The 122,303-nt window shown below is 33.1% G+C and overlaps 11 protein-coding genes across 28 annotated transcripts; 1 reads left to right on the plus strand and 10 right to left on the minus strand.

Moving 5' to 3' along the window:
* Positions 1 to 5,312: 5,312 nt before the first annotated feature.
* Positions 5,313 to 8,465, minus strand: LOC101258646 (S-adenosyl-L-methionine:benzoic acid/salicylic acid carboxyl methyltransferase 2-like). Of its 2 annotated transcripts, XM_026030752.2 has the most exons (5): positions 8,219 to 8,465; positions 7,941 to 8,040; positions 7,612 to 7,700; positions 6,977 to 7,231; positions 5,313 to 5,790 (listed from the first exon to the last, which is right to left on the minus strand). In XM_026030752.2, exons 1-5 carry the CDS (start codon positions 8,291 to 8,293, stop codon positions 5,452 to 5,454), a joined length of 858 nt encoding a protein of 285 aa, XP_025886537.1. In that variant the 5' UTR covers positions 8,294 to 8,465; the 3' UTR covers positions 5,313 to 5,451. The 2 variants fall into 2 exon arrangements, with proteins under 2 accessions (XP_025886537.1, XP_004237389.1); XM_004237341.5 differs by having other exon boundaries at positions 7,612 to 8,040; positions 8,219 to 8,456.
* A 3,726-nt stretch (positions 8,466 to 12,191) lies between these two features.
* On the minus strand, positions 12,192 to 20,656 carry LOC138348307 (uncharacterized). Of its 4 annotated transcripts, none has more exons than XM_069297204.1 (3): positions 19,366 to 20,656; positions 13,387 to 13,462; positions 12,192 to 12,475 (listed from the first exon to the last, which is right to left on the minus strand). In XM_069297204.1, exons 1-2 carry the CDS (start codon positions 20,654 to 20,656, stop codon positions 13,416 to 13,418), a joined length of 1,338 nt encoding a protein of 445 aa, XP_069153305.1. In that variant the 3' UTR covers positions 12,192 to 12,475; positions 13,387 to 13,415. The 4 variants fall into 4 exon arrangements, with proteins under 4 accessions (XP_069153305.1, XP_069153304.1, XP_069153308.1 ...); XM_069297203.1 differs by having other exon boundaries at positions 16,044 to 20,656; XM_069297207.1 differs by lacking the exon at positions 13,387 to 13,462 and having other exon boundaries at positions 19,405 to 20,656.
* A 153-nt stretch (positions 20,657 to 20,809) lies between these two features.
* LOC138348309 (S-adenosyl-L-methionine:benzoic acid/salicylic acid carboxyl methyltransferase 3-like) lies at positions 20,810 to 26,539 on the minus strand. Of its 2 annotated transcripts, XM_069297210.1 has the most exons (5): positions 22,668 to 26,539; positions 22,389 to 22,488; positions 22,060 to 22,148; positions 21,491 to 21,550; positions 20,810 to 20,949 (listed from the first exon to the last, which is right to left on the minus strand). In XM_069297210.1, the coding sequence occupies exons 1-5, from the start codon at positions 22,740 to 22,742 to the stop codon at positions 20,857 to 20,859; spliced, it is 417 nt and encodes a 138-aa protein (XP_069153311.1). In that variant the 5' UTR covers positions 22,743 to 26,539; the 3' UTR covers positions 20,810 to 20,856. The 2 variants fall into 2 exon arrangements, with proteins under 2 accessions (XP_069153311.1, XP_069153310.1); XM_069297209.1 differs by having other exon boundaries at positions 22,060 to 22,488; positions 22,668 to 26,392.
* A 258-nt stretch (positions 26,540 to 26,797) lies between these two features.
* Positions 26,798 to 29,809, minus strand: LOC138348308 (S-adenosyl-L-methionine:benzoic acid/salicylic acid carboxyl methyltransferase 2-like). The gene is made up of 4 exons (XM_069297208.1): positions 29,651 to 29,809; positions 28,963 to 29,391; positions 28,328 to 28,582; positions 26,798 to 27,326 (listed from the first exon to the last, which is right to left on the minus strand). The coding sequence occupies exons 1-4, from the start codon at positions 29,723 to 29,725 to the stop codon at positions 26,988 to 26,990; spliced, it is 1,098 nt and encodes a 365-aa protein (XP_069153309.1). The 5' UTR covers positions 29,726 to 29,809; the 3' UTR covers positions 26,798 to 26,987.
* A 3,814-nt stretch (positions 29,810 to 33,623) lies between these two features.
* Positions 33,624 to 42,107, minus strand: LOC138348310 (uncharacterized). 5 transcript variants are annotated; one of them, XM_069297213.1, is made up of 3 exons: positions 40,817 to 42,107; positions 34,819 to 34,895; positions 33,624 to 33,907 (listed from the first exon to the last, which is right to left on the minus strand). In XM_069297213.1, exons 1-2 carry the CDS (start codon positions 42,105 to 42,107, stop codon positions 34,849 to 34,851), a joined length of 1,338 nt encoding a protein of 445 aa, XP_069153314.1. In that variant the 3' UTR covers positions 33,624 to 33,907; positions 34,819 to 34,848. The 5 variants fall into 5 exon arrangements, with proteins under 5 accessions (XP_069153314.1, XP_069153313.1, XP_069153312.1 ...); XM_069297212.1 differs by having other exon boundaries at positions 37,495 to 42,107; XM_069297211.1 differs by having other exon boundaries at positions 35,703 to 42,107.
* A 153-nt stretch (positions 42,108 to 42,260) lies between these two features.
* LOC138348311 (S-adenosyl-L-methionine:benzoic acid/salicylic acid carboxyl methyltransferase 3-like) lies at positions 42,261 to 47,985 on the minus strand. Of its 2 annotated transcripts, XM_069297219.1 has the most exons (5): positions 44,115 to 47,985; positions 43,836 to 43,935; positions 43,507 to 43,595; positions 42,942 to 43,001; positions 42,261 to 42,400 (listed from the first exon to the last, which is right to left on the minus strand). In XM_069297219.1, exons 1-5 carry the CDS (start codon positions 44,187 to 44,189, stop codon positions 42,308 to 42,310), a joined length of 417 nt encoding a protein of 138 aa, XP_069153320.1. In that variant the 5' UTR covers positions 44,190 to 47,985; the 3' UTR covers positions 42,261 to 42,307. The 2 variants fall into 2 exon arrangements, with proteins under 2 accessions (XP_069153320.1, XP_069153319.1); XM_069297218.1 differs by having other exon boundaries at positions 43,507 to 43,935; positions 44,115 to 47,839.
* Positions 47,986 to 48,244: 259 nt separating this feature from the next.
* LOC101251669 (S-adenosyl-L-methionine:benzoic acid/salicylic acid carboxyl methyltransferase 2-like) lies at positions 48,245 to 51,254 on the minus strand. Its single transcript, XM_069297217.1, has 4 exons — positions 51,098 to 51,254; positions 50,410 to 50,838; positions 49,775 to 50,029; positions 48,245 to 48,773 (listed from the first exon to the last, which is right to left on the minus strand). Exons 1-4 carry the CDS (start codon positions 51,170 to 51,172, stop codon positions 48,435 to 48,437), a joined length of 1,098 nt encoding a protein of 365 aa, XP_069153318.1. The 5' UTR covers positions 51,173 to 51,254; the 3' UTR covers positions 48,245 to 48,434.
* Positions 51,255 to 55,068: 3,814 nt separating this feature from the next.
* LOC138348312 (uncharacterized) lies at positions 55,069 to 65,571 on the minus strand. Of its 6 annotated transcripts, none has more exons than XR_011220762.1 (6): positions 65,531 to 65,571; positions 65,252 to 65,351; positions 64,362 to 64,421; positions 58,916 to 63,820; positions 56,264 to 56,340; positions 55,069 to 55,352 (listed from the first exon to the last, which is right to left on the minus strand). XR_011220762.1 is itself a non-coding variant. In XM_069297220.1 (6 exons), the coding sequence occupies exons 4-5, from the start codon at positions 63,525 to 63,527 to the stop codon at positions 56,294 to 56,296; spliced, it is 1,338 nt and encodes a 445-aa protein (XP_069153321.1). In that variant the 5' UTR covers positions 63,528 to 63,820; positions 64,362 to 64,421; positions 65,252 to 65,351; positions 65,531 to 65,571; the 3' UTR covers positions 55,069 to 55,352; positions 56,264 to 56,293. The 6 variants fall into 6 exon arrangements, 3 of the variants coding, with proteins under 3 accessions (XP_069153321.1, XP_069153323.1, XP_069153322.1); XR_011220761.1 differs by having other exon boundaries at positions 57,124 to 63,820; XM_069297220.1 differs by having other exon boundaries at positions 62,237 to 63,820.
* Positions 65,572 to 69,660: 4,089 nt separating this feature from the next.
* Positions 69,661 to 72,670, minus strand: LOC138348313 (S-adenosyl-L-methionine:benzoic acid/salicylic acid carboxyl methyltransferase 2-like). Its single transcript, XM_069297223.1, has 4 exons — positions 72,515 to 72,670; positions 71,827 to 72,255; positions 71,192 to 71,446; positions 69,661 to 70,189 (listed from the first exon to the last, which is right to left on the minus strand). Exons 1-4 carry the CDS (start codon positions 72,587 to 72,589, stop codon positions 69,851 to 69,853), a joined length of 1,098 nt encoding a protein of 365 aa, XP_069153324.1. The 5' UTR covers positions 72,590 to 72,670; the 3' UTR covers positions 69,661 to 69,850.
* Positions 72,671 to 77,704: 5,034 nt separating this feature from the next.
* Positions 77,705 to 84,324, plus strand: LOC101258360 (probable mitochondrial adenine nucleotide transporter BTL3). 2 transcript variants are annotated; one of them, XM_004237340.5, is made up of 4 exons: positions 77,705 to 78,287; positions 80,215 to 80,518; positions 82,089 to 82,553; positions 83,518 to 84,324. In XM_004237340.5, exons 1-4 carry the CDS (start codon positions 77,845 to 77,847, stop codon positions 83,584 to 83,586), a joined length of 1,281 nt encoding a protein of 426 aa, XP_004237388.1. In that variant the 5' UTR covers positions 77,705 to 77,844; the 3' UTR covers positions 83,587 to 84,324. The 2 variants fall into 2 exon arrangements, with proteins under 2 accessions (XP_004237388.1, XP_069153325.1); XM_069297224.1 differs by lacking the exon at positions 83,518 to 84,324 and adding an exon at positions 82,586 to 82,785 and having other exon boundaries at positions 82,089 to 82,506.
* A 680-nt stretch (positions 84,325 to 85,004) lies between these two features.
* On the minus strand, positions 85,005 to 95,455 carry ER66 (protein). 2 transcript variants are annotated; one of them, XM_010321382.4, is made up of 13 exons: positions 95,073 to 95,455; positions 94,649 to 94,768; positions 93,514 to 93,629; positions 92,955 to 93,043; positions 91,784 to 91,826; positions 90,821 to 91,028; positions 90,562 to 90,663; positions 90,124 to 90,404; positions 88,261 to 88,827; positions 87,396 to 88,093; positions 86,517 to 87,093; positions 86,023 to 86,346; positions 85,005 to 85,277 (listed from the first exon to the last, which is right to left on the minus strand). In XM_010321382.4, exons 1-13 carry the CDS (start codon positions 95,110 to 95,112, stop codon positions 85,170 to 85,172), a joined length of 3,273 nt encoding a protein of 1,090 aa, XP_010319684.1. In that variant the 5' UTR covers positions 95,113 to 95,455; the 3' UTR covers positions 85,005 to 85,169. The 2 variants fall into 2 exon arrangements, with proteins under 2 accessions (XP_010319684.1, NP_001266168.2); NM_001279239.2 differs by having other exon boundaries at positions 85,006 to 85,277; positions 90,124 to 90,425; positions 95,073 to 95,378.
* Positions 95,456 to 122,303: the final 26,848 nt, after the last annotated feature.

Genomic DNA, 122,303 nt, shown 5'->3' on the forward strand with positions numbered 1-122,303 from the left:
ATCTCTCCTAGTATATCAACATATCTATCTCTGCATCCTCATTTCTATAACATGCATCATTCACAAGAAAATTCTTGACTTATGAGCACTCTGCTCCATACAATAACGTCGATCCAACTACCATTTCATAGAACCTACCATAAGTTTTTGTTGTACCTTTTTTTTTTATCACAGAAGACATTAAAGAGAAAACTCTACTTCATTTTCGCTCACACCAATACGATGTATGATATTACAGTTAATGTTCCTACTTTCCTAAATTACATATCCTCGATACTTGAAATTATCTTTTCTTGGGGATAGATCGCATGTCAAGTCTCACTTTCATGTATGTTTTATGAATTGTAACAGTGAATTCGCATTTTAGATACTCTATTTAGGTTATGCTCAACCTAAATCCTTAGGCTCTAGAGCTTGTCTCCCCCACCTCCAACCAAGTATTAATTTTGTTACATGTCTTATCAGTTAACACTATATAATTTGCAAATAATATACACCATGACAAGAATGGGCTAAGAGATAATCCTTGTAACCCTATCTTAGTTGGGAAGTGCTCTGAGTCTCCTTGCATTATTTTAACCCAAATTTTGATTCCATCTTATATGACATTTATCGCTCTTATGTAAGCTGACACACCACTAGCCTCCAGGCATCTCTAGAGGACTTTCCTCAAGACTTTGTCGTGAGTACTCTTTTAAGGTCAATGGCACCATGCATAAGTCAATTTTCATTTTTTTGATAGTCTCCTCACAAGATGCTTGATTTCTATAGTGGATTGTACTAGTATGGATCTAAATTAATTGTCGAAAATGAACACACTCTCCCTCACCTCATCTTCACCACTCTCTCCTAATTTTTTGTAGTGTGCCTTAGCAACCGATTCCCCTATAATTGTAATAATTTTAAATGGATGACTTTGTGCAACAAAATTATTGTACTTCACCTTCATTCTTTGAGCATGTCTATCAAAATGATACTAAGCAAATAAGTTAATTACCACTTCATACTTAGACTTATTTTTGCCAAAAACTCCACAGAGATTTCGAAGCCTAAAGGGTATAAAATATTAATACAAATTTTAAAACAGTATCTAAAATTTTATATTAACTAAAACCGCAAAATCGCTGAAACAACAGCGATTTCCTCCGCCGGAAAAAACAAAATCGCTGCTACAACGGCGATCAGCGATTTTGTTAAATGTGATTTTTTTAAAAAAAATATATATTTTTCATTTAAAAAAAATAATTAAAAAAAATCGCTGCCTAGACAGAATTATCTCACATAATACTTATTTTTCCCAAAAAACTCCACAGAGATTTCATTTGATCCTATCGTTCTTCCTCTGCTCTTATCTCACAGAATACTTCAAATGGTCCACATGGTCTCTCTTGATTTCCTCCCAACTGGTCCTTGTAGTACTACTACCTCCATTTCATATTATAAGTCGTATTTTATGTTTTGAGAGTCAAACAATTTAAATTTGATCGGAGATTTACATATGGAATTTTCAATTTTTTTGGAATGAAATTTATATATTTGTAAACTATGTAAAAAGTACTATGTGTCACAATAATTGATAATTCAAAATATTTAAAAGATCTATAAAAAATTTATGGTCAAAGATAGACTTGTTTGACTCTTAAAATTCAAAAGGTGACATATAAAATAAGACGGAGAGAATACTTAAGTATATTGAGTGACTTTTTTTATATCATAACATATATTTAGTAATTCAATAATGCAGTAAAATGGAAGTTGAGTGACATCAAATTAACCCCATTGATGTTAATGGTGAAGTGGTTGAAGAGGGTTTTTTTTTTCCTTTTTAACGTACTTTTAAATTCATTGTTAGCAAGATATTTTTAGATCAAAAAAATTTGCGTGACAAGTAATCACGATACACACTTAAATTATTATTTCTAACGCAAGAATTACTAAACTTTGAGTATACTAATGTGAAAATCATACAATTCGAATGTATAACTTATTTTTACTCTTTTTTACAAAAGTTCAATAAACAAAACATTAATTTAAAAACTTCGATCACACTTAAAATACGATAAAGGTAGATAGATAATTTTGTGGTCATATTTTTTTCTTTTCACTACTATTTATCATGTTTGGTTTAAAGCAATGCTAGATAATTCTTCTAGATAACCACGTAAACAAAAAGATCCATTGAGTCCGTCAATTTTTAATAAGTTGCAACTTCAAATCGAAGTTAGATATTTATTATGATAATAGACAATAAACTATTCTTTCACTAGATTACACATGGTTTTTGATGAACTAAAATTATTTTTATTTTGTATTCCTCAACTGTAATTTTACATTTTAAAAAGTAACAGTGTTCATTGTTTTCATAAGATTAAAAAAATAAGAAATGACTATCGTTTTTCTATCATTTTTATATACTTTTGCTTAAGAATAACCATATATAGCCACAATATTATTTGGAAAGATAATAAAAAAAAATACAGACACGAGTTACACAAACGAGTTGAACAAGCAAGCCAGTACGATCAAATTTCTCTTTTGTCGCTTTTAGTCATTCTTTAATGTCGATAATAATTTTTATTGGTATTATTTTTTGATATATTTGGCGATTTATTTAGGGCAAATTATGTGAAGTGATCATTCGTCCATTTGACTTTACCAAATAATAATTGGTTCGATTTTCAAAATATTAAAATTGGCCTAATACTCTTCTTTTCGATTTTGCCATTATTCGCTTCTTTTCCTTCTTCTTATTCATTTTCTTTATCCTTTTCTTCTACTTCGTTTGCTTCCTCTCTTTTTTTTTTTTTTTAAAAATAAATAAATTAACATATCAAATATGTGAATCGTTTCAAGTGGATTATATATCAAAAGATTTGAAATACTGAGAAGATTTTATAACTAAAATGTTGGGACTTTTTAGAGGTAATTTTGAGTTGATCAAGATTCAATAATCAATGTATAATTAGGCTATATTAGTTTTTTGATTATGTCGTAATGTATTGTCATCGTATAACTCATGTATAAGTAAGCTATATTTATATATGCAGTGTATATCTTCTATGACTTTTGACAAGCTATATTGAATTTATACTTCCTAAGATTTTTTACTACTTTTTATGGTTAATAAAACATGACTTTATCTATTGTAAACCAATTACTTTATTGTATGTATTTAAAAGTAACACAATTTTTTATAGGCAACTTTCACATATAGCAAGATAAAATTCATATTTGTATGCTATAGCAAAGTTTGCATAATTGCACTTCATAGCAAACAAATAAATGTATAATTCGCTATACATATACAGTTGAAGCGAATTTTATAAAACAAAGTGTATAAAACGAGAAAGAGAAAGAGATTTGGGCAGAGAATTGTAAAAAACGAATTGTATAATTATAAGTGTATAGAACGCTTATATACAATTTAAATTTGTATAAAATGAGAAAGAGGAATATACAATTGAATCGAATTGTATAAAATGAGAAAAAGAGAAATTATATACAATTTGAATTTATATAAAACGAGATAGAGAGAAAGGCAAATGAAACTAGGCAATGGAGTATTTTTATTGTATAATTATAAGTGTTTAGGACAAAAATATATGTATTTGCATGTGTATATATAATTTTCTCTCGCTTTATACAAACAGATTCGCAATTTATACATTTCATTTCTGTTTGTATAAGCGAGAGAGGCGAGGATAGCGAGCGAAATCTGGGAGAGGGGAGAGAGGGGAACAAAAATCTATATATTTATACAATTCTCGTTTTATACAAATAGAAACAGATTTTATACACTTTGTTTGTATGAAAGAGAGAGGAAGCGAGCGAGAAATGGAGCGAGAGAGGAGAGTGGCGAGCGAGAGTTTGAGGGAGAGAGGTGACTGACAAACAGTTTGCTACGGGACACAATTAAATCAAAAGGTGATTATAGCAATTAATTTAATTTATTAGTTTGCCATTATATATAATTTTCTCATTTTTTATTAGCCTTTTGGTCCTTGGGGTTGTGGATTTTGGGTCGGGTCAAAGCTTTTAAATTGATATTTTATAGATTAAATTTTTGATCAAGAGGAAACAAAGAGTTACACCAAATTTAGATTTTTTTAAAAAATTAGAAATGATATAATCAAATGATTTTCTCTATATATATCCTATTGACAATCAGTGTTGGTGCTTGTATTAGTGCAAAAAGTAAGTCTAAATCTTAGGGCGCAAAGACTCATTTAGAATAATGATATATACTTCGATTAAATTTTCTTTATATTTAAGACTCAACTTTAATTTTTCAATTAATGATAAAATAATTTTAAAACTGCACCACACTATATGTTGGTAATTTACTCCCAACAATTTGATATTGTTATTTATTTAACTCTATGGTGACACCAACAGATCAAACCCACAAAATTACACCACCTTTTGTACGTGTGATTTTCAATCCACCTGAAGAATACAGCTGCAACAGTGTGGGGTACAAACTACAAACCAAAATGTGCCCTAAAGGACAAACACACACACCTAATAGGACCAACATCTTGTCACCTCAACCAGTCAAGTGATCACATTCATTTTATTTTTTTCCTTTTTCTCTTCTTGGATTTGCCACTTGATAGTTGGGATTTGGTATCATTTTGTGTCCTACTAAATTCAGGTTTGCACGATTTCGTAAATGAAATTATATTCAATTTGGGCACGTGATACAAAATTATGATTTGAAATCACACTAATATGAGATTAAATTTTATTTAGATATGTAAAAATGAAACCAAAATTGATAATTCGAATGGATAAAAAGTTATGGTTCATCGTAGTAGGTTATTGGCTTAATTAACAGTTTTAATTTTATTTATTATTGAGTTATCGATTTTTAACGGTTTAAAGTTTCTATTAATAAGTTAACTAATAGCCCGATACTAAATTAATTAATTATATTTGTATCATTCGATATATAAAATTCTTGACTTAGGATTTAGTTTCATATTTTTTGTTTCTGGCAGTTTCAAGCTTTTAGTTATTTTACAAGGTGTTAGTGTTATTTTTTTTAATCAAGATACAATCTATCAACTCATGTTTATGGTTTATCTGATTCGTCACTATGTTTCTAATTGATTTTCAATCATTTATTTTTTTGTGTCAAATCTTAACCGAATCAATAAGTCAATATCTTAATGGTTCTTAACGATTTAGCATGTCTACAGACGAATAACTGATAAATCAAACCAATAAATTTCAAAATCGAATCAAACCGAACGGACCGATATACAACCCTACAATCTCCTTTCTTTGAAGATATATAGAAACTCTACCCGTTGAAAATAATTACTTTTAAGGAATAGAAATATTACATTATCATAATATCTCTATGAGATATAAGATTATTATTACAATATCACAAGGGTCGGGATATAGGGCCAGGGTTCGTGACGATGCACGAATTGCATGCCCTAGCTAATTTATTTTGGTCAACGAAATAGTGACATTTACGAACATAATTTTTTCCATCGCCTTGCGATCGTTGGCAATTACTTGGTTATACTTATGGAAAACTTGATCCATATTCAATTCATCATGACCAAAATGGCTAACAAGTAAAGGTTCAGCCACAGATCTAAAGCTTTTTGCCATATCGTATTTCTCATCATCACAAGAATTCCTTTGAATTTCTGAAGTTTTCAAGATATCAATGGTGAAAGATCTCTCCTTTTCAACAATATGCATCACTTCTGATGGAGATGGATTGTATGCAGGAACATTGAATGAATCCACTTTTTCTGCATCTATTGATTCCTGTATATATTAATTATGTTATTTATGAACATTAACTTATATGTGTACTATAGTGTAAAATAACTTTATACTATTAGTTCAGAAAGAATTTATATTATCAAATCACCTAATAAAGAAAATCACCTAATAAAGAAATTTGTTATTGACAAGCTATTATACTAGGACAAAAAATATCTTAACTCATAAAAAAGGATTTTAAAAATTGGAAGTTATTAGTGCTTAGAGATAATATAATTTTAATGATAATTTATTTTTTATGACTATGATGTCTAGGTTAACTTTTATGCACTTCGACTAATTCTATAAAATACATATACCACCTCTCATAAATACCAAATAATTTGGTCCACCAAGATAATTGTGGTGTTCAAGTTAAATTTCGCGCACCTTAAGTAATTTAATGGGATACAATCACCCCCTACCTGTGCACCTCGACACTCTAAGGGATACCTACCACCTCTCACCAACAACAAATACTCCATCCGTCCACTATTTTTTGTCATAATTTTTATTTTTAGAGTCAAACTATAAGAACTTTGACTAACATTTTAAGATATTTTTTTTCATCATATTGATATGCAAAAAATTATAATTTATAGTTTTTGAATATCTAAATCTTTTGTCTAAAATCTCGAATTAGCTTAATCTAATTTAACATTGAAAATTAGTCAAACTGACTTTCAAAAAACGCTACATGACAAATAAAAGTGAACAAAGAGAGTATCAAGTAACTTGGTCAACCAAGATAACTATGGTGTTCGAACCAAACTTCAATCAATTTCAGGGGATAAATGTCACCTACTACTCGTGCACCTCTATTAACTCTATGGGATGCTTGCCAAACATATACCAAGTAACTAGCTTCATAAAGATGATTGTGGTGTCCGGACTAATTTCATTGATCTCGATTAATTTTATGAAATACATGTCACCTCCTACTCGTGCACCTCGATTAACTATATGTGATACCTGTCAACTCCTACCATCAACAAATATGATATAACCCCGTCCACCAAAGTTAGAACAAATAGAAAGAATCACCCAATATTTTTTTTTATTACTATTAAATTTTAAACCTGAAATCTCAAAATTCTCAACCACTTACCCTGGATCAATGGTGCCCATTAATATTATTAAAGTATCTTTTTTCTTAATTTTTTTTTAATAAAAAAAGACACACACTTACTTGTGCAATCAGAAGCTTGAGCGTCGTAGCCAAAAGTTCCCACTCATAGGAACACCCTTGGCTGAAGCGATCTTCATTTTTTCTACCCAACATGGTCAATACCATACGCCCATTTTTCATCAATTCTTCTGAGCGATACTTTAAAAATGTTACAAAATCTCTCTCAAATTGCTCATAATATGCTTTATGAACACTTGCTGGGCTTGTACTTGTTAGATAGATATTTCCCTTATTATTCTTTATTCCATCGGGAACCTATACAATTAATAACTGATATTTAAAAGATCGAAACATATGTATCATTTAAATCAATAAATAATGACTTATTTATGGTATTTCAGTTAAAAGTTATAAGTTTGGCTCATCTAAGTCATTTTCATTTGAAAAAAAATTCATATTATATGTGTCATTATTTGTTAACGGAAAACTATTCTGATTTTGCAAACTCAATTTCATTAGTGGCCAATAGCACGTAATTATTTTTTTTAATAAGTAAAAAAAACTCAATTAAATAATGACATAAATGAATATTTTTTTCAAATGAAAATGACTTAAGTGAGATTAATTTTTAACAAATAACACATATTTAAGACTTTCTTCCTATTATTATATTAGCATTAGAGATTGATACATACTTGAGAAAGCCAATGAAGACTATAAGAGGAGTGGACAAAGTGTAGGCTATTGGAAGGAAAAAGTCTAGTATAAAATGAACCAGCAACTCCTGTCACAAAGCAATTTGAAGGATCAAATAATGATCCATCTTCTCCCATATTTTGCTTCCTCAAACTTTGATGGAATGTTGGTAGCAATCGAAAAATGGTATTGAAATCATTGCTAGGAAGATCATTCAAGAAAACATGAAATTCCGGCGCCTTATGACGTCCCTTCTTTTTTCTTTCTTTATCAATAGTTTGAATGAATTGAGAGACTGACAAAAAAGTGTTTGGTCCAGAAGAACAACCTAAATCCGCAATGCATATCGTTTCTCTTGAGGAAAGGTTGTTGTAGAGAGAAGATATGGCTTCATCTGTTATTGATTTCGTCATGAGGATCACCTTTTGCTGTAGCAATTCAAAAAAAGGACATTGTTATTTACGTAACTCATTGGAGTTCATAACAATTGTGGTAGGTCAAAATCTTAACTAAAACTGTCACTACTATAAGAACATTGTCGCCGAAAATTAGTATGAAAATTTGCTGAAAAATAAGTTTTCTTGTGGCGTGTGTGATATATAGTACCTGAAGCAGAGAATTTTTGGCATAGCTAGCATCTCCCATTCCTCCATTCATGTGAAGAACTTTAGTGACCTCCATCTTTTATTTTATGTGTGTGTATCCACTTTTGGCTTAATATATTTTCAATTAGATTGTTTGGTGGGGGGCTATTAAATATGTTTGGTACCACACTTTAACTTTATGTAATATCTATCACATTTATCTATCATGTTACTATATCTAGCTAGATACTACTCATTTTAATATCTAACCAATATTGATGACGTGAAAGACTTCTTCACCTATAAATAGTGGTGCACGTTCCTTTGTGTTTAATAGGAGATGATAAAAAATGTTAATTGAGATTAATAAAATATTTTAAGTCTTCAAATATATTTTATTATTTAAAAGAAAATATTTATATATTAGAATGAATTAATGTGTTCTTAATTAAATCTGAATTGGTTGAGTTGTACATATTTGGATATCAGGAAGGAGAGGACATTCTAATTTTGGAACCTAAACGGCGTGCGGAATTGGTGCAACCTCACGTTTATGGGTTGTTGTATATATTTTGAAGGAGATAAGTCAAGAGATATACTACTGGATTGGTGTAGATTATGTCACCGCATAGACTTGAATCTCTGTTAGAGAAGTGATATATATGCCTTAGCCTAAATATTTCTTATTCGCTTTTGTTATTTTATTTTCGACCAAAGGCTGTTGGCTATTACATTATTTTTCTTATGATGGATTCTGTAATACCAATGAGCTTGCTAATTTTATTTTCTTTCTTTTTCTTCAATTGAGGCATTGTAAACATGCATATATAGTAGACGTGCTAGATATTGGTCCACTTTGTAGAGCTAATATTTTGATTTAAGTGAAACAAAGTTTTGATTCATAGGATATGATTTAAGCATTTCTTTCTTAAGCCAATTTTTGACAAAATATTTGTTTACCCTAACCTTTATGTTTACATCAATTATATATGTAGCTTTCCATTTTCAACTTTTCTCTTAAGCTCCCCCTTATATCTCCCCCTTTTATTTAAGGAATATGTATTGATTAAACATAAAACGAAAACTTTTTAGAAAAATGTCCAGCAGTGTAATTCATGCGCATTTTTTTAATCACAAATAAAATTAGGATACGTAGCACATGGACCTAGTTTACCAATAAAATTTAACTTCTCTATTTTTTAAAAAATGAAAAATATCTTCAAACCTTTATTTAATAATCACAAAAAGATTAAAAAAGAAAATTTCTCTCACCCCACCTAACCACCCTTTGATTTAAAGATTTTTTTTTTTCAAATGTCAATATTTTAATATTTAAAAAGGGTAATTAGCAACACTTTCAATATTTAGTAAAAATGCCAAAATTTTAATTTGTTATATATCTTATTTATGTTTTTATAATTTATTTTTATTTAAAGAATAAAATTATATAATAACAAAAGGGAGAAAATCAATGGAGAGAATTTTTCAAAAAAAGGTAAAGATCACTTAATTTTCGCATCAGTTACATTATAAAACTCAAAATTTGTTTTTTTTCCTCCATAATCTTTATCTTTTTTTTTTATTAGTTTGTGTTCATTCCAATAGGTATGCCAAATGAATATATAGTTATTTAAGAAACACATTTGTATTCATATATTTTTTTCATGTGTATTTATTTGTTTCTTCAAAAAATTTATATTTCGTATTCATTTCAATATGTATTTTATTCGTATTTCTATTTATTCTAGTTTTTATTTAGAATATTGTATAATAATATATAAAATACAAAAAAGTAGTATGATGAAAAAGTGAGATATTAGTTTTTAGAGAAGGAATATATCACTTAAAATTAGCATAATTAACAACTGGTTCGATTTTTAAAATATTAAAATTGGCCTTATACTCTTCTTTTCGATTTTGCCATTATTCGCTTCTTTTCCTTCTTCTTATTCATTTTCTTCATCCTTTTCTTCTACTTCGTTTGCTTCCTCTCTGTTTTTTTTAAAAATAAATAAATAAATAAATTAACATATCAAATATGAGAATCGTTTCAAGTGAATTATATATCAAAAAAGATTTGAAACATTGAGAAGATTTTATATTTAAAATGTTGGGACTTTTTAGAGGTAATTTTAAGTTGATCAAGATTTAATAATCAATGTATAATTAGGCTATATTAGTTTTTTGATTGTATCGTAATGTATTGTCATCACATAACTCATGTATAAGTAAGCTATATTTATATATGCAGTGTATACCTTTTATGACTTTTGGCAAGCTATATTGAATTTATACTTCCTAAGATTTTTTACTACTTTTTATGTTTAATAAAACATGACTCTATTAATTGTAAACCAATTACTTTATAGTCAATATGTAAAAGTAGCACAATTTTTTATGGGCAACTTTCACATATAGCAAGATAAAATTTATATTTGTATGCTATAATAAAGTTTACATAATTGCACTCCATAGCAAACATATAAATGTATAACTCGCTATACATATACAATTGAAGCGAATTGTATAAAACGAGAAAAAGAAAGAGATTTGGGTAGAGAATTGTAAAAAATGAATTGTATAATTATAAGTGTATAGAACGATTATATATAATTTAAATTTGTATAAAATGAGAAAGATGAATATACAATTGAATCGAATTGTAAAAACGAGAAAAAGAGAAATTATATACAATTTGTATAAACGAGATAGAGAGAAAGGCTAAAGAAACTGGGCAAGGGAGTATTTTTATTGTATAATTATAAATGTATAGGACAAAAATATATGTATTTGCATGTGTATATATAATTTTCTCTCGCTTTATACAATCAGATTCACAATTTATACATTTCGTTTCGGTTTATATAAGCGAGAGAGGCGAGGGTGGCAAGCGAGATCTGGGAGAGGGGAACAAAAATATATGTATTTATACAATTTCCTCTCGCTTTATACAAATAGAAATCGATTTTATACACTTGTGATTTATAAAAGTGAGAGGAAGCGAGCGAGAGAGGAGAGTGGCGAGCGAGAGTTTGAGGGAGAGAAGTGACTGACAAACAGTTTGCTACGAGACAAAATTAAATCAAAGGATGGTTGTAGAAATTAATTTGATTTATTAATTTTTCATTATATACAATTTTCTCATTTTTTATTAGCCTTTTGGTCGTTGGGGTTGTAGATTTTGGGTCGGGTCAAAGCTTTTATATTGATATTTTATAGATTAAATTTTTGTAGAAGAGTAACAAAGAGTACACCAAATTTAGATTTTTAAAAAAAATTAGAAATGATATAATCAAATGATTTTTTCTCTATATATATCCTATTGACAATCAGTGTTCTTGCATTAGTGCAAAAAGTAAATCTAAATCTTAGGGCGCAACACTCATTTAGAATGGTATATACTCCAATCAAATTTTCTTCATATTTAAGATTCAAAGTTTAAATTTTTAATTAATGATAAAGTAGCTTCAAAACTGCACCACAATATATATCGATAATTTACCCCCAACTAATTGATATTGTTATTTATTAAATTTTACGGTGACACACAACAATTCAAACCCAAAAAACGTACGCCACCTTCTGTACGTGTGATTTTCAATCCACTTGAAGAATACAGCTGCAACAGTGTGGGGGTACAAACTACAAACCAAAATGTGCCCTAAAGGACAAACACACACACCAAATAGGATCAACATCTTGTCACCTCAACCAATCAAGTGATCACATTCATTTTATTTTTTTCCTTTTTCTCTTCTTGGATTTGCCACTTGATAGTTGAGATTTGGTAATCATTTTGTGTCCTACTAAATTCATGTTTGCACAATTTTGTAAATGAAATTATATTCATTTTATGTCTCATCTCGTTTGGAAACGTGATTGTCACGACCCAAATTTTGCAAGTCGTGATAGCACCTATGTTCCCAACCAATAGGTAAGCCAACCCAACATATTAACCCAACTAAACCAATAAATGAGTAAAAAAAGACTAACACTTAGCAAGAATCTCCAACATTGAGTTCCTTATAAGTACGAAATGCGGAAGATAAAATATATCACCCCAAGAATTGGTGTCTTAAATACAAGAGCTTCTAAAATTCGATGCAAGTCTGAAACTAAATGACAAATCTAATATAAGGGATATCCTGTTTTAATACTAATAACAGAATAAATAAAAGATAGAGGGAGATGTGGGCCATGAAACAGCCAAGCAGCTCACCACAACTCCAAGCTCGGACTCAAATTGCTCCACGAGATGTGCTTCTACTCGAAATCAAATCTGCACCACAAAGAGTGCAACAAGCGTAGTATGAGTACGAAACCACGTGTACCCAGTATGTCTCATTGACCGACAACGAAGAAGTAGTGACGGGAGTTATATAAGAAAATAAATTCTTAGATTGTACAAGTATATATATATATATATTACACTTACTATTTAAGTTTCATCAATAAAGGAAATCAACATTTAATATTTTCCAAACACCAAAAGAAACATATAGTCATCAAGAATGAATGATGGGATGAAATGCAATGCAATATGATGCCATGTAATGATATGTCTCAGAATACCCAGTACACATTCAACTGTATATACATGATACTCCTCGGAAATACATCGAGAGTTCATGACCCACGGGACTCGTGAGGTCCATATACCGACACGGACGATCTCCACGTGTTTGTGCGGACGATCTCAACGCACTATCATAATATCAAACAATTTGCGCACGACGGTCTCCACGTGCCTAAATTACAATCTTAACATCTCACCATCCCCAGCACGGACGATCTCCACGTGCCCAACTTATACTCAGTCTCATCTCTATGCATGTGCACAATATTGTTTCAATAGAGGGGATGATGATGCATCTCAATCAATCAATATGAATATAATACATAACCACCTCAATTATCTCAACTATACGGGTGAAGTAAATAAAACACAATCACACAAGGAATTCAAGTCAATAATATATCAGCTAATGCCCATATGCTTTGGCATTCTCAAATTTCAATCCACATTCTATAATAGAAATTTTCCGTTTTATAACACCGGTACTCGTACCAATGCCCGTTACACCATTGATACGAGACCACCATATTTTCCCCTTACCCCTTTGTCTATTTTTATTTTTAATCTTTAATTAGGAAAACGTCCTTCAACAAGTCTAACAAGTCTTAACATACCTTAGTACCGAGCTTGTGCCACGAATCTTTTAAGATTTTTCCTTTCCTTTTCGCACGGTTTCGGAACGTTCCCAATCTACCAATTTTGCAATATTCGTAAGTAAGCAATTTTTTGTAGACATTCAATTTATTATATGTCTATCATAGACGCTAACATTCACTCATTTTTTTTCAACAAACTCCAAATCTTGATATATATTGGCATGCCAAATTTTTCATACTTGCTAAATTTCAAGCCAAGAAATAACTCTAACCTCTTCAAATGGACTAAAATTCAATGTTAGATCATATAAAATAACACCTAATAATTAATTATCAATCCCAATATATATTAAAAACTAGCATTTTAATATACGAATAAAACACGAACCAACTTCCCACCCATTGGCAGAAGTGGAACGCCCCTCCCCCCCTTTTCACGTTTTTTTTTTGCAGAAACTCATTTGTAAACAAGTGCCAATTTTCTAGAATATTTATCAAATTCCAATCATTGGCAATCATTGACAATGATTGGCTCAATCTTATTCCTACCATTCTGAAACTAACAATATATATAATAAATTCTTTTGATAAAATCACAGAAAACATTAACCTGCATCCATTCAACTATTCGACTTCGATCGATTTATATATATATATATATATATATATATATATATATATATATATATATATATATATATATATATTTGAATACTAACCCAATTGCTAACAATGTAATATAATTTAGTAATCATCACCAACTTACCCATTATTTCTTATCACCCATTATCAATATAGCATAAAATAATAACATAATGCCAACCACTCCGACAATATATTACTATATATAGAATTGAAAAGAACGAATATCTCATATCTTTACCTGAACAATGGCTATGATTTTTCTCCCTCTCGCTGGTCGCCTGTGGTAAGGTTTCGCCTCCCCACTTTTCGTTTTCCTTTTCTTCTAAATAAGAAATTATTAACCGTGAAACTCCACTAACCTATTATCTAATTATTTATTTAATAAAAGTTTCATCAATTGGGTACTCATAGTTATCTAATAGTTAAAAAATACCCCTTTAAATTTTCAAAAGGAGTCAAACTAGTCCTAGTTCTCAAAACGACCTAGCGGGTCGTTACAGTGATACAAAATTATGATTTGAAATCACACTAATATGAAATTAAAATTTTATTTAGATATGTATAAATCACACCAAAATTGATAATTTGAATGGATAAAAAGTTATGGTTCATCGGTCGTAGGTTATTGGCTTAATTAACAGTTTTAATTTTTTTTATTATCGAGTTATCGATTTTTAACGATATAAAGTTTTTATTAATAGGTTAACCAATAGCCCGATACTAAATTAATAAATTTTATTTATATCATTCGGTATATAAAGTTCTTGACTTAGGATTTAGTTTCATATTTTTTATTTCTGGCAGTTTCAAGCTTTTAGTTATTTTACAAGGTGTTAGTGTTATTTTTTTTAATCAAGATACAATCTATCAACTCATGTTTATGGTTTATCTGGTTTGTCACTATGTTTCTAATTGATTTTCAATCATTTATTTTTTTGTGTCAAATCTTAACCAAATCAATAAGTCAATATGTTAATGGTTCTTAACGATTTAGCATGTCTACAGACTGATAACTGATAAGTCAAACCAATAAATTTCAAAATCGAACCGAACCGACCGATATGCAACCCTACAATCTCCTTTTTATATATAGAAATTCTACTCGTTGAAAATAATTACTTCTAAGGAATATAAAATAAATATTACATTATTATAATTCTCTATGAGATATAAGATTATTATTACAATATCACAAGGGTCGGGATATATATTACTAGGGCCAGGGTTCGTGACGATGCACGAATTGCATGCCCTAGCTAATTTATTTTGGTCAACGAAACAATGACATTTACGAACATAATTTTTTCTATCGCCTTGCGATCATTGGCAATTACTTGGTTATACTTGTGGAAAATTTGATCCATATTCAATTTATCATGACCAAAAATGGCTAACAAGTAAAGGTTCAGCCACAGATCTAAAGCTTTTTGCCATATCGTATTTCTCGTTATCACAAGAATTCCTTTGAATTTCTAAAGTTTTCAAGATATCAATAGTGAAAGATCTCTCCTTTTCAACTATATACATCACTTCTGATGGAGATGGATTGTATAAAGGAATATTGAATGAATCCACTTTTTCTTCATCTATTGATTCCTGTATATATTAATTATTTTATTTATGAACATTAACTTATATGTATACTATAGTGTAAAATAATATTATACTATTAGTTCACAAGCAATTTATATTATCAAATCACCTAATAAAGAAGTGAACAATGACTATGATTTTTCTCCCTCTCGCTGGTCGCCTGTGGTAAGGTTTCGCCTCCCCACTTTTCGTTTTCCTTTTCTTCTAAATAAGAAATTATTAACCGTGAAACTCCACTAACCTATTATCTAATTATTTATTTAATAAAAGTTTCATCAATTGGGTACTCATAGTTATCTAATAGTTTAAGAATACCCCCTTTAAATTTTCAAAAGGAGTCAAACTAGTCCTAGTTCTCAAAACGACCTAGCGGGTCGTTACATCACCTGCCACTTAAACAAATGTTCGTCCTCGAACGGAAAAAGAAAAGAGCTAACCTGGACGCTAAAAAAGATGAGGATATTTACTCCTCATGTCTGCCTCTGTCTCCCATGTAGCCTCCTCCACTGGACGATGCTTCCACTAAACCTTTACTGAAGCAATCTCTTTGGACCTTAGCTTCCGAATTTGCCTATCCATAATGGTGATTGGCTCTTCCTCAAAAGTCAAATTCTGATCAAGTAACACTGAATCCCATTGAATCACGTGATCACCACCCTGGTGATACTTCTTAAGCATTGAAATATGAAATACAGGATGGACATCTGACAACCCAGGTGGCAAAGCCAACTGATATGCCACCTCACCAATACGCTCCACAACCTCGAAAGGACCAATGTACCTTGGACTCAACTTGCCCTTCTTTCCAAATCTCATCACACCCTTCATGGGTGAAACCTTAAGTAGAACCCTCTCTCCAACCATAAACTCCAAATCACGAACCTTCCTATCTGCGTAACTCTTTTGCCTGCTCTGAGCCATGAGAAGTCTATCTTGGATCAACTTGACCTTGTCCAAGAACCATACAGAGCCTCAAATGGTGTCATCCCAATGCTCGAGTGATAACTATTATTGTAAGCAAACTCCGCTAGAGGCAAGAACTGGTCCCACTGACCACCAAAGTCAATCAGACATGCCCGCAACATATCCTCGAGAACCTGAATAGTCCGCTCAGATTGACCATCAGTCTGAAGGTGAAAGGCTGTACTAAGATCCACCCGAGTGCCCAACTCCTTCTGCATAGACCGCCAGAAATGAGATGTAAATTGAGTGCCACAATCTGAAATAATAAAAATAGGAACCCCATGCAAACGAACTATCTCTCGAATATAGATTTTGGCTAACTTCTCTGAATTATAGGTTGTCTGAACTGGTACAAAGTGTGCAGACTTAGTCAGTTGATCCACAATGACCCATATAGCATCAAACTTACACAAAGTACACGGCAATCCTACCACAAAGTCCATAGCAATACGCTCCCACTTCTACTCATGTATAGGCATCCTCTGTGTCACACCTCCAGGCTTTTGGTGTTCATACTTCACTTGCTGACAATTCAGATACTGGGATACAAAATCTACTATGTCCCTCTTCATACGACACCACCAATAGTGTTGCTTCAAGTCACGATACATCTTAGTAGCCCCCGAATGAATAGAGTACCTCGAATTATGAGCCTCCTCCATGATCAATCTGGTCAAATCACCTGTACGAGGAACACATATACGACCTTTAATCCTCAAAACTCCCTCACTATCAAGAATTGCAGCCCTGGCTTCTCCTTTTAAAACTTTGTCCCTAATCTTACATAAATCACCATCATCAAACTGTTGAGCTCGAATTCGCTCCAACAAGGATGACCTAGCCTCCATATAAGCCAACACCTTACCAGATTCTGAAATATCAAGTCTCACAAAGCTATTGGCCAGGGATTGGACATCCCTAGCTAGGGGACGCTCGCCAACCGGTAACATGTCTAGGCTACCCATACTTACCGCCTTCCGACTCAAGGCATCTACTACAACATTTGCTTTGCCTGGGTGATAAAGAATAGTCATATCATAGTCTTTGAGCAACTCCAACCATCTCCTCTGCCTCAAATTTAGATCCATTTGATTGAATATATACTGGAGACTACGATGATCCGTGAACACCTCACAATGCACACCATAAAGATAATGCCTCCAAATCTTTAATGCAAACACCACAGCCGCCAATTCTAAATCATGAATAGGGTAGTTCTTCTCATGAACCTTTAACTGCCTCGAAGCATAAGCTATCACCCTTCCCTTCTGCATCAACACACAACCAAGACCAACCCGAGAAGCATCACAATATACGACAAAACCCTCTCCCTCCACGGGTAGGGTCAAAATCGGAGCAGTAGTCAATAAAGTCTTGAGCTTTTGGAAACTAACCTCACATTCGTCAGACCACTGAAAAGTCACCTCCTTCTGTGTCAATCTAGTTAATGGAGATGCAATGGATGAGAAACCCTCAACAAACCGTCGATAATAACCTGCAAGGCCCAAGAAACTCCGAATCTCAGTAACTGAAGTAGGTCTGACCCAATCTCTAACCGCCTCAATCTTCTTAGGATCCACCATGATACCCTCCTTGGACACTACATGTCCCAAGAGTTCTACCGAACTAAGCCAAACTCACACTTTGAAAACTTTGCATAAAGCTTCTTCTCCTTTAGAATCCCAAGAACAATCCTCAAATGATGCTCATGCTTCTCCTTAGTGCGTGAGTATATCAATATATCATCTATGAAGACAATAACAAAGGAATCTAAATACGGTCTGAACACTCCATTCATTAAGTCCATAAAAGCGGCTGGGGCATTAGTCAGTCCGAAAGACATCACCAAAAATTCGTAATGACCATAACGTGTTCGAAAAACCGTCTTAGGGATATCCTCCGCCCTAAACTTCAGCTGATGATAGCCAGATCTCAAGTCAATTTTGGAGAAAACTGAAGCACCCTGCAACTGATCAAATAAATCATCAATACGAGGTATCGGATACTTATTTCTGATGGTTACCTTATTCAACTGCCGATAGTCAATACACATACGCATAGATCCATCCTTCTTCTTCACAAATAACACTGGAGCACCCCAAGGAGATACACTTGGTCTAATAAAACCTTTGCTCAACAAATCCTGCAGCTACTCCTTCAACTCTTTCAATTCAACTGGTGTCATAAGATAAGGAGGAATGGAAATAGGCCGAGTGCCTGGCTCCACATCAATACAAAAATCAATATCTCGATCTGGTGGAAGACCTGGCAAATCGGTCGGAAATACTTCTGAAAATTCACTCACTACTGGAATAGACTCAAGCATAAGAGTCTCAATACTAGTATCTCGAATGTGGGCCAAGTACGCCAAATATCCTCTCTGTACCAACTGACGAGCCTTAAGGAATGATATCACACCCTTAGAAGGATGACTAAGAGTACCTCTCCATTCTACTATAGGAATTCCAGGCATAGCTAAAGTGATGGTCTTGGCATGACAATTTAAAATTGCGTGGTAAGAAGATAACCAATCCATACCAAGAATCACATCAAAATCTATCATATCTAAGACCTTTAAATCTGCATGAGTGTCATACCCCATCAAAGTAACAGTACATAAACGATACACTTGATCTACAACTACAGAATCCCCGACAAGAGTAGAAACACGTATCGGCAAATCAAGAGACTCACACAATATATCCAGACTAGGAGCAAAATATGTAGACACATAAGAATAAGTAGAGCCTGGATCAAATAATACAGTAGCTGGTCGATGACAAACCGGGATAATACCTGTGATAACTGCATCTGAGGCTTCAGCCTCTGGCCTACCTGGAAAAGCATAACAGTGAGAACGACCTCCATCAGATTGTGAACCTCCACGACCACCACCTCGGCCAGAAGGAGAACCACCTCTACCTAAATGAGAACCGCCTCTACCATTCTGTGCACCACCCCTAGCTGGAGGTTGTGCAGCCCTGGAAGTCGAAACCTGAGAACCCTGATGTAAGCCACCACGTCTGGTCCTAGGGCAGTCTCTCACAAAGTGTCCCATATCACCACACTCAAAGCAACCCCTACGATACGCCGGCTGGTGAGAGGAACCGGAATGACCAGAATGCCCTCCACGAACTACAGGTCTAGAAGATGAACCCTGTGAAGTATGTATCGAGCTCGAAGAGTTATGCCCAGCGTAACCAGCCTCAGACGCTGGTATAGCAGCATGAATGGGTCTGCTGGACTGAGGGTGATAACCTCTGCCCAAGTAACCCCGACTCCTAGGCGGAGCACCACCATAATCACCTGAATAACGAGTCCTCTTTCCTTCTAGCTGCTCAAATCCCTCACGTCGAATCATCTCCAACTCCTTAGCAGCATCTACCACTTTCTGGAATGGAACACCAGAAATAGCAACCTGAGAAACTCCTAGACGGATCGGAATGATCAACCCCTTAACAAACCTCCTCACTCTCTCAGCCTCTGTGGGAAGTATCATCGAAGCATGCCTAGCCAAGGCATGAAATTTACCCTCATACTCTGCAACTGACATACCATTTTGCTGCAAACCCCTCTTGCGCTCCCTCTCACTGCGTGGAACAAATTTGGATAGAAATACCTGAGTAAACTCAGTCCAGGATAGTGGATGGGATCCAGCTGGCCTACTACTAATATAATCCCTCCACCACTGCTTAGCAGAGCCAGTCATCTGAAACACTGTGTAGTCAACTCCATGAGACTCGACTAATCCAAGATTATGCAACCTCTCATGACAACTAACTATGAATTCATATGCATCCTCAGCTAAGTCACCAGTATAAGTAGGAGGATTCATTAGTCTGAACCTCCCAAACATCTTTTGCTCATCAATAGTCATAGAAGGCCTGTTCACCAAATGTGATGTCATATCTGGAAACTCTATACTATCCAAACGAGGAGCTACAACGGCAGCTGGCTGAGTCCTGGGAGTCTGAGAATCTGGAGCAACTATCGGATCTGAAGTTTGACCTCCAACACGGGTCTGTGAGCCATCAGAAGTGACAGGCAAAGCTCCTACCTGGGCCATCCCCTCTAGGATTCCTGACATACGAGCCAAGGTATCTTGAAGCACTGGGGGACAATAGTACTGGTTGGAGCCTGAGCTGGCTCATCCCCCTCGACACGATCTTGCACATCCCCATGAATAACCTCTGCATCAGGAGGTACGACCCTATCACGACCCTGGGTAGCTACTGGTACTTGAACATCCACAGGTGCTGCAACACGGCCCCTACCCCAACCTCAAGCTCATCTCCTACCTCTACTTCGGACAGTGTTCCCAGAAGCAGGCGCAGGAATAGGATCCTGACCACCACTTGCCGATGTACGATTCCTCGCCATCTGAGAGAGAATGAAATATCAAGATTAGAATTTCTACAAGGTCAAGTGTGCACGATAATGAATAAAAGAACAGATTATTTCCTAAATGTCCTATAGCCTCTCGAAGATAGGTATGGACGTCTTCATACCGATCCGCAAGACTCTACTAGACATTGCTCTTGTACTCTTGAGACCGATGAACCTAGGGCTCTGATACCAAATTTTTCACGACCCAAATTTTGCGAGTCGTGATGGCACCTATGTTCCCAACCAATAGGTAAGCCAACCCAACATATTAACCCAACTAAACCAACAAATGAGTAAAAAAAGACCAACGCTTAGCAAGAATCTCCAACATTGAGTTCCTTATAAGTACGAAATGCGGAAGATAAAATATATCACCCCAAGAATTGGTGTCTTAAGTACAAGAGCTTCTAAAATTCGGTGCAAGTCTGAAACTAAATGACAAATCTAACATAAGGAATATCCTGTTTGAATACTAATAACAGAATAAATAAAAGATAGAGGGAGATGTGGTCCACGGAACAGCCAAGCAGCTCACCACAACTCCAAGCTCGGACTCAAATTGCTCCACGAGATGTGCTTCTACTCGGAATCGAATCTGCACCACAAAGAGTGCAACAAGCGTAGTATGAGTACGAAACCACGTGCACCCAGTATGTCTCATTGACCGACAACGAAGAAGTAGTGACGAGAGTTATATAAGAAAATAAATTCTTAGATTGTACAAGTATATATATATATATATATATATATATATATATATATATATATATATATATATATACACACTTACTATTTAAGTTTCATCAATAAAGGAAATCAACATTTATTGTGTCATCTAAGTCATTTTCATTTGAAAAAAATTCATATTATATGTGTCATTATTTGTTAACGGAAAACTATTCTGATTTTGCAAAATCAATTTCATTAGTGGCCAATAGCACGTAATTATTTTTTTAATAAGTAAAAAAAACTCAATTAAATAATGACATAAATGAATATTTTTTTTCAAACGAAAATGACTTAAGTGAGATAAATTTTTAACAAATAACACATATTTAAGACTTTCTTCCTATTATTATATTAGCATTAGAGATTGATACATACTTGAGAAAGCCAATGAAGACTATAAGAGGAGTGGACAAAGTGTAGGCTATTGGAAGGAAAAAGTCTAGTATAAAATGAACCAGCAACTCCTGTCACAAAGCAATTTGAAGGATCAAATAATGATCCATCTTCTCCCATATTTTGCTTCTTCAAACTTTGATGGAATGTTGGTAGCAATCGAAAAATGGTATTGAAATCATTGCTAGGAAGATCATTCAAGAAAACATGAAATTCCGGCGACTTATGACGTCCCTTCTTTTTTCTTTCTTTATCAATAGTTTGAATGAATTGAGAGACTGACAAAAAAGTGTTTGGTCCAGAAGAACAACCTAAATCCGCAATGCATATCGTTTCTCTTGAGGAAAGGTTGTTGTAGAGAGAAGATATGGCTTCATCTGTTATTGATTTCGTCATGAGGATCACCTTTTGCTGTAGCAATTCAAAAAAAAGGATATTGTTATTTACATAACTCAATGGAGTTCATAACAATTGTGGTAGGTCAAAATCTTAACTAAAATTGTTACTACTATAAGAATATTGTTGCTGAAAATTAGTATGAAAATTTGCTGGAAAATAAGTTTTCTTATAGCGTGTGTGACATATAGTACCTGAAGCAGAGAATTTTTGGCATAGCTAGCATCTCCCATTCCTCCATTCATGAGAAGAACTTTAGTGACCTCCATCTTTTATTTTATGTGTGTGTATCCACTTTTGGCTTAATATATTTTCAATTAGATTGTTTGGTGGGGGGCTATTAAATATTTTGGTACCACACTTTAACTTTATGTAATATCTATCACATTTATTTATCATGTTACTATAGCTAGCTAGCTACTACTCATTCTTATATCTAACCAATATTGATGACGTGAAAGACTTCTTCACTTATAAATAATGGTGCACGTTCCTTTGTGTTGGGTAGAAGATAATGAAAAATGTTAATTGAGATTAATAAAATATTTTAAGTCTTCAAATATATTTTATTATTTAAAAGAAAATATTTATATGTTAGAATGAATTAAGGTGTTCTTAATTAAATCTGAATTGGTTGAGTTGTACATATTTGGATATCAGGTAGGAGAGGACGTTCTAATTTTGGAACCTAAACGGCATGCGGAATTGGTGCAACCTCACGTTTATGGGTTGTTATATATATCTTGAAGGAGATAAGTTAAGAGATATACTACTGGATCGGTGTAGGTTATGTCACCGCATAGAGTTGAATCTCTGTTAGAGAAGTGATATAAGCACGCCTTAGCCTAAATATTTCTTATTCATTTTTGTCATTTTATTTCCAACCAAAAGGTCGTTGTCTATTACTTTATCTTCTTATGATGGATTGCGTGATACGAATGAGCTTGCTAATTTTATCTTCTTTCTTTTTCTTTAATTGAGGCATTTTAAACATGCATATATAGTAGACGTGCTAGATATTGGTCCACTTTGTAGAGCTTGTCTAGTGTGTATAGAATTAAGTGAAATAAAGTTTTGATTCATAAGATATGATTTAAGCATTTCTTTCTTAAGCCAATTTTTGACAAAATATTTGTTTTACCCTAACCTTTATCCTTATAAGTTAGCTGCCTTTTGAGCCTTTTAGCCTATTTCAATATTAGTCGCTTAAGTTATTTTTATATATATATGTTTGTTGATTAACTTTGCATTAATTTGATCTCGATATTCCTAATGCATAATTTTAAAGTTGAAAACTTGGAAGTAAAGGGAATAAGGAAGTGGAAACAATTGGAATTGGGATGACTAAGGGGTAAATCACATAAATATGCTATATTATTGAAATATTTATCATTTATAATAAAATAATTTTTTTAACTAAATATAACATTTTTTAATTAAGAAAATTATATAATATCTGCTTCTTTCGCAACCTTTTGCTTTTTCTTCTTTTAATTCTTCTACTTCTTCGACTTTGTCTTTCTTTCTTTTTACTCTTCTGCACCTTCATCTATTTTTGTTTTTTTTACTCTTCTATTTGTTTCTCTTATCTGATATCTTCATCTTGTTTGTTTTTTTAATTCTTGTTCTTCTTCTTTGAACTTTTCATCTAAATAACTATATTCTTTCAATCAGTTTTTGTCCATGTCACTATTTTTATCCAAAGACAAGATGAAAAGAGAAAAAAATATCAAAATTTTATTTAAATTCACGTTTTTATGCAGAAATTTCAAATTTTTTAAATTACAGAAGCAGAGTTCACCATTGATGATCGTTATAAAGCTTCAAATTTTGAATTTATTATTTGAATTTTACGAATTTGTGATAAGTTTGAATAGGTAGTTTCTACAAATAATTGAAAATGTCGGTTGGAGTTTATATATCAATTTTAAAAGAGTTCAATTAAGTTTATAATTGATTTTAGGTGAAATATTAGATTGAAATAAATTAAATATAGTATTAAAATTGTACTAAAGTTGAATTAGATAATACAATATTAATGCAAATTTAATTCATTTTAAAGTTTTTAATTTATTTGCTACTATTGGATACTTAGCTTGTTTAATTCATCATTGATATAACTTATCAATTTATAGATCATTGTCATGTCTTTTGTTAGTTACATTTTCCATTAATTCTTAATTCTCTCTTCTAATTCAACTTTCATACCATGTAATACAATTTTAATGCAAATTTAATTCATTTCATAGTTTTTTGATTTATTTGTTACTATTGGATACTTGTTTAATTCATTATTTCTATAAGTTTAATTCACTTTAAAGATCACTGTCTTGTCAGTCTTTAGTTGTGTTTTCATTCATTCTTAATTCTCTCTTCTTATTCAAATTTAATACAATGTAATATAATTCTAATGCAAATTTAATTCATTTTGCAGTTTTTATTTATTTATTGTTATTATTGGATATTTCTTTAATTTATTATTGATATAAGTTTAATTCACATAAATCATGATATTTCATTTGTTACATTTTTTTTATTTATGTTTAATTTTCTCTTTTGTCTCAACTTTAATATTTGTGTAATACATTTTTAAATACAAATTTATTTCATTTTGCAACTAAGTGATTGATTTGTTACTATTGGGTTACTTGTTTAATTCATTATTGATACAAGTTTTATTCAGTTTACATGCAATCAAAGAATGCTCTTTTGTTTTCTACATTCTTCATTCATATTTAATTATCTTTTAATAATTCAGTTTTAACATGTTTGTAATACATTTTTAATGAAGTTTAATTCATGTCTCTTCATTTGTTACGACTATATTACTTCTCTTCTAATAATTCAACTTTAATATATTTGTAATACATTTTTAATTAAAATTTAATTCATTTTGTAACTTTTTATGCCTCTTCATTTGTTACGATTATATTATTTGTCTAATTAACTATTGATATAAGTTTTATACAATATAAATCATTGACTATACTCGAAAACAAAGGGAAACAGAGCAATAGAAAAAAAGCAACAAAAAAGAAAGCAAGAAAAATAGGACAACAGAAAGAAAGGAAAAAGGTTTAAAAAATAGAGAAAGATAGAAAGAGACGGAGAAAAAGAGAAAGAATGAAAGAAAGGAGAAAATAAATTTAAAAAGCTATTATAAATGGTAATAATTAAAGAGTATATTTAAAAAATGATTATTTTTTAAAAGAATTACACTCATGTAATTAATAAACAAAGTCAATTGGTGCCCATGATTAGAAATTAAATTTGTTTTTTTTAGTTGATTCTATTGTTTTTGTCGTTTGATAGAGTGTATTAATTGGTGTATTTTTTTTATGCTTTGTGTAACTAATACTTGTTTTAATTATATACTCTATTATGTGTTAAGGAGTGCATTACTAATACCATGGATTTTTATGTATTAGTAATGCAAGGAGCTTTAATGCATGCATTAGCATAGTTAAAGACCTTATTGCCCTTCAAATTTTATTTTATTTTTTTTTATATTTTTTCACCAAAATTGTAAAGAATATCTTTGTGAATAAATATTTTTTATGTAATACATGTTATTTTTAATATATCAAATCAAACAATGCATAAGAAATAATCTACATATATTTAATGAAATATTAATACATGCATTTTTAATGTTAATATTACTGATATACTCTAATTAACGTTATTCTTATATATTCTATAAAAAGACGTTATTTTTAAAGTGTTTTGATGATCTAAATAGGAGTAATTCTATTTTATTTGTGTATTTAAGTGGGTGATATGTTTTCAGTGTCTAGTTAGTTGTTTGATGACAACAAAGGTTAATTAAGTAGGCATCTGGCCATGCGATATTATATCACGACATGGTATTGTGAGATGGATTAGCGTTTGGACATGTGATTTCACATTGATTCCATCTCATGAGATGTGATTCCATATTCTCCAAAAAGCATGATATGAAATTACATGATGATTCCATATCATGATTTGAGATATTTTAATACAAAAATTGATCCACAAGTTTAATTTTGTTAAAACAATTCCACATTTATATCTACTAACCATTTATTTCATATCTAAATAAAATTTATAATCACATTATTATTTTTTAAAATTTATTATTTTCACTAACATAAAATTTATTATTCTCACCAACATATAATCACTTTAACTCATACCAATATCTTAATGGTGCTTATCGATTTAGCATGTCTATAATTTGATAGCAAGTAAGTCTAATCGATAAATTTCAAAATGGGACTGAATCGACCAATACGACGCCCTATATTCTCCTTTCTTGGAAGATATATAGAAACTCTACTGGTTGAAAATAATTGTTTTTAAGGAATAGAAAATAAATATTACATTATCATAAATCTCTGTGAGACATAAGATTATTATTATAATATCGCAAGCGATTAAAATTTAATAATTGTAAAATAACAAATTAAAGGGGTCGGGATATATACAACTAGGGTCAGAGTTTGTGATGATGCATGAATTGCATGCCCTAGCTAGTTTATTTTGGTCAACGAAACAGTGACATTTACGAACATAATTTTTTCCATCGCCTTGCGATCGTTGGCAATTACTTGGTTATACTTGTGGAAAACTTGATCCATATTCAATTCATCATGACCAAAATAGCTAACAAGTAAAGGTTCAGCCACAGATCTAAAGCTTTTTGCCATATTGTATTTCTCGTCATCACAAGAATTCCTTTGAATTTCTGAAGTTTTCAAGATATCAATGGTGAAAGATCTCTCCTTTTCAACTATATACATCACTTCTGATGGAGATGGATTGTATAAAGGAATATTGAATGAATCCACTTTTTCTTCATCTATTGATTCCTGTATATATTAATTATTTTATTTATGAACATTAACTTATATGTATACTACAGTGTAAAATAATATTATACTATTAGTTCACAAGCAATTTATATTATCAAATCACCTAATAAAGAAGTGTGTTTTTTACAAGCTATTATACTAGGACAAAAAACATCTTAACTGATAAAAAATGATTTTAAAAATTGGAAGTTATTAATAATTAGAGATAATATAATTTCAATGATAATTCTTTTTTTTTATGACTGTGGTATCTAGGTTAACTTTTGTGCACTTCAACCAATTCTATAAAATACTTATACCACCTCTCATAAATACCAAATAATTTGGTCCACCAAGATAATTGTGGTTTCCAAGTCAAATTTCGTGCACCTTGATTAATTTAATGAGATACATGTCACCTCCTATCTGTGCACCTTGATTAACTCAAAGGGATGCCAACCACCTCTCACCAACAACAAATACTCCCTCCGTTCACTATTGTTTGTCATAGTTTCTATTTTTAGAGTTAAACTATAAGAACTTTGACTAACATTTTACCAAGTAACTTGGTCAACCAAGATAACTATGGTGTTCGAACCAAACTTCAATCAATTTCAGGGAATAAAAGTCACCTACTAATCGTGCACCTCTATTAACTCTATGGGATGCTTGCCAAACATATACCAAGTAACTAGCTTCATAAAGATGATTGTGGTGTCCGGACTAATTTTATTGATCTCGATTAATTTTATGAAATACATGTCACCTTCTACTCGTGCACCTCGATTAACTATATGTGATATCTGTCAACTCCTACCATCAACAAATATGATATAACCCCGTCCACCAAAGTTAGAACAAATAGAAAGAATCACCCAATATTTTTTTTATTACTATTAAATTTTAAATCTGAAATCTCAAAATTCTCAACCACTTACCCTGGATCAATGGTGCCCATTAATATTATTAAAGTATCTTTTTTCTTAATTTTTGTTTAATAAAAAAAAACACACACTTACCTGTGCAATCAGAAGCTTGAGCGTCGTAGCCAAAAGTTCCCACTCATAGGAACACCCTTGGCTGAAGCGATCTTCATTTTTTCTGCCCAACATGGTCAATACCATACGCCCATTTTCCATCAATTCTTCTGAGCGATACTTTAAAAATGTTACAAAATCTCTCTCAAATTGCTCATAATATGCTTTATGAACACTTGCTGGGCTTGTACTTGTTAGATAGATATTTCCCTTATTATTCTTTATTCCATCGGGAACCTATACAATTAATAACTGATATTTAAAAGATCGAAACATATGTATCATTTAAATCAATAAATAATGACTTATTTATGGTATTTCAGTTAAAAGTTATAAGTTTGGCTCATCTAAGTCATTTTCATTTGAAAAAAAATTCATATTATATGTGTCATTATTTGTTAACGGAAAACTATTCTGATTTTGCAAACTCAATTTCATTAGTGGCCAATAGCACGTAATTATTTTTTTTAATAAGTAAAAAAAACTCAATTAAATAATGACATAAATGAATATTTTTTTCAAATGAAAATGACTTAAGTGAGATTAATTTTTAACAAATAACACATATTTAAGACTTTCTTCCTATTATTATATTAGCATTAGAGATTGATACATACTTGAGAAAGCCAATGAAGACTATAAGAGGAGTGGACAAAGTGTAGGCTATTGGAAGGAAAAAGTCTAGTATAAAATGAACCAGCAACTCCTGTCACAAAGCAATTTGAAGGATCAAATAATGATCCATCTTCTCCCATATTTTGCTTCCTCAAACTTTGATGGAATGTTGGTAGCAATCGAAAAATGGTATTGAAATCATTGCTAGGAAGATCATTCAAGAAAACATGAAATTCCGGCGCCTTATGACGTCCCTTCTTTTTTCTTTCTTTATCAATAGTTTGAATGAATTGAGAGACTGACAAAAAAGTGTTTGGTCCAGAAGAACAACCTAAATCCGCAATGCATATTGTTTCTCTTGAGGAAAGGTTGTTGTAGAGAGAAGATATGGCTTCATCTGTTATTGATTTCGTCATGAGGATCACCTTTTGCTGTAGCAATTCAAAAAAAAGGACATTGTTATTTATGTAACTCACTGGAGTTCATAACAATTGTGGTAGGCCAAAATCTTAACTAAAACTGTTACTACTATAAGAATATTGTCGCTGAAAATTAGTATGAAAATTTGCTGGAAAATAAGTTTTCTTATAGCGTGTGTGACATATAGTACCTGAAAATATTGTCGCTGAAAATTAGTATGAAAATTTGCTGGAAAATAAGTTTTCTTATAGTGTGTGTGACATATAGTACCTGAAGCAGAGAATTTTTGGCATAGCTAGCATCTCCCATTCCTCCATTCATGTGAAGAACTCTAGTGACCTCCATCTTTTATTTTATGTGTGTGTATCCACTTTTGACTTAATATATTTTCAATTAGATTGTTTGGTGGGGGGCTATTAAATATGTTTGGTACCACACTTTAACTTTATGTAATATCTATCACATTTATCTATCATGTTACTATATCTAGCTAGATACTACTCATTTTAATATCTAACCAATATTGATGACGTGAAAGACTTCTTCACCTATAAATAGTGGTGCACGTTCCTTTGTGTTTAATAGGAGATGATAAAAAATGTTAATTGAGATTAATAAAATATTTTAAGTCTTCAAATATATTTTATTATTTAAAAGAAAATATTTATATATTAGAATGAATTAATGTGTTCTTAATTAAATCTGAATTGGTTGAGTTGTACATATTTGGATATCAGGAAGGAGAGGACATTCTAATTTTGGAACCTAAACGGCGTGCGGAATTGGTGCAACCTCACGTTTATGGGTTGTTGTATATATTTTGAAGGAGATAAGTCAAGAGATATACTACTGGATTGGTGTAGATTATGTCACCGCATAGACTTGAATCTCTGTTAGAGAAGTGATATATATGCCTTAGCCTAAATATTTCTTATTCGCTTTTGTTATTTTATTTTCGACCAAAGGCTGTTGGCTATTACATTATTTTTCTTATGATGGATTCTGTAATACCAATGAGCTTGCTAATTTTATTTTCTTTCTTTTTCTTCAATTGAGGCATTGTAAACATGCATATATAGTAGACGTGCTAGATATTGGTCCACTTTGTAGAGCTAATATTTTGATTTAAGTGAAACAAAGTTTTGATTCATAGGATATGATTTAAGCATTTCTTTCTTAAGCCAATTTTTGACAAAATATTTGTTTACCCTAACCTTTATGTTTACATCAATTATATATGTAGCTTTCCATTTTCAACTTTTCTCTTAAGCTCCCCCTTATATCTCCCCCTTTTATTTAAGGAATATGTATTGATTAAACATAAAACGAAAACTTTTTAGAAAAATGTCCAGCAGTGTAATTCATGCGCATTTTTTTAATCACAAATAAAATTAGGATACGTAGCACATGGACCTAGTTTACCAATAAAATTTAACTTCTCTATTTTTTAAAAAATGAAAAATATCTTCAAACCTTTATTTAATAATCACAAAAAGATTAAAAAAGAAAATTTCTCTCACCCCACCTAACCACCCTTTGATTTAAAGATTTTTTTTTTCAAATGTCAATATTTTAATATTTAAAAAGGGTAATTAGCAACACTTTCAATATTTAGTAAAAATGCCAAAATTTTAATTTGTTATATATCTTATTTATGTTTTTATAATTTATTTTTATTTAAAGAATAAAATTATATAATAACAAAAGGGAGAAAATCAATGGAGAGAATTTTTCAAAAAAAGGTAAAGATCACTTAATTTTCGCATCAGTTACATTATAAAACTCAAAATTTGTTTTTTTTCCTCCATAATCTTTATCTTTTTTTTTTATTAGTTTGTGTTCATTCCAATAGGTATGCCAAATGAATATATAGTTATTTAAGAAACACATTTGTATTCATATATTTTTTTCATGTGTATTTATTTGTTTCTTCAAAAAATTTATATTTCGTATTCATTTCAATATGTATTTTATTCGTATTTCTATTTATTCTAGTTTTTATTTAGAATATTGTATAATAATATATAAAATACAAAAAAGTAGTATGATGAAAAAGTGAGATATTAGTTTTTAGAGAAGGAATATATCACTTAAAATTAGCATAATTAACAACTGGTTCGATTTTTAAAATATTAAAATTGGCCTTATACTCTTCTTTTCGATTTTGCCATCATTCGCTTCTTTTCCTTCTTCTTATTCATTTTCTTCATCCTTTTCTTCTACTTCGTTTGCTTCCTCTCTGTTTTTTTTTAAAAATAAATAAATAAATAAATTAACATATCAAATATGAGAATCGTTTCAAGTGAATTATATATCAAAAAAGATTTGAAACATTGAGAAGATTTTATATTTAAAATGTTGGGACTTTTTAGAGGTAATTTTAAGTTGATCAAGATTTAATAATCAATGTATAATTAGGCTATATTAGTTTTTTGATTGTATCGTAATGTATTGTCATCACATAACTCATGTATAAGTAAGCTATATTTATATATGCAGTGTATACCTTTTATGACTTTTGGCAAGCTATATTGAATTTATACTTCCTAAGATTTTTTACTACTTTTTATGTTTAATAAAACATGACTCTATTAATTGTAAACCAATTACTTTATAGTCAATATGTAAAAGTAGCACAATTTTTTATGGGCAACTTTCACATATAGCAAGATAAAATTTATATTTGTATGCTATAATAAAGTTTACATAATTGCACTCCATAGCAAACATATAAATGTATAACTCGCTATACATATACAATTGAAGCGAATTGTATAAAACGAGAAAAAGAAAGAGATTTGGGTAGAGAATTGTAAAAAATGAATTGTATAATTATAAGTGTATAGAACGATTATATATAATTTAAATTTGTATAAAATGAGAAAGATGAATATACAATTGAATCGAATTGTAAAAACGAGAAAAAGAGAAATTATATACAATTTGTATAAACGAGATAGAGAGAAAGGCTAAAGAAACTGGGCAAGGGAGTATTTTTATTGTATAATTATAAATGTATAGGACAAAAATATATGTATTTGCATGTGTATATATAATTTTCTCTCGCTTTATACAATCAGATTCACAATTTATACATTTCGTTTCGGTTTATATAAGCGAGAGAGGCGAGGGTGGCAAGCGAGATCTGGGAGAGGGGAACAAAAATATATGTATTTATACAATTTCCTCTCGCTTTATACAAATAGAAATCGATTTTATACACTTGTGATTTATAAAAGTGAGAGGAAGCGAGCGAGAGAGGAGAGTGGCGAGCGAGAGTTTGAGGGAGAGAAGTGACTGACAAACAGTTTGCTACGAGACAAAATTAAATCAAAGGATGGTTGTAGAAATTAATTTGATTTATTAATTTTTCATTATATACAATTTTCTCATTTTTTATTAGCCTTTTGGTCGTTGGGGTTGTAGATTTTGGGTCGGGTCAAAGCTTTTATATTGATATTTTATAGATTAAATTTTTGTAGAAGAGTAACAAAGAGTACACCAAATTTAGATTTTTAAAAAAAATTAGAAATGATATAATCAAATGATTTTTTCTCTATATATATCCTATTGACAATCAGTGTTCTTGCATTAGTGCAAAAAGTAAATCTAAATCTTAGGGCGCAACACTCATTTAGAATGGTATATACTCCAATCAAATTTTCTTCATATTTAAGATTCAAAGTTTAAATTTTTAATTAATGATAAAGTAGCTTCAAAACTGCACCACAATATATATCGATAATTTACCCCCAACTAATTGATATTGTTATTTATTAAATTTTACGGTGACACACAACAATTCAAACCCAAAAAACGTACGCCACCTTCTGTACGTGTGATTTTCAATCCACTTGAAGAATACAGCTGCAACAGTGTGGGGGTACAAACTACAAACCAAAATGTGCCCTAAAGGACAAACACACACACCAAATAGGATCAACATCTTGTCACCTCAACCAATCAAGTGATCACATTCATTTTATTTTTTTCCTTTTTCTCTTCTTGGATTTGCCACTTGATAGTTGAGATTTGGTAATCATTTTGTGTCCTACTAAATTCATGTTTGCACAATTTTGTAAATGAAATTATATTCATTTTATGTCTCATCTCGTTTGGAAACGTGATTGTCACGACCCAAATTTTGCAAGTCGTGATAGCACCTATGTTCCCAACCAATAGGTAAGCCAACCCAACATATTAACCCAACTAAACCAATAAATGAGTAAAAAAAGACTAACACTTAGCAAGAATCTCCAACATTGAGTTCCTTATAAGTACGAAATGCGGAAGATAAAATATATCACCCCAAGAATTGGTGTCTTAAATACAAGAGCTTCTAAAATTCGATGCAAGTCTGAAACTAAATGACAAATCTAATATAAGGGATATCCTGTTTTAATACTAATAACAGAATAAATAAAAGATAGAGGGAGATGTGGGCCATGAAACAGCCAAGCAGCTCACCACAACTCCAAGCTCGGACTCAAATTGCTCCACGAGATGTGCTTCTACTCGAAATCAAATCTGCACCACAAAGAGTGCAACAAGCGTAGTATGAGTACGAAACCACGTGTACCCAGTATGTCTCATTGACCGACAACGAAGAAGTAGTGACGGGAGTTATATAAGAAAATAAATTCTTAGATTGTACAAGTATATATATATATATATTACACTTACTATTTAAGTTTCATCAATAAAGGAAATCAACATTTAATATTTTCCAAACACCAAAAGAAACATATAGTCATCAAGAATGAATGATGGGATGAAATGCAATGCAATATGATGCCATGTAATGATATGTCTCAGAATACCCAGTACACATTCAACTGTATATACATGATACTCCTCGGAAATACATCGAGAGTTCATGACCCACGAGACTCGTGAGGTCCATATACCGACACGGACGATCTCCACGTGTTTGTGCGGACGATCTCAACGCACTATCATAATATCAAACAATTTGCGCACGACGGTCTCCACGTGCCTAAATTACAATCTTAACATCTCACCATCCCCAGCACGGACGATCTCCACGTGCCCAACTTATACTCAGTCTCATCTCTATGCATGTGCACAATATTGTTTCAATAGAGGGGATGATGATGCATCTCAATCAATCAATATGAATATAATACATAACCACCTCAATTATCTCAACTATACGGGTGAAGTAAATAAAACACAATCACACAAGGAATTCAAGTCAATAATATATCAGCTAATGCCCATATGCTTTGGCATTCTCAAATTTCAATCCACATTCTATAATAGAAATTTTCCGTTTTATAACACCGGTACTCGTACCAATGCCCGTTACACCATTGATACGAGACCACCATATTTTCCCCTTACCCCTTTGTCTATTTTTATTTTTAATCTTTAATTAGGAAAACGTCCTTCAACAAGTCTAACAAGTCTTAACATACCTTAGATGCCGAGCTTGTGCCACGAATCTTTTAAGATTTTTCCTTTCCTTTTCGCACGGTTTCGGAACGTTCCCAATCTACCAATTTTGCAATATTCGTAAGTAAGCAATTTTTTGTAGACATTCAATTTATTATATGTCTATCATAGACGCTAACATTCACTCATTTTTTTTCAACAAACTCCAAATCTTGATATATATTGGCATGCCAAATTTTTCATACTTGCTAAATTTCAAGCCAAGAAATAACTCTAACCTCTTCAAATGGACTAAAATTCAATGTTAGATCATATAAAATAACACCTAATAATTAATTATCAATCCCAATATATATTAAAAACTAGCATTTTAATATACGAATAAAACACGAACCAACTTCCCACCCATTGGCAGAAGTGGAACGCCCCTCCCCCCCTTTTCACGTTTTTTTTTTGCAGAAACTCATTTGTAAACAAGTGCCAATTTTCTAGAATATTTATCAAATTCCAATCATTGGCAATCATTGACAATGATTGGCTCAATCTTATTCCTACCATTCTGAAACTAACAATATATATAATAAATTCTTTTGATAAAATCACAGAAAACATTAACCTGCATCCATTCAACTATTCGACTTCGATCGATTTATATATATATATATATATATATATATATATATATATATATATATATATATATATATATATATATATATATATATATATATTTGAATACTAACCCAATTGCTAACAATGTAATATAATTTAGTAATCATCACCAACTTACCCATTATTTCTTATCACCCATTATCAATATAGCATAAAATAATAACATAATGCCAACCACTCCGACAATATATTACTATATATAGAATTGAAAAGAACGAATATCTCATATCTTTACCTGAACAATGGCTATGATTTTTCTCCCTCTCGCTGGTCGCCTGTGGTAAGGTTTCGCCTCCCCACTTTTCGTTTTCCTTTTCTTCTAAATAAGAAATTATTAACCGTGAAACTCCACTAACCTATTATCTAATTATTTATTTAATAAAAGTTTCATCAATTGGGTACTCATAGTTATCTAATAGTTAAAAAATACCCCTTTAAATTTTCAAAAGGAGTCAAACTAGTCCTAGTTCTCAAAACGACCTAGCGGGTCGTTACAGTGATACAAAATTATGATTTGAAATCACACTAATATGAAATTAAAATTTTATTTAGATATGTATAAATCACACCAAAATTGATAATTTGAATGGATAAAAAGTTATGGTTCATCGGTCGTAGGTTATTGGCTTAATTAACAGTTTTAATTTTTTTTATTATCGAGTTATCGATTTTTAACGATATAAAGTTTTTATTAATAGGTTAACCAATAGCCCGATACTAAATTAATAAATTTTATTTATATCATTCGGTATATAAAGTTCTTGACTTAGGATTTAGTTTCATATTTTTTATTTCTGGCAGTTTCAAGCTTTTAGTTATTTTACAAGGTGTTAGTGTTATTTTTTTTAATCAAGATACAATCTATCAACTCATGTTTATGGTTTATCTGGTTTGTCACTATGTTTCTAATTGATTTTCAATCATTTATTTTTTTGTGTCAAATCTTAACCAAATCAATAAGTCAATATGTTAATGGTTCTTAACGATTTAGCATGTCTACAGACTGATAACTGATAAGTCAAACCAATAAATTTCAAAATCGAACCGAACCGACCGATATGCAACCCTACAATCTCCTTTTTATATATAGAAATTCTACTCGTTGAAAATAATTACTTCTAAGGAATATAAAATAAATATTACATTATTATAATTCTCTATGAGATATAAGATTATTATTACAATATCACAAGGGTCGGGATATATATTACTAGGGCCAGGGTTCGTGACGATGCACGAATTGCATGCCCTAGCTAATTTATTTTGGTCAACGAAACAATGACATTTACGAACATAATTTTTTCTATCGCCTTGCGATCATTGGCAATTACTTGGTTATACTTGTGGAAAATTTGATCCATATTCAATTTATCATGACCAAAAATGGCTAACAAGTAAAGGTTCAGCCACAGATCTAAAGCTTTTTGCCATATCGTATTTCTCGTTATCACAAGAATTCCTTTGAATTTCTAAAGTTTTCAAGATATCAATAGTGAAAGATCTCTCCTTTTCAACTATATACATCACTTCTGATGGAGATGGATTGTATAAAGGAATATTGAATGAATCCACTTTTTCTTCATCTATTGATTCCTGTATATATTAATTATTTTATTTATGAACATTAACTTATATGTATACTATAGTGTAAAATAATATTATACTATTAGTTCACAAGCAATTTATATTATCAAATCACCTAATAAAGAAGTGAACAATGACTATGATTTTTCTCCCTCTCGCTGGTCGCCTGTGGTAAGGTTTCGCCTCCCCACTTTTCGTTTTCCTTTTCTTCTAAATAAGAAATTATTAACCGTGAAACTCCACTAACCTATTATCTAATTATTTATTTAATAAAAGTTTCATCAATTGGGTACTCATAGTTATCTAATAGTTTAAGAATACCCCCTTTAAATTTTCAAAAGGAGTCAAACTAGTCCTAGTTCTCAAAACGACCTAGCGGGTCGTTACATCACCTGCCACTTAAACAAATGTTCGTCCTCGAACGGAAAAAGAAAAGAGCTAACCTGGACGCTAAAAAAGATGAGGATATTTACTCCTCATGTCTGCCTCTGTCTCCCATGTAGCCTCCTCCACTGGACGATGCTTCCACTAAACCTTTACTGAAGCAATCTCTTTGGACCTTAGCTTCCGAATTTGCCTATCCATAATGGTGATTGGCTCTTCCTCAAAAGTCAAATTCTGATCAAGTAACACTGAATCCCATTGAATCACGTGATCACCACCCTGGTGATACTTCTTAAGCATTGAAATATGAAATACAGGATGGACATCTGACAACCCAGGTGGCAAAGCCAACTGATATGCCACCTCACCAATACGCTCCACAACCTCGAAAGGACCAATGTACCTTGGACTCAACTTGCCCTTCTTTCCAAATCTCATCACACCCTTCATGGGTGAAACCTTAAGTAGAACCCTCTCTCCAACCATAAACTCCAAATCACGAACCTTCCTATCTGCGTAACTCTTTTGCCTGCTCTGAGCCATGAGAAGTCTATCTTGGATCAACTTGACCTTGTCCAAGAACCATACAGAGCCTCAAATGGTGTCATCCCAATGCTCGAGTGATAACTATTATTGTAAGCAAACTCCGCTAGAGGCAAGAACTGGTCCCACTGACCACCAAAGTCAATCAGACATGCCCGCAACATATCCTCGAGAACCTGAATAGTCCGCTCAGATTGACCATCAGTCTGAAGGTGAAAGGCTGTACTAAGATCCACCCGAGTGCCCAACTCCTTCTGCATAGACCGCCAGAAATGAGATGTAAATTGAGTGCCACAATCTGAAATAATAAAAATAGGAACCCCATGCAAACGAACTATCTCTCGAATATAGATTTTGGCTAACTTCTCTGAATTATAGGTTGTCTGAACTGGTACAAAGTGTGCAGACTTAGTCAGTTGATCCACAATGACCCATATAGCATCAAACTTACACAAAGTACACGGCAATCCTACCACAAAGTCCATAGCAATACGCTCCCACTTCTACTCATGTATAGGCATCCTCTGTGTCACACCTCCAGGCTTTTGGTGTTCATACTTCACTTGCTGACAATTCAGATACTGGGATACAAAATCTACTATGTCCCTCTTCATACGACACCACCAATAGTGTTGCTTCAAGTCACGATACATCTTAGTAGCCCCCGAATGAATAGAGTACCTCGAATTATGAGCCTCCTCCATGATCAATCTGGTCAAATCACCTGTACGAGGAACACATATACGACCTTTAATCCTCAAAACTCCCTCACTATCAAGAATTGCAGCCCTGGCTTCTCCTTTTAAAACTTTGTCCCTAATCTTACATAAATCACCATCATCAAACTGTTGAGCTCGAATTCGCTCCAACAAGGATGACCTAGCCTCCATATAAGCCAACACCTTACCAGATTCTGAAATATCAAGTCTCACAAAGCTATTGGCCAGGGATTGGACATCCCTAGCTAGGGGACGCTCGCCAACCGGTAACATGTCTAGGCTACCCATACTTACCGCCTTCCGACTCAAGGCATCTACTACAACATTTGCTTTGCCTGGGTGATAAAGAATAGTCATATCATAGTCTTTGAGCAACTCCAACCATCTCCTCTGCCTCAAATTTAGATCCATTTGATTGAATATATACTGGAGACTACGATGATCCGTGAACACCTCACAATGCACACCATAAAGATAATGCCTCCAAATCTTTAATGCAAACACCACAGCCGCCAATTCTAAATCATGAATAGGGTAGTTCTTCTCATGAACCTTTAACTGCCTCGAAGCATAAGCTATCACCCTTCCCTTCTGCATCAACACACAACCAAGACCAACCCGAGAAGCATCACAATATACGACAAAACCCTCTCCCTCCACGGGTAGGGTCAAAATCGGAGCAGTAGTCAATAAAGTCTTGAGCTTTTGGAAACTAACCTCACATTCGTCAGACCACTGAAAAGTCACCTCCTTCTGTGTCAATCTAGTTAATGGAGATGCAATGGATGAGAAACCCTCAACAAACCGTCGATAATAACCTGCAAGGCCCAAGAAACTCCGAATCTCAGTAACTGAAGTAGGTCTGACCCAATCTCTAACCGCCTCAATCTTCTTAGGATCCACCATGATACCCTCCTTGGACACTACATGTCCCAAGAGTTCTACCGAACTAAGCCAAACTCACACTTTGAAAACTTTGCATAAAGCTTCTTCTCCTTTAGAATCCCAAGAACAATCCTCAAATGATGCTCATGCTTCTCCTTAGTGCGTGAGTATATCAATATATCATCTATGAAGACAATAACAAAGGAATCTAAATACGGTCTGAACACTCCATTCATTAAGTCCATAAAAGCGGCTGGGGCATTAGTCAGTCCGAAAGACATCACCAAAAATTCGTAATGACCATAACGTGTTCGAAAAACCGTCTTAGGGATATCCTCCGCCCTAAACTTCAGCTGATGATAGCCAGATCTCAAGTCAATTTTGGAGAAAACTGAAGCACCCTGCAACTGATCAAATAAATCATCAATACGAGGTATCGGATACTTATTTCTGATGGTTACCTTATTCAACTGCCGATAGTCAATACACATACGCATAGATCCATCCTTCTTCTTCACAAATAACACTGGAGCACCCCAAGGAGATACACTTGGTCTAATAAAACCTTTGCTCAACAAATCCTGCAGCTACTCCTTCAACTCTTTCAATTCAACTGGTGTCATAAGATAAGGAGGAATGGAAATAGGCCGAGTGCCTGGCTCCACATCAATACAAAAATCAATATCTCGATCTGGTGGAAGACCTGGCAAATCGGTCGGAAATACTTCTGAAAATTCACTCACTACTGGAATAGACTCAAGCATAAGAGTCTCAATACTAGTATCTCGAATGTGGGCCAAGTACGCCAAATATCCTCTCTGTACCAACTGACGAGCCTTAAGGAATGATATCACACCCTTAGAAGGATGACTAAGAGTACCTCTCCATTCTACTATAGGAATTCCAGGCATAGCTAAAGTGATGGTCTTGGCATGACAATTTAAAATTGCGTGGTAAGAAGATAACCAATCCATACCAAGAATCACATCAAAATCTATCATATCTAAGACCTTTAAATCTGCATGAGTGTCATACCCCATCAAAGTAACAGTACATAAACGATACACTTGATCTACAACTACAGAATCCCCGACAAGAGTAGAAACACGTATCGGCAAATCAAGAGACTCACACAATATATCCAGACTAGGAGCAAAATATGTAGACACATAAGAATAAGTAGAGCCTGGATCAAATAATACAGTAGCTGGTCGATGACAAACCGGGATAATACCTGTGATAACTGCATCTGAGGCTTCAGCCTCTGGCCTACCTGGAAAAGCATAACAGTGAGAACGACCTCCATCAGATTGTGAACCTCCACGACCACCACCTCGGCCAGAAGGAGAACCACCTCTACCTAAATGAGAACCGCCTCTACCATTCTGTGCACCACCCCTAGCTGGAGGTTGTGCAGCCCTGGAAGTCGAAACCTGAGAACCCTGATGTAAGCCACCACGTCTGGTCCTAGGGCAGTCTCTCACAAAGTGTCCCATATCACCACACTCAAAGCAACCCCTACGATACGCCGGCTGGTGAGAGGAACCGGAATGACCAGAATGCCCTCCACGAACTACAGGTCTAGAAGATGAACCCTGTGAAGTATGTATCGAGCTCGAAGAGTTATGCCCAGCGTAACCAGCCTCAGACGCTGGTATAGCAGCATGAATGGGTCTGCTGGACTGAGGGTGATAACCTCTGCCCAAGTAACCCCGACTCCTAGGCGGAGCACCACCATAATCACCTGAATAACGAGTCCTCTTTCCTTCTAGCTGCTCAAATCCCTCACGTCGAATCATCTCCAACTCCTTAGCAGCATCTACCACTTTCTGGAATGGAACACCAGAAATAGCAACCTGAGAAACTCCTAGACGGATCGGAATGATCAACCCCTTAACAAACCTCCTCACTCTCTCAGCCTCTGTGGGAAGTATCATCGAAGCATGCCTAGCCAAGGCATGAAATTTACCCTCATACTCTGCAACTGACATACCATTTTGCTGCAAACCCCTCTTGCGCTCCCTCTCACTGCGTGGAACAAATTTGGATAGAAATACCTGAGTAAACTCAGTCCAGGATAGTGGATGGGATCCAGCTGGCCTACTACTAATATAATCCCTCCACCACTGCTTAGCAGAGCCAGTCATCTGAAACACTGTGTAGTCAACTCCATGAGACTCGACTAATCCAAGATTATGCAACCTCTCATGACAACTAACTATGAATTCATATGCATCCTCAGCTAAGTCACCAGTATAAGTAGGAGGATTCATTAGTCTGAACCTCCCAAACATCTTTTGCTCATCAATAGTCATAGAAGGCCTGTTCACCAAATGTGATGTCATATCTGGAAACTCTATACTATCCAAACGAGGAGCTACAACGGCAGCTGGCTGAGTCCTGGGAGTCTGAGAATCTGGAGCAACTATCGGATCTGAAGTTTGACCTCCAACACGGGTCTGTGAGCCATCAGAAGTGACAGGCAAAGCTCCTACCTGGGCCATCCCCTCTAGGATTCCTGACATACGAGCCAAGGTATCTTGAAGCACTGGGGGACAATAGTACTGGTTGGAGCCTGAGCTGGCTCATCCCCCTCGACACGATCTTGCACATCCCCATGAATAACCTCTGCATCAGGAGGTACGACCCTATCACGACCCTGGGTAGCTACTGGTACTTGAACATCCACAGGTGCTGCAACACGGCCCCTACCCCAACCTCAAGCTCATCTCCTACCTCTACTTCGGACAGTGTTCCCAGAAGCAGGCGCAGGAATAGGATCCTGACCACCACTTGCCGATGTACGATTCCTCGCCATCTGAGAGAGAATGAAATATCAAGATTAGAATTTCTACAAGGTCAAGTGTGCACGATAATGAATAAAAGAACAGATTATTTCCTAAATGTCCTATAGCCTCTCGAAGATAGGTATGGACGTCTTCATACCGATCCGCAAGACTCTACTAGACATTGCTCTTGTACTCTTGAGACCGATGAACCTAGGGCTCTGATACCAAATTTGTCACGACCCAAATTTTGCGAGTCGTGATGGCACCTATGTTCCCAACCAATAGGTAAGCCAACCCAACATATTAACCCAACTAAACCAACAAATGAGTAAAAAAAGACCAACGCTTAGCAAGAATCTCCAACATTGAGTTCCTTATAAGTACGAAATGCGGAAGATAAAATATATCACCCCAAGAATTGGTGTCTTAAGTACAAGAGCTTCTAAAATTCGGTGCAAGTCTGAAACTAAATGACAAATCTAACATAAGGAATATCCTGTTTGAATACTAATAACAGAATAAATAAAAGATAGAGGGAGATGTGGTCCACGGAACAGCCAAGCAGCTCACCACAACTCCAAGCTCGGACTCAAATTGCTCCACGAGATGTGCTTCTACTCGGAATCGAATCTGCACCACAAAGAGTGCAACAAGCGTAGTATGAGTACGAAACCACGTGCACCCAGTATGTCTCATTGACCGACAACGAAGAAGTAGTGACGAGAGTTATATAAGAAAATAAATTCTTAGATTGTACAAGTATATATATATATATATATATATATATATATATATATATATATATATATATACACACTTACTATTTAAGTTTCATCAATAAAGGAAATCAACATTTATTGTGTCATCTAAGTCATTTTCATTTGAAAAAAATTCATATTATATGTGTCATTATTTGTTAACGGAAAACTATTCTGATTTTGCAAAATCAATTTCATTAGTGGCCAATAGCACGTAATTATTTTTTTAATAAGTAAAAAAAACTCAATTAAATAATGACATAAATGAATATTTTTTTTCAAACGAAAATGACTTAAGTGAGATAAATTTTTAACAAATAACACATATTTAAGACTTTCTTCCTATTATTATATTAGCATTAGAGATTGATACATACTTGAGAAAGCCAATGAAGACTATAAGAGGAGTGGACAAAGTGTAGGCTATTGGAAGGAAAAAGTCTAGTATAAAATGAACCAGCAACTCCTGTCACAAAGCAATTTGAAGGATCAAATAATGATCCATCTTCTCCCATATTTTGCTTCTTCAAACTTTGATGGAATGTTGGTAGCAATCGAAAAATGGTATTGAAATCATTGCTAGGAAGATCATTCAAGAAAACATGAAATTCCGGCGACTTATGACGTCCCTTCTTTTTTCTTTCTTTATCAATAGTTTGAATGAATTGAGAGACTGACAAAAAAGTGTTTGGTCCAGAAGAACAACCTAAATCCGCAATGCATATCGTTTCTCTTGAGGAAAGGTTGTTGTAGAGAGAAGATATGGCTTCATCTGTTATTGATTTCGTCATGAGGATCACCTTTTGCTGTAGCAATTCAAAAAAAAGGATATTGTTATTTACATAACTCAATGGAGTTCATAACAATTGTGGTAGGTCAAAATCTTAACTAAAATTGTTACTACTATAAGAATATTGTTGCTGAAAATTAGTATGAAAATTTGCTGGAAAATAAGTTTTCTTATAGCGTGTGTGACATATAGTACCTGAAGCAGAGAATTTTTGGCATAGCTAGCATCTCCCATTCCTCCATTCATGAGAAGAACTTTAGTGACCTCCATCTTTTATTTTATGTGTGTGTATCCACTTTTGGCTTAATATATTTTCAATTAGATTGTTTGGTGGGGGGCTATTAAATATTTTGGTACCACACTTTAACTTTATGTAATATCTATCACATTTATTTATCATGTTACTATAGCTAGCTAGCTACTACTCATTCTTATATCTAACCAATATTGATGACGTGAAAGACTTCTTCACTTATAAATAATGGTGCACGTTCCTTTGTGTTGGGTAGAAGATAATGAAAAATGTTAATTGAGATTAATAAAATATTTTAAGTCTTCAAATATATTTTATTATTTAAAAGAAAATATTTATATGTTAGAATGAATTAAGGTGTTCTTAATTAAATCTGAATTGGTTGAGTTGTACATATTTGGATATCAGGTAGGAGAGGACGTTCTAATTTTGGAACCTAAACGGCATGCGGAATTGGTGCAACCTCACGTTTATGGGTTGTTATATATATCTTGAAGGAGATAAGTTAAGAGATATACTACTGGATCGGTGTAGGTTATGTCACCGCATAGAGTTGAATCTCTGTTAGAGAAGTGATATAAGCACGCCTTAGCCTAAATATTTCTTATTCATTTTTGTCATTTTATTTCCAACCAAAAGGTCGTTGTCTATTACTTTATCTTCTTATGATGGATTGCGTGATACGAATGAGCTTGCTAATTTTATCTTCTTTCTTTTTCTTTAATTGAGGCATTTTAAACATGCATATATAGTAGACGTGCTAGATATTGGTCCACTTTGTAGAGCTTGTCTAGTGTGTATAGAATTAAGTGAAATAAAGTTTTGATTCATAAGATATGATTTAAGCATTTCTTTCTTAAGCCAATTTTTGACAAAATATTTGTTTTACCCTAACCTTTATCCTTATAAGTTAGCTGCCTTTTGAGCCTTTTAGCCTATTTCAATATTAGTCGCTTAAGTTATTTTTATATATATATGTTTGTTGATTAACTTTGCATTAATTTGATCTCGATATTCCTAATGCATAATTTTAAAGTTGAAAACTTGGAAGTAAAGGGAATAAGGAAGTGGAAACAATTGGAATTGGGATGACTAAGGGGTAAATCACATAAATATGCTATATTATTGAAATATTTATCATTTATAATAAAATAATTTTTTTAACTAAATATAACATTTTTTAATTAAGAAAATTATATAATATCTGCTTCTTTCGCAACCTTTTGCTTTTTCTTCTTTTAATTCTTCTACTTCTTCGACTTTGTCTTTCTTTCTTTTTACTCTTCTGCACCTTCATCTATTTTTGTTTTTTTTACTCTTCTATTTGTTTCTCTTATCTGATATCTTCATCTTGTTTGTTTTTTTAATTCTTGTTCTTCTTCTTTGAACTTTTCATCTAAATAACTATATTCTTTCAATCAGTTTTTGTCCATGTCACTATTTTTATCCAAAGACAAGATGAAAAGAGAAAAAAATATCAAAATTTTATTTAAATTCACGTTTTTATGCAGAAATTTCAAATTTTTTAAATTACAGAAGCAGAGTTCACCATTGATGATCGTTATAAAGCTTCAAATTTTGAATTTATTATTTGAATTTTACGAATTTGTGATAAGTTTGAATAGGTAGTTTCTACAAATAATTGAAAATGTCGGTTGGAGTTTATATATCAATTTTAAAAGAGTTCAATTAAGTTTATAATTGATTTTAGGTGAAATATTAGATTGAAATAAATTAAATATAGTATTAAAATTGTACTAAAGTTGAATTAGATAATACAATATTAATGCAAATTTAATTCATTTTAAAGTTTTTAATTTATTTGCTACTATTGGATACTTAGCTTGTTTAATTCATCATTGATATAACTTATCAATTTATAGATCATTGTCATGTCTTTTGTTAGTTACATTTTCCATTAATTCTTAATTCTCTCTTCTAATTCAACTTTCATACCATGTAATACAATTTTAATGCAAATTTAATTCATTTCATAGTTTTTTGATTTATTTGTTACTATTGGATACTTGTTTAATTCATTATTTCTATAAGTTTAATTCACTTTAAAGATCACTGTCTTGTCAGTCTTTAGTTGTGTTTTCATTCATTCTTAATTCTCTCTTCTTATTCAAATTTAATACAATGTAATATAATTCTAATGCAAATTTAATTCATTTTGCAGTTTTTATTTATTTATTGTTATTATTGGATATTTCTTTAATTTATTATTGATATAAGTTTAATTCACATAAATCATGATATTTCATTTGTTACATTTTTTTTATTTATGTTTAATTTTCTCTTTTGTCTCAACTTTAATATTTGTGTAATACATTTTTAAATACAAATTTATTTCATTTTGCAACTAAGTGATTGATTTGTTACTATTGGGTTACTTGTTTAATTCATTATTGATACAAGTTTTATTCAGTTTACATGCAATCAAAGAATGCTCTTTTGTTTTCTACATTCTTCATTCATATTTAATTATCTTTTAATAATTCAGTTTTAACATGTTTGTAATACATTTTTAATGAAGTTTAATTCATGTCTCTTCATTTGTTACGACTATATTACTTCTCTTCTAATAATTCAACTTTAATATATTTGTAATACATTTTTAATTAAAATTTAATTCATTTTGTAACTTTTTATGCCTCTTCATTTGTTACGATTATATTATTTGTCTAATTAACTATTGATATAAGTTTTATACAATATAAATCATTGACTATACTCGAAAACAAAGGGAAACAGAGCAATAGAAAAAAAGCAACAAAAAAGAAAGCAAGAAAAATAGGACAACAGAAAGAAAGGAAAAAGGTTTAAAAAATAGAGAAAGATAGAAAGAGACGGAGAAAAAGAGAAAGAATGAAAGAAAGGAGAAAATAAATTTAAAAAGCTATTATAAATGGTAATAATTAAAGAGTATATTTAAAAAATGATTATTTTTTAAAAGAATTACACTCATGTAATTAATAAACAAAGTCAATTGGTGCCCATGATTAGAAATTAAATTTGTTTTTTTTAGTTGATTCTATTGTTTTTGTCGTTTGATAGAGTGTATTAATTGGTGTATTTTTTTTATGCTTTGTGTAACTAATACTTGTTTTAATTATATACTCTATTATGTGTTAAGGAGTGCATTACTAATACCATGGATTTTTATGTATTAGTAATGCAAGGAGCTTTAATGCATGCATTAGCATAGTTAAAGACCTTATTGCCCTTCAAATTTTATTTTATTTTTTTTTATATTTTTTCACCAAAATTGTAAAGAATATCTTTGTGAATAAATATTTTTTATGTAATACATGTTATTTTTAATATATCAAATCAAACAATGCATAAGAAATAATCTACATATATTTAATGAAATATTAATACATGCATTTTTAATGTTAATATTACTGATATACTCTAATTAACGTTATTCTTATATATTCTATAAAAAGACGTTATTTTTAAAGTGTTTTGATGATCTAAATAGGAGTAATTCTATTTTATTTGTGTATTTAAGTGGGTGATATGTTTTCAGTGTCTAGTTAGTTGTTTGATGACAACAAAGGTTAATTAAGTAGGCATCTGGCCATGCGATATTATATCACGACATGGTATTGTGAGATGGATTAGCGTTTGGACATGTGATTTCACATTGATTCCATCTCATGAGATGTGATTCCATATTCTCCAAAAAGCATGATATGAAATTACATGATGATTCCATATCATGATTTGAGATATTTTAATACAAAAATTGATCCACAAGTTTAATTTTGTTAAAACAATTCCACATTTATATCTACTAACCATTTATTTCATATCTAAATAAAATTTATAATCACATTATTATTTTTTAAAATTTATTATTTTCACTAACATAAAATTTATTATTCTCACCAACATATAATCACTTTAACTCATACCAATATCTTAATGGTGCTTATCGATTTAGCATGTCTATAATTTGATAGCAAGTAAGTCTAATCGATAAATTTCAAAATGGGACTGAATCGACCAATACGACGCCCTATATTCTCCTTTCTTGGAAGATATATAGAAACTCTACTGGTTGAAAATAATTGTTTTTAAGGAATAGAAAATAAATATTACATTATCATAAATCTCTGTGAGACATAAGATTATTATTATAATATCGCAAGCGATTAAAATTTAATAATTGTAAAATAACAAATTAAAGGGGTCGGGATATATACAACTAGGGTCAGAGTTTGTGATGATGCATGAATTGCATGCCCTAGCTAGTTTATTTTGGTCAACGAAACAGTGACATTTACGAACATAATTTTTTCCATCGCCTTGCGATCGTTGGCAATTACTTGGTTATACTTGTGGAAAACTTGATCCATATTCAATTCATCATGACCAAAATAGCTAACAAGTAAAGGTTCAGCCACAGATCTAAAGCTTTTTGCCATATTGTATTTCTCGTCATCACAAGAATTCCTTTGAATTTCTGAAGTTTTCAAGATATCAATGGTGAAAGATCTCTCCTTTTCAACTATATACATCACTTCTGATGGAGATGGATTGTATAAAGGAATATTGAATGAATCCACTTTTTCTTCATCTATTGATTCCTGTATATATTAATTATTTTATTTATGAACATTAACTTATATGTATACTACAGTGTAAAATAATATTATACTATTAGTTCACAAGCAATTTATATTATCAAATCACCTAATAAAGAAGTGTGTTTTTTACAAGCTATTATACTAGGACAAAAAATATCTTAACTGATAAAAAATGATTTTAAAAATTGGAAGTTATTAATAATTAGAGATAATATAATTTCAATGATAATTCTTTTTTTTTATGACTGTGGTATCTAGGTTAACTTTTGTGCACTTCAACCAATTCTATAAAATACTTATACCACCTCTCATAAATACCAAATAATTTGGTCCACCAAGATAATTGTGGTTTCCAAGTCAAATTTCGTGCACCTTGATTAATTTAATGAGATACATGTCACCTCCTATCTGTGCACCTTGATTAACTCAAAGGGATGCCAACCACCTCTCACCAACAACAAATACTCCCTCCGTTCACTATTGTTTGTCATAGTTTCTATTTTTAGAGTTAAACTATAAGAACTTTGACTAACATTTTACCAAGTAACTTGGTCAACCAAGATAACTATGGTGTTCGAACCAAACTTCAATCAATTTCAGGGAATAAAAGTCACCTACTAATCGTGCACCTCTATTAACTCTATGGGATGCTTGCCAAACATATACCAAGTAACTAGCTTCATAAAGATGATTGTGGTGTCCGGACTAATTTTATTGATCTCGATTAATTTTATGAAATACATGTCACCTTCTACTCGTGCACCTCGATTAACTATATGTGATATCTGTCAACTCCTACCATCAACAAATATGATATAACCCCGTCCACCAAAGTTAGAACAAATAGAAAGAATCACCCAATATTTTTTTTATTACTATTAAATTTTAAATCTGAAATCTCAAAATTCTCAACCACTTACCCTGGATCAATGGTGCCCATTAATATTATTAAAGTATCTTTTTTCTTAATTTTTGTTTAATAAAAAAAAACACACACTTACCTGTGCAATCAGAAGCTTGAGCGTCGTAGCCAAAAGTTCCCACTCATAGGAACACCCTTGGCTGAAGCGATCTTCATTTTTTCTGCCCAACATGGTCAATACCATACGCCCATTTTCCATCAATTCTTCTGAGCGATACTTTAAAAATGTTACAAAATCTCTCTCAAATTGCTCATAATATGCTTTATGAACACTTGCTGGGCTTGTACTTGTTAGATAGATATTTCCCTTATTATTCTTTATTCCATCGGGAACCTATACAATTAATAACTGATATTTAAAAGATCGAAACATATGTATCATTTAAATCAATAAATAATGACTTATTTATGGTATTTCAGTTAAAAGTTATAAGTTTGGCTCATCTAAGTCATTTTCATTTGAAAAAAAATTCATATTATATGTGTCATTATTTGTTAACGGAAAACTATTCTGATTTTGCAAACTCAATTTCATTAGTGGCCAATAGCACGTAATTATTTTTTTTAATAAGTAAAAAAAACTCAATTAAATAATGACATAAATGAATATTTTTTTCAAATGAAAATGACTTAAGTGAGATTAATTTTTAACAAATAACACATATTTAAGACTTTCTTCCTATTATTATATTAGCATTAGAGATTGATACATACTTGAGAAAGCCAATGAAGACTATAAGAGGAGTGGACAAAGTGTAGGCTATTGGAAGGAAAAAGTCTAGTATAAAATGAACCAGCAACTCCTGTCACAAAGCAATTTGAAGGATCAAATAATGATCCATCTTCTCCCATATTTTGCTTCCTCAAACTTTGATGGAATGTTGGTAGCAATCGAAAAATGGTATTGAAATCATTGCTAGGAAGATCATTCAAGAAAACATGAAATTCCGGCGCCTTATGACGTCCCTTCTTTTTTCTTTCTTTATCAATAGTTTGAATGAATTGAGAGACTGACAAAAAAGTGTTTGGTCCAGAAGAACAACCTAAATCCGCAATGCATATTGTTTCTCTTGAGGAAAGGTTGTTGTAGAGAGAAGATATGGCTTCATCTGTTATTGATTTCGTCATGAGGATCACCTTTTGCTGTAGCAATTCAAAAAAAAGGACATTGTTATTTATGTAACTCACTGGAGTTCATAACAATTGTGGTAGGCCAAAATCTTAACTAAAACTGTTACTACTATAAGAATATTGTCGCTGAAAATTAGTATGAAAATTTGCTGGAAAATAAGTTTTCTTATAGCGTGTGTGACATATAGTACCTGAAAATATTGTCGCTGAAAATTAGTATGAAAATTTGCTGGAAAATAAGTTTTCTTATAGTGTGTGTGACATATAGTACCTGAAGCAGAGAATTTTTGGCATAGCTAGCATCTCCCATTCCTCCATTCATGTGAAGAACTCTAGTGACCTCCATCTTTTATTTTATGTGTGTGTATCCACTTTTGACTTAATATATTTTCAATTAGATTGTTTGGTGGGGGGCTATTAAATATGTTTGGTACCACACTTTAACTTTATGTAATATCTATCACATTTATCTATCATGTTACTATATCTAGCTAGATACTACTCATTTTAATATCTAACCAATATTGATGACGTGAAAGACTTCTTCACCTATAAATAGTGGTGCACGTTCCTTTGTGTTTAATAGGAGATGATAAAAAATGTTAATTGAGATTAATAAAATATTTTAAGTCTTCAAATATATTTTATTATTTAAAAGAAAATATTTATATATTAGAATGAATTAATGTGTTCTTAATTAAATCTGAATTGGTTGAGTTGTACATATTTGGATATCAGGAAGGAGAGGACATTCTAATTTTGGAACCTAAACGGCGTGCGGAATTGGTGCAACCTCACGTTTATGGGTTGTTGTATATATTTTGAAGGAGATAAGTCAAGAGATATACTACTGGATTGGTGTAGATTATGTCACCGCATAGACTTGAATCTCTGTTAGAGAAGTGATATATATGCCTTAGCCTAAATATTTCTTATTCGCTTTTGTTATTTTATTTTCGACCAAAGGCTGTTGGCTATTACATTATTTTTCTTATGATGGATTCTGTAATACCAATGAGCTTGCTAATTTTATTTTCTTTCTTTTTCTTCAATTGAGGCATTGTAAACATGCATATATAGTAGACGTGCTAGATATTGGTCCACTTTGTAGAGCTAATATTTTGATTTAAGTGAAACAAAGTTTTGATTCATAGGATATGATTTAAGCATTTCTTTCTTAAGCCAATTTTTGACAAAATATTTGTTTACCCTAACCTTTATGTTTACATCAATTATATATGTAGCTTTCCATTTTCAACTTTTCTCTTAAGCTCCCCCTTATATCTCCCCCTTTTATTTAAGGAATATGTATTGATTAAACATAAAACGAAAACTTTTTAGAAAAATGTCCAGCAGTGTAATTCATGCGCATTTTTTTAATCACAAATAAAATTAGGATACGTAGCACATGGACCTAGTTTACCAATAAAATTTAACTTCTCTATTTTTTAAAAAATGAAAAATATCTTCAAACCTTTATTTAATAATCACAAAAAGATTAAAAAAGAAAATTTCTCTCACCCCACCTAACCACCCTTTGATTTAAAGATTTTTTTTTTCAAATGTCAATATTTTAATATTTAAAAAGGGTAATTAGCAACACTTTCAATATTTAGTAAAAATGCCAAAATTTTAATTTGTTATATATCTTATTTATGTTTTTATAATTTATTTTTATTTAAAGAATAAAATTATATAATAACAAAAGGGAGAAAATCAATGGAGAGAATTTTTCAAAAAAAGGTAAAGATCACTTAATTTTCGCATCAGTTACATTATAAAACTCAAAATTTGTTTTTTTTCCTCCATAATCTTTATCTTTTTTTTTTATTAGTTTGTGTTCATTCCAATAGGTATGCCAAATGAATATATAGTTATTTAAGAAACACATTTGTATTCATATATTTTTTTCATGTGTATTTATTTGTTTCTTCAAAAAATTTATATTTCGTATTCATTTCAATATGTATTTTATTCGTATTTCTATTTATTCTAGTTTTTATTTAGAATATTGTATAATAATATATAAAATACAAAAAAGTAGTATGATGAAAAAGTGAGATATTAGTTTTTAGAGAAGGAATATATCACTTAAAATTAGCATAATTAACAACTGGTTCGATTTTTAAAATATTAAAATTGGCCTTATACTCTTCTTTTCGATTTTGCCATCATTCGCTTCTTTTCCTTCTTCTTATTCATTTTCTTCATCCTTTTCTTCTACTTCGTTTGCTTCCTCTCTGTTTTTTTAAAAATAAATAAATAAATAAATTAACATATCAAATATGAGAATCGTTTCAAGTGAATTATATATCAAAAAAGATTTGAAACATTGAGAAGATTTTATATTTAAAATGTTGGGACTTTTTAGAGGTAATTTTAAGTTGATCAAGATTTAATAATCAATGTATAATTAGGCTATATTAGTTTTTTGATTGTATCGTAATGTATTGTCATCACATAACTCATGTATAAGTAAGCTATATTTATATATGCAGTGTATACCTTTTATGACTTTTGGCAAGCTATATTGAATTTATACTTCCTAAGATTTTTTACTACTTTTTATGTTTAATAAAACATGACTCTATTAATTGTAAACCAATTACTTTATAGTCAATATGTAAAAGTAGCACAATTTTTTATGGGCAACTTTCACATATAGCAAGATAAAATTTATATTTGTATGCTATAATAAAGTTTACATAATTGCACTCCATAGCAAACATATAAATGTATAACTCGCTATACATATACAATTGAAGCGAATTGTATAAAACGAGAAAAAGAAAGAGATTTGGGTAGAGAATTGTAAAAAATGAATTGTATAATTATAAGTGTATAGAACGATTATATATAATTTAAATTTGTATAAAATGAGAAAGATGAATATACAATTGAATCGAATTGTAAAAACGAGAAAAAGAGAAATTATATACAATTTGTATAAACGAGATAGAGAGAAAGGCTAAAGAAACTGGGCAAGGGAGTATTTTTATTGTATAATTATAAATGTATAGGACAAAAATATATGTATTTGCATGTGTATATATAATTTTCTCTCGCTTTATACAATCAGATTCACAATTTATACATTTCGTTTCGGTTTATATAAGCGAGAGAGGCGAGGGTGGCAAGCGAGATCTGGGAGAGGGGAACAAAAATATATGTATTTATACAATTTCCTCTCGCTTTATACAAATAGAAATCGATTTTATACACTTGTGATTTATAAAAGTGAGAGGAAGCGAGCGAGAGAGGAGAGTGGCGAGCGAGAGTTTGAGGGAGAGAAGTGACTGACAAACAGTTTGCTACGAGACAAAATTAAATCAAAGGATGGTTGTAGAAATTAATTTGATTTATTAATTTTTCATTATATACAATTTTCTCATTTTTTATTAGCCTTTTGGTCGTTGGGGTTGTAGATTTTGGGTCGGGTCAAAGCTTTTATATTGATATTTTATAGATTAAATTTTTGTAGAAGAGTAACAAAGAGTACACCAAATTTAGATTTTTAAAAAAAATTAGAAATGATATAATCAAATGATTTTTTCTCTATATATATCCTATTGACAATCAGTGTTCTTGCATTAGTGCAAAAAGTAAATCTAAATCTTAGGGCGCAACACTCATTTAGAATGGTATATACTCCAATCAAATTTTCTTCATATTTAAGATTCAAAGTTTAAATTTTTAATTAATGATAAAGTAGCTTCAAAACTGCACCACAATATATATCGATAATTTACCCCCAACTAATTGATATTGTTATTTATTAAATTTTACGGTGACACACAACAATTCAAACCCAAAAAACGTACGCCACCTTCTGTACGTGTGATTTTCAATCCACTTGAAGAATACAGCTGCAACAGTGTGGGGGTACAAACTACAAACCAAAATGTGCCCTAAAGGACAAACACACACACCAAATAGGATCAACATCTTGTCACCTCAACCAATCAAGTGATCACATTCATTTTATTTTTTTCCTTTTTCTCTTCTTGGATTTGCCACTTGATAGTTGAGATTTGGTAATCATTTTGTGTCCTACTAAATTCATGTTTGCACAATTTTGTAAATGAAATTATATTCATTTTATGTCTCATCTCGTTTGGAAACGTGATTGTCACGACCCAAATTTTGCAAGTCGTGATAGCACCTATGTTCCCAACCAATAGGTAAGCCAACCCAACATATTAACCCAACTAAACCAATAAATGAGTAAAAAAAGACTAACACTTAGCAAGAATCTCCAACATTGAGTTCCTTATAAGTACGAAATGCGGAAGATAAAATATATCACCCCAAGAATTGGTGTCTTAAATACAAGAGCTTCTAAAATTCGATGCAAGTCTGAAACTAAATGACAAATCTAATATAAGGGATATCCTGTTTTAATACTAATAACAGAATAAATAAAAGATAGAGGGAGATGTGGGCCATGAAACAGCCAAGCAGCTCACCACAACTCCAAGCTCGGACTCAAATTGCTCCACGAGATGTGCTTCTACTCGAAATCAAATCTGCACCACAAAGAGTGCAACAAGCGTAGTATGAGTACGAAACCACGTGTACCCAGTATGTCTCATTGACCGACAACGAAGAAGTAGTGACGGGAGTTATATAAGAAAATAAATTCTTAGATTGTACAAGTATATATATATATATATTACACTTACTATTTAAGTTTCATCAATAAAGGAAATCAACATTTAATATTTTCCAAACACCAAAAGAAACATATAGTCATCAAGAATGAATGATGGGATGAAATGCAATGCAATATGATGCCATGTAATGATATGTCTCAGAATACCCAGTACACATTCAACTGTATATACATGATACTCCTCGGAAATACATCGAGAGTTCATGACCCACGGGACTCGTGAGGTCCATATACCGACACGGACGATCTCCACGTGTTTGTGCGGACGATCTCAACGCACTATCATAATATCAAACAATTTGCGCACGACGGTCTCCACGTGCCTAAATTACAATCTTAACATCTCACCATCCCCAGCACGGACGATCTCCACGTGCCCAACTTATACTCAGTCTCATCTCTATGCATGTGCACAATATTGTTTCAATAGAGGGGATGATGATGCATCTCAATCAATCAATATGAATATAATACATAACCACCTCAATTATCTCAACTATACGGGTGAAGTAAATAAAACACAATCACACAAGGAATTCAAGTCAATAATATATCAGCTAATGCCCATATGCTTTGGCATTCTCAAATTTCAATCCACATTCTATAATAGAAATTTTCCGTTTTATAACACCGGTACTCGTACCAATGCCCGTTACACCATTGATACGAGACCACCATATTTTCCCCTTACCCCTTTGTCTATTTTTATTTTTAATCTTTAATTAGGAAAACGTCCTTCAACAAGTCTAACAAGTCTTAACATACCTTAGATGCCGAGCTTGTGCCACGAATCTTTTAAGATTTTTCCTTTCCTTTTCGCACGGTTTCGGAACGTTCCCAATCTACCAATTTTGCAATATTCGTAAGTAAGCAATTTTTTGTAGACATTCAATTTATTATATGTCTATCATAGACGCTAACATTCACTCATTTTTTTTCAACAAACTCCAAATCTTGATATATATTGGCATGCCAAATTTTTCATACTTGCTAAATTTCAAGCCAAGAAATAACTCTAACCTCTTCAAATGGACTAAAATTCAATGTTAGATCATATAAAATAACACCTAATAATTAATTATCAATCCCAATATATATTAAAAACTAGCATTTTAATATACGAATAAAACACGAACCAACTTCCCACCCATTGGCAGAAGTGGAACGCCCCTCCCCCCCTTTTCACGTTTTTTTTTTGCAGAAACTCATTTGTAAACAAGTGCCAATTTTCTAGAATATTTATCAAATTCCAATCATTGGCAATCATTGACAATGATTGGCTCAATCTTATTCCTACCATTCTGAAACTAACAATATATATAATAAATTCTTTTGATAAAATCACAGAAAACATTAACCTGCATCCATTCAACTATTCGACTTCGATCGATTTATATATATATATATATATATATATATATATATATATATATATATATATATATATATTTGAATACTAACCCAATTGCTAACAATGTAATATAATTTAGTAATCATCACCAACTTACCCATTATTTCTTATCACCCATTATCAATATAGCATAAAATAATAACATAATGCCAACCACTCCGACAATATATTACTATATATAGAATTGAAAAGAACGAATATCTCATATCTTTACCTGAACAATGGCTATGATTTTTCTCCCTCTCGCTGGTCGCCTGTGGTAAGGTTTCGCCTCCCCACTTTTCGTTTTCCTTTTCTTCTAAATAAGAAATTATTAACCGTGAAACTCCACTAACCTATTATCTAATTATTTATTTAATAAAAGTTTCATCAATTGGGTACTCATAGTTATCTAATAGTTAAAAAATACCCCTTTAAATTTTCAAAAGGAGTCAAACTAGTCCTAGTTCTCAAAACGACCTAGCGGGTCGTTACAGTGATACAAAATTATGATTTGAAATCACACTAATATGAAATTAAAATTTTATTTAGATATGTATAAATCACACCAAAATTGATAATTTGAATGGATAAAAAGTTATGGTTCATCGGTCGTAGGTTATTGGCTTAATTAACAGTTTTAATTTTTTTTATTATCGAGTTATCGATTTTTAACGATATAAAGTTTTTATTAATAGGTTAACCAATAGCCCGATACTAAATTAATAAATTTTATTTATATCATTCGGTATATAAAGTTCTTGACTTAGGATTTAGTTTCATATTTTTTATTTCTGGCAGTTTCAAGCTTTTAGTTATTTTACAAGGTGTTAGTGTTATTTTTTTTAATCAAGATACAATCTATCAACTCATGTTTATGGTTTATCTGGTTTGTCACTATGTTTCTAATTGATTTTCAATCATTTATTTTTTTGTGTCAAATCTTAACCAAATCAATAAGTCAATATGTTAATGGTTCTTAACGATTTAGCATGTCTACAGACTGATAACTGATAAGTCAAACCAATAAATTTCAAAATCGAACCGAACCGACCGATATGCAACCCTACAATCTCCTTTTTATATATAGAAATTCTACTCGTTGAAAATAATTACTTCTAAGGAATATAAAATAAATATTACATTATTATAATTCTCTATGAGATATAAGATTATTATTACAATATCACAAGGGTCGGGATATATATTACTAGGGCCAGGGTTCGTGACGATGCACGAATTGCATGCCCTAGCTAATTTATTTTGGTCAACGAAACAATGACATTTACGAACATAATTTTTTCTATCGCCTTGCGATCATTGGCAATTACTTGGTTATACTTGTGGAAAATTTGATCCATATTCAATTTATCATGACCAAAAATGGCTAACAAGTAAAGGTTCAGCCACAGATCTAAAGCTTTTTGCCATATCGTATTTCTCGTTATCACAAGAATTCCTTTGAATTTCTAAAGTTTTCAAGATATCAATAGTGAAAGATCTCTCCTTTTCAACTATATACATCACTTCTGATGGAGATGGATTGTATAAAGGAATATTGAATGAATCCACTTTTTCTTCATCTATTGATTCCTGTATATATTAATTATTTTATTTATGAACATTAACTTATATGTATACTATAGTGTAAAATAATATTATACTATTAGTTCACAAGCAATTTATATTATCAAATCACCTAATAAAGAAGTGAACAATGACTATGATTTTTCTCCCTCTCGCTGGTCGCCTGTGGTAAGGTTTCGCCTCCCCACTTTTCGTTTTCCTTTTCTTCTAAATAAGAAATTATTAACCGTGAAACTCCACTAACCTATTATCTAATTATTTATTTAATAAAAGTTTCATCAATTGGGTACTCATAGTTATCTAATAGTTTAAGAATACCCCCTTTAAATTTTCAAAAGGAGTCAAACTAGTCCTAGTTCTCAAAACGACCTAGCGGGTCGTTACATCACCTGCCACTTAAACAAATGTTCGTCCTCGAACGGAAAAAGAAAAGAGCTAACCTGGACGCTAAAAAAGATGAGGATATTTACTCCTCATGTCTGCCTCTGTCTCCCATGTAGCCTCCTCCACTGGACGATGCTTCCACTAAACCTTTACTGAAGCAATCTCTTTGGACCTTAGCTTCCGAATTTGCCTATCCATAATGGTGATTGGCTCTTCCTCAAAAGTCAAATTCTGATCAAGTAACACTGAATCCCATTGAATCACGTGATCACCACCCTGGTGATACTTCTTAAGCATTGAAATATGAAATACAGGATGGACATCTGACAACCCAGGTGGCAAAGCCAACTGATATGCCACCTCACCAATACGCTCCACAACCTCGAAAGGACCAATGTACCTTGGACTCAACTTGCCCTTCTTTCCAAATCTCATCACACCCTTCATGGGTGAAACCTTAAGTAGAACCCTCTCTCCAACCATAAACTCCAAATCACGAACCTTCCTATCTGCGTAACTCTTTTGCCTGCTCTGAGCCATGAGAAGTCTATCTTGGATCAACTTGACCTTGTCCAAGAACCATACAGAGCCTCAAATGGTGTCATCCCAATGCTCGAGTGATAACTATTATTGTAAGCAAACTCCGCTAGAGGCAAGAACTGGTCCCACTGACCACCAAAGTCAATCAGACATGCCCGCAACATATCCTCGAGAACCTGAATAGTCCGCTCAGATTGACCATCAGTCTGAAGGTGAAAGGCTGTACTAAGATCCACCCGAGTGCCCAACTCCTTCTGCATAGACCGCCAGAAATGAGATGTAAATTGAGTGCCACAATCTGAAATAATAAAAATAGGAACCCCATGCAAACAAACTATCTCTCGAATATAGATTTTGGCTAACTTCTCTGAATTATAGGTTGTCTGAACTGGTACAAAGTGTGCAGACTTAGTCAGTTGATCCACAATGACCCATATAGCATCAAACTTACACAAAGTACACGGCAATCCTACCACAAAGTCCATAGCAATACGCTCCCACTTCTACTCATGTATAGGCATCCTCTGTGTCACACCTCCAGGCTTTTGGTGTTCATACTTCACTTGCTGACAATTCAGATACTGGGATACAAAATCTACTATGTCCCTCTTCATACGACACCACCAATAGTGTTGCTTCAAGTCACGATACATCTTAGTAGCCCCCGAATGAATAGAGTACCTCGAATTATGAGCCTCCTCCATGATCAATCTGGTCAAATCACCTGTACGAGGAACACATATACGACCTTTAATCCTCAAAACTCCCTCACTATCAAGAATTGCAGCCCTGGCTTCTCCTTTTAAAACTTTGTCCCTAATCTTACATAAATCACCATCATCAAACTGTTGAGCTCGAATTCGCTCCAACAAGGATGACCTAGCCTCCATATAAGCCAACACCTTACCAGATTCTGAAATATCAAGTCTCACAAAGCTATTGGCCAGGGATTGGACATCCCTAGCTAGGGGACGCTCGCCAACCGGTAACATGTCTAGGCTACCCATACTTACCGCCTTCCGACTCAAGGCATCTACTACAACATTTGCTTTGCCTGGGTGATAAAGAATAGTCATATCATAGTCTTTGAGCAACTCCAACCATCTCCTCTGCCTCAAATTTAGATCCATTTGATTGAATATATACTGGAGACTACGATGATCCGTGAACACCTCACAATGCACACCATAAAGATAATGCCTCCAAATCTTTAATGCAAACACCACAGCCGCCAATTCTAAATCATGAATAGGGTAGTTCTTCTCATGAACCTTTAACTGCCTCGAAGCATAAGCTATCACCCTTCCCTTCTGCATCAACACACAACCAAGACCAACCCGAGAAGCATCACAATATACGACAAAACCCTCTCCCTCCACGGGTAGGGTCAAAATCGGAGCAGTAGTCAATAAAGTCTTGAGCTTTTGGAAACTAACCTCACATTCGTCAGACCACTGAAAAGTCACCTCCTTCTGTGTCAATCTAGTTAATGGAGATGCAATGGATGAGAAACCCTCAACAAACCGTCGATAATAACCTGCAAGGCCCAAGAAACTCCGAATCTCAGTAACTGAAGTAGGTCTGACCCAATCTCTAACCGCCTCAATCTTCTTAGGATCCACCATGATACCCTCCTTGGACACTACATGTCCCAAGAGTTCTACCGAACTAAGCCAAACTCACACTTTGAAAACTTTGCATAAAGCTTCTTCTCCTTTAGAATCCCAAGAACAATCCTCAAATGATGCTCATGCTTCTCCTTAGTGCGTGAGTATATCAATATATCATCTATGAAGACAATAACAAAGGAATCTAAATACGGTCTGAACACTCCATTCATTAAGTCCATAAAAGCGGCTGGGGCATTAGTCAGTCCGAAAGACATCACCAAAAATTCGTAATGACCATAACGTGTTCAAAAAACCGTCTTAGGGATATCCTCCGCCCTAAACTTCAGCTGATGATAGCCAGATCTCAAGTCAATTTTGGAGAAAACTGAAGCACCCTGCAACTGATCAAATAAATCATCAATACGAGGTATCGGATACTTATTTCTGATGGTTACCTTATTCAACTGCCGATAGTCAATACACATACGCATAGATCCATCCTTCTTCTTCACAAATAACACTGGAGCACCCCAAGGAGATACACTTGGTCTAATAAAACCTTTGCTCAACAAATCCTGCAGCTACTCCTTCAACTCTTTCAATTCAACTGGTGTCATAAGATAAGGAGGAATGGAAATAGGCCGAGTGCCTGGCTCCACATCAATACAAAAATCAATATCTCGATCTGGTGGAAGACCTGGCAAATCGGTCGGAAATACTTCTGAAAATTCACTCACTACTGGAATAGACTCAAGCATAAGAGTCTCAATACTAGTATCTCGAATGTGGGCCAAGTACGCCAAATATCCTCTCTGTACTACTGACGAGCCTTAAGGAATGATATCACACCCTTAGAAGGATGACTAAGAGTACCTCTCCATTCTACTATAGGAATTCCAGGCATAGCTAAAGTGATGGTCTTGGCATGACAATTTAAAATTGCGTGGTAAGAAGATAACCAATCCATACCAAGAATCACATCAAAATCTATCATATCTAAGACCTTTAAATCTGCATGAGTGTCATACCCCATCAAAGTAACAGTACATAAACGATACACTTGATCTACAACTACAGAATCCCCGACAAGAGTAGAAACACGTATCGGCAAATCAAGAGACTCACACAATATATCCAGACTAGGAGCAAAATATGTAGACACATAAGAATAAGTAGAGCCTGGATCAAATAATACAGTAGCTGGTCGATGACAAACCGGGATAATACCTGTGATAACTGCATCTGAGGCTTCAGCCTCTGGCCTACCTGGAAAAGCATAACAGTGAGAACGACCTCCATCAGATTGTGAACCTCCACGACCACCACCTCGGCCAGAAGGAGAACCACCTCTACCTAAATGAGAACCGCCTCTACCATTCTGTGCACCACCCCTAGCTGGAGGTTGTGCAGCCCTGGAAGTCGAAACCTGAGAACCCTGATGTAAGCCACCACGTCTGGTCCTAGGGCAGTCTCTCACAAAGTGTCCCATATCACCACACTCAAAGCAACCCCTACGATACGCCGGCTGGTGAGAGGAACCGGAATGACCAGAATGCCCTCCACGAACTACAGGTCTAGAAGATGAACCCTGTGAAGTATGTATCGAGCTCGAAGAGTTATGCCCAGCGTAACCAGCCTCAGACGCTGGTATAGCAGCATGAATGGGTCTGCTGGACTGAGGGTGATAACCTCTGCCCAAGTAACCCCGACTCCTAGGCGGAGCACCACCATAATCACCTGAATAACGAGTCCTCTTTCCCTCTAGCTGCTCAAATCCCTCACGTCGAATCATCTCCAACTCCTTAGCAGCATCTACCACTTTCTGGAATGGAACACCAGAAATAGCAACCTGAGAAACTCCTAGACGGATCGGAATGATCAACCCCTTAACAAACCTCCTCACTCTCTCAGCCTCTGTGGGAAGTATCATCGAAGCATGCCTAGCCAAGGCATGAAATTTACCCTCATACTCTGCAACTGACATACCATTTTGCTGCAAACCCCTCTTGCGCTCCCTCTCACTGCGTGGAACAAATTTGGATAGAAATACCTGAGTAAACTCAGTCCAGGATAGTGGATGGGATCCAGCTGGCCTACTACTAATATAATCCCTCCACCACTGCTTAGCAGAGCCAGTCATCTGAAACACTGTGTAGTCAACTCCATGAGACTCGACTAATCCAAGATTATGCAACCTCTCATGACAACTAACTATGAATTCATATGCATCCTCAGCTAAGTCACCAGTATAAGTAGGAGGATTCATTAGTCTGAACCTCCCAAACATCTTTTGCTCATCAATAGTCATAGAAGGCCTGTTCACCAAATGTGATGTCATATCTGGAAACTCTATACTATCCAAACGAGGAGCTACAACGGCAGCTGGCTGAGTCCTGGGAGTCTGAGAATCTGGAGCAACTATCGGATCTGAAGTTTGACCTCCAACACGGGTCTGTGAGCCATCAGAAGTGACAGGCAAAGCTCCTACCTGGGCCATCCCCTCTAGGATTCCTGACATACGAGCCAAGGTATCTTGAAGCACTGGGGGACAATAGTACTGGTTGGAGCCTGAGCTGGCTCATCCCCCTCGACACGATCTTGCACATCCCCATGAATAACCTCTGCATCAGGAGGTACGACCCTATCACGACCCTGGGTAGCTACTGGTACTTGAACATCCACAGGTGCTGCAACACGGCCCCTACCCCAACCTCAAGCTCATCTCCTACCTCTACTTCGGACAGTGTTCCCAGAAGCAGGCGCAGGAATAGGATCCTGACCACCACTTGCCGATGTACGATTCCTCGCCATCTGAGAGAGAATGAAATATCAAGATTAGAATTTCTACAAGGTCAAGTGTGCACGATAATGAATAAAAGAACAGATTATTTCCTAAATGTCCTATAGCCTCTCGAAGATACGTATGGACGTCTTCATACCGATCCGCAAGACTCTACTAGACATTGCTCTTGTACTCTTGAGACCGATGAACCTAGGGCTCTGATACCAAATTTGTCACGACCCAAATTTTGCGAGTCGTGATGGCACCTATGTTCCCAACCAATAGGTAAGCCAACCCAACATATTAACCCAACTAAACCAACAAATGAGTAAAAAAAGACCAACGCTTAGCAAGAATCTCCAACATTGAGTTCCTTATAAGTACGAAATGCGGAAGATAAAATATATCACCCCAAGAATTGGTGTCTTAAGTACAAGAGCTTCTAAAATTCGGTGCAAGTCTGAAACTAAATGACAAATCTAACATAAGGAATATCCTGTTTGAATACTAATAACAGAATAGATAAAAGATAGAGGGAGATGTGGTCCACGGAACAGCCAAGCAGCTCACCACAACTCCAAGCTCGGACTCAAATTGCTCCACGAGATGTGCTTCTACTCGGAATCGAATCTGCACCACAAAGAGTGCAACAAGCGTAGTATGAGTACGAAACCACGTGCACCCAGTATGTCTCATTGACCGACAACGAAGAAGTAGTGACGAGAGTTATATAAGAAAATAAATTCTTAGATTGTACAAGTATATATATATATATATATATATATATATATATATATATATATATACACACACTTACTATTTAAGTTTCATCAATAAAGGAAATCAACATTTATTGTGTCATCTAAGTCATTTTCATTTGAAAAAAATTCATATTATATGTGTCATTATTTGTTAACGGAAAACTATTCTGATTTTGCAAAATCAATTTCATTAGTGGCCAATAGCACGTAATTATTTTTTTAATAAGTAAAAAAAACTCAATTAAATAATGACATAAATGAATATTTTTTTTCAAACGAAAATGACTTAAGTGAGATAAATTTTTAACAAATAACACATATTTAAGACTTTCTTCCTATTATTATATTAGCATTAGAGATTGATACATACTTGAGAAAGCCAATGAAGACTATAAGAGGAGTGGACAAAGTGTAGGCTATTGGAAGGAAAAAGTCTAGTATAAAATGAACCAGCAACTCATGTCACAAAGCAATTTGAAGGATCAAATAATGATCCATCTTCTCCCATATTTTGCTTCTTCAAACTTTGATGGAATGTTGGTAGCAATCGAAAAATGGTATTGAAATCATTGCTAGGAAGATCATTCAAGAAAACATGAAATTCCGGCGACTTATGACGTCCCTTCTTTTTTCTTTCTTTATCAATAGTTTGAATGAATTGAGAGACTGACAAAAAAGTGTTTGGTCCAGAAGAACAACCTAAATCCGCAATGCATATCGTTTCTCTTGAGGAAAGGTTGTTGTAGAGAGAAGATATGGCTTCATCTGTTATTGATTTCGTCATGAGGATCACCTTTTGCTGTAGCAATTCAAAAAAAAGGATATTGTTATTTACATAACTCAATGGAGTTCATAACAATTGTGGTAGGTCAAAATCTTAACTAAAATTGTTACTACTATAAGAATATTGTTGCTGAAAATTAGTATGAAAAATTGCTGGAAAATAAGTTTTCTTATAGCGTGTGTGACATATAGTACCTGAAGCAGAGAATTTTTGGCATAGCTAGCATCTCCCATTCCTCCATTCATGAGAAGAACTTTAGTGACCTCCATCTTTTATTTTATGTGTGTGTATCCACTTTTGGCTTAATATATTTTCAATTAGATTGTTTGGTGGGGGGCTATTAAATATTTTGGTACCACACTTTAACTTTATGTAATATCTATCACATTTATTTATCATGTTACTATAGCTAGCTAGCTACTACTCATTCTTATATCTAACCAATATTGATGACGTGAAAGACTTCTTCACTTATAAATAATGGTGCACGTTCCTTTGTGTTGGGTAGAAGATAATGAAAAATGTTAATTGAGATTAATAAAATATTTTAAGTCTTCAAATATATTTTATTATTTAAAAGAAAATATTTATATGTTAGAATGAATTAAGGTGTTCTTAATTAAATCTGAATTGGTTGAGTTGTACATATTTGGATATCAGGTAGGAGAGGACGTTCTAATTTTGGAACCTAAACGGCATGCGGAATTGGTGCAACCTCACGTTTATGGGTTGTTATATATATCTTGAAGGAGATAAGTTAAGAGATATACTACTGGATCGGTGTAGGTTATGTCACCGCATAGAGTTGAATCTCTGTTAGAGAAGTGATATAAGCACGCCTTAGCCTAAATATTTCTTATTCATTTTTGTCATTTTATTTCCAACCAAAAGGTCGTTGTCTATTACTTTATCTTCTTATGATGGATTGCGTGATACCAATGAGCTTGCTAATTTTATCTTCTTTCTTTTTCTTTAATTGAGGCATTTTAAACATGCATATATAGTAGACGTGCTAGATATTGGTCCACTTTGTAGAGCTTGTCTAGTGTGTATAGAATTAAGTGAAATAAAGTTTTGATTCATAAGATATGATTTAAGCATTTCTTTCTTAAGCCAATTTTTGACAAAATATTTGTTTTACCCTAACCTTTATCCTTATAAGTTAGCTGCCTTTTGAGCCTTTTAGCCTATTTCAATATTAGTCGCTTAAGTTATTTTTATATATATATGTTTGTTGATTAACTTTGCATTAATTTGATCTCGATATTCCTAATGCATAATTTTAAAGTTGAAAACTTGGAAGTAAAGGGAATAAGGAAGTGGAAACAATTGGAATTGGGATGACTAAGGGGTAAATCACATAAATATGCTATATTATTGAAATATTTATCATTTATAATAAAATAATTTTTTTAACTAAATATAATATTTTTTAATTAAGAAAATTATATAATATTTGCTTCTTTCGCAACCTTTTGCTTTTTCTTCTTTTAATTCTTCTACTTCTTCGACTTTGTCTTTCTTTCTTTTTACTCTTCTGCACCTTCATCTATTTTTGTTTTTTTTACTCTTCTATTTGTTTCTCTTATCTGATATCTTCATCTTGTTTGTTTTTTTAATTCTTGTTCTTCTTCTTTGAACTTTTCATCTAAATAACTATATTCTTTCAATCAGTTTTTGTCCATGTCACTATTTTTATCCAAAGACAAGATGAAAAGAGAAAAAAATATCAAAATTTTATTTAAATTCACGTTTTTATGCAGAAATTTCAAATTTTTTAAATTACAGAAGCAGAGTTCACCATTGATGATCGTTATAAAGCTTCAAATTTTGAATTTATTATTTGAATTTTACGAATTTGTGATAAGTTTGAATAGGTAGTTTCTACAAATAATTGAAAATGTCGGTTGGAGTTTATATATCAATTTTAAAAGAGTTCAATTAAGTTTATAATTGATTTTAGGTGAAATATTAGATTGAAATAAATTAAATATAGTATTAAAATTGTACTAAAGTTGAATTAGATAATACAATATTAATGCAAATTTAATTCATTTTAAAGTTTTTAATTTATTTGCTACTATTGGATACTTAGCTTGTTTAATTCATCATTGATATAACTTATCAATTTATAGATCATTGTCATGTCTTTTGTTAGTTACATTTTCCATTAATTCTTAATTCTCTCTTCTAATTCAACTTTCATACCATGTAATACAATTTTAATGCAAATTTAATTCATTTCATAGTTTTTTGATTTATTTGTTACTATTGGATACTTGTTTAATTCATTATTTCTATAAGTTTAATTCACTTTAAAGATCACTGTCTTGTCAGTCTTTAGTTGTGTTTTCATTCATTCTTAATTCTCTCTTCTTATTCAAATTTAATACAATGTAATATAATTCTAATGCAAATTTAATTCATTTTGCAGTTTTTATTTATTTATTGTTATTATTGGATATTTCTTTAATTTATTATTGATATAAGTTTAATTCACATAAATCATGATATTTCATTTGTTACATTTTTTTTATTTATGTTTAATTTTCTCTTTTGTCTCAACTTTAATATTTGTGTAATACATTTTTAAATACAAATTTATTTCATTTTGCAACTAAGTGATTGATTTGTTACTATTGGGTTACTTGTTTAATTCATTATTGATACAAGTTTTATTCAGTTTACATGCAATCAAAGAATGCTCTTTTGTTTTCTACATTCTTCATTCATATTTAATTATCTTTTAATAATTCAGTTTTAACATGTTTGTAATACATTTTTAATGAAGTTTAATTCATGTCTCTTCATTTGTTACGACTATATTACTTCTCTTCTAATAATTCAACTTTAATATATTTGTAATACATTTTTAATTAAAATTTAATTCATTTTGTAACTTTTTATGCCTCTTCATTTGTTACGATTATATTATTTGTCTAATTAACTATTGATATAAGTTTTATACAATATAAATCATTGACTATACTCGAAAACAAAGGGAAACAGAGCAATAGAAAAAAAGCAACAAAAAAGAAAGCAAGAAAAATAGGACAACAGAAAGAAAGGAAAAAGGTTTAAAAAATAGAGAAAGATAGAAAGAGACGGAGAAAAAGAGAAAGAATGAAAGAAAGGAGAAAATAAATTTAAAAAGCTATTATAAATGGTAATAATTAAAGAGTATATTTAAAAAATGATTATTTTTTAAAAGAATTACACTCATGTAATTAATAAACAAAGTCAATTGGTGCCCATGATTAGAAATTAAATTTGTTTTTTTTAGTTGATTCTATTGTTTTTGTCGTTTGATAGAGTGTATTAATTGGTGTATTTTTTTTATGCTTTGTGTAACTAATACTTGTTTTAATTATATACTCTATTATGTGTTAAGGAGTGCATTACTAATACCATGGATTTTTATGTATTAGTAATGCAAGGAGCTTTAATGCATGCATTAGCATAGTTAAAGACCTTATTGCCCTTCAAATTTTATTTTATTTTTTTTTATATTTTTTCACCAAAATTGTAAAGAATATCTTTGTGAATAAATATTTTTTATGTAATACATGTTATTTTTAATATATCAAATCAAACAATGCATAAGAAATAATCTACATATATTTAATGAAATATTAATACATGCATTTTTAATGTTAATATTACTGATATACTCTAATTAACGTTATTCTTATATATTCTATAAAAAGACGTTATTTTTAAAGTGTTTTGATGATCTAAATAGGAGTAATTCTATTTTATTTGTGTATTTAAGTGGGTGATATGTTTTCAGTGTCTAGTTAGTTGTTTGATGACAACAAAGGTTAATTAAGTAGGCATCTGGCCATGCGATATTATATCACGACATGGTATTGTGAGATGGATTAGCGTTTGGACATGTGATTTCACATTGATTCCATCTCATGAGATGTGATTCCATATTCTCCAAAAAGCATGATATGAAATTACATGATGATTCCATATCATGATTTGAGATATTTTAATACAAAAATTGATCCACAAGTTTAATTTTGTTAAAACAATTCCACATTTATATCTACTAACCATTTATTTCATATCTAAATAAAATTTATAATCACATTATTATTTTTTAAAATTTATTATTTTCACTAACATAAAATTTATTATTCTCACCAACATATAATCACTTTAACTCATACCAATATCTTAATGGTGCTTATCGATTTAGCATGTCTATAATTTGATAGCAAGTAAGTCTAATCGATAAATTTCAAAATGGGACTGAATCGACCAATACGACGCCCTATATTCTCCTTTCTTGGAAGATATATAGAAACTCTACTGGTTGAAAATAATTGTTTTTAAGGAATAGAAAATAAATATTACATTATCATAAATCTCTGTGAGACATAAGATTATTATTATAATATCGCAAGCGATTAAAATTTAATAATTGTAAAATAACAAATTAAAGGGGTCGGGATATATACAACTAGGGTCAGAGTTTGTGATGATGCATGAATTGCATGCCCTAGCTAGTTTATTTTGGTCAACGAAACAGTGACATTTACGAACATAATTTTTTCCATCGCCTTGCGATCGTTGGCAATTACTTGGTTATACTTGTGGAAAACTTGATCCATATTCAATTCATCATGACCAAAATAGCTAACAAGTAAAGGTTCAGCCACAGATCTAAAGCTTTTTGCCATATTGTATTTCTCGTCATCACAAGAATTCCTTTGAATTTCTGAAGTTTTCAAGATATCAATGGTGAAAGATCTCTCCTTTTCAACTATATACATCACTTCTGATGGAGATGGATTGTATAAAGGAATATTGAATGAATCCACTTTTTCTTCATCTATTGATTCCTGTATATATTAATTATTTTATTTATGAACATTAACTTATATGTATACTACAGTGTAAAATAATATTATACTATTAGTTCACAAGCAATTTATATTATCAAATCACCTAATAAAGAAGTGTGTTTTTTACAAGCTATTATACTAGGACAAAAAATATCTTAACTGATAAAAAATGATTTTAAAAATTGGAAGTTATTAATAATTAGAGATAATATAATTTCAATGATAATTCTTTTTTTTTATGACTGTGGTATCTAGGTTAACTTTTGTGCACTTCAACCAATTCTATAAAATACTTATACCACCTCTCATAAATACCAAATAATTTGGTCCACCAAGATAATTGTGGTTTCCAAGTCAAATTTCGTGCACCTTGATTAATTTAATGAGATACATGTCACCTCCTATCTGTGCACCTTGATTAACTCAAAGGGATGCCAACCACCTCTCACCAACAACAAATACTCCCTCCGTTCACTATTGTTTGTCATAGTTTCTATTTTTAGAGTTAAACTATAAGAACTTTGACTAACATTTTACCAAGTAACTTGGTCAACCAAGATAACTATGGTGTTCGAACCAAACTTCAATCAATTTCAGGGAATAAAAGTCACCTACTAATCGTGCACCTCTATTAACTCTATGGGATGCTTGCCAAACATATACCAAGTAACTAGCTTCATAAAGATGATTGTGGTGTCCGGACTAATTTTATTGATCTCGATTAATTTTATGAAATACATGTCACCTTCTACTCGTGCACCTCGATTAACTATATGTGATATCTGTCAACTCCTACCATCAACAAATATGATATAACCCCGTCCACCAAAGTTAGAACAAATAGAAAGAATCACCCAATATTTTTTTTATTACTATTAAATTTTAAATCTGAAATCTCAAAATTCTCAACCACTTACCCTGGATCAATGGTGCCCATTAATATTATTAAAGTATCTTTTTTCTTAATTTTTGTTTAATAAAAAAAAAACACACACTTACCTGTGCAATCAGAAGCTTGAGCGTCGTAGCCAAAAGTTCCCACTCATAGGAACACCCTTGGCTGAAGCGATCTTCATTTTTTCTGCCCAACATGGTCAATACCATACGCCCATTTTCCATCAATTCTTCTGAGCGATACTTTAAAAATGTTACAAAATCTCTCTCAAATTGCTCATAATATGCTTTATGAACACTTGCTGGGCTTGTACTTGTTAGATAGATATTTCCCTTATTATTCTTTATTCCATCGGGAACCTATACAATTAATAACTGATATTTAAAAGATCGAAACATATGTATCATTTAAATCAATAAATAATGACTTATTTATGGTATTTCAGTTAAAAGTTATAAGTTTGGCTCATCTAAGTCATTTTCATTTGAAAAAAAATTCATATTATATGTGTCATTATTTGTTAACGGAAAACTATTCTGATTTTGCAAACTCAATTTCATTAGTGGCCAATAGCACGTAATTATTTTTTTTAATAAGTAAAAAAAACTCAATTAAATAATGACATAAATGAATATTTTTTTCAAATGAAAATGACTTAAGTGAGATTAATTTTTAACAAATAACACATATTTAAGACTTTCTTCCTATTATTATATTAGCATTAGAGATTGATACATACTTGAGAAAGCCAATGAAGACTATAAGAGGAGTGGACAAAGTGTAGGCTATTGGAAGGAAAAAGTCTAGTATAAAATGAACCAGCAACTCCTGTCACAAAGCAATTTGAAGGATCAAATAATGATCCATCTTCTCCCATATTTTGCTTCCTCAAACTTTGATGGAATGTTGGTAGCAATCGAAAAATGGTATTGAAATCATTGCTAGGAAGATCATTCAAGAAAACATGAAATTCCGGCGCCTTATGACGTCCCTTCTTTTTTCTTTCTTTATCAATAGTTTGAATGAATTGAGAGACTGACAAAAAAGTGTTTGGTCCAGAAGAACAACCTAAATCCGCAATGCATATTGTTTCTCTTGAGGAAAGGTTGTTGTAGAGAGAAGATATGGCTTCATCTGTTATTGATTTCGTCATGAGGATCACCTTTTGCTGTAGCAATTCAAAAAAAAGGACATTGTTATTTATGTAACTCACTGGAGTTCATAACAATTGTGGTAGGCCAAAATCTTAACTAAAACTGTTACTACTATAAGAATATTGTCGCTGAAAATTAGTATGAAAATTTGCTGGAAAATAAGTTTTCTTATAGCGTGTGTGACATATAGTACCTGAAAATATTGTCGCTGAAAATTAGTATGAAAATTTGCTGGAAAATAAGTTTTCTTATAGTGTGTGTGACATATAGTACCTGAAGCAGAGAATTTTTGGCATAGCTAGCATCTCCCATTCCTCCATTCATGTGAAGAACTTTAGTGACCTCCATCTTTTATTTTTATGTGTGTGTATCCACTTTTGGCTTAATATATTTTCAATTAGCTAGCTGGGCATTAGTTACTAATTTATAGATTGTTTGGTGGAGTTAGGAGTCAAAAGGTAAATATAATTTTTTTAATAAGTTGCTGACATTAAACTTCTTTTTTTTTTTTGCTTTACACTTAAATTTTTATTTTTTTTGAAAACTTAATTTAATTGGCTAATTTCTTTTGCAGCGATTTAATTAAATTTTTTTAAAAAATATATAAATTAAAAATCGTTGCCAATGATTTTTTTTTAAAAAAAAATTATTCAATTTTTTTAAAAAAATAAAGAAAAATTAAAATTTTTAATGGAAGTCGCTGCAGAAGCAGCGACTTATAAAAAAATAATTTTTTTTAATTTTGGAAATCGCTACATGTGGAGCGATTTGTTTATTTATTTATTTTTATTTTCAAAAAGCAAATTTAAGAAATCGCTGCTATTGCAGTGATTTTGCTTTTTTCAGACGGCCAAAATCGCTACATCGTGAGCGATTTTACCTTTTTGATTTAAAAAAAAAATTAATATACTCTTTTAAATTTTTGACAATTTTTTTTATCCTTTTAACTCCGCAACTCTTGTTTGGTGGGGGGCTAATAAATTTGTTCGGTACAACACTTTAACTTTATGTAATATCTATCACATATATCTATCACTTTACTGCCTAGCTAGCTACTCCTTATCTAATATCTAACCAATATTGATGGGTGAAAGACTTCTTCACCTGTAAATAATGGTGCACCTTCCTTTGTGTTGGGTAGGAGATGATAGAAAAATATTAATTGAGATAAATAAAATATTTTAAGTCTTCAAATATATTTTCTTATTTAAAAGAAAATATTTATATGTTAGAATGAATTAAGGTGTTCTTAAGTAAATCTGAAATTGGTTGAGTTGTACATATTTAGATATCAGGAAGGAGAGAACATTCTAATTTTGAAATCAAAACGGCGTGCAGAATTGGTGCAACCTCATGTTTATGGATTGTTGTGTATATCTTGAAGGAGTAAGTCAAGAGATATACTACTAGATCGGTGTAGGTTATGTCACCGCATATACTTGAATCTCTATTAGAGAAGTGATATATGCATGCCTTAGCCTAATTTTATCTTCTTTCTTTTTCTTCAATTGAGGCATTGTAAACATGCATATATAGTTGACGTGCTAGATATTGGTCCACTTTGTAGAGCTAATATTTTGATTTAAGTGAAACAAAGTTTTGATTCATAGGATATGATTTAAGCATTTCTTTCTTAAGCCAATTTTTGACAAAATATTTGTTTACCCTAACCTTTATGTTTACATCAATTATATACGTAGCTTTCCATTTTCAACTTTTCTCTTAAGCTCCCCCTTTTTTTAAGGAATATGTATCGATTAAACATAAAATGAAAACTTTTTAAAAATATGTCCTGCGTGTAATTCAAGCGCATTTTTTTTAAAATAATCACAAATAAAATTACGATACGTGGCACATGGACTTAGTCTACCAATAAAATTTAACGTCTCTATTTTTAAAAAAATGAAAAATACCTTCAAACCTCCATTTAATAATCAGAAAAAGATTAAAAAAGAAAATTTCTGCTGCCCCACCTAACCACCCTTTGATTTAAGGAAAATTTTTCAAAATGTCAATATTTTAACATTTAAAATGAGTAATTAGCAACACTTTTAATATTTAGTAAAAATGTCAAAATTTTAATTTGTTATGTATCTTATTTTTGTTTTTATTATTTATTTTTATTTAAAGAATAGAATTATTTAATAACAAAAGGAAGAAAATTAATAGAGATAATATTTCAAAAAAAGGTAAAGATCACTTAATTTTCTATCAGTTACATTTTCAAATAAAACTCAAACTTTTTTTTTCCTCCATAATCTTTATCTTATTTTTATTAGTTTATATTCATTTCAATATGTATTTTATTCGTATTTCTATTTATTCTAGTTTTTATTTAGAATATTGTATAATAATATATAAATACAAAAAAGTAGTATGATGAAAAAGTGAGATAATAGTTTTTAGAGAAAGAATATATCACTTAAAATTTGCATCATTAACAATTTAAAAAAAAAATCCTTTTTTCATTCTATTAGATCAACTTTCTTTTGTTATGTTTTCATTTTAATTGTATACAAATATTTTTTACATTTTATGTGCTCACTTTACCATTCAAATGAAAATTATTATTTTTTCTTTCAAACTACAAATTGTATTTCGGTGATTAAAATTGTATTACTTGATTATATTTGTATAATAATTTATTTTAAATCACTATTTTTTTTTTGTATTTTACGTTTTTATATACAAGACTGCTTTAGGGATTTGTGTATAAACAAGTTCTATATTCATATTTTTATTTATACATATATATTTACTTATATATGTATATAATAATTAATTTAATACAAATCAAACAGTTTATATTCAATTTATTTACATTCGTACATAAATTTATTTATACATATACAATTTTTTATATATTTCTATATTCATTTTATTTACATTTGTATATAACTTTGTTTATATATATATACGGTTTTTTTTTATATTGAACTAGTTATATATGTATATAAGTAATTACTTAAAAAAAATATGGTACAATTATTTGTATAATAATTTGTTTTAAATCCCAATATTTTTTGTATTTTACATTAATATATACAAAACTGTTTGACAGATTTTTGTGTATATGCATATAATAATTACTTTACAATTTGGTGCAAATTAAACAATTTATATTCAATTTATTTACATTCGTATATAAACTTTATATATATTAAAAAGTTTAGTTTCCCAGAAACAAGTTTGTATGGATTTTTAGTTGCAATAGAATTCTTTTTGAGAAAATATTTGATTTTAAATGTTTAGCTTAAATTATGGGATTATGTAAATGTTTGTTACCATATTTTTTGGCTATGTTTGTTACCACATTTTGGGCTATTGTTACTATTTAATGAAAAAGTAAAATATAGTACAATTTTAAAAAAAAAACGTTTTATACAAAATGAAATGCTACATAACAAACTATACTATACTTATAAAATGTAATTATGTAAACTATACCCATATAATGTCATTTCATAAATTTAGTTTGCCATATATGAAATTTTTCCTATTAAAAAATAGGCACCAACTTATCTAAAAATAAATAAAAAATAAAATCACAATCTATTCACGCGCTTGGTAGCAGTGACATACAGTTACTTGCCACATCAGTATTTTGTGTTTAATAGACACATATTTTGAATAATTTAGGTGTTCAATAGGCACAAGCCATAGTCGAAGTGTATAAGTGAATTATGCGAACAATTTTAAGTGTTCGTCGATGACTTAAGCCTAACATGATTATATTGTATTTGCCTGGTATATTATGTTTGTGAGTTGATTCTTTGGTTTATGTTGTTTGCTAGAGTGTATTAATTAAAATAATGCATGTATTAATTCTATATATTAGTAATATCTTGTTTGGTGTATTTTTTTCATGCTATGTACAACTAATACTTGCATTAGTTATACACTCTCGTGTATTACTAATACCATGGATTTCTATGTGTCAGTAATGCAAGGAGCTTTAATGCATGCATTAGCATAGTCAAAGACCATTAGCATAGTCAAAGACCTTATATCCCTTCAAATTTTTTTAAAATCTTCTTTTACATTTTTTCACCAAAATTGTAAAGGATATTTTTGTGAATAATTTTTTTGATGGAATGCATGTTTATTTTTAATACATGATCAAATCAAATAATTCATAAGAAATAATCTATGTATATTTAATATAAACATTATAAATACTTAATATAATATTATTAATACACTCTACTTAGCATTATTTTTATACGCTCTATAAAACTATGTTATATTTAAAGTATTTTTGATGACCTAAATAGGAGTAATTCTATTTTATTTGAGTATTTAAGTAGGTGATATATTTTTAGTGTCTGATTAGATTTTTGATGACAACAAAGGTTAATTAAGTGTGGACTAGTGATATTGAATTATATTTATCACCTTTTAGTTAAGATTTTTTTACACGTTTACTGTTATGATTTAGTGGAATCTTTTTAAGTGTTTAAAATATCATGTATATTCATATTTAGTCATTTTTAGAGGGAGACAAATATTATGGAAGCACAAAGCAAGAGTAAAGGCAGGACTGATTCAATAATATTAGGTTTTAAAGTGAAATTTAAAAGAGGGCTTTTAATTTTTTTTAATCATATATACTTTTATTTAAAAATCTATTTTAATTCTCTAACTATTATAGATGCAAAGTTGTTGACTACTATTTTATAATCAATCTATTTTAATAATTTAATTTCAAATGATATAACATAACTAATTCATTTAATCTCTCTTGAGACTTTGTTGATCTTAAAGAAGATTTAATCAATTTTAATTTTTTTTTAAAAATACGGCTAAAACAACGGTTACAATTCTTTCTTTTTCCTCTTCCTCTTTTTGTAATATTTGACATCGTGAATAAAAGACATTGCAAATGAAGGATTAAAATATTAGTGTAATCAAATTAATTCTGATACGTGTAATTAGGATTTTCAAATTTTCTGCTCGCTTGAATTAATCAAATAATTTTGTATATCAATATATTGTGAAACACAAATTTCCTCTATTTTTAAAAAAAATTCTTTTTCATGTTATTAAAATTTGATTTTCACAAAATTCAATTGAGTGTTTTATTTTTAAATTGAAGATACACTCGTGCATGATCAAGGGGATCACATGATTTTCTCTCATATTTTACGTGTTTTTTTTTTAAGTTCAAAATATTTTAATTTTTCACTCATTTATATTACATATATAATCATGTTATGAATTGATATATCATATTATACGTCAATTTTTTTATAAAAAAAACAGAATCTTATAGTATTGTAATTATGTAAGTATAACTTCAAAATATTATTGTCTAAAGGAAATTTTTTGATCAAATTCATAAAATTTTAAACGAATTGAAAAAAAAGAATAATATTTGACGCAAAATTGATAAAAAAAAAAAAAAAAACGGAAACCGCACAGCATGGAAAGAGAGCGAAGGAAAATGCGCGCGGTGATGGAAGCAAACCGTTCTTTATATTTATTTCATTTTCTCTTCTCTTTCAAATCCCATTTTCTTCTACATAAGTCGATGACGAATTGCAGTTTACTATACAAAAAAAGAAGCATTAATCGGTGAATTTTTGATATTATTTTGAAAAAAAATGGGTGATTTAGAGATTCGTTTGAAGGGTTTGATTCAATCAGAGTCAAAATCAAATGGAGTTGGGTGTTTGAGTTTGAGAAGCAGTGTTTTGTGTTTGAATTCGATTGGTTTTGATGGTAACAATGGAGGGTCGCTCTTCGAGGATTCGGCTAGAGAATCCTTCGTCTCTTTAATTTCCATGGAAAATTGTTTTCCTTCCAAGTGTATGTTACGTGCACGGAGGAGTAGCTGGAGAGGAAGGGGACGGTTTTTGTCGGTGACACTTTCAGATTCTAATGAGATTTTGGGAAAGAATGGGGAAGCTGCTGTGGCGGAGAGTGAAGTTAATGTGTGTAAGGAAGTTGAAAAAGTAGAGAAAGGGAAGCTGCATGGTGGAGGTGGAGGTGCATTTAATACTACTAAGCATCTTTGGTCTGGAGCTGTTGCTGCCATGGTATCAAGGTAAAGAGGATTGTTCTTTTTCATTCTTATGCATTCCATAAAATCTTACTCCCTATGTTTCGATTTGTAATGACTTGTATAATATACCAAAATGTCATTTAAATTTTGTGTTGTTAAATATATTGGAATTGATTGGGCAAAGAGTTATTAAATATTGAATGTGTCATTCTTTTCCTAAGTAGATTTAAAAGGGAGTGGTCAAACAAATTGCAATGAAGGGGTAGTATTGTTTTTCTCCCTAGGGTTATGGCAAAGGAGATATCATGCTGGATGTACAGTATGCCCACATTCACGGGGTTAGAATCCTCGCTTGGGAACCAAGTATGGTATGTCAGTGCAGAAGGGTAGAGGCACATGGAGTACAAGCCCCTTTATCAATTGAATTTCGAAACTGGAAATAGTTGATTTCCCCAAAAAAACTGTTGCTCTTATTTGTCAATGGAACAATTTTAAATGTCTTTTTGTGGTAAGGTACAGTTTCAAGGCTCAAAAAAAGCTAGGATCAACTAAACAACCAACTAGACCTCAATCCCAAATTCATTGGGGGTCAGTCTTTTGTATACATCCATTCTCCTCTATACAGAGAAATGTATTTTTAAGTATTCACAAAATTGTGCGCCTTTAGATCACGTCTTTCTTGATTCATAATCAAGACGAAAGGCCGGATTCTTAGGAGTTTGGACCAATAGGTTTCGACTTGCTTTGTTTAACTGATGGCAATTTTGTGTCATTTGAGTTGGAATGACTGATAGCTACTTCCTATGTTTCAATTTGGTTTTCTTAATTTCCTTTTTAGTTTGCTAAAAAAAATCTCATTCCTAATTTGGAAACTTTTTAATTTCAACATGCCACATGGCATGTTTAAGACTAGAACATTAAAGACATTTTTGTACATTATACATATGTTTAAGATTGCGAGATTGAAAGGTCTTTTTAATTTCTTAAAATGCCATGCCAAGTCAAACTAAGACAAATAAATTGAAACAGAGGGAGTAATATTTATACCATGAAATACACACTCAGTAGTTTGCTCTTATATTTTTAGGATATGAAGGCACTTGATTTAAGATGAAATGTCAGATTTTGAAATTTTGAAGTTGTGTGACATGGTTGAGGAATGTTTATGCATAGGTATGAATACTAGTTGAATTTCTTCTTGTTGGGTTATACATTTGGTATGAGAGGCAATGTTACCTTGTGTAGGAGCATTAACTAGTGGTAAACAATAGCAGTGTGAGAAGTGGCTAACAAAATTTGATTTGATAATGGGCTAACCCTTTGTTATACATGAATATGTGGGACCCTTTTCCTTGGTTAATACTGGTGATTTCTCCAGTGCCATGTCTATTTTGCATCAAGAGAAGGATACTTATTCTCTTTTCTAGTTTTACTCTTTTTTTCTTTTCTTTTTTTCCTTTGAGGTAATCATTTTGTGTATGTCAATGGTTCATACAGAAAGTAAGAATCTAACCTGCTTAGAAGCACCAAGTGCCCCATATTAGGAAGGTTTAAATTAAAAGTGTCATCTGTGATTAATCTATTAAGGAGAATAAGATTATCACCTATTTCTAAGTAGAATTCAATCACAGAAGTTGAATTCAAGGGCTGCATCTTCTGATTCTAGTTAGGCATGGTTGTTCTTCCCCGCTGTTGGAAAGGGATCTTTACATGTCCGTGCTTGATCCAGAACAAATTCTATGTATTTTGGGATGAGAATTATCTTTTAAACATATCAAATGCTGCTCGTGAGTTCTGGTTTTTTCCACTGACTAATACACAATATAAAAATCCTAGTATTTCTATGTTGGAGCTTTGTTACTCTTGTAGCATTGAAATGGAACCTTATATGTGATCTGCAATTTCTTCGTTTTTCATTTATTTTATGACCTTAGTCTATGCATTAGTATCTGAACTGCCATTGTTTCAGAACTTTTGTTGCCCCACTGGAGAGACTAAAGCTGGAATATATAGTTCGTGGTGAACAAAAGAATCTTTTTGAGCTCATCAAGACAATTGCAGCTACTCAAGGGATCAAGGGATTTTGGAAGGGGAATTTTGTGAATATTCTACGAACAGCTCCATTTAAGGCTATCCACTTCTACTCTTATGAAAAATACAGAGATCATCTGCTCAAAATAACTGGTAATGAGGAAGCAACTAATATTGAAAGGTTTGTTGCTGGTGCAGCTGCTGGAATTACAGCTACTGTGCTCTGCATACCTATGGACACTGTGAGTGATAGATACTTCAGGGTTTTCTGTTCTGTTTTCTTGATCCCTTGCAGTAGTATGTCTTCTTGGCTAAGTTGGTTACATATCTTTGTATAGTAATGCTTAGTAAAGGGAATGGACGGGTATAAGTGGAAGCTATCAAGTTGACACTACATAGAAAACTTACTTCCGCTGTCCCTGTTATATGTATGCCCCAGGGGTGCAACTAGCTCTTGGATAGCTTAGATTCAAGAATTTGGTTGATTGTTCTACTGCTTTTAACTGTATAAACCCTCTTTAATTTAGCATTAGAACTTCCAAGATAAACAACATTATCAGGAATGCTTAGGTTGACACTTAATTTCTTCAAGCGGCACCATCTGCTTAGATTATGCAAATTTTATCTCCTTTCGGCCTTTCTTACTTTCTTCATGATCATGCTACTTGTATCGTAATTCTAGAAAATTTTGCTAGACGTAGCTTGTTATATGTGTGACTATGTTGAAACGAACCACGTATTGGTTTTGATTGTAGCCTATTCTTGAGTTGAAAATTGTTGACAATTTATGCTTGGAACTTACTTGAGCTCGTTGTTAACATAACGATCTTCTATTATTGTTGATATGATAGTAGTTTAAGCTGCTGAGACAAGGGATATTGGGTTCCTGCTCCACCAGCTGAGCTGTCCCAACTATTCTGAATTTGATGCACTCATTTAGTTAGATGAGTCATGTATATGATATTAAAAGGGAAAAAATAACTAGATTAAATGCTATTTTCCAAGCCCTGGAAAATTTTGCTAGACATAGCTTGTTATATGTGTGACTGTTGAAATGAGCCACGTATTGGTTTTGATTGTTAGCCTATTCTTGAGTTGAATATTGTCGATATTTTATGCTTGGAACTTACCTGAGCTTGTTGTTAACATAACAATCTTCTATTTTTGTTGATATGTTAGTAGTTTAAGCTGCTGAGACGACGAATATTGGTTTCCTGCTCCACCATCTGAGCTGTCCCAACCATTCTGAATTTGATGCACTGATTTAGTTAGACAAGTCATGTCTATGATATTAGGAGGAAAAAAAAACTAGATTAAATGCTATTTTCCAAGCTCAGGAAATTATTCTAGATAGTTGACTTGGGATGACATCAGGGACAATTGAAGTTAAGAAATATGATTTTGATGCTCACTGAAACTTCAGATACATCATTGATTTGGATGAGATATGGTAAGTAATGAAGTTAGATACCTAATTTCAATGCTATGCATGATTGGCTGAATCATTTTCTTATAGTTATTTGTGTGAAGTGCAAAATATGGTTCAGTTCCTGATAGAAATATTAAATCAATTGATTGAATTACTGTACAACATTCTTAAGGAATAGGATAATCCAGTCATTTCATTTTCTGTAAATATTCTTCTACCAGTCTTTTTTTCAAGTCTGTAGTGTACTTTTTTGTTTGTCTTACTGATTCGGGCAGTGTTTTGCTTTTCCTGTTCATATTTACAAAATATTTCAAGCTTTACCATTTTCTTGATGATCATGAAATGTTTCTCATCTTTCTTCCTGGAAAATGTCAATCTTTCAGATTAGGACAGTAATGGTTGCACCTGGGGGAGAAGCCTTGGGTGGCTTAATTGGTACATCCCGGCATATGATTCAGACAGAGGGTTTTTTCTCTCTTTACAAGGGCCTAGTACCCTCTATCATCAGCATGGCACCTTCAGGTGCAGTTTTCTATGGAGTTTATGATATATTAAAATCAGCTTATTTGCACTCACCTGAAGGGAGGAAAAGACTAGAAAATATGAAACAAGGTGAAGACCTGAATGCCCTGGATCAACTGGAGTTGGGCACAGTTAGGACTTTGGTATATGGGGCGATTGCTGGTGCTTGTGCAGAAGCTGCTACATACCCTTTTGAAGTTGTGAGGAGACAGCTTCAATTGCAGGTCCGGGCCACTAAGATGAGTACACTAGCAACTACCCTGAAGATCGTTGAGCAAGGTGGTATCCCTGCGCTCTATACTGGATTGACTCCCAGCTTACTACAGGTACGTTAACGAAGCATTTTTTTTTACTGTAGTTCCCATCATACAGGAAAGGCATTTAGAACTCAGAACTGTCTCTCTGTAACAGCCCTTGAAGATTAATTTGTAAGTACAACTTTTCTGTTGTGGAAAATGAGCATACACACATCGGTCACATCCTGTGATATGATATATCCAGATTCATTGTACCGTTAACTAGGTAGGTAAATTTGTTAAAAGTTAGATAAATTTATCAAGCGACTACCATGCTAGTGTACATTCACTATATTGGGATTTCAACAAACTATGTCGGCTTGCAATACCTCAAGGTCTAATTGCATGATTGCCTGGTAACCAGTTGTTCTGGCTGTCAGGCTCTCTTCCAGGAGGGAAGTTAGGAAAATTGGAACTCGTATCACTTTAGATGTTAATTTTTTTTGCCCGTGGGTTTGGTTTAGTGGTAAGAGCACAACGTGTGACTTGTGAGTTGGGCTGTGTCACAAGTTCAAACCTTGCCACAGACAAAAGTCTAGTGTTTTGGTGGAGAATGGAGAAGAGGGGATGGGGGGTTCATTATCCATAGAGTTTTGAATCGTGTGTCATTGGTTCATGAGAATTTCTTGAATATCAACAAAAACATTGAGCTATTATAAAATTGCCTTTAGATTCTAATGTCCATTCTCTGTTGTCGTTTGTATCAAATTTGTTGCTCAGACTCCAAAAATGTGGACAAACCCATGTCAAATCCTCTAAAATGCACTATTTGGAGGATCCAACACAGTGTAATTTGAATAGTCCGAGAAACATAGAATACGTGTGTCTACTATCTGTCTGATTCTTTACATCTGGTAACACTGTGCATACAACTTTGCGGCCTAGCTTCTTTACCCTCTTTTATTGCACAAGCCTCTTTGTTCTGTTATTTGACTCACTAATAAGATATGGAACTCGGTATTGGCATGTCCTCTTTTAAATTTGTATTTTTCAGGTTTTACCATCAGCTGCAATAAGCTATTTCGTGTACGAATTTATGAAGATAGTTTTGGAAGTGGAATAAACATGAGATTGGGGTTCCTCAAGGTCATTCCTGGTGAGACATTTACCCTGACAGTTGTATGCAATTTTACCCATAGGGAGAAATTTGTGGTCCTGTTTCACGATTCTCTGAACAAGGGTAGGTGATAATACATGTTATATAGGAGAAGTTGTAGAGAATGTTTCCTAGTTCTGGAGCTCTCCCTTTAGTACAGAGCTTTTTCACCTAGATGAAGAGAGTGTTTGGTACGAAGGAAAACATTTTCGAATTTTCTCATGTTTGGTTGGGGCAAAAGTTTTGGAAAATGTTTTTCAAATTAACTCATTTTTCTCAAAATTAAGGAAAATGACTTCCCTTCAAAAATTAAGAAGAACATTTTTCAAAGCTCTTCTCCAATTTCAAATTATTTTATTTTTTTTTAAAAAAAACATCAAATTTTAAAAAAATATATTTTCAATTTCATAAATTATTTTTTACTCTAGTAAAAATAAAAAATGTTCCTCAAAAACATTTTTCATTCATAATTTAAACACTAAAAATCATTTTCGAAAAATATTTTCTACTCACCAACCAAACATGAGAAAGTAAGTCCAAAATCTACTTGTTTTTCAGAAAAACATTTTCTAGGAAAACATTTTTCATAGAAAACTTTTTCCTTCATACCAAACACACCCGAAATGATTGTTAGCTTCTATAGCTTTGCTGATTAGAAGTATCTGTAGTCTGTACATGTTATGGAAAATGTCTTCCTTTCTTTTATTTTCTCTTTGATTTTTTTACTGGCTTACTTTCGTTGCAAACACCACTTTTCACCCTTCTTCATGTGCACGCCCTAAATTGATACTTTCCGTGCAAAAAGGGGATATGCACTTGAAATGGATGTCCGAGTTAAAGATATATATCATGAGCGATACGGAAATAGATAGAGTAAAATTTGATACGATGTACAAAAATAATGCTAAGTAATGCCTGTATTAATTATACATATATTAAATCCCTTCGCATTAGAGATACCTAAAAATTCACAATAGTGTGCAATGCCAAACAAGGTACTATTAATATACAAAGTAATGCATGCATTATTCTAATACACTCTACCAGACGATCCTTTACAGAATAACAATACTAATGGACCTAGCTTGGAAGACACAGAAGCAAATTAAGAGTTGGAATGCCCCGGAGGCTCCGGGACATTCGACTCTCTGCTTTAGAAGAGGACTATTTCTGCGAAAAATAAAGATTGAATAACCAGTCATTTTAGTGAAATTCCAGGTGTTCTTAAAAGCTCTTGCAGAAAGAAAAAGGAAAAAGAAAAGGACTCTTGAAAGAGTTTTTAACCAAAATAATCCTTGGCAGAGATGACCTGGTTTGAGCTTCAAAAGAAAATACCGTAAATGCTACAAAACTATCAATATAAAACGAAAAGAAAACATCAAACATACCATAATCTTACTACCTTTAAATCTCAAATTCTTGTCAATCTGCACAATGGATTTTTGATTTTCACATTTACAAACTAGTTAGTGCAGCCTATGTATACAACAACTCTAACAGCCATGTATAACAAATACTAATCCACAAATGGTATATTATTAACACAGAACTCAAGGTGCTGTAGGCATAAAAGTATCATCATCCAATAAATCACCAAGATCGATCAAATCATCATTGAAATCAACTGCTTCCGCTGAGTTGTAGCTGGCTGCAGTACTCTGCAACACAAAATGAGACATGACCACATGTGAATATGGTGTCTTGTTATGTGGTTCCTTTCAAAATCCCCACGTTCAAGAAACAGAGCCAGAGATACAACTACTAATAGCAAAACTTTACACTGAAAGAAACTTGAGGTACTGAACAAGTGTATCAAACTCACCCAGTGAAACGCCAATTCTAAAAGGTAAACCCATGTGAAGGTTGACGGTGCTGGATGATAAATTAGAATTGGTTGATGGGAAATCATGAAACATCTACAAAACCATGACCCCATCAAGGGTATGACCATGCTTGTCGTTTTAAGAAGCAACAGTCCACGAAAATTTAAAGCTTCTCTCATTCAAGGTGAGCAGATAATGAAAATCAGGACTAGTTGATTTAATATTGTTACTGAGTTTTGCTTATGATTGGATGCTAAGACAAAAATCAGCAAAATACATTATTTATGAGGTATGAACGAATTTTTCACTTCTGCATTATGGACCAAATAGTTTTAAAAGAAGAAAGTGCAAATTTTCATTATTGCTGAAAAGCTCTAAAACTAGCTTCTAAGAATAGAGGACAAGCTGGGAAGGGGGAAAAAAGATTGTACATATATAGCTAGTCTCTTTATCAAAAGCACCAAATTATGATTTATTATATTATTTTTGGAATAAAGAACCATTGCACCAAATGATAAAATGCATTTACAGGATCAACATATATAAGTTCATTTAGCATCAGAAATCGAACAATGCTTACATTGGGTTCTTGCATGTCGGACACAACATTCAGCAGCCTCCTATACTGGTCCCTAGCCTCCGGGTATTGAACCATCGACTTTACCCTTTCCAGAGCCTTCTGCAACCTTTCTTCAGTTTGCTTTCTGCCTTCTTTTAAGAAATCATAGTCATCCTCCTGCACTGGTTGATCTTGCATGTTGCTTCCTTCAGTAGGTGCTTCTGGTTTAAATCCACGCAATCCACTTCCTTTCCGCCTCCATCGCAAAATTACCTTCTCTAAGATCCCCACAGACCATATTATGTTTTTGTATTTGTTCCTTACCTGGTGTCCTCTCACATGAGCCTTTAAGAAACAAAAAAAAAAGGGAAAATGAAGAATGGCTAAGAAACTGAAAAAATAAGGTTGAGTTGACTAATTATTTAGCAAAAAGATGGATTATGCATGCATAAGGCCAAAAATAACTTTAACTTTATCAAAAAAAAAAAAAAAAAGGCCAAAAGCACATACAATACCTGAATTTTAATAATTCGTTGGCGGATTAGAAGAAAATCTCTTCTTCCCTTCCAACTGCGAAATTTATTTTGTATACGGACAGCAGCAGCGTGAGGCTCATCATGCTGTCCAGCCCTATTTGTCTTCATGGCGAGAAGTGAGAGAGCACGCTCATCTGATAGTCCAAATTCACTGCCACCGTATTCTTTTAGCTGCTTCCTCTGGAATGACTGCACCCTGAAGACCTGATGAATACGAGCAGCTGCTTGAGTAGCATTACGAACAGCTGCAAGAGAATCCTTCAATGAGACTCCATGTGACCAGTCACCATCCCAAGCTGGTGTAGCAGTCCTTTCAGAAACCGTTTGAACAGCTTCCCCAAAAGCTTGTTCATTCTCACCCTGCTTCTTTTCCTTCAACTCAAGAGAAAAAAGGTGGGAGCTCAAGGAAGACTCTGCTAAGTAACCAGCAATTCCTTTATGTCCATTGCTGGAAGCTAGATCAGCAGGTGTTCTGCCTGAAGGATGTTTAGGAGTAGGATCTGTCAATGCTCCAGTAGCTGCACCTAAGGAGATAAGGAAACCCACTGTCCGCTCTCTGATGTTGCAAATTTCGAGAATACATCAAACGGGCGAAAAGGAAAAGAAAGAAAAATGGAGCTAATCAGTAAACAAGTCATAGTTGATGAAAGCCATTTCATCAACACCCTATTTATCAAAAATACTTCACAACACAACTAAAATTCCAAGAGCACCCAGTATTCAACTACTTTCAAGTTTCTAATATGCTTGTGTGAATTAAATTGGAGAAAGACACCACAAAAAGAGATGAAAAATAAAATTAGAAATTGAATCCGAAAAATGTTGCATGATAAAGACAGGCAAAATCTAACATAATACCTTCCATATGATGCTGCCCAATGGAGTGCAGTCCATCCATTCACATCTCGGAAATTGACGCTTACGCCTGCAGCTATAGTAGGTGGTACAGCCCAGTCATAACCAAGAGCAGCTGCAAAATGTAGAACTCCTTGACCACCTTCATCCAGTATGTTAGGGCCTTTCCCACCCTCAGCAACCTTTTGAAGGAGCCAAACATGCAACTTCTCTTTTAGAAGCTTTTGTAGGAGCTGGTCTTTTACTTTCTCTGCCATAAAGTTGTTCTCATTAGTAAGGTGCAACATTTCCTCCCACTCATTGTCATCGTCTCTTAGCAATGAGTTAATTTTACTGGATATATAGGAAACATTGTCCTCACTGATAGGTGGAGAAGTTTGGGAAACAAAGGATTCCAGAGATAATAATTTTCCGAATCTCATATGAAGAAGACTTTCACTGGAGCTGCAACTATTTGGATTTGCAACAACATCTTGGCCTTCAGTGACCCGAAATTCAAATTCTCTCACCTCACTACATGCCAACCTATTGGAGCATGTTATGTAGAATGGAACTCTTCCAGCCTTTTGAACCGGAGTATGGCAGCGAAGAACACCATCAGCTATTACTTCTGCGGGAACTTCCAACTCACCAAACATGCATGCCCAACTACAGTTCTCCACTTCTTGCTGGGACTTCAAAAACCTTCCAGTGATGAGGACCTGTTAATGAAAAAACCATAGAGTTGTTACCCATACATCAATAAGACATCAAATTAATCTAGAGTAAAGTTGTACATCATCAATAGAAAAAGAGTGAGACATTAAAATGTTTAATCAGAACTCTGGTTCACAAGGTAGAATGTCCAGGAAAGACATAAAATGTTCACCTTAATTTCTGACCCAGAAAATGCCCAGTTTGGTGAGAAATCAATAATGCTAAAGATTTGATCCTGCGCGAGTGAAGGACTTAGCACATAGGTGTCTAACTGCACTTGGGAAGCAATTGTGGAATTACCGACTCCATCTTCATCTCCAACATTATCCCAGTAGGAACTAGAATTGGATTGCATATGCGACTCACTTACATCTCCAAGTTCCTTGCTTATCCACCGGTCAAAGCTATCAAGCTTCTTCAAACCTTCTCTTTTCAAGACGCCATCTAACAAAGGTTGTTTTAAAGCTGAATAATCGGTTTTGACCCCTAAGCTTAGATTGTGATCTAAATCAGCATTTAGAGAGCCTCCAATATTTGCATCTGATAGCTGTGATTGAAGTTCATTCTGGATTGGGTGTTTATCTTGCTGCGCAGGAAGTAGCTGAGAAGCCTCCAAGGAATTGTGATGTTCTACACCATATACACCACTAGACCCAATGGTCTGACCAGATGTCAAATCTGGATTCAACTTCTGATCCATGGACCACTTGGATATAAATGAGGAATCAACTTCAGAAGTCTGCATCTCAAAGTTGGCAACTTCAGTTAATAAGAAAAAATGTATCAACATCATTGCACTTAGTCTTACATGCAAACAGGTAATAAATGTCCAGTTGATTTTAAATATCAGTCATCACTAAGTTATTGTGGAGCTAGTTCAATCGAATATCAATGCTTATACTAAAAACAATTTCATCAAACAACTCGGGCATTCTCAAAGCACTTACGAGAAAAAAGATGAAGTGGCAAAAAAGCTTTCAGACAGCAAGTGCTTAGTTTGCCTTTTGCATGAACAAATCAACATTTTCAAGAACAAGTAGAGCTTAATAAATACTTCCCTCACTAACTTGCACAAAAATTCCTTTTTACACTCCTTTTCTTTGTGGACAACTTATCAAACACTTTAATTTTGTGAGATCCATGTCTAAAACCTCCTTGAACAGCCTATGGGTGATGTTATGGTGAAGGCGCCAAACGTAAAAGAAGCTATGAGGATGAAAAGATGGGAATTTTTATAAGCTTCGTTAAGCAAAGAGAAGATGGATTGGCATGATTGTCAAGGACTAACAGTGGGGACTTGTAATTCTGGTTATGTGGGAAAAGTAGGGAGTTGGGAGTTATGGTAGTGAGCCCTCTTTTGGGGAAAAGGAAGGGCTTTAACAGAAAAAAATGCAATTCGACGTCTCACTGTCTGTATTTGCTAATTTCATGGCCAAACAAGTATTAACAAATCCCAAGATAATATTTATGCCCAACAGGCACTTGGACTTCTATATGACTGCTAGAAGGCTTTTTCTCTGAATTCCGTCAAAGAAACAAGGCACAAAGATAATAAGTGGACAATGCTCCTATTCCTCCTGCCTGCCTTTTCAGTCCTATACTAAGAGCCTGTTTGTTGGCTTTTGGCTTTTGACTTATAAGCCATAAGTTAGAATTTGTAACTTTTGGCTTATTTTTAACAGGTTAGCTTAAACTAAGTGTTTATAAGCATTTTTTAAAAATTACTCAAATACTCCAAAGTGCTTAAAAGTTTTTTGGCTTAAAAGCACTTAAATTAAGCCAATTCAAACAGGCTCCGAGTCATGGATTTAAATTTCCTCAGCATCTGGTGAAATACCACTAACCATGTTTCCAAAAACAGTATTTATGGACGACAGACTACATGAAAATTGAACGGAAAGATTTGGAATACATGCGTAGGGGCTAATAAACTGAGCCTCTTCTCCTCTCCCTCAAGTATATAACTCTGTGATGTGCATGAAATGGACATTGCAAAATAATGATGCACAAGATGAACTTCTTTAGTGTTACTTACCTGCCAGTTCCCCAGGCCATCAATGTGGTTCTCATGTTCCTGCCTCGTGAAGTCATTTGAGCATATTTGTCCCATTGTAGTGTTTCCTTGTTCATGCATCATATTATTTGCACTTGATTGGCCAGAAGGCTGAAAATGGAGAGATTGATATGCAGCGGGATTATTAACTGAAATGGTCCCCCATGATGCGAAGTCGAGGTTCCTACTGGGTACATAGGTATTTGCTGTGCTTGTGTTTCCATTTCCTGGTGGGATTGAGGAGAAACTCGTACCAGAACTTCCTGCAAACTGTACTTGATCATCTGTTGAATAAACAAACAAGGTTTGCACATGTGTAACGTAACGTTGATAGAAGCACTGAACCGTTTGGATAGCATTTTAAAAGAGGCGAAAAAGGGCTAAAGTGCAACTGATAGTACAAGAACAAGAATCAATTACTTGAGAAGGGAATCGGATGATAAGGTACAGCAAGTCCATCTCCAGCACTTGGCTGAGCATCAAGGAATGAGTGAAATCCAGAAGTTGGATGTTGATTGTACACTGGTGAGTTTGTGTTACCAAACAAAAATTAAAAAATATTTTAACTAAAAATAAAAAGGAAATCTCAATTGATACATTACAAGTCCAAAATGCCTTCCAATGTACCAGAGCAGTTTATTTTAATATTGGACCCAGAAAAAGTTGATTAAAGATATACCTGATTCGGCATCCTCATATTCTGAGGCCTGCGCACTGCTGAAGCTAGTTGTGTCAGTGACTTGTGAGTTCACTTGGTAATCATTTGGATAAAATTTTGCAGACGCGGAACTGTCCACCTCAGAGCTGTGTACATCTTCATCAGTTTCTTGCAAATCAGGAGTAACTTGTTGAGGTTCTCTGATACGGCTAAAATTTGTCCTGTTACCCTACAGAAGGAAAACAACATGCCAATCAAATCTATACACAAAAATAAGGAAATTTATTTTAATAATGAAATCAGTTCAAGGATTTGAGCCAGATTATGTGGAGAGAGAAGCATAGATCACACTTAAGTTCTATAATTTTCAGTTAGACATTAGCTATTTTAGTTTGTCAGATTGTAGGCTTGACTAGGACTTCTAGTCCTAATTTAATAATTAGATCTTATTTTTGCATTATTCTTTAGTACATTCATTCTGTAAAAACTTTATTTTTGAAAAAATTATAACATGAAATCCTAGGTACTCTGCCAAGTATATTTACTACAGAAAAATGAAATCAGTTTCACTTTCTTAAGATGCAATGCTGGAATATTCTTGAACAAAGGCTAGGAACTTCTGAACACGTTTAAATTACAAGCAGTACACAGCTTTGATGTTAAGATACCATACTAGCATCATGAATTGAGAGCCTGTTGTCCTCCAACCTACCATACAAATTGCCTGTACATAACTAGGCCTCCTTACAATGCAAATCTGCAATTTTATACCTACTCTTTATTCCATTTAAAACTGTGCCCATAAATCATATCATGCGAATTTCTTCTATACAATGTTGCCTTGAGAAACTGCGGGAAGGAAAGATACCCGCTTCTCAGCTGTAAGTTGACTGTTACAAGTTACGACTGACACTAAAGGAAAAAACAAAAAGGTCAAAGAAAAGAAGCAATATCAGAAAGAATTAGAGGATGGCAAGAATATACCTTTACTTCCCGGTAGTGAACAAGAACAATATGTGACATTTCCCTGAATAAGTGTTTGGAAAAGTGAACAGAATTAGCATGCTAAGCAATGGTTAGAAGTAGGTCTTGAAGAAGGTAAAGATGATTAGATATTAAAGTGAGTGATGCGCCAACCAAAACAAACTTTTTCGCATGCTGGGTTAACAGAACCAACAGTGAGACACTTACTGTATTGTGAACTCCAAAGTAACATTCCATAGGGAGTGAAACATAAATACACAATTAGAAAAGGAACAATGAGAGGAGAAGTGTGTGCGTGCTCCGCACAACAGTAAACTTAATTGCAGATTCTTTAGGACAATCTTAACTTTACCTCTTCAAATCTTAACTTAGTCCATGCTATTCTAGATTTAAAACAATATGCTGTGCCTTTAACTTACAGGGGTATTATTATCTAAAGATGCAATATTGCTATGTTTCTGGGACCCTTCAAAAATGTCTTGGATACTCCAAAAGTAGTGCATTTTTGGAGAATCCGACACTGGTATGGCAACATTTTTGGAGAGTTCGAGCAAACATGCAATTAGAACAAGCAAAAAACTTCTGATCACCACCCCCTCATTAACAAAAAATATATTCATGTGTTTGATATAAGAAAAAAACTTGGACTTGTACATGAAGGAGCTTGTGAAAGATATATAATGTATAAATAAATGTATCCTTCTCTAACGATTCAAAAGTTTCAAATAAGGAGTACATGTTATTCAACAACAATAATATTATTTGTTTTAGACGCAAAGAGTGCACAAGATGCCCTTCAATAGACTAGTCGATCCTGCGTCAACCTTTCAAGGGAATAATGACCCGTCAGCATTATAGAGCATCTAATTATCTTGATCATGAAGAATATGAGAAGCAAAAAGGTAAGCCAAATATCATACAGAAGTAAAACTTATCAAGCATGACAACAAATAATTTTACAGTGCCAGAATATAGCACTCTTATTAGTATGAAAATGTCCAACCTAACATGCAATTAGTATGAAAATGTCCACTAAAGATGTCTACTTGATCGTAATTCTTCAGAAACCTATATCAACAGTCTGAATTGACTTTTTGCTCCTATGTTGGAGCGAAACACCTATAATAAGAAATCTGAGTGCTCAAAACAATAATATACTCTTTTAACTTACTCTTCAAGCATCCAATAGCTGCGTCTTTGGAAATTTTCATTCTCTTCTCCATGGGCATAGTAGCAGTGTAACACATCAATGCTTCCAGCCTGCAAGAATATTAAGTTCTGATCAGCACCCTGATACAAGAACAAAGGTCTCCAAAGAATAAGTGGTACTGTACCACTATTCTGCCCATGGTAACTTATATTTCCTCTATTTTTTTAATGCACTAATAAAGCATATTTCTACTAGCTTCAGTATTCCTTTGTAATGGCAGTTGTTGGTACCTGCCACTCAGAGATGCTATCAAGGTAGCAAAGTTAGTCAAGTTCTCTAGCCTAGTTTAGATAAGGCATCATTATCGCCCCACGTCACCTGGTTACGACATAAAAGCTTATCCAATTTCTAAAATAGTGGATTCTATAACAGCATTCTGCCTTTTTTAAGGCATTGTACTCGTGGAACACTGAAATTGAGTACAACAACAATTATGCCTCAATCCCAAACCAACATCGAAATCAAGGACATATAAATTTAATAGGCTTCTACACAATCATAAGATCCTCATCAGCTTTACCTTGAGCCTCTCATGAGCCTCCTTCACAGTCTTTCCATCTCTTTTCTTTCTCCAACTATGGCCATCTTTGCGGAAATACCGTAAAACCTTCCGATCAAAAAGGAACAATGAACCACCTGAAGAAAGGGCCATACAAGCCAATTAAATTAAATAGAGCTTGAGTTTCAAGAAGAGTTGGATGTCCTTGAAAGCTCTCCTCACTACAAACAAATATAATGAAGAAAGTAAAGGGTACACAGAACATAATGTTGATTGCACAAGACGACGGTACTTAGACCTATGTGAAACAAAACTAATAAAGTATATGTTCTCATAAGGGAGACAACTAATAATTGTTAAGCCAAGGCCACGAGAGTTATATTGACAGGGAAACAAAAATAAGAATATATTTCTGAAAAAACTATACATGGAGGTGGAATGGCGTTGAGTATAGGCCTGATGGAAGAGGAACATGTCCTTTTTTCCCAATGGTGGTCTCAAGAAAATAAATTAGATAAAACAAGCAGTAAATGATCTAGGCAGAGGGCTAAGAAGAGGGCAACACAAAAGTGAAATAAAATTTACAGCACATACAATAACTATACATTGAAAGCTAGTCAATTGAGCTAAAAAAAGATGTCAATAATTATTATAAAAATACTTTTAACAAATAGCCTCCATCTGATAGGAGGAAGGAGGGAAAGAGAACTAGAGGAGCTTTACTGGTTGACAAAAAGTAGTGAATTGAGTGATCGAAAGGGAAAAAGTAACAGCATCATCAGACCAAATTGAAATTAGGATAAGACTAGCAATAAAAACTTTTCCACTGTTTTGGGGTATATGGTACAGCGCACTCCTCCAAAAGATAAGAAGAATTTGGCCCACTTTCACAAGCAGAACTGCAGAAGGGTATGAAACGTACAGAAAAGCCGAGCATGTCTCCTCAGGCATGCACACAGACATGCATATGTTACATAAGTGCATTTATCCTGACACATACACATTGGTTTAAATAGCATATGTACGAATATCTGCATATAGTAGACTGAAAAATTCACTATCAAGGAAGCACATGTAGAAGCAAAATAACCTATTTCAATTACCACATCCACATTTAACAAAAGAAAAAAAAAAGGAATCAGCTAGATGATCATACTTGGAGGCCTGTTTGGTGGCTCTGGAGCAATTCGAAACTTCTGGTAATTTTTAAGAATTTCACAAATTTCAGCTGGGCGTAGCCATCGATGCTGCGCTTCCAAAAGTATCTGCTCAATATCTGCATTCAACAACAAACATGCACCAACACCAATCAATCCTCCAGCTACAGTAGACACTAAAACTATAGTAAACATGCTCAACTAAAACCCATTATACATCTAATTCCCTAATCAATTTCTGATATCTTCACTGTTTTGAAAGTAACAAAATCAATACAAGTCCAAAGTTTAAGTCTTTTCACCAAAATGCTTCAAAGGGTATGCTTCTCTGATTCCTATTAACCAAAGCCCTAACAGAACTCAAGAAATGAACACCAGTAAAATCGATAGCGCAATTAAATGTATCCCAATAAAAGAAGTTACCTAATTGAGCATTCAGACCATAACGCCTACTGTCTGCCATGAACCCAGCTCCAAAACCATACAAAAAGAACTAACCGAGCTCCGATCTAAAACACTAGTTGAGCTTCCAGTTAAAAATTGAACTTGGGGTTGGTAAATTAATCAAAAAGGTTTAGGATTAATGAAAGAAAAAGATTCTGAAAACCGGATTTGGTCAAAACAAGTTCAAGATTTTGGCAAGAAAAAGGGGGAAAACGAGGGCAACAGAGAGAGAGAGAGAGTAAAGTGTATATGGGTTAAGGAGCGGTAGAAAAAAAGAGGAAAAGGAAGCAACGAAGAAAGGTCGTTATAGGAAGTGGGAAGGGTATTGGTATTGAAGCAAAAAGGAGCCGCCGAAATGGAATACAGTTTTGAGTTCAGACACTCATACATACAAAACAATATAACTGCTGTCAATAAATTTGATAAATTAAAAAACAATAAAATATTTTTTATGTATTATATTTTTAATTAATTTCTTTAAAAAGAAGTAAAATTGAAAATTTTATGTTTTTAACTTTCACTTCAGTATTAATAGAAATAAAATAGTAAATTCATTAATATTTATTATTTTATTTTTTTTAACAAATCACAATTTAAAAATAAACAAATAATTAGAGATAGAAGAAATATAAAAAAGATTAAAACCAATATAAATTATTATTTTTATATTTAAATTTTTAAAAGTATGAATTTTATATTTGTAGGGTATGTAACCCTCTTTCTTTTTTTCTTTTTCTTTTTGTGAAGAATATTGTTACATGTTTGTATGGATAAAACATTTCACTCTAATAAAAAATAAATAAATTATTAATATTAGTTGAAAGTTAAATATTAGAATATTTTTGTCTAAGAAGGATGGTTTAGATGTGTATTAACACTTCAATTTATATTTTTAGAACACTAAAAACTACTAACAATTTAACAATTGGTTTCAGATCTGAATTTTGAGTATTAAAAAATAATCTTGATAATGTGTGCCTCCAGATATGAAATCTTAAGTGACGTAAATTTAAATTATCAAACTCTAATATAAATATCGAGCACCAAAATAAACATAAAAAAACACCATATTTATACTTCCCTTGCTTTTTAATATGTTTGTTGATTTAAATTTGAATGAAATTAAAAAAAATTATGTTAAATTTTATGATCTTAAATTAAAAAATATTAATTATTATTATAATTTTAATTTGATTGCAGACAAAATTAAGGTTAAAAAGTTACAAAATGAGATAAATATTAATTTTAGAATGAATTAGAAAAATATATATTTCAATAGAGGTAATATCTATTTCTGATTAGCTACTTGCTTCATGCAGGGGAATCTAGTGGAGGTGTATAACTTGATCTACAAAAGTACTAATCTTTCACGTTCTGGTCATTTCACGCGACTGAATTTATAATTAATATTTAAAAAAGGAAAAAGGTACGAAAATATCATTAATTTATGTGAAAAGAATAAAACATTATCGGTTTATAGTTTGGCTCAAAAACAGTGTCTTTACGATCAATGCTTTAGCTCAAAATGTTCTTGTAGACAATACTTTGATCCATAAATGTCCTTATAACTATTAAATGGGTCAAAAATGTTACATTCCGAATATATTCTTGTTCCTTTCTTTTAAAATTACTTTAATAAATAAAAATATAACACTATTTTGTTCTTCTTAATCTTACTTTATCAATTAAAATATAAATAACTTCATGTATCCTTTCGATAAATTATACATATCATATATATAAGATCATAGTATATTCATCATTAATTTATATTTATATAATGATAGTAAATAAAATAAAATATTTCTTATTTTATTTTCTGAATTAAAGTAAGATAAACATTTGCTAATTTTAAAAAAATTATTAGAAAAAAAAACGTCAAAAAGAAAATAAAAATATATTTATTTGAAAATTATGTATTTTTGACCTATTAAACAACATTAAGGGCATTTTTTGGACCAAATTATTGATGATAATAGCATTTTTGGATCAAACTTCAAATGGAGTACTTTTTTGTCCTTTTGGAGCATTTTTGTTTCTTTAGCATAGTTTAGATATTTTTAACTATTTTCCCTTTAAAAATAATTAACATAGTACTAAATTAAGTAGTTTAATTTACATTTTGAGAAAAGACATAATATCACCATTGAAGTTGTTTCGAATTTTTAAAAATACACTTTAACTTTGAAAACGTCCTGTTACCCCAAAAAAGTATCAAATATTTTTATAAAAGGACCATTTTAACCCATTTTCTCATTATGTTTGAGAACATGCATATGATGCGCGTGAAGATCTCTTTTTAATGTCAAAATCCAATTAAAAACTGCCACGTCTAAGTTATTTTCTTTATTAATTATTTATTTCATTCCAATCCATCTTCTTTCCTAACAAAAGAGTCAAGTACTCTATGTTAGCATTGATGAAATCAACTCAATAAGATATAAATTAGTTTTAATTTCAATCCAAAAAGCTAGTTTGAAGTTCTCCGAGGTTTCATTTCTTCGTAATTTCATTTATTTTTGAGAAGTAATAGGACATTAGTATAGACTAAGTGGTCTCTGAAATTTCGGGCATAGGTTGATGGGGTACTTGTACATTTTTCCATGATATTAAAAAATTAAATTATAATCAATAGTTGAACGCCAAGTATTTAAAAAAAATCTAAATAGTGAAATTTAAAATCATTAAATAAGTGGTCAATATTGAACCTAAAGGAGGATGAGAAGGGTATTTTAGAGCCAATGGGTGGATAAGAAGGACATTTTGAAGCCAACAGGTGGATGGAGGATAGTTTTGTACCATTTCCAATACTTTGAGAATATTTTAGGCTTTTTCCGTTAAAATAATTTACACCATGTATAGTTGTTTGCTCTTGACATTTTTATGGAGAACTCAATTTTGCGTACGTAGTCCTTAACTAATAAAAGATAATTATTTCATGTGAATAGCTACTTATACTAGAAATTATAACTATAATGGGAGGAGAGTAGAACAATTTTTCAATCGTGATAGGATTAAACTAGGGAGTAGTTTTTGACCCATGGTGGATGAACTGACATAATATATCTAATAGGAGGTGTTATAGTTTTTTCTGCATGCAGGTGATATAGCATTGATCGACGAGACATAAAGGTAAAGTTAATGATAAAGTAGAGATTTGGAAACATGCCCTAAAATGTAAAAGATACAAGTTGAGCGAGACTAAAGTAATATACTTGAAGTGCAAATTCAGTGATATAACTCACGAGACAGATATGTGTGGAGGTTAAAATTCATATGGAGAAGAAGTTTCAATAGTTTGGATCAATGATTCGAAGGAATATGGATATTAACGATGATGTTTCATGTTGCATTGGGGCCTCATGGATGAGATGGGTCATATTTGTTGTCTTGTGTGATAAGAATATGTCACCAAAATTTAAAGGTAATTAAGTTTTATTGAGTAATTGTTAGACTAAGTATATGTTGTTGTCACGACCCAAAACGTGTCGTGAGTGGCACCCACATTTATCCTCCTATGTGAGCGAACCAACCAATCTAAACCCCAACATTTCAACCATAAATAACATAATATAATGCGGAAGACTTAAACTCATTAATGAAAATCGATTAAATACTTCTAAAAACTCAATACTTATTATCCCCAGAATCTGGAAGTCATCATCACAAGAACATCTATCCTCAAATTACTAAAGCTAAGAGTATCTAAGAAACTAAAAACAAATACAAGAGATAGTCCATGTCCGGACTTCAAGGACATCAAGACATGAATGAGAGAGAATCCAGTCCGAGCTAGGAACAATAGCTCACCCTGAAAACTGATGCGGTGAAGACTGGCTAGAGTTGCTGTTGAGTTGAAGACGACAGCACGTTTGCTGCACTCCACAAATAACAAGAGAAAAACATACAAGTAGGGGTCAGTACAAAACACAGGTACTGAGTAGATATCATCGGCCAACTCAAAATAAAAAACAGTATATATCAGATAATATCATAGAATCAACTACAATACTCAACATGCGGCATTTACAATTACCGTAACCCTTGGTCACAACACTAAGCACGTCAATGAGGACTCACGCCTCCCCATCATACTCATTTGGGCATTAGGTTCATTAGATTTGAGTATATTAAGATAATTCAAGATTCATTCTCTTTATTCCTCTTGTGTCGGAACGTGACACTCCGATCCCCTAATACTACGTGTCGGTTCATGACACCCGATCCACTAATACTATGTGTCGGTTCATGACACCCGATCCCCTAATACTATGTGTCAGTTCGTGACACCCGATCCACTAATACTATGTGTCGGTTCATGACACCCGATCCCCTAATACTATGTGTCGGTTCGTGACACCCGATCCACTAATTCTATGTGTCGGTTCGTGACACCCGATCCCCTAATACTATGTGTCGGTTCGTGACACCCGATCCACTAATTCTATGTGTCGGTTCGTGACACCCGATCCACTAACCTCATTCTTTTAGTTCATCAAGCCTTCTTTTATACCAAGACATCATCATTAACAAAGAGGTTTTAAGGTTTAAGATTCACAGCCTCATCATGCTTGTTGTTGACACCCATTTTTGACACCCAACCCATTTTCCTTGCCTACCCACTAAACTTAATTCCCTATTAACCCAAACTAATTCCCTCCCAATTAACCCAGGCCCACTCCTTTCCAGCCCAAAATTCCCTCTCCCATTCTAAACTTCAGACAGCTCAATACCTAGACCCAACACGAATTAATGTCCAGGCCCAAACCTTTTCTTTAAACAGCCCACTTCATATTTAGCAGCCCATCTTTCAACCTAAACCCCTTAATGATCCAATCCAATAACCGACCCGACCCGTCCCCTTTCCCTCTTCCCCTCTCCCTCACGATATTCCCAGGAAGGAACAGAATGCCCAGAAAATGAAAAACGCAGAGAAAAATAGAATCCCCCATCGGAAACTTCCCCAGATGCGTCTCTCCCTCTCGCGTCTCCCTCACGCCCTCTCCCTCTCTCCCAAACTCTCTCCCTCGTGCGAACCCAATGCGAGCAATCGCGTACGCTGCTCTCTCCCTCGCGCAAAACCTCCCAGACGCGAAATTAATTCCCCACAAATCGTCAAAATTCTGAAAACTCACGCGCAAGAAGTTCTCACAGCCTGGTTTGTCTTCTTCTTCGCGTGTCCTCGAGTCGCGCGTCTCCTTCCCTCTCTCTTCGTGCTCGTACGAGCACACAGTGGACAATAGCTACCTCGCCTCAACAGCCTGGAATCGTCCTGCTCGTCCTTGCAACAATGAGATGATGACACGAAGCGCGCAAGAACGGAAAGCTCATCTCGACCCTCCACCTCGCCATCTTCCCGTTGGAATGGAGCGAATCTGGGGCATCAAAACAGCATATTCCCCTCATTTGGATAAGGACAGAGGGGAGAATTTCAAATTGGGATTTAGGCGGAAAAAGGATTTTTGGAGCCATTCTCTTGGAAACCCTATCTGTTTTCCCTTCTATATAAGCCCCACCCCTCTTCAGCAAACGGGTTGGCGATTTTGAAGTTGAAATTTTGGGATTAAAATTCGTTTAGGCTTCACAACAAAACCTCTCTACTGTTCTTCCTCTGTCCCGTCGAGAACTAACCTTCCGACCTACACTGAAATTTTTTTCCAAAATATAATAGAAAAGAGTTAAGTCGAAGAATCAAATAGAAATCTAATGACACTTTCTGTTTCGTTTCAACGCGCGTGACTGTGGGGTCTTTCGAGACGTCCTAGCCGCTGTTCGCATTTGCTTCCGGTGAAGCCGTCGCTCCCCTGCTCACATCGTCCTGTTCGCTGCATCGTAGCAGGTACACAACTTCGCTCCTCTTAGTTTTGTTTTGTTTTCTACTTCTTTGAGTATGTAGTGGCTCGTTCAGTTGGTTATGTCGTGCTGATAGTTTTTTGAAAGATGATGTTTTCTTTGAGTTTTGGGGCTGTTTGGTCGGTTGCTTGTCGAATATGAGCTGAGTATGTATGTGCGGTCAAAAGGGGTTTCGAAGTCACTCCCTAGTTCAAATGTTGTAGTTCTTAGTACTTTCGGGTTTCACGGTCACATTCGATATAGTTTTTAGATCATTCTTCTCGTCTCAATCCATTTTCATTCATCGTGATTCTTTAATATTGTATGATATTCGGCGTCACAGTATATCGTTCTTTCGCTTCAAGTTGAATGAACGAACTAAGATGCCAACACTCTGAATCTAAGTGACTGCATCTGCTATCGTTTTGAGTTCCCATATCGCATATTATTGTTCATTTTGGTACTGTGGGTTAGGCTGTCCTATAGGGTTTACTCGATAAGGGGTGTTACTTTCTGTTTGATCTCTTAATGTTGTGAAGTTGGTTTCTTTCTGATGATTTAAATTTCACTTGTTATCATTCAAACCTTCAAATAAGCCTTTTGTCAGTATGTTTTTTTGTGATTTCTTTGAATTTGTCTGACAAGGAAAGCATGTTTATTCCTATTATATAGCAATTTTCTCGTTTACTTCTTCTATATGACAAATGAGTTGATATGTTTGCTCAAAATCCCGTTTAGAGTCACGTTAGGTCTGGTTTTCTGTTATGTCTACTATCATTCTTTATGAGGCTTTAGTAGTCTGTGCTGTTCTTTAGCCACTCATTATGGAACACCAATTAGGCTTGTTCGATGCCTTGTTTGGATCCCGTGTTTTTTTTTGTGTTTGTGTTTATTGCTTTCAAATTATAAGCGAGCTTAGACTATATTTGGTTCATGTTGGAATCTCATGCTCATTTGGTTTGAATTTAACTTTTAGAGATCTCATTTGATATTGATAGCAAACTTCTTATGTGCATTTAAGATTGAGATAGCATAGTTGTCGATGTGGTAGTTTTGAGCTACTGTTTTATTTATTTCATCATGATATAAGGTATTTGAATGTCAACTTATTCGTGTTATTTGCCTTGGGATGTTCCATTATTGACGTTGGTATTTGGTATGGCTTTTGCATGTTGGGAAATCTAATGGGTCTTAAAAGTTAGTGTGTTTGCTAATCTATTCGGCTTTCTTCAGAATCGTATGTTTATTTATTTTGTTTCATTCGAAATACATCTGATTTATTTTGTCGTTGTGTGTTCTAATGTATTTCTACTTGTTTGCATGGGAAATCTTCTCTCGAGTCCATTGTGAGGCTCCCCTTCTCCTCTTTGCATTTCAAGAGAGAGCCATAAAGGCTCTAAATGTCTTTCATCGAGTCAATTCGTCAAAATCGGTGTATGAAGTTAAATTCCGAGGATTAGAAGGTTGAAGAACCTTGAAGGAAACGGATCGGAAGACCTCTCCATTTATTTAGTGTATTTTTATTTGTAATGGGCATAAGCCCTTGTTGCCGTTGTTTTTTTTAAAATTATTTTCTCGTATTTATGTTGTATGTTTAGATTAGGACAGGTACAAAAATGGGTTAAAAAACCCAACAGCAGGTGGGTCCAACATTCGGTCAAGGCGAACAGAACCGAAGTTGGACCCAATCTCTCTCTCTCTCTCTTCATTACTTGCTTATGTGCGTTTGGTTTAAAGTATCGTTAGTGTTAGGATTAGAAAACTCCAAATCCCCTTCGAAATGCTTTTCTCTTTTATCTAATTTAGAACTAAGCCTCGAAATTGATAAATATTTCAACTTGTAAATTCGTCTAAAACTTTCATAAAAAATTTCTACAAGTTTGTTTGAATATAAAGTGCCTTCGCCTTAAAAAATGATTTTGCAAAGATTTCGGAACTTATAAGTTTGCCTAGATATCTTATGAAATTCAAAATTCGCTAGCCTTTAAAAAATAGTCAAATAAGTTAATCGCCGGAAAACCGTATTAACGGAGTATCTTAGGTGCCTTAAACACCTTCCTAAGATACTAATAGGAATTCCGAACCCTTAGAATAATTTTCAAAACAATTTTCTGTTTAGTTGTTCTGAAAATAAGTTTTTCTTGATTTTTCTTAAAAACTTAAGTGGCGACTCCTAAAAGTCGAAAATACATCTTCAATCAACAAACTCTTTTCGAAACCGATAATTTTTCGATAAAACACTTATTTTATCACAATTATATATATACAATCACATCATGCAAACACATAATTAAGCATATAGAAGACTTTACAATACTACCCAACACATATCATTCGCTATTAAGAGTTTACTACGGAATAGCATAAAAACCATAACCTACCTCCACCGAAGAATTGAAGTCAAGAAATCTACTTTTCCAAGGCTTTTCTTTCTTCTTCGTTTCTCCCTCTCTCGATTGTTCGCCCCTTTTCTCTCTGTTCTTTCTATTTTTCCTTATTCCAACTCTTTCTTTTACCCTAATTAGCATATAATTAAGTATGAAAGATGGTAAAAGTAACCCACTAATTAATCCAAGGTTATCTCCTTTAACCCCCAAGAAATTGAATTATTAACATTAAACCCCAAATTAACTAATTATAAGCAGGAATAGTCCAAAATGCCCCTTAAAACTTTTAACAGAAATTCGACCCTTTCAGGGTTACGCAGGCTGTGATGGGCCGTCGTGCCTGCGATGGTCCGTCCTGCTGAGTCGTCACAGAGTTCAGAGACTGAATTTTACTAAAGGGCCTGTGACGGTCCGTCGTGCCCACGACGGTCCGTCCTATCATGTCGTCGCGAAGTTCAGAGAGTTGTTCTCAGTATCCAATTTTTCAGAATTTTAAGTGTTTTGGAACGATACACCCTCGACGGTCCGTCGTGCCCATGACGGTTCATCATGGGATCCGTCGACTCAGACTATAATTACCAGAAATAAACTCTACTGCTCAAAACGACTAACAGGTCATTACAATAGATACCAATTTACCCATCATTCGTCCCCGAACGATCACAAGAAGAAAAACAAGGGCGAAAAGGAGTACCTGAATCTGTAAACAAGTGTGGGTATCTTTCTCGCATATCAGCCTCCTTCTCCCAAGTGGACTCTTCAACGGGTCGATTCTTCCATTGAACTTTGATGGATGCAATCTCCCTTGATCTCAACTTACGAATTTCTCTATCTAGGATGGCAACAGGATCCTCCTCATAAGTCAAATTCTCATCAAGCAGAACTGAATCCCATCGAATAATGTAGTTTCCATCCCCATGGTATCTTTTCAACATAGACACATGAAATACCGGATGCACTCCTGACAGTCCTGGGGGCAAGGCTAATTCATAAGCCACCTCCCCTACTCGCTTAAGTACTTCAAATGGTCCAATATACCTTGGGCTTAGCTTACCTCTTTTTCCAAACCGCATCACCCCTTTCATGGGCGAAACCTTCAGCAAGACTTTCTCACCCTCCATGAACTCCAAGTCTCTAACCTTTCGATCTGCATATTCCTTTTGCCTGCTTTGAGTCGCTAAAAGCTTTTCTTGAATAGATTTCACCTTCTCTAATGAATCCCTCAAAAGATCAGTACCCCAAGGTCTAACCTCAAATGCATCAAACCAACCAATGGGAGACCTACATCTCCTCCCATACAATGCTTCGAAAGGAGACATGTCAATACTTGAGTGATAGCTATTATTGTATGAAAACTCCGCTAAGGGTAAGAAGTTATCCCAATGACCACCAAACTCTATCACGTATGCACGAAGCATATCCTCCAAAACTTGAATTGTTCGCTCAGACTGACCATCAGTCTGAGGGCGAAATCCAGTACTAAGATCCAACCTAGTACCTAATTCAGCATGCAATGTTCTCCAAAACTTATAAGTAAACTGCGTACCTCTATCTGATATGATGGAAAGTGGAACTCCATGCAATCGAACAATTTCTGAGATGTAGAGTCTGGCTAACTTCTCTTCATTGTAGGTCACCTTGACCGAGATGAAGTGAGCAGACTTAGTTGATCTGTCCACAATTACCCAAATAGAGTCAAACTTCCCCAATGTCTTTGGAAGACCAACCACGAAGTCCATTGCAATTCTCTCCCACTTCCATTCAGGAATGGGCATTCTCTGAAGTGTTCCTCCGGGACTCTGGTGTTCATACTTTACTTACTGATAATTTGGACATTTGGCAACAAACTCAATAATGTCGCGCTTCATTCTACTCCACCAAAAGTGTTGCTTTAGGTCACGGTACATCTTGGTTGCACCAGGATGTATAGAATATCCGGAACTATGAGCCTCTGTAAGAATAGTGTGGATCAAATCATCAAAACGGGGCACACATACCCTTCCCTTAATTCTCAAAACACCTTCCTAATCCATTATTGCTTCTTTAGCCTCTCCTCGCAACACCATATCCCGAATTCGGCTTAGTTTCTCATCATCAAACTGTTTTCCCTTGATCTTGTCAAGAAAAGAAGATCTCGCCTCCACACTGGCCAAAAATCCTCCCTTCTCATTTACTTCTAACCTCATAAAGTCGTTAGCCAGAGTCTGAACCTCTCTAGCCAATGGGCGTCTAGAAATTTGTAAGTGGGCTAAACTACCCATGCTCCTTGCTTTTCTACTTAAGGCGTCTGCCACAACATTAGCTTTCTTGGGTGATACAAGATGGTAACATCATAATCCTTCAGTAGTTCCATCCACCTCCTCTGTCTCAAATTCAAATCCCTCTGAGTAAAGACACATTGTAAGCTACGATGATCCGTATTGACTTCACACTTGACCCCATATAGATAATGTCTCCATTGCTTTAATGCAAACACAACTGCGGCCAATTCCAAATCGTGGGTCGAATAGTTACGTTCATGCACTTTTAATTGTCTCAAAGCATAAGCAATTACATTCTTCTCTTGCATTAGCACTACACCCAAACCAGAATAGGATGCATCACAATAAACAATGAAGTTCTTACCGTCTACTGGCAAGGTAAGGATAGGTGCAGTAGTCAGCAAGGTCTTGAGTTTCTGAAAGCTTTCTTCACATTCATCCGACCATACAAATGGAACATTCTGCTTAGTCAAATTCGTCAATTGGGAAGCAATAGAGGAGAATCCCTTGACAAATCAACGGTAGTAGCTGGCTAAACCAACAAAGCTCCTTATTTCTGACACATTAGTAGGTCTTACCCAATTTCTTACTGTTTCAATCTTAGAAGGATCCACCCTCACTCCATCCTTAGAAACTACGTGCCCCAAGAAGGACACTGAATCTAGCCAAAACTCACACTTAGAGAATTTGGCATAAAGCTTTTTCTCCCTCAACATTTCCAATACCATTCTCAAGTGTTCCTCATGTTCTTTCTTGCTCTTCGAGTATACCAGTATGTCATCAATGAATACAATGACAAAGAGATCCAGATATGGCTTGAAAATCCTGTTCATCAAGCTCATGAAAGCAGCAGGGGCATTCGTAAGCCCAAAAGACATTACTAAGAACTCATAATGCCCATATCTGGTCCGAAAAGCAGTCTTGGGCACATCCGTTGCCCGTATTTTCAATTGATGGTAACCAGATCTCAAATCGATTTTTGAGAAGGTACAAGCATCTTGTAACTGATCGAACAAATCATCGATGCAAGGAAGGGGATACTTGTTCTTAACAGTTACCTTATTCAGTTGTCTGTAGTCAATGCACATCCGAAAACTCCCATCCTTCTTCTTCACAAATAACACCGGAGCACCCCAAGGGGATGCACTTGGTCTAATAAAGCCCTTGCTTAACAACTCTTGAAGTTGGGCCTTTAACTCTCTTAACTCAGCGGGAGCCATCCTATAAGGGGGTATGGAAATGGGACGAGTACCCTGCTCCACATCAATGGAAAAGTTGATATCTCTATCCGGTGGTATACCATGAAGGTCTGTAGGGAACACATCCAGAAACTCACGGACTATTGAAACCGACTCAATCGAAGGTACTTGGGTAGTATCATCCCTGAGGTGTACCAAGAAAGCTAAACAACCCTTTCTAACCATTCTCTTAGCACGAATGAAGGAGATGATACGAACTGGAGTGGAAGTGTAGTCACCCTCCCACACTAACGGATCTGTCCCAGGCTTGGCCAATGTCACAGTTTTGGCATTGCAATCTAAGATTGCGAAGTTTGGAGAAAGCCAAGTCATACCCAGAATTACATTGAAATCAACCATTTCTAAGATAACTAAGTCTACATGAGTGTTGCTTCCCATAAAAGTCACAAGACAAGACCTATACACCTTTTCGACTAACACAGACTCACCCACCGGAGTAGAAACACGAATAGGCATGTCAAGCAATTCACAATGTAAATTAAGACCAGTAGAAAATGAGGAAGATACATATGAAAATATGGAGCCAGGTTCAAATAATACAGCATCTGATGTCTCTGCTTCCGACCGCCCAGGGAAAGCGTAACAATGGGCCCTATCACCGGTCTATCCGCTGCCCCTACCATGTTGCGCTGCAGTATTTCTGGTTTGCCCGTCACCCCGGCCGTTTTGGTGACCACCATTACCTCGGCCACCACGTCCTCCCGAATAACGGCCTCTTCCATGACCACCTCTACCTCTGATTATTGGGGGTCTGTAACTCTATTTTGGACAATTTCTCCTAATGTGTCCAGTCTCCCCACATCCATAACACTCTCTGGATTCAAACATAGGTCTCTATGAGAATGACAAAGTCTGGGGATAACCTCCAAACTAAGAGAAGTGTTGACCGGTCTGCGGTGGACCCCTAGCTACAGTCTGTAGTGAAGACTGAATAGGGCGGGCTGGATACCCTCCTGAACTCTGCCCTCTAGAGTAAGAACCATTAAACTCACCTCCCTTACGAAACCTTTTTGATGTCGATGCCATGGTGAAGTCATCTAGCTTCACTCCCTCCACCTCTATCACGAAGTCTACCACTTTCTGAAAGGATTTCGCTGTAGCCGCTACCTGTAAGGCTGAAATCCGCAAATTCGACCTCAACCCCTTCACAAAACGGCGAATCCGCTCTTGTGGACTAAAGCAAAGCTGGGTGGCATACCTGGATAATGCATGGAACTTAGCCTCATACGCAGTCACCGACATCTTGCCTTGTTCTAGGCTCAAGAACTCATCTCTCCTCCTATCCCTCAAGGTCCGGGGGATATACTTATCCATAAATAAGCTAGAGAATGATGCCCAAGTCATAGGTGGTGCTTGTGCGGGTTGACACTCAACATGTGACCGCCACCACATTTTGGCATTTCCCTGAAACGGATAGGTTACAAACTCAACGCCAAATCGTTCCACTATGCCCATTTTATGTAGTAACTCATGACAATCAACCAGAAAATCGTAGGCATCCTCAGATTCAGCACCCTCGAAAACTGGAGGTTTCAATTTCAAGAACTTACTGAAAAGTTCATGCTGATCGCTTGTCATTATAGGTCCTGTAGTCAAACGAGGAAACGTGTCTATTTCCAATGAGGCATCCATGCGGGGAGCCTCAGCAGCGGCCAGTCGTACTTCCGGAACCTGAGGTGCTGGTGCAGAAAACACTGGAGGTGTCTGGCCTTGATCAGTTAACCCGCTAAGATAAGCAAGAACCTGATTAATCATCTCTGGGGTAGGTTGGGGTGGTAATTCCTCATTCTGCACTTGCTCACTTTCCCCTTCCTCACCCTCTCTTACTACTTCCTCAGTCGGTGGAGGAGTCATCGCCCTAGTACTAGATGGGCCAGGTGCTTGTCCTCTTCCTCTAGAGGACGTCCTCCCGCGACCTCTACCACGGCCTCTTGCCACTGCTCCTCTTCGAGCTACAGTCTTAGTGGCTGGCTCAGACGCCTCTTGTCTTGCCGGTGCTGGTATTGGCGTAGTTGTTGCTCTAGTTCTAACCATCTGCGAAATAGAGTGAAGATGGTCAGATACCAATTTGTATCACCTAGATACCAATTGGATCCAAGTAATAGCACGAAAGAAAGAAAGAATGGAATTTTCCTAAAGTCTTATCGCCTCTCAAAGAAAAGTAAAGGCGTCCCCCTACCGTTCCTCAAGACTCTACTAGACTCGTTCTTGTGTGATGAGACCACGAACCTAATGCTCTGATACCAAGTTTGTCACGACCCAAAACGTGTCGTGAGTGGCACCCACATTTATCCTCCTATGTGAGCGAACCAACCAATCTAAACCCCAACATTTCAACCATAAATAACATAATATAATGTGGAAGACTTAAACTCATTAATGAAAATCGATTAAATACTTCTAAAAACTCAATACTTATTATCCCCAGAATCTGGAAGTCATCATCACAAGAACATCTATCCTCAAATTACTAAAGCTAAGAGTATCTAAGAAACTAAAAACAAATACAAGAGATAGTCCATCCGAACTTCAAGGACATCAAGACATGAATGAGAGAGAATCCAGTCCGAGCTAGGAACAATAGCTCACCCTGAAAACTGACGTGGTGAAGACTGGCTAGAGTTGCTGTTGAGTTGAAGACGACGGCACGTTTGCTGCACTCCACAAATAACAAGAGAAAAACATACAAGTAGGGGTCAGTACAAAACACAGGTACTGAGTAGATATCATCGGCCAACTCAAAATAAAAAACAGTATATATCAGATAATATCATAGAATCAACTACAATACTCAACATGCGGCATTTACAATTACCATAACCTTGGTCACAACACCAAGCACGTCAATGAGGACTCACGCCTCCATCATACTCATTTGGGAATTAGGTTCATTAGATTTGAGTATATTAAGATAATTCAAGATTCATTCTCTTTATTCCTCTTGTGTCGGAACGTGACACTCTAATCCCCTAATACTACGTGTCGGTTCGTGACACCCGATTCTCTAATACTATGTGTCGGTTCATGACACCCGATCCCCTAATACTATGTGTCGGTTCGTGACATCCGATCCCCTAATACTATGTGTCGGTTCGTGACACCCGATCCACTAATTCTATGTGTCGGTTCGTGACACCCGATCCCCTAATACTATGTGTCGGTTCGTGACACCCGATCCACTAATTCTATGTGTCGGTTCGTGACACCCGATCAACTAACCTCATTTTTTTAGTTCATCAAGCCTTCTTTTATACCAAGGCATCATCATTAACAAAGAGGTTTTAAGGTTTAAGATTCACAGTCTCATCATGCTTATTTTATCACAATTATATATATACAATCACATCATGCAAGCACACAATTAAGCATATAGAAGACTTTACAATACTACCCAACACATATCATTCGCTATTAAGAGTCTACTACGGAATAGCATAAAAACCATAACCTACCTCCACCGAAGAATTGAAGTCAAGAAATCTACTTTTCCAAGGCTTTGCTTTCTTCGTTTCTCCCTCTCTCGATCGTTCGCCCCTTTTCTCTCTGTTCTTTCTATTTTTCCTTATTCCAACTCTTTCTTTTACCCTAATTAGCATATAATTAAGTATGAAAGATGGTAAAAGTAACCCACTAATTAATCCAAGGTTATCTCCTTTAACCCCCAAGAAATTGAATTATTAACATTAAACCCCAAATTAACTAATTATAAGCAGAAATAGTCCAAAATGCCCCTTAAAACTTTTAACAGAAATCCGACCCTGTCAGGGTTACGCAGGCTGTGACGGGCCGTCGTGCCTACGACGGTCCATCCTGCTGAGTCGTCACAGAGTTCGGAGACTGAATTTTACTAAAGGGCCTGTGACGGTCTGTCGTGCCCACGACGGTCCGTCCTGCCATGTCGTCGCGAAGTTCAGAGAGTTGTTCTCAGTATCCAATTTTTCAAAATTTTAAGTGTTTTGGAACGACACACCCTCGACGGTCCGTCGTGCCTATGACGGTCCATCGTGGGATCCGTCGACTCAGACTGTAATTACCAGAAATAAACTCTACTGCTCAAAACGACTAACAGGTCGTTACAGTTGTATGGAGTAATGGAGTAATGTCTGGTCAAGAACTCGCACATCTAGAAAATAAGAGTAATGAAAATCAGAATGTTGAGGTATATGCGTGGACACACTAGAAGAGATAAAATTATGAACACAAAATATTTGGAACAAGGTTTTGTGATAGACAAAAAATGAGGAAGACGAGACTAACATGAATCAGACATAAAGATAAGATGCATAAACATATGCCCCAAATGAAAATGTGTGACAGATTGAATATGGTGGGTTAGAGGAGAGGTAGAAGTTGGTATAAAAAGTATTGGAGAGATGTGATTAGACTAGACAAGACATACTTGAAGCATACTGAGGACATGACCCTAGATAAGAGAACGAGGAGTTAAATGATCAGGATAGAAGTTTAGTAGGTAATCGAGTATTGTCTCGTTTCCTTTGTCAATATAAACGGTCTATTATCAAAAATTATAGTATATTAAAAGTTTGGATACATAAATTATAATATGTAAGTTCTTTAAAAGTTTCCACGTACATGTATTAAATTCAAACACAACGGCAATTAAATATATTTACCAACTATTGTTGAAGATATATCTAGTGCAATTTTATCATTTATTAGAAAAATAAATTTATTTTTTAATAAAGAAATTAAATAGTGTTTAAGTAAAGAATAAAACAATCTCTCAAAATTTTGGTAGCCGTAATATTAATTCAACTTTTAGTTTGAAATTTTTCGATTTGAATATAGTATAAACATAAATTTAAATTTACTACACTATTTTTCATCTTTTGAAAATATTCAAAGTTAAATGATGATATATATCAAGGTGCACCTTATCTAAAAATTGTTGGCCTAATGAGTAAAGAAGTCAAGAAAACTAGAAATATCTTTAATTTTCACAAAGATTTTATGCATGCTATTAATTTGTTTATGTAAATAAAAACCCCTTTAAAATAAGTGAAAGTCAAGTAAATTTGGAGAAAATAAGTCCACCTCTAAACTATATTATTATTTTTATATATCAAACCGTGTTATAAATTTGAAGTTAAGAAAATGGTGGACTTGACCTCAAGTCATGCTGGAGTGCACTATATTTTGAAGTTTTCTTTACTTATTTGCTTTTTTTTTTAAAAAAAAAAAAAAGTTGGTGACATTTCGAACTTCTTCATTTTTTTCAGATAAACATAAATTCAAAAATATTTTTAGAGAAATATTTATCTAAGATTATAAACTGATCAAATTAGTTTATAAATATATTTTGACTTATTCATATGTTTGATAAATATTTAAAGCATTTATAAGTTTAACATTATCTAAAGTCATAAGTTGGTCATTCTCTTTTCAATTTGTAAGCATTTTTAAATTTTTTGACCAAATTTTTCATAATTTATCATTAATATTTTTTCTAATTCTCAAGATACTTTGTCCAAAATAAAATCCTAAACTTTCTCTTCACCCTACATCCATAATTTTTCCTTTTCTTTACACAAAAATTAAGGATTTTTTTACAATTAAGAAGGGTACTCTAGTCATTTTTTGACACAATAGAAGGGTATTCTAGTCATTTTAACAAATACATAACTTATTAGCATTTATTTATGTGTCAAACACATCAATTACTTATTTTTAGTTTGAATCTTTCCAATACTTGACTTTCTCTTTATAAAATCAATTTTTGAAACTTACCAATTATTTACTATCAGTTAAGCCAAACAAGCATTTAGTTGCTAGAGAATAAATTATCGAGATATTAGACAATATTTTGAGATAATTTATTTCATCATTTTATACCTTAATGTTAGGATAAGTTATTACATTCACATATATATGATAGGATATTTTATTCTAAAATAATTTATCTCAAAATAATTAATTTTAAAATAATTTATTTTTAACTAAACTAGTCCAATCTTTTTAAGGGACGGAAACATTTGGAGAAAATATCAACACTATATTTCTTGTATTAATTAATGTTTCAAATATTTCCGATAGATTTTTGATAACGCCATCTCAAGAGAAACTTCTTTGCTATAAATTAATGGAGCATAATTATCAAAATATAATAAACTTGATTTAAGGTTGCATAACTTGTTTATAATTTCCACCAAAAAAAATTAATTTATAATTAATGAAGTGGGTGGATCTAGTCAAATAATTAAATGTGACGACCCTAAATAGTGAAAGTCATTATCTTGAATTAAAATAATAATTTCATCCGTGTTGATTAATCTTGTAGAACCATAGATCATTATCAATCTGTATATACTCTTAATTTAATACATAAAATAAAATAAGTCACTTATAATTATAAAGTAGACAAGTTTTTTTTTTCTTTTAAGTGACGGTGTATATACAATTATTATTACAAAATAGTCAAGTGATGAGGAACGTTACTCCAACTTTAGTATATTAATTTTTGGTTGGAAGAAATAATTTTTTTTACATATGATAATAGTTACAAATCATTTGCTTGAACTTACTTATGATTTAATCATAAATTACCACTTTTTTTAAGAATAAAATATTAAAAAGTCCTAAAATGATATTGTTTAGTTTGATTTTAAATTTTGAAAATCAAATTGTTTGGTGCTAAATTTTGAAAATTGATATTGTTTAGAGCCTGTTTGGCTCAGCTTAAAAACTGGTCAAACTGACTTAAAAGCTGGTTTTTGACTTATTTAAGTGTTTGGCAATACTCAAAATAGCTTATTTTAAGTTAAAAAAAAAACTTATTTTAAGCCAAAAGTTAAAAGCTGGGGTAGGGTGTTTTTTTTTTTTAGCTTATAAGTTGTTTTAAGTTGACCACATTTTTATGTTTTTTCCCTTAATATTTTTATACAATCTCCAAATTACCCATATAACCCTAACATCTCTTTCTTCTATTTTTGCCTTTTCACGTTTGGCATAACAACTTCAGCACTTTTATCCAAACGCATAACTGCTTATTTTAAAAATAAGTTTCAGCACTTTCAAAAGTACTTTTTTAAAGCTGCTTTTATTAAGCCCATCCAAACGGGCCCTTAGTCTGATTTTGATTTTACTTTTAAAAAATGCAAAAATAACAAAATTAAACCAATAAATTATATATATAATCTTTATCATTATTTGCATATTATTGATAAATAAAATATAAATATGTTGTTAAATTTTAATTAACTTAAGTCTTAATTTTATCATTTTCTCAAGCTCAACTCTTAAATTTTAGTGCAACTATTAAAATCCTAAAACCAAGTCCATCAAAAGTTATTACTTTACTCTTTACCTACCTTACGTCACATTATATATTCATATCTTCTCTTAATCGAGTCATTTTATTTTGTATAATAATAACTCTAGTATTGCTGAATATACAATAATTTTTTTAAGGTCTGTGTCTATTGAGATGTGTACTATGATCTCAAAAAATTTAATTTATTACTTTCAAATTGAAAAAAAAAACTAAACCAACAACAATCAAATCGATAATCTTTTTTGTATAATTTGATTTGATTTCAGAATTTTAAAAATCGACTAAATTAATCTAATTTTAATTTTAAACAATAATCAATCCAAATCAAACTATGAACACTCCTATTATGAGTGTTCACTGTTCATAGGCTGAAGGGAGATCATTATTATTTATAAGTTAGTCTTCTTTAAAAAGAGTCAAAATAATTAATTTGTCCTTTTACAAATTCAATATGAAATTAATCTTGGAGAAACTTTGGTAGAATGTATAAAAATAATGCATAATAGAGTATATTAGTAATGTTGATATTAATTATGCTTGTATTAATTATTCATAGGTTATTTTTTATGCATTGTTTGGTAGGAGTGGGCATTCGATTTTTCGGTTCGGTTCGGTTTTTTTTTGGTTTTTTCGGTTTTTGGTTTTTGTAAATTGTGTACCGAATACCGAACCGAAATATTTCGGTTTGGTTCGATTTTTGTTAATTCGGTTCGGTTTTTATTAATTCGGTTCAGCTTTTTAATTTGGTTTTTTAATGGGCCTGTTTAGTGGGTTTTTTAAAATTTTAAACTTTACAATTTTTTCAATTTTTTGTTTCATACTTTCATTTTTCAACTTAATGGCTGCTGCTGCTGTCGCGGCTGGCGGCTGGTTGCTGCTGTCTGCGGCTGGCTGTTGCTGTGCTGCTGGCGGGCGGCGGCTGTTTGCTGCTGTGCTGCTGGCTGCGGCTGGCTGCTGCTTCCCTTGTTGTGCTGCTGGCGGTGCTTCAGTGAAGACAAGAATGGTTGGAGCTGAAGAGTGGTTGGAGTAGAAGAGGAAGAGGAGAAAAGAAGAAGAAGAAGATGAGGAGTGAATTGAAAGGGAAAAAAATCTGGTAGAAAGAGAAAGAGTCAAAGTAGGGTATTAGGGTTTTTACTTTTTTTTAAAAAAATATTTAATATTAATAATTATTAATTAATATAATATAATTTTAAATTATTAAATTATAATATAATATTTCGGTTTAAACCGAAATATTGAATTCCAAAGTAATATGTACCGAAAATCGAACCGAAATACCGAAAAATACAAAAAATTAAACCGAAAACCGAAACACCAAAACCGAAATTCTAAAAAAATTCGATTCGGTTCGGTGTTTCGGTTTTCCGGTGTTTATGCTCACCCCTATTGTTTGGTTTGGTATATGAAAAATAATATGCATTATATAAAAATATTTATTTGCAAAAATATCTTTCATAATTATGGTGAAATGGATGTAAAAGTATTTTTGAGGGGTAATTTGATCTTTAACCACGATAATACATGTATTAAATCCTTTTTCATTACTAATACATAGAAATCCATGGTATTAGTAATACACTCATCTATACACAATAGAGTGTAGAACTAACATATATAGAAAAGTATACCAAAAAGAGATTACTATACATATTGTTTTTGCTAATACACTCTACCAAATGTTTATTCAAACTCAATGATCGATAACCTAGAATGTTGTTTCAATTTTATTATGAGAATCTTAGTATAATATATTTGAATTTAGACCGTTATTACATTTTTCTTACTGTTATAGTCTTCAAATTGTAAAGTAACATTACATTGGTTGAGTTTAAACTGCAACAAGTTGAATAAATATATTTATAAATATTTTTTTCAAAAATATATTTGACATGATCAATATCTTAGTTCAAAAATAATTTTATTGTTGCTTTTGATTAGAAATGTTTTTTTTTTCTAAAAAATATTATACACTTGAATTAACTGTCACACCCCAAGTCTGAGGTACAGTGTGAGCGGAATTCAAGAACTATTGTTTATCCCCAATAGAATCTTGTTTTTACTGACTATCAAATGGAAAACTAATTCGAATATACACAAGCATTAAAATTGAAGAATTATTTTAATAGTTTATTAAAGTTCAAAGTTATTTGAAAATATTGAGTATGAAACATAAAATTTTAAATAAAACATCTGAAATTGAGTACTGCAAGACTGACCAAAACTATCAAAGAAGTTCTATATATAAAGATAGATGCCGCACAAGAAGCACGACACCTCAAAATACTACTACTAACAAATCATAAAAATAGAGTTCTCGAAAAGCACCAAAAGCTGACGAGTGGATGATGTAATCTCAATTGAACTCTTGTTGACAACCCTAAGTACTTGAATCTGCATCCAAAATGATATAGATCGAATGACATCAGTACACTGAATGTACGAGTATGTAACTCAACTAAAGTATAATATAAATCATGATGAAAATTATTTAACCTCCTACTTTAAGAATGCAATAATAGTAAATATTGAACTGAAATTATATATTTATATAAAAGAGAATCTTAGGTCCGCCTATGTGGCGCCATCACATATCAAGATTCCTTTTTAACTTATTTATTTCCAAAATTAGTCTTTTCTTCTTTCATAAAAAATTGTGACTTTTACAAAAAGTTATGACTTTTATGAAAAGTTGTGACTTTTACAAAAAGTTGCAACTTTTTATGAAAAGTTGAGATTTTTACGAAGAGTTGCGACTTTAATATAAAGAGTCGCAACTCTTATAAAGAGTTGCGACTTTAATATAAAGAGTCGCAACTCTTATAAAGAGTTGCGACTCTTTAAAGAGTTGCAATCTTAATGAAAAGTTGCTACTTTTATGAAAAATTGTGACCTCTATAAAAGATTGTGACTTGTCCAAAGAGTTGTGACCTTTTCGATAAGGCACAATAAACATTTATTCACACTACCCTTTGTTGTCTATAAATAGAGAAATTTCCTCTCATTTTAAAACAACGAAAATTTTGAACTTCTTCTTCTTCCGCACAATTAAATATTCGTGTAGTTTGCTCCTATTGAGTGACTCACTAACACCATTGTTTTTATATCAACACAATGGTGAGTAAAATCGTTTAATCCTGAGAGGATCTATTCCTTTAAACCTCAGATTCTAGAAAGGAATAAATCCCTTAAGGGGACAATGTGCATTCAGTGGACTCGACTTTTTTCTTTATGTTTCATTCTATTATTACAGATCTTGGTATGTTTTTTACGGTCATTAATTTATGCTTGTGCTATTAATTTTTATTTTTGAATATATATTTTAAACTTTGTTGTTTATGTTTATGTTTTTGATCATTATGTTGAAGTAAAGTATGTTAATCAAGAGTTTGATGTAATTATTAGACTATTGGTCTCATGTAGATTATAATTCTTAAACTTGTAAAAATAAACGGAAAAGGACCTAAAATATCCTTAAAGTATTGAAAATGGTACAAAATTATCCTCCATCCACCTATTGGCTCCAAAATGCCCTTTTCATCCACCTATTGGCTACAAAATACCCTTGTCATCCACCTTTGGGTTCAAAATTGACCACTTTTTTATTTGTTTTGAAATTAACTCTTTAAATATTTTTTAAAATACTTGACATTCAACTATTGAGGTTTAATTTATTAATATAATTTATAAAACAACTCACTATCCACTCATTACTAACTAAACCTAACTCAATTAATAATCCAATTTTAATATCAAAATCGTCATAAACACTACTAAAACATGATGAAATTATAGATTCCTGAAAATGGCATCCAAAATTATTCGAGTCCGAATTTAAGCTCCAATTAAATTTAGGTTGAGCCGCTTATTTAGGATGAGACTTTCAATATGATTCTCTTTCAAGATTGAATTAGAAATTTATGATTAAAGGTAAAGAAGTAATACATCTCGAATTAATTCATTCACTTTTTTAAAATATAATTTTAGAAATATTTATGATTTGTTTTAAAACCTTTAATATATTATTTTGAAAAAAAAAATTACCTATGAAGTAACATCACATAATAGAGACGTAAGAATAATTAAGATGAACATAGTCAGACTTTTAAGTTTATCGGTGATTTTTATTTAGTCACTTGAATATATGATAATATACTTCTATAATTTTTAAAAACACTCAATTGGTAGTAGCTTGCATTAATAATGTGACGGATTTATTAAGAGGAATTTAATTAGTAATGGGTGGGTAATGGATTGATTTATAAATTATACTAATAAGTTAAATTATAACAAATAGTTGAGCACCACGTATTTTAAAAAATCTTTAAATAGTTTAAATATAAAACCGTTAAATAAGTGGTCAATTTTGAACCAAAAGGTGGATGACAAGGGTATTTTGGACCCAATAGGTGGGTGGGAAGAGTATTTTGGAGCCAATAGGTGGATGAAGGGTAATTTTTTACCATTTTCAATGCTTTGAGGGTATTTTAGGCCTTTTGACTTTGATATTTATAGAGTTTTCAGTGACTAAAAGATCCATGAGATGTCCAAGACTTTGAGTGTTCAAAAGTTATGGTGGTCCCACACGATCTTGGAGTTTTATTCATTCAACTTTTTAACTTATCGAGAAATTCAATCGATTAGTGTCATCCAAAAAAAAAAAGTAGTGGGATGGTAAGTATTGTACTCAACCTTAATCAAACGTTAGGGTTCAAATGTTGGATTGGAGTCAATAAATTACCCCTCAAAGTAGGATGAATCTATATTAATCAAGTATTAAAAAAATAATTATCTCCCTATAAACTATAGATTGAAAATCCCTAAAAAAAAAAGTTTTAACCATATTGATCAAAACATAATCAACAAAAAAAAAATATTTTTGCTATCAAAGTAGTGTAATCGACTGCCTATTATTTTGAATAAGGGACTTGCCAAGACATCATTTAATCCAAATTATTTGAGCGACATATGTTATTTCATTGTACTCTAAGAGATGTGTTTTTGATTTTAATTAACTTATCAAATACACAAATTATTATATAAAATGTATAATATTTAAATTCTGTATTTAGAGGCATTGAATAGGAGAAAAAATCTCGCAATTGATAAATAAAATGTTTGTACCACTGTTTGAAAATATAAATATAGACAATGAAACAATGACATATCTTTTCTAAAGATTTTAGTGATGAACAACTACAGTAACATGAAGAATTAATAACAAAATTCATTTAACACTTTGAATTAAATCTTTTACATTTTGAGATTAAAAAAATATTTTATTGTTTTGGATAAAATATTTTTGATGATTTATCATAGGGTTGTATCCTCTCGAAAACACTTATTATTATCAAATGTTCACAAGTAGATTATTGATATTGTTCACCATCGCGTGAAGCGCGAACAATTTACCTAGTATATAAATAAATAAATAAATAAATATATATATATATATATATATATATATATATATATATATATATATATTATACTTTACTGTAGAATTTCTCTGACTGACAACCATCACTATGAGCCTCGTGATGTTACAACATCTTAACACCGTTGCTAGAGCCTCTCTACACCTTGTCGGGGTATGAAACATAACTTTAACTCATAGATACAACTAATAGGCCTTCTTAGAGGTGGTGAGGAGTCACCCACATGTCATTATGATTCTATCACATGCTGGCTACGTGGTGGTTTATGGAGTGATGAATTATCTAAACTCTCACTCGAATTGGTGCTCAATACTACTTCTCAAACATATAATTGTATGATCATATAAAATACTCACTGTGTTGAGATTATTACTTAAAAAGGTCTCTTTATGAGGTAATTGAATACTAAATCAGTTTGAAAACTCTTTATTTATTTATTTTTTGAACAATAGTACTCTCTTTTTCAATGTAAAAATTATATATTTGGGATCATTTAAGTTCCCTTAAATCTTGAAATAACCTTGTATTTTAAATTGTAATCATAAAAATTATATGTGAATTCATATTATGATATGATAATTGATGATTCGGAAAGTCATACTGCATGAACATTGATAATATATCTAGATGTCATACTGCTTAAACATTGATGTCATACTCAACCGTGACATACTAATCATAAATCGAAATGCTGTAAAGCAGTGCTCAAATATATCTTTTATAGACATATCTTTACTTTTATGCATATGACTTTAAACATGAGACAATTGTAACGACCTGTTTAGTCGTTTTGAGCAGCAGATTTTATTTCTGGAAAAACAGGCGTCCTGGGCACGACGGACCGTCGAGGGGTCTCGTTTCAAAACACTTAGAAATTCTGAAATTTGGGTACTGAAATCGACTCTCTGAACTTCGTGACGAAATTGCAGGACGGACCGTCACAGGCGTGACGGACCGTCACAGACTCTTCAGAGAATTTCAGTCTCTGAACTCTGTGACGGAGCAGCAGGACGGACCGTCGCAGGCACGACGGCCCGTCACAGGTTGCGTAATCCTAGTCGGAGTCGGATTTCTGGTTAAGTTTTAAAGAGGCGTTTTGGACTATTTCTTGCTATAATTATATATTTCGTGGGTTTATATTAATAACTCAATTACTTGGGGGTTAAAAGAGGTAACCTTAAGTTAATTAGTGGGTTATTATTGCCATCTTTTATTCTTAATTATAAACTAATTAGGGTAAAAGAAAGAGGGTTTGAATAAAGAAAATAGAAAAAAACAAGAGAAAGAGAGAGAAAGTTGAACGGGGAAGAGAGAAAATGAAGAACAAAGCTTGGGGAAATTGCTTGCTTGATCACTAATCTTCGGTGGAGGTAGGTTATGGTTTCTCTTACGATATTCGTAGTAAACTCTTAATAGCGAATGATATGTATTGATAATATTATAAACCCCGCTATGTGCTTAATTGTATGCTTGCATGAATGTAATTATATAATTGTGATTATATAAGCATGATGAAGTTATTGAATTCCAAATCTTGCAAAATCCTAATCTCTTTGTTAATAATGAGGCCTTGGTATAAAAGAAGGCGTGATGAACTAAAATAATGGGATTGATGATGCCTTGGTAAGAAAGAAGGCTTGATGAATTGATAGAAGAAGAATTAGGGGATCGGGTGTCACGAACCGACACGTAGAATTAGGGGATCGGGTGTCACGAACCGACACGTAGAATTAGGGGATCGGGTGTCACGAATCGACACGTAGTATTAGGGGATCGGGTGTCACGAACCGACACATAGAATTAGGGTATCGGGTGTCACGAACCGACACGTAGAATTAGGGGATCGGGTGTCACGAACCGACATGTAGAATTAGGGGATCGGGTGTCACGAACCGACACGTAGTATTAGGGGATCGGGTGTCACGAACCGACACGTAGATTTAGGGGATCGGGTGTCACGAACCGACACGTAGTATTAGGGGATCGGGTGTCACGAACCGACACGTAGATTTAGGGGATCGGAGTGTCACGTACCGACACAAGAGGATTAATGAATATTGAGGGAGCGGAGTGTCACGTACCGACACAAGAGAAATAAAGATAATGAATCTTGAAAGATGTTAATATACTTAATCTAATGAACATGATTCCCAAATGAGTATGGTATTGAGGCTTGAGTCCTCATGTGTGAACTTGACGGTAATTGTTAATGATATAGTACTTGTTGTTGCTACATGTTGAGTATCATAGTTGATTTTATGATATTACTTGGTATATATTGATTTCTATTTTGAGTTGGCCGATGATATCTACTCAGTACCCATGTTTTGTACTGACCCCTACTTTTATGTTTTCTTCTTGTTTAATTGTGGAGTGCAGTAAACGTGCCGTCATCTTCGACTCAACAGTAACTCTAGCCAGTCTTCACTACATTGGATCTTCAGGGTGAGCTAATGCTTCTAGCTTGGACTGGATCTTCCTCTTCATGTCTTGATGCCTTGAAGTTCCGGCACGGACTAGCTTTTATGTATTTTCTAGTTTTTAGAATACTCTTAGTTTAGTAATTTGATCATAGATGTTCTTGTGATGATGACTTCCAGATTTTGGGGATAATAATAGTTATTGATTTTATTAATGAGTTTAAGTCTTCCGCATTACTTTTGTTGATATTATATTGAAATGTTAAGGTTTAGATTTGGTTGGTTCGCTCACACAGGAGGGTAAGTGTGGGTGCCAGTCGCGGCC

The sequence above is a fragment of the Solanum lycopersicum genome, chromosome 4 (genome assembly GCF_036512215.1).
Source record: "Solanum lycopersicum chromosome 4, SLM_r2.1".
Lineage (NCBI taxonomy): Eukaryota > Viridiplantae > Streptophyta > Magnoliopsida > Solanales > Solanaceae > Solanum > Solanum lycopersicum.

What these genes read in the sequence shown, in the direction of transcription:
- LOC101258646 (XM_004237341.5), bottom strand. Translation starts at nt 8,293, where the DNA reads ATGGAGGTCACTAAAGTTCTTCACATGAATGGAGGAATGGGAGATGCT. An exon ending in CCAAAAATTCTCTGCTTCAG is followed by an intron (nt 8,041 to 8,218) that starts GTACTATATATC and finishes GAATTGCTACAG; the next exon opens with CAAAAGGTGATCCTCATGAC. An exon ending in TCAAGCTTCTGATTGCACAA is followed by an intron (nt 5,791 to 6,976) that starts GTAAGTGTGTGT and finishes TAATATATACAG; the next exon opens with GAATCAATAGATGCAGAAAA.
- LOC138348307 (XM_069297203.1), bottom strand. Translation starts at nt 20,656, where the DNA reads ATGTCAGGAATCCTAGAGGGGATGGCCCAGGTAGGAGCTTTGCCTGTC.
- LOC138348309 (XM_069297209.1), bottom strand. Translation starts at nt 22,742, where the DNA reads ATGGAGGTCACTAAAGTTCTTCTCATGAATGGAGGAATGGGAGATGCT. An exon ending in CCAAAAATTCTCTGCTTCAG is followed by an intron (nt 22,489 to 22,667) that starts GTACTATATGTC and finishes GAATTGCTACAG; the next exon opens with CAAAAGGTGATCCTCATGAC. An exon ending in AGTCCGAGCTTGGAGTTGTG is followed by an intron (nt 20,950 to 21,490) that starts GTGAGCTGCTTG and finishes ATTCTCTCTCAG; the next exon opens with ATGGCGAGGAATCGTACATC.
- LOC138348308 (XM_069297208.1), bottom strand. Translation starts at nt 29,725, where the DNA reads ATGGAGGTCACTAGAGTTCTTCACATGAATGGAGGAATGGGAGATGCT. An exon ending in GTCTTCATTGGCTTTCTCAA is followed by an intron (nt 28,583 to 28,962) that starts GTATGTATCAAT and finishes TTAATTGTATAG; the next exon opens with GTTCCCGATGGAATAAAGAA. An exon ending in TCAAGCTTCTGATTGCACAG is followed by an intron (nt 27,327 to 28,327) that starts GTAAGTGTGTGT and finishes TAATATATACAG; the next exon opens with GAATCAATAGATGAAGAAAA.
- LOC138348310 (XM_069297212.1), bottom strand. Translation starts at nt 42,107, where the DNA reads ATGTCAGGAATCCTAGAGGGGATGGCCCAGGTAGGAGCTTTGCCTGTC.
- LOC138348311 (XM_069297218.1), bottom strand. Translation starts at nt 44,189, where the DNA reads ATGGAGGTCACTAAAGTTCTTCTCATGAATGGAGGAATGGGAGATGCT. An exon ending in CCAAAAATTCTCTGCTTCAG is followed by an intron (nt 43,936 to 44,114) that starts GTACTATATGTC and finishes GAATTGCTACAG; the next exon opens with CAAAAGGTGATCCTCATGAC. An exon ending in GTCTTCATTGGCTTTCTCAA is followed by an intron (nt 43,002 to 43,506) that starts GTATGTATCAAT and finishes TTTGTGGTGCAG; the next exon opens with ATTCGATTCCGAGTAGAAGC.
- LOC101251669 (XM_069297217.1), bottom strand. Translation starts at nt 51,172, where the DNA reads ATGGAGGTCACTAGAGTTCTTCACATGAATGGAGGAATGGGAGATGCT. An exon ending in GTCTTCATTGGCTTTCTCAA is followed by an intron (nt 50,030 to 50,409) that starts GTATGTATCAAT and finishes TTAATTGTATAG; the next exon opens with GTTCCCGATGGAATAAAGAA. An exon ending in TCAAGCTTCTGATTGCACAG is followed by an intron (nt 48,774 to 49,774) that starts GTAAGTGTGTGT and finishes TAATATATACAG; the next exon opens with GAATCAATAGATGAAGAAAA.
- LOC138348312 (XM_069297220.1), bottom strand. Translation starts at nt 63,527, where the DNA reads ATGTCAGGAATCCTAGAGGGGATGGCCCAGGTAGGAGCTTTGCCTGTC. An exon ending in CTCAGATGCAGTTATCACAG is followed by an intron (nt 56,341 to 62,236) that starts GTATTATCCCGG and finishes CAAAATTGGTAG; the next exon opens with ATTGGGAACGTTCCGAAACC.
- LOC138348313 (XM_069297223.1), bottom strand. Translation starts at nt 72,589, where the DNA reads ATGGAGGTCACTAAAGTTCTTCACATGAATGGAGGAATGGGAGATGCT. An exon ending in GTCTTCATTGGCTTTCTCAA is followed by an intron (nt 71,447 to 71,826) that starts GTATGTATCAAT and finishes TTAATTGTATAG; the next exon opens with GTTCCCGATGGAATAAAGAA. An exon ending in TCAAGCTTCTGATTGCACAG is followed by an intron (nt 70,190 to 71,191) that starts GTAAGTGTGTGT and finishes TAATATATACAG; the next exon opens with GAATCAATAGATGAAGAAAA.
- LOC101258360 (XM_004237340.5), top strand. Translation starts at nt 77,845, where the DNA reads ATGGGTGATTTAGAGATTCGTTTGAAGGGTTTGATTCAATCAGAGTCA. An exon ending in GTTGCTGCCATGGTATCAAG is followed by an intron (nt 78,288 to 80,214) that starts GTAAAGAGGATT and finishes CCATTGTTTCAG; the next exon opens with AACTTTTGTTGCCCCACTGG. An exon ending in TGACTCCCAGCTTACTACAG is followed by an intron (nt 82,554 to 83,517) that starts GTACGTTAACGA and finishes TGTATTTTTCAG; the next exon opens with GTTTTACCATCAGCTGCAAT.
- ER66 (NM_001279239.2), bottom strand. Translation starts at nt 95,112, where the DNA reads ATGGCAGACAGTAGGCGTTATGGTCTGAATGCTCAATTAG. An exon ending in TTTCTGGGTCAGAAATTAAG is followed by an intron (nt 88,094 to 88,260) that starts GTGAACATTTTA and finishes TTTCATTAACAG; the next exon opens with GTCCTCATCACTGGAAGGTT. An exon ending in AACGAATTATTAAAATTCAG is followed by an intron (nt 86,347 to 86,516) that starts GTATTGTATGTG and finishes TGTTTCTTAAAG; the next exon opens with GCTCATGTGAGAGGACACCA.